Source organism: Carcharodon carcharias, chromosome 12 (assembly GCF_017639515.1).
Source record: "Carcharodon carcharias isolate sCarCar2 chromosome 12, sCarCar2.pri, whole genome shotgun sequence".
Lineage (NCBI taxonomy): Eukaryota > Metazoa > Chordata > Chondrichthyes > Lamniformes > Lamnidae > Carcharodon > Carcharodon carcharias.
In genome coordinates, this window is record NC_054478.1 from 95,367,140 (window position 1) to 95,485,739 (window position 118,600).

Consider the following 118,600-nt stretch of genomic DNA (forward strand, 5'->3'; position numbering starts at 1 on the left):
CCAACAGTTTACTTTCCTCCGGCATTTCCATACTAGACTGAGTTCCCCTGCTAATAAGAAAATGCTAATCTATGGCAGTTAAAGATGAATTCCTCTTTAATCAGAATCTAAAACCTGGAGCCCATATTCTGTTGGAGCAAATTAATGTCATCCAGAATCACAAAATGAATGTGAACAATACATCGACCCTCTGGTTATTTTCAAGTTCGAATTCGCAATAACTAATGGGTATCCTAACAACACTGATTCTGCGCATGGCATTGTCAATACCTCATTGCATTTTCCAGTTTTGTCATGCATGGTGGAATTACCATAAATGGAGTCATTGTCTGAGGCTATATGTTAGTTGAAGAAATGGATTGGGGAAACTCTGTAAAACCGTTTATTTTTCCCTGTTAACTTTGGTGCTTGTTTTCTAACTGAAATGTATTGCAGAGAATTATTTTCTCAATTTTTGCTTTGTGGAAACTGCAAATCCTGCAACATTTGAAAGATATCAAGCTTGCTGATGGGAGTTTTTTTTATTACATTAACAACCGTAGTAAAAGAGAAATACAAAAAATATTAATGGAACATTTGGATTCCTCCCAGAAGTACATATTAGTGTACCAGAACTTCACTATGAATGAGGGTTTGTGTCAAAAGAGGAAGTGCTACCATAAGATTACAATAGCTTGTAGCATATGGCCAGAATTTCACATTCATTTTCTAAACAAAGTCACAGATACCACAGTGTAGAATGAGTTAGATACAGTGTTTTGTTTTTGATTGTTCTTTAAACAGAAGCTACACTCTTCATTAATAGTTTATTGTTAGTATTTTTAATGCTTAGGAATTGCACTAACATCTTTGTCAAATAGTCATTATTTAATATTAGTAGACTGGGGTTAGGTTTCATAACCCTGCAAATTGGAACTTTTTATCTGCTGTGATCTCTCCCTGGAATGACTGCTCTTGTTGCAAACAACACCATCACAGTCAAATTGCATTATTTGACTGTGATGGTGTTGTTTGCAACAAGAGCAATCATTGGCTTGTACCTGTGCACTCAATCAGGTCAGAGTACTTTATGAAACATACTTTCCAGCACATATACTTGACAAAGACTGAACCTTAGACTTAAGCCAATTGGAATTTTCAGTGAATGGATTCTGTAATCCTGTTGTAGAACGGATGCATAACAGATAGAGCACATGTGTTGCAACAGAAATCAGAAACAGGATATTCTGCTTTGCGTATTCATGTTCTTAATTTATTTCAATGGGTCCATCCTTAAGTTCCAAAAGAGAAATTCATAAACTGCTCTCTCAGTTGAAGAATGAACTGACTACAAGTCAAAGGCTGTACATTGCTCAACGTATGAGGCCCCATAGCTCACCACCACCTTCTCAAGTTCAATTAGGGATGAGCAATAAAATTGTTGACCTAGCCAGCAACATCCACATCCCGTGAACTAATAAGAAAAGTTAACGCGAGACAAATGGATAATTTAAACCTAACTCACTCAGTGGGAAATCAATAGAATCAAGGGGGGATATTGATTTTTTAGCCCTAGCTCCAACATTATTTACCATTGGTTTCAGTGGAGAGTACAATTAGACATGGTGTAAAACTAGTGTTGCACCCAATTGCATTCAAATTGCCCTATGGTGCTCTCTATTCACCCTCAAGGTGTGCTGTTTCACTATTGGGTATCAAGCTCTAACATGACCATTTTGCTGGAGTGTGCCGGTTGCAGGTATTGATTTGCCATCATTTAACATTCATTTCCTTCAGCCCCTATTCAATCTAACAATGTTAAAATGTTTCTGTTTACACTAGTTCTTTATTAAGAAACCAATTTCATTGAGCTGCTGCCTTTCTAACATCGCCAGGGCCACTGTTATGGAATCGGGTCTCCAAATATTAACCATCTCATCAGGCATTTGGATATTGCACCATAAGAACTTAACTAAGACTTTTTTGATTTGTTACATAATTACTATAAAAAATGAATGGTGCTACTTAAAGCATTGAGGATAAACATTCTAATGACAATCTTAGCTCACTCTTGGGTTTTGAAGCTAAAATTAGGGAACTGAAATACTCAGAGCACAGAAACATTTTACCATGATTGCAAAAGGATTAGTAACTTACTATCCACCCCAGGCTTATTTGAATAATAATGCAGTCATATTTGAAACTGTTTTAGAGAGCATCTCTGCAGTCAAGTGCACAAAGCTTATGGACACAAATATTTGCTTAAACATCTTGAACCATATAGATCATTGTTATTTTTCTTTATATTTTCACATTCATAATGCTGAACATTTGAGCTTAGATTTGGTATTTGAAAGTGCCAAAATCACTAACACAGAGTAAGCGCAGCCTCAAAGATTGAATTATGCAAGAAGAATTTAAGGTGAAACATATAAGCATGGTGATGCAAAAGTGCACGTTTAAATCTTGCATTTTTATTATTGTTGAGATAGCAGAGACATTATGAACACATCTAGTACAGATGGCCTAATTACCATGAAGTGCATTCAGGAATCATTTTCATTATTGCTTGAAGGCAGTCAGGTTTCACTGTTTATCTAGTGTCTTTATTATCTGGCAAATGCTGGTAAAAGGTTCACGGTAGAAAAAAAAGCTTTCAGATAATAATAGTTCAGAGATTTATTGAAAGAATTAATCTTCTTAAGGATCAAGCTTCCAGCATTTCATCTCTCATTGTTGTAGAGGATGATGGAAAGCTGTCACCAAGAGAAAGTTTTTTCTCTGTCTTTAAAGGATGACTCAGGATAGAGATGGTTAAAACTCGCTTCATTCTCATTGCATGCTTCAGATCTGAATTTCACTGGAATATCAGAAGGAAGATGAAAATCACTGAGAAATTTTCAATGCATTAATAATAGAATTTTGAATTTTCTATTTACTTCAGTGAGGCACTTTGTAATTGGAACAGGTGTAGGGCCAGTCAGCCATTGGAACCTGTTCCATTATTCAATTAGTTTGTGATTGATCTGTGCCTCAACTCCATTTGTCTTACTCTGATCCATGCCCACACCTAATAAAAATGTATTGCTCTCAGTTCTGAAAATTACAATCGACCCAGCATCTATGGCCTTTTGGGGGAATGTGTGCCAGATCTACACTACCCTTTGGGCAAAAGTGTTTCCTGATTTCACTCCTGGCCTTCATTTCTTCATTAAGTCAGAAGAGGGAATGTTTGCTAATGGTTGTAGAGTGTACAGTTCCATTCTCAATTCATCACATGATGAAGCAGTCTGTGCCTATATGTAGCAAAAACCTGGACAATCCAGGCTTGAGCTGATAAGTAGCCAGTAATATCTGTGCCACAACGGTGACAGGTGAGATTCTTCAACAAGAGAGAGCCTGACTACCTTCCCTTGACACTCAATGGCATTACCATTGTTGACTTCCCAGTTTTCAATAGACTGGAGGATCACAATTGGCTAGAAACTTAACTGGACCAGCCACATAAATATTGTGGCTACAAGAGTAGGTCAAATCTGAGTATTCTGCAGTGAGTGGCTCACCGCCTGATTCTCCAAAACACTTCCGCCACCTTCAAGGCACAAGTCAGGAGAGTGATGGAATACCTCTCACTTGCCTGGGTGTGGGCAGCTTCAACAACATTCGAAGAGCTCGACACCATTCAGGACAAAGCAGTCTGTTTGATTGGCACCCCATCCTTAAACATTCACTCCATCTAGCACCGGCACGCTTCTTTTGAATGTGGATAATCTACAAGAAGCATTGTAGCAATTCAAAAGGCTGCTTCAGTAACATCTTGCAAACTTGTCAGTTCTACTATTGAGAAGCACAATGGCAGCAAGTTGTAGAATCACCACCACTTCCGAGTTCCGCTTCAAATCACCCACCATTCTGTTTTGGAAATATATTTTCTGTTCCTGAATCATTGCTGAGTCAAAATCCTGAAACTCTCTGCCTAACAACACTTTGTGAGTACCTTCACAACACTGATTGCAGTGGTTCTAGAAAGTGGCTGACCATCAACTCCTCAAGGGCAACTGGAAATCGGACAGCGGCATCCACATTCTGTGAATGAATAAATAAAATGAAAAATACTCTTGAATGGCTTGGTTCCAATTTTAAGATTGCACCCCATTGTTCTGTTCAAACCCACCAGATACGTTGACATGTATGGATTTCTTAATTCCACTTCTGCCATCTAGGCTACATCAGCCGTATCTAATCAGTGGTTGAACATGGCCTTTCCTAGTGCAGGGAAGGTGCTCAGTTTGAACATGGCATAAGATGTGGTACGTCTGCAGAAAATAGAATTGTTCAAATTGGAATGTCAAAAAAGATTGCCTTTGTTGCTGTTGGTCAAGAACAGCTTAATTGTGCTATTGATAATACCAAGTTGAGGATTCCATCATTAACTGGCTATGTCACGGAAAAAGGATAGAGTTATCTTTCCATGGTGCAAATTGACAACATGCTACCTTTATTGTTCACCACAGTGAAAGGTATAATCTAAAAATACTCCTCGGGCAGAATTTCACCTATGCTGAGCGGGCTCAGTGGGAGCGGTCAGGAAGCTGACCACCGCCCACGATCGGGTCCGGAAGGCAATTTCATGCTAGAGGGCAAATTAAGGCCCACCCAGCATGAAACATGAGTGGCAGCACTCAGCGCTGCCTGTGGGTGCTAGGGGGTGTGGGTGTGGTGCGGTGTGCAAGCCAGGAATGTGCACTTCATAATCTCCCTGAGACACAGAGCTGCCTCAAGGAGATGAAGTCTTATATAAAAAAAAATGTCAAACTTAATGATTAACATATCCCTGCTCATGTGACAGTCACATGAGGGGACATGTTTCATTACATTTTTATTTTCTTTAAGTTTTTATTTTATTTTTATTTGCTTTAGGAAACCTCATCCGGCCCATGGATGAGGTTTCCTAAAAAGTGCAAAGGCCGTTTGGCCTTTTCGTTTGCCAAGGTTGGATAGGCAGTGAAAAATTCAGGTTAATTGATCATTTAATGGCTAAATAGGCCTTTTAATTGTTGGTGGGCACACTGCTGACTTTGGCGTGTGCCCACTGACCGAAATGTTGCACGAGTGCGCAGCGACGTTACTGCACATCATTTTATGCTCAGTCGGGTCAGGCATGTGCCCACCCACCTTAGATTTTGATGTAAAGTTTGATTTTTTATGATTCAGTTCGCTATTTGTGAATATCGCTTCTAAAAATAAAACAGATATGCATGCAATATAACAGGAATATTTTTTATTTTCATTTTTCCAAATATTTAAAAACTTAATGAAATTATTTTAAACTGTTATAGTCACACCATTCTGCAGAAACATAGACCCGTTGTCACTTTTTGACACAAAAGGACATCCTTTAGTTCCTTATGCTAACAGTGTATAACAATACTCTTTCATTAAGTTCTTGACTGTCGCCTTGTAATCATAATCACGCAAACTCAGCAATGACTCTCTCAGTGAGAAAATAAAATACTCAGCAGCTGTGGCCACACCATCTCAGTGAAGACAACGATAAACATGAAAGCCACAACAACAGCTATGAGTAAGCTATGAGATTCATACAGTAGATAACAGGCTTGAGGAAAATTGATACTCTTGAGTTTGGCTGAAAGCTGCATTTTAACATTTTCAGAAGTAAAACTTATACTTTTCTATTTTCTGAAACCTTGTAAAGGATCTATGATTTGTCCTGTAGAACCTTTTCAATTCTATCTCTACAAAAGACAGATAATCCCTACAACACATGCAATCCACTCCATAAGATTGTGTACATTTTAGGACCATTGGCGCTTCTTTAGTAATTTAAAGCGTGTCAGAAACTTTATATGGCAATTGTCAGATTAGATTATGATATTTGTCTCTGCCATTTTGAAAAAGAAATTAGAACTATTTGTTTCCAATTAAACCTGAAACATACTTTAACAACATTCAGTTGTCCTTTTATCGTAACTGAAAAAAGTTGAAATCTCCTCCTTCATTAAGAAATATCTGTTTCCCTAAATTGTTGAAATTGTTCGTAAAAAATGTTAACTATTGCCTGATTTCCTGTTTCAACTTAAAATTCTTTTATATGTAATGTTTTCTTTCCTGAAGTACATTCTGATAAGGATAAATGATAAAAGTTATGGCATTCGGAGGGTTAGAACATTCTGCCACAGACATTGAAAGAGCCATGGATTATTTTAGGGAATTGCTTGATAGGAAAGGATACTAGTAGGTTTTGAGCAATTGAGTGGGATTAGACAAGATGTCTAGAAAAACACTGCACACATAATGGGCCAAGGGACCTACTTTTGTGCTGTAACATTGTATGATTTGATGAATAGATTCAGTTATTGTTTTCTACACTGTTACTTTACCTCTACAAATTATAAGATTAATGCAAAGAAAGTATAAAGGATCCTGTGGAGTATTAATATAGGGTAACCAAACATGATATTTTGATACATGTTTAATAACAGCCCAGCCTTCAGAAAGCTCCGTGCCAGCTTTTCCTTAAAGAAATTCAGAGACTATCTTCTCTTCCTCGTCCCATAAATGTAGGGAAGTCAGATGCTCAGTGTAGTTTCTAAGTGTTGTTTGAATTGTTGAAAAGCATGGCACATATAGAGCAGAAGTTAACTCCATTTGTAATAGTTAATATCAAACACACAGTACAAATCAAAAATGTAATATTGCTTCATTACCAGAAAACAGCAGAAGGCAAAAGAAGGACGTACATTTATAGAGTGCTTTTCATGACCTCTGGGCATCTCAAAGCGCTTTACAGCTAACAAAGTAAAGAAAATACTTTCCATATTTTCTTACTACTTTTACTACCCAAGCAATAAATACACCAAAACTTCACAAATCATATTTACAGAGAAAACAAAGTTACAATAATTGGTTACTATTTTATTTTCCAGCATTATGACATTCAAAAATTCAATACTGCAAGATAGTTATGTAAGTGTTTTCTTATATGATAATTATAAGAGCTTGCTTTATATAAAATATAGAAAATGTAAAACTAATATATCATTAGGGCAGTGAACTTAAACCCTGAGGGAATGTTTAGAAAATTTTCTTTCTCTTCACCAGTGAAACACCACACACAGAGATTTGAATCAGTAAGCTGTATAACAATACAGGTTGAGTATCCTTTTATCTGTAAATCCAAAAACTGAACACATCCAAAACTGCACATTTTTTGAAACTCATCGACCTTTAGCATGAGAAATCCCTGACCCGAGCCGACATGACCCAAGCCAACACGAACCTCGCTGACTGCATCCGACCTTTAGTGTGAAAAGTTCCTGACCTGAACCGACACAAATCTTGCTGACTGCACCTGATCTTTAGCGTGTGAAGTCTAGTTGCTAGTCTGCACTCAACACAAGTGTCACAGAGTCGCAGATGGTGCCATGGGAACTTATTACAAATACCCTGTATTTATTGTTCAGTGATACATCTTACTTTTCTAGCCATTTTATTTAATTTAGACTATAGTTAGCCTAGGTTCAGGCTATTGTAATGTAAGTCCTGTATGTGGTATCCAAAAGCCGAAATTATCTAAAATCCGAAACGTGATGGGCATCAAAGATTTCGGATAAAGGATACTCGACCTGTGTTGGCACAAGTGAATGATTGTACAGTAACCAGGATATTAGTTTATCAACGTGACAAAGACCATTTTCCTGCGGAATTAGAGTCTACTATTGCACCTACCTTCACTGCCTGACAGTTTGAGACAGTGATCAGAAGACCAGAAATACAAGAATATTTCCAAGTCTCTTGTTTCAGAGGAGGTTACTTTCTTCCAACTGTGTCACAGGCCACGGATATATTCGTCATGTCCTTCACTTCATCTCATGTGAAGTAAGTGTTTGGGAAGTAACAGAGCGGCATTTGATGATGGAAATAATTTTCAGTGCAGACTTAGCTGAACTCTTCCATTAAAGTGAAAGGAGGACATTCACTGTCACTGAAATCTTCAACAATAACAGGCGCTCTTAGTTGTCCTTTAGGTGCATATTTCCCCTGTTTTCAGACTGATGACTTCAATGTCATGAAAACTTTTTCCATTTACATATTCACTATTGGATTCATGATTATACAGACCTCCATGTACTTCTGTAATAGAAGTTCCGGTGCAAGAGGTAGAACGCAAGCCCTCTGAGTGAGTCAGGCTATTTCCAAACTGAATGTTGTACTGCATCCAGTGACGTCTTAAAATAGCTTGAACCTATTGGAAGAAGAGAAAGAGTTTCACATAATTTCTGTCACATTAACTTATACTTGGTCACATCATCTCAGTTTTTAAAGGATAAATTCCAGAGAAGTTGGTGGGTGTATTTATTTTAGATTGGGACAGACCTGTCAGGTGCTGAATTCAATCCACAGTAACATCTAACAATTTTATTTCAAAGATAGTTTTTGAATATTAGGAAGTCATTGCACCATGAGCAGTACACTTCGAATCTCCATTAACAACTGTTAACAAAACTACTTCCAGATTTATAAACCTACAGAATTACACAGCTGGATATAGTAATTAACGTTAAGAAGTAAGCCAAATGCTAAACAATTGAAAGGAAAAACAAAATTTATATTATGATTCCATTTGACAAAATTACAGCTCTTCCCTAAAGAAAATGGGCTTGTTCTTTTTTACAACCTATTTAGCCCTATAAACATATGTTGATGTTAGTTCATCTAATAATATTGAGTGGTTTCTCACTGAAATTTTTGCCAGTATTTGTGCTCTTCCAAGTGATAGCGTCACGGGCACATTTTATGTTTAATACCAGAGGCAAAACTGAAGCACTCACAGGTCAGCTGCTGTATTCATTACATGCAAAATTATGCTCCCCCTACTGGAACAGGTACATCACAAGCAAAGATCACAACTGTGCTGTTTAGATCGAACCTATTCAATTACTCCTGACCAATCCAGATCTTCCACCATAATAAAAACAGAAAATGCTGGAAAAACTCAGCAGGCCTGGCAGCATCTGTGGAGAGAGAAACCTTTAGCTTTGAAGGAGAGTCATACAGACTCGAAACCTGAACTCTGTTTCTCTCTCCACAGATGTTGTCTGACCTGCTGAGTTTTACCAGCCTTTTCTGTTTTTATGTCAGATTTCCAGCATCCGCAGTATCTTGCTTTTATCTTAGATTTTCCACCAGGTTGATAATGCCATGGATAATCCTTTCCATCTGGGGAATGGCAATCTAACAAATATTTTTTGTCAGAGGAGCTTAATCTTTGCAGAAAAGTTCTTAAAAGGAAACAAGTGGCTTGAATGAAATTACAATGGAACATATTTTTATTTGCTCATGGGATGTGGGCATTGCTGACTCAGCCAGCATTTATTACCCATCACCAATTACCCTTATTCAGAGGGCATTTAAGAGTCAGCCACATTGCTGTGTGTCTGGAGTCACATGTCAGCCAGACTAGGTAAGGATGGCCTATTTCCTTCCCTAACAGGCGTTAGTTGACCAGATGCTTTTTTTTTTTAACATGACAATTGGTAATGGTCATCATTATACTTCTTAATTCCAGATTTCATTAGATTTAAATTACACCACATCCCATGGAGGATTTGAACCCAGGTCCCCAGAGCATCACCCCTGGGTCTCTGGTCCAGTGACAATACCACTAAGCCATCACTTCCCCTGGCTGTGGAAGGAAGGGATCTGATGGGCCCAATGTCTTTCCCTAATTATTTTCCCTTAAGTGACTTTTGATGGAGTATCAAATATAACAACATTGCGACATGAAAAACACCGTTACCTCTCCATTGAAGAAGCAAAATATTGTTGCCACCAGTAGGCCCTACAAAAGAAAGACAAAACTATAAGTAAAACATAGCCCGGAGTTTTATCAAAAGTATAAATTGTGCCACTGCTGAGACTAAGAGTAGGGCCCAACCTTTCACACGCAAGTGGTGGAAACCCTGGGGAGTATTTTACCGACATGGCCAATTAAGTGACCATCACCGGGACTGCGATCCAGTTGAAGATGGTAGCCCACCTCCCAGAGCTGCCGGCCCAATCAGAAAACTGGCAGCTTGGCAACATCATGATAAAGTTGGTTGCTGCTGCTGAGGTTGCCGGAAAAAGAAGAGGGTGCCTCCATTCTGAGGTATCCTCAAAAGCAAGATAAGTTTTTTCACTTTATTGTGCTGGCACCAGAACGTGGCAACGGGTTGGGGAGGTGATTGGGAGGAGGGGGGCATCTTTCAGCTTTCAGCACAGCGCTGTAGCCACACAAGCAGCCATTATCGCTGGCAGTTCATCTGTGTGGACCACAGAATGGTCATTATAGTGTATTGAAAATTGCATTGTGCACTTTGTCCACTTGAGGCAACCATAACACATGTACCAGCAGAGGGAGTCTACTTGGAAGAAATTATTAAGGATCCATGTTTAATACTTCATACAGTTTTAATTCTAAGTGTCTCTGGCTGAATAGCTAACTGTTTCTGTCCCACGGACTTCCCAGCCATAAAGGAATGCCCTTGCCCCAGGAAACCACTGGAAGGCTGATAGGGTTAATATGGGAGTTTTCCCATCCAGTGTCAGCCACTCCCAGTGAAATGCAGGTGGGAATGGAAGTGACCAATAATAGTTGCTTACTTGGCTCCCCACCTAAATTTTGGCAGACCTATAGCAAGTTGGTAGGGTGGAAATGCACATGATGATGTCCTCACTGCTTCTTGGCCAATGGGCACATCTTCCATCCAATACCTTGGTCAGATGCCCCAGAATATGCCTGCTGGTATCTTGGCAGAAGTATGAAAAGCAGATATAGATGAGGTAAATATTCCCTTCAATGGACTCCCCAGCATTTGCATCATCTGAACGTTCACCACAACTGACCTCTGTCAGACTCAGTATTTACTAGTCAGCAGAGATAACAGGCGCAAACATTCACAAAGTGAGGCCTTGCACAGGTTCAAAAGGAAGGCAGTGATTGTCTAGACTCACACAAAAGGAATGGTCAGTTAAATATGTAACTGAATGGTGGCTAACAATTGAGGAATAATCGATAAATAACTTTGTGGAATGAGTTGAGTGGTCGGCACTTCTAACGAACAACACTTAACCGATCTGTAATATACAAGAAAGGTCCTGTACAGAATATCTCTGCCATTGATAAATTCAACAAATGCAAAATTTACAAGTTAGCATCATTTTCTTGGTAAATGCAATCAGCAAAAATGCTTCACAAGGTCTGTCCTTCTAAAACTTCTCAAAAAATTGTGTTCACCTGCATCACAGTGGAGGATTATTTGCTTATGGGGGATGCAAGTTTCAAATTACTGACATCTCTCCTGACTAAAATGTTTGGCAGAACCAGTCTAAAATTTTCATGTTAACACCGGTACAGACTGATGCTTGATAGAAATCAATTGCAGCATATGATGATAAACTACAATGAGGAAGTAACCAATGAAATTATTCAATTGTTTGAGGAGAATGGCAACAATATGGCCCAATGCAAACATTACCCAAGTTTTCCTTTTCCACCTCACTTCTATGTTTAGGATATATTATAAAATTAATTTGCAAATTTGGAAATGTAGTAGATATTGATGAATACCTTATGGGCAGAATCTTCCGCTCAGCAAGCGGGGGTGGGGCCCGCTCGCTGAGGCATAAAATGAGGCATGGTGAGTTCGGGCATGCGTCCCGACGTCAGCGCGCGTCATTCAGATTTTCAGTTTGGTGGGCGCGTACCCGAGTCGGCTGCATGCCTGCCGAACTGTCAAAGGCCTATTAAGGCCAGTTAACTATCAATTAAAACAATAAACTGAGCTGCCCGTCCAACCTTAAGGTTGGCGGGCAGACGAAGAGCCCAGATGGCCTTGCATTTTTCATGGAACCTTATTCACGGGTGGGATGAGGTTTCATGACGGCTTTTAAAGATTTGATAAACTGTTTAATAAAATTCATAGACATATCCCAGCTCATGTGACAGTTCCATGTCCTAAATTTTTTTCCCCTTATTAAAATTTTTAAAACTTAAACTAATCTTCCTGAGGCAGCTCTGTGCCTTAGGGAGATTTCTGCACTCATTCGCAAGCATGCGCGAAAGAGCATAGGCCCCAACTCAGGCAACAGCCACCTTCCCCCCCTCCTCTGCACAGGGAGCGCTCAGCACTTCCGGGCCTGCGTCATGCCAGGTGGGCCTTAATTGGCCTATCCCATGTAAAATGGCAGCACCCAGCTGATCACGCGCGGCGATCAACTGCCTGCACGCCTGTTCCCGCACAACCCCTCCAGCGGGGAGAAAATTCTCCCCTATATTTCTGCTGTAAATAAATAAGACTAGAGTTAATGCTCTTAAAAGAGAGAACTCCCTAACTACTTCTAAAAACAGCAAAGTTAAAAGAAAGATGTGCATCGTAACATAATGCTGCCATGCTCCTCAAACAGTTGTTATTTAACTGGAAATTCATCCATTTCATGATTTGTCTGTGTGTGATGCAAATTAAAATTTAACAATGAACTTTACCTGATAATGCATTAAAATATGCATCACATAATCATAGACTTCTTCAGCTATTCGGCCCTCTGGCTTCCATGGAACCAGCACAAACTGGATTCCAAGCAATGGAACTAATATCAGGGTAGCCCTGACCGCCTTCATGTAAAGGTTTGATTCTGTTCTGTGTGTGACTTTTAACTTTGTTATAAGGACACGGACAATGTTCAGCAAGAAAAACAAGTTTACCTACAGAAACAAAAATAGATGTCAGTTAGGCTTTTCCTGATATAAACATGTTCTCTTATTAAGCTGGCAGCACAACAGTTTCTTAATATATCTGATACTTAAGCTCCATTTTTTGCTGAACCTATATAAATAAAGCATACTTAAATGTCATTTAAACTCACCAGTAAGGCAGCACAAATAGGGCCATGAATTATGTACAGCAGATGTGTTTCAGAACTAATCCAGCAACTGTGTACAAGAGACAATATTAATAGTGTTAGTGCACTGTTATTTTAAAGAATAATAAAGTATGACAATTTTGTTGAAATGTAAATACATATATATACAAATATATATTCACACAAACAAATTACTTACTTATCGTTGTAATATAAACTTCTGGCTATTGCATGTATTGTGGCTGGAATAAGTGGGAATCCTGTAAAATAGAACATTAATTAGGATAAGTGATCATTGCTTCCCACATTGTAGATGTTTGGCTGAATGCAGATTGTTTTGTTAATACTGTTCTGTGCAAATTGTAGTTGGCAGACTGCTGTTTCCTATGCGTAATGTAAGTTAATAGAGCACTGTCCAACTCATTAACCTTCAGAAATGCCACTGGATACAATGACAATGTTTCCATAGAAACAGCTTATGACCCATTTCCTCGAATGTGGAATGGAGATCAATAAGAAAAGTGAAAATTTTGATATGCAGACTGCTTAAATTGGCTTTGCTGTCTTGTTCCTCAGTTTTAATTCCTGGTACAGTTGACAATCTCAGGCATAGTGGCAACTGGTCACAGGTGATGCTATAGCACACACTAAGTGAATTTATGCCATTCAACAAAAGGGCAGTATTGGCCATGAAATGGTGGGTAATGACATACTGCCCCATTCCCATCATTGCTGTGTCCACAGCAATCTTCCCCCAGCTCTACCGTGCATGGCTGAAGCACCAGCATACATCATACAGTAGGCCCCTTTAAAATGCAAATCCAGATCCTTTGTCATTTTAGGAAAATATTGGGCAGAATGTGTGTCCAGTATTAGGTGACAATCCAGTTCTCTGCTCTTCACACCAATCCCCAGGTGCCTGGGCACTGTCGCTCCGGGATCCACCAACACTGCCTGCCATCACCCCCTCACCCCTCCGTCCACTACCAAAAGCTCCTACCCTAAAATCAATTCCTCTTAAGAGCCAACGTTTTTCATGACAGGGACTGGCTCAGCTGCCCAATATTGCAGCAGTCCAAAGCTGAAGGGCTCTACCGGGGTGCCTGTTTTCTACCCATAGCTGGCTAATGAGGCCCGGCCTACAAAATGGGCTGGGCTTCCAGTCGAGAACATGAGTCACCTGGCTAGGGCGCTCTGCCAATTGAAATCTGCCCAGGGTGAAAACTTGCCTCGCCGTGACTGGCTGCTAACTTTATTCAGACATTTTCAACACAATCTATAACTTCAGTTCAAATGATTTAGCGGCCAGATAAACTAATGCATGCATGAGTTGAGACAATCAGGTAATCATTCTCTCATGTTGTCAGCATGAAATTTTGTGCCTTTTATCTTCTTATTTTTTTCTCTACAACTTCTTTCCATACATGGAAATGAGCTCCTTCAAGAAAAACATATATTTTGAAGTACCACTTTCCATGCTTATGATCTTAATTGTTGCTCCACAATCTTTTTATTACTAGCATTAAATGAGCCTGTATCTAATTTCAATTCAATATGATCATTTTCAGAATGGCAACATTTTTCTTAATACTACTTGTACCCAACCAAAATTTGCAAATACATTCCACAAACATTCCTGCAATACAAATGAATACTTAAACACATGCTGCACTTGAAATATAATTAATGGTCAACATTGAATGAGTCACTTCACCACAGTACTGTGGTTTAGAAAGTACATACCCCAACCGAGAAGATAATACCACAGCAAGTGTTGTTTCTCAGCAAAGACGGCAACAACGATCAGCGTATGAAGGTAAATACCTTCGCACAACATCCAGAAGTAATTGCAGCCCATTAAGTACAAATGAAGAAACTGCGACACTTTACAGCTGATCTGCAAAGAACAAGGGATAAAACTTGCAATAAAACTGTGCACTCTAATATGCACAAGTTGTATCGGAAACTGTGAGAATTTAGAGGACCAAAGTCAGATTTTACACTAGCACTAAATATAGAAGAAGTTTGCAGTAGGCCATTTTATTCAGAGAAAGCAGCATCCAGCCAGTGCCATTCAGGCAATAATTCTTGCTTTATAATTAGCTAATTTAATGCAATGGATCATAGTTGATTACATAGCACCAAAACTGGAAAATGTTATGCAATTAACTGAGCAGCTCAATTAACTGAAGAGGACGACCTGAACTAACAGCAGGCAAATGTACCCTGCTGCTTCTCTGCATTTCTGTGCAGCCTAGTAACATGTCGAAGCAATTCTTGATTAAGTTGAAAGAAAGTAACTGCAGTTGGTAGAAAATATGGGAACATAGGCCAGAATTTTTAGCTTGGTGGGCAGGCGTGTGTCCGGCTTGACCAAGCATGAAATGACGCGCGATGACGTCGGCTGAGTGTGCTGATGTCTGCACACAATCACATAATAGTTCAGTTGGTGGGCGCACACTGGAGCTGGCAGCATGCCCGCCGACAACTAAAAGGTCTATTATGGCCATTAAATTATTAATTGTCATTAACTTTTCACTGCTTGTACAACCTAATGGTTGGTGGGCAGGCGAAAAGACCAAGCGGCCTTCGTATTTTTTTGGAAACCTCATCCACGGGCAGGATGAGGTTTCCAAAAGCAAATACAAATAAAACGAAAACTTTATTTTTAATTAAAAACATGTCACTGCTCATGTGACAGAGTCACATGAGGAGATGTACTTTATTACCATTCTCTATTGTTTATTGATTTTTTTCAATATCTTAATCTCCCTGAGGCAGCTCCGCACCTCAGGAAGATTATTCAGCGCTCTCATGCACACACGCGAAGTTCGCGCTAAGCCTGCTCGCCCTCCTCCCCCGCCCGCGTCAGAGGCGCTCAGCGCTGCCACTCGCGCATCACGCTGTGCGAGCCTTAATTGGCCCACCAGCATGAAATTGCGGTGTGTTGATGATCTCAGGCAGCGGTTGGCTTCCCGACCGACCCCGCCCACCCCCACCGATCCTGCACTTTAAGGGCAAAATTCTGCCCATAGTATCTGGGAATGGCATTTATCAAGAAATGTTGGTTTGTGCAGATTGAAATTAATGTTTCACCAAAAATACACAGAATATAATATTTACCTGTATTATAGAAAGAAAGATGTGCTATGTAAGAACTACAAATAATATATACTACAAAGAGATCAAATAACTTTATCAGTCCACGGCCACATTAAACAGTGCAGTCCAATTACTACAGAAACAGGCCCATGCCAAAGATGTAAAGGTTCATGAAAAGAACTCTCTGCACAACAGGTTATTGTACAAGAACATGGATTTTTTTTTTGAGAGAGGAAATATTGTTCGAACAATAACACTTCAAATGCATTTTAAATCAAATGTTTCCATCAAAATCAGTCATTTCTTGACTGGATTTTAATTTATTGCCTTCCTATCTTTGTCCTTCATTGTGCCAAAATTGCTGCTTCAATATTAACTGTTTAAATACACACCACAAACCTGTTTGTGCTGGTTTTAATGAAAATAAACATAAATATGTTCAAGCAGATATTTTCTGGGCCTAGATTTTTACAGAGTCAAGGAGACTCCAAGTAACTTTAAACTGGTGAGTGGGACCTGGATCCGGAGGTCCTGCCACCATTTCCAACAGATCCAATTTTTGCTGGTAGGAGAAAGGGGGCAGGACACGACTCCCACATGTGGGAATCCCAAACTCAGCAGGGCAGCTTGAACTCAGTGCTGAGTTCAAACAGACCCCATTTTTGCTGCAGCAAGGGCCTTTTCCCACAGTGTGTGAGGTATGGATTTTTAGAGTAGTAAACGCTCATGAAGGACGGGTAAGGTCTGTAGAACTATCATGCTGTGAAGTTATTTAAAGAGCCTGGCCTTTGAAATTGAAAAAAAATGCCTGCCTTGTGTCTCTGAGTTGAAAAAAATCTATGCTAGCAACTTCAATAGCTGTTTGTTGACATAATGCTAAATGCTATTATTATAGCATTAGTATTGCTTGATTGCTTTCCACATCCTATCATTATCAGTGTTTGGGGGGAGGGGTGAGCGGTGTTGGAGCGGCTGTAAGTTCACAGTTTTATTGACAGCTTAAAGAGGTTATTAGAGGATTAGTTGTCTTTGATGTGGCATTATGAATTCAAATGTTTATACTTATAAGGGATTATGTGCTTGAGGGGATTTAAATGCATTGAGCGTGCTTTCATTAATGTGTTTTTTAATTTAGAGAAGTCTGTAATAGATATTTAGAACTTTATTTTGTTTCATCTCAGCATGGCTGGCTCCTGAGGTCTGCCCATGGTGGATATTGGGTGAGCTGGCATGGAGGGTATAGGGGCAAAGGGTAGCGGGTGGGGACAATGAGTTGGCACTAAGCTGACATATGGTCTATAAGGGATCTTAAAGTGAGATCATGGCTTGACATGAGTTGGCATGTACGGGCATGGTGAGTGGATGGGGGGGATGAGGATGTGTGAGAGGAAAGGGCTAGAAGGTCCAGCATTTAACAAAGCATCAGGGACAAAGTTCCAAATAACTGAGGTGGGCCTTTTAGCCCGCCCGCCTTGGCACTCAGCAGCCTGTGGTCTCCTCTGACCTATGTCCGGGGACCTATTCCATCATGCTCCTGCCCAATCACCATCCCCACCACCAGACCACCCAACAACACCACCACCGGGAACGATGATCCCACCATCCCACTTTTTCCTGAGGTAGGTGCTGGGAGCCTAGAGATATCCCGACTCTGTGCATCCACCTCTGAAGGAAATATTAAGGCCCCTTTGTTTCATTCCAAAATGGTTTACAACCCTAAGTAACAAATAACCAGTAAAGTGAAATCTCTCAAACAATCCGTAATGAGTTAACGAATGAAACAACCATAGGGAGGTGAGGAAAAATATTTTTGCTCACTAAGTTGTTATAATCGAGAATGCGTTGCCTGTAAGGATGTTGGAAATAAGTTCAATATTACATAGAATTTTGCAAAGCAGAATTAGCCCATTTATCCAAACAGCTCTATGTGGCTGTTTAGTCTCCACATGAGCTTCCTCCCAGCTTATTTCTATTTATCATCATTCTATTATTTTCCCCTTCATCTATTTATTGCTCACTCCTGCTTTTCTTCAGTTCACTGGCGAACACTAAACAAGCTTTTCCTGGACCTACTGTCAGTCCTAGGGGTTGACATTGCATAGAATCTCAATTGTGCCTGGAATTACTGAAGTTAAAATGATGCAATTAGTCTTGACTTCTAACCAGCAATTTAAGTGCTATGTGAGGACTTTTAAAAAAAACAGGCCAAACTTAAAACATAGAAAATTGACTCTGCTATAGTAACTTTCAAAAGAGATTTGGACATGACCCCAAAAAGGAAAGTTTGCAGGGCCATCAGGGAGGAGCAAGTGAGTGGGGCTAATTAGTTAGCCCCTTTAAAGAACCAACACAGTTATGGTAGGCTGAATGGCCTCTTTCTATATCCTATGAATGTCATTTGATGTGATACGGCTTGCAGGCAGTTTTATCTAATTTGAATTTGCTAATTTCAGATTGGAACAACAAGATGAACATCACTAGAAGGATATAAACCTCAGTAGATATTTACTAAAAAGAAAATGTTATTTTCTTAGAAAGGGATCAAATCTGCGAGCAAGATTAAGGTCAATATTCATTATCATGCTAAGAGCAGTTGCAGACAAAAAAAATCTGTGAATAATTGCTGATAAACTCGGTAAAACCTGCAATAATTTTCACACTATCGCTAAAAACTATCTTTAGTTGGCTGAAATTTTATTTGAATATATTTTCAGTGCAGCAATCTACAAAAGAGACTAGGTATTAAAGGAGTTGCTTGACCTAGTGGATATAGATTTAGGTTAAAATAGTTAGTGTATTAATTTGCTCCTTTGTCTGGGTTAATAATTGACTAAAAATAATAAAGGTGGGTACAGCTACAGATGGAGCATCGCATTGAATGACAGAATCACACTGCACAGCAAGAGGCCATTCATGGAGGAATTTTATAAATCACAGGTTAGGCCTTAGCTGGAGATCTTAGCTGTGGATAAATCAGGGTTCTACACTTCAGGCAAGATGGAAAGGCCTGAGAAACAGGCCAGGTTTTTCCGTGCCTGCTGGTGTCGGGCATGTTTGGTGGCATGAGCAGACAAGATGGCACGTTCGGTTTCACAATGATGTGAAACCAATTCGCGATCATCCACTCAGCCTGCCAATGGTGGACCACGTTTCCCGCCATCAGGCATCAGGAACCTCAATGTAATACATCTGCATATCATTATTAGGCCAGCCCAGCGGAGTCATACCCCTCAGATGGGTCATCCGTCTGCATCGGCAGGAAAGCACACCAACATGTTTCAAACCAGCACATGAAAGGTGTGCACTTGGCGGCCTGCACTTTGAGGGAAACCTGGAGGTGAATACACAGTAATGATACTCAGCACTCACCAGGGTCGCCTGTTGGGCTTCAAGCTTGAGGAGCTTTTGGTGGCAAGGGGGATCAAGGGCAGCCCTGCCATTGAAGCGACTTGTTAGAGTGGAGGGGGAGGGTTTAAGGGCAGCCCTGTTGTTGAGGCGACTTGTGTGGGTGCGGGGGGTGGGGGTGCAAGGACTGCCCTGCTGTAGAATATATGATTGCAGATGGGCCTCTATCTTATCTGCCCACTCAAGCAATGCAGAGGCATCAAAGTGCCACCAAGTGCTGCAGAGCTTTTCACCCCTCGAGCACAGACTGCAAACTCATGAAAATGTTATTGGACTGTAGAACAGTTGGACGACTGCACATGTTGTACAATCTCCTTGCTAAAGCTGGCCATGGAGCAGTCACTGGTGGAGGTACTCACAGCCCCTTGTAATGTCATCATTCCAGTTTGGATCAGTCTCCCCCATGGTTCAAGCTATCAGTGCAGCCTTGCAGTGTGGGTTAGGATAATGCCTGTGCCTGAGCTGAGAGCACAGCATGCAGTACAATGGGCAAAACTGTCACCAATCAGGCAGGTGGAGTGGGGCAGAAGTAAGTGGGGTTTTGGGCAGCCATGCAGTGCACTAATCTCTAACCAACTGGTAGCCAGCACTATCTGGGATGCGTTAAGGCGCCTACAGTCTTAACCAGGGCAGGTTCTTAGTACACCCATACTAACCACCTGTTTCTCTCTTTCATCCTGCAGGGGAAGTCCATCAGGAGCATGGAGCCTGGTGAACTAGCTGTATGCCTGATGGCCTACAGAGAGCGAAGACAACGGAGGAGAGAGCGACTGAGGTTCCTGGCTCTGCAAAGGCAGGAGCAGCAACCTCAGGAAGAAGGGGCGACTGGGGCTCCCGCACATGCCACCGAAGAGCCACAGCGATCATTCGCTGGTTTGCGCCTAGCAACACCCAGGGTCTATAGGCACTGCCTTTAATTCCTGCAGATGACCGAGAACCAGTGTTGCCGAAGACTGCGCATGTCTAGGGAACTGGTCACACACATCTGCCACCTGGTGCAGGATTTAGTGCCACAGGAACATGGAGGGCATCTACTGCCAGTTGCCAAGAAAGTGACAGCAGCACTCAATTTCCATGCCAGTGGCTCCTTTCAGCACTCCACAGGTGACCTCTGTGGGATCTCACAAGCCTCCACCAACAAAAGAGGTCATGGATGCCATCTTTGCGAGGGCACACAACTTTGTCCATTTTGCCCAGGACGAGGACAGCCAGGATGCATGAGCAATTGGATTTGCCCAGGTCTCAGGTTTCCCACAGGTGCGAGGTGCCATCAACTGCACTCACGTGGCGCTCAGATCTCCATTGCAACACACAGTCAACTATGTCAACCGCAAGGGATTCCACTTGCTGAATATGCAGTTGGTGTGCGACCATCAGAAACGCATCCTGCAGGTGCGTGCATGGTTTCCAGGGAGCGAGCACGACTCCTACATTGTCAGTTGGTCACAGATCCCTGGAGTCTTCCAGGGGCCACAGAGGCTGCAGGGTTGGCATTTAAGGGACAAGGGCTTCTCACAGTGGACGTTACTGATGACACCTGTGTGGTGGCCTCAGACTGCAGCAGAGCGACAGTAGAATAAGGCTCATGCAGCAGCTCGCAACTTGGTGGAGCAGACCATCGGGATGTGGAAGATGAGGTTCCAGTGCCTGGACCGGTCTGGTGGAGCCCTGCACTACAGTCCGCAGAGGGTGTCATGCATCGCCGTCGTCATCTGCTGTGCCCTTTACAACCTGGCACTGCAACAGGGAGAGGAGATGCTGAGGAGGAGATGGAAGAGCTGAAGGTCTCCTCCGATGAGGAGAACGCCGACAGGGATGAGGAAGAGAAGGTCCTCAAAGGTGATAATAATGGCGATGAGAGCCTCGCACTGTCCAGATGAGGCAGGCATGCTCACGAGGCCCTCAAAGCTGCTAGATTTGTGGAGGATGATGACGACATGCAGTGAGGAGATACCATAAGGTCCTCACAATGCATCTGTGAATGTTTGACTCTAGTCTGGCTTATGGCAGCTCACATCCCCTCTGTGATAATGCTCCTGTCATGGAGACGCAGTGGAGGCCCTAATAGTCGCTCCATTACAGGAGGACGATGATAACATGCAGTGAGGACACTCCATAGATTTTCACATAGCCTCTGAGAATGTCTGACTCCTGTCTGTCGCTTATGCTCTGTGCCCAGGGTCATATCATAGAGATGCAGCCATGAAACTTTAGGAGTATTTGATCCTTTATCTGCCTTTAGTACCTGAGCCCTTCAGGAGCACAGCATCACTGGTCACAGATGCTGAAGAGATGGGGGCCAGCCCCACCTTAAAGATGCTGAGAGCACACAGAGAGAATGATGGAACTCTGTGACACCTGCCCATGACATTCTGGCAGCAATGACAAGCACCATCGAGGTGCAGGCATCAGTAATGTGTCCAAGGAGTGTGATTCCTGACTATCACTTCGGAGATAAGAGGCTCTGGACTGAGACACCTGCCTTTATCTTGTGCAGAAAGGTTTCACATCTGAGTGACACAAACACTGCTCATCAGAACAAGGAGCCATAGGCAGGGAGACATTCTTAGGAGTTTATTGACAATAGTGAACATTATGTACAATGATCAACACTGTGCCCAGGCTGTGCAACTAATTCTTCTCAACTTTCCTAACCGTATCGCTACATCTTGGTGCTCCCCAGACATCCACAGTGAGGGGGAGGCAGCCTACTGTCTGCAACGCCCTGTCTGTGATGACCTTGGTGGGCGTCCTCTGGAGAGCTGATTCCTGGAGAGCCCCAGCCAGCTTCTGGAGTCCTGCTGTGTGGCAGCGGCACCCTCCTCGGCCTCTGGAGTTGGAGCTGCTGAGGTCACAGGAAGAGGGCCAGTCACTCCTGGAGTCACCTGGATGGGTGGGCCCTGAGTGTGCACCTGCTCAACCTCCTCCCTTTGGGTGCCCGAGTGTCCCAGGCTGAGTCCTTGAGGAGAAGGGATAGTTGGAGTGAGATCAAGCTGCCTGGTACCCCTCTTGTGACCACACTATTGGAGGCCAACTATGGCATCGGCTATGGAGTCGAGCCCGCAGAGCAGTGCAGGAGTGACGTCCTGGACCAAGGCACTTCATGGCAGCCGCCACCCTACCAGTGTTGGCCTCAGCGCATTAGCATAGTGGCACTATCACTTCAGGGTGAAGGCAGATGGACTCCTCCATCGTGCCTTGCAATCTGAGGAGTGCAATGGACATCCCTTCCTGATGTTCCCGAGCTTGCCTTGGCAGCTCCAGCAACTGTGACATGACTGAGTCCAGAGGCTCGTCAACTGACTCGGACTCAGCACATTTCTGGCCTTCAGCAGTCCTTTGAGTGCCAGACACCTGGGACGTCCCTGCCGCTGCCTGCTGTGGGTCAGACAGTGCGATGTGCTCACCAGATTGTGATCCCAAGGCTATTCCAAAGCTAGGTCCCACCGAGATGTGTGTCTGCGCTGGTGGAGGGTGTGGGTGAGCGCTGTGATGGGACTTCAAGGTGGGTGCCTTCAGATTCCCCTTCAGGAGTCTCTTCAGGGCTTGATTGGAGGCCATGGGTCATGGTCTCCATCGGCTGTTTCCCAGGTGTGCCTGCAGAAGCAAGGGGAGATAATGAGTGCATGGCAGTGGCCTGTGAAAGAGGACACATCTCTTACAGCATGGTTATCTGATGGATGTTGCACTGCTGGATCCTCAATTGGTAGAGCAGCACTGACCTCACCGTCAGCACAGGGACAGTCCAGATCCTCCCTGGCCAGCTGGATGGCTGTTTTCAAAGTCTGTGAAGACCTTGATTTCAGGCATTTCTCCACTGGTCTGTGATCTCTCCCGGTTGTTGTGTTCCAGCTTGTCCTTAATGAATACAGATGGAGAAAGTGTAAGCAGGACACCTGCCAGACCAGATGATAAATATGCCTGGCACATGTGGGTGGTGAGTGGTCCCATGGACGGGATGAGGACAATGACGGTGTGCGTGAGAGAGTGAATGGTGATGTCCCTGGAACCGACAGTGTGAGGGCCCTGTGGATGTGTGATGGGTTCGTGAGTGTGAGAGTTCAGAGTGATGAGAAGAGGAGAGATCATTCATCCTCTTGCGGCACTGGGCGGCTGTCCTCTTCTGAAGTGCGTTGGCGCTGACCACCACAGCCACCGCCTCCCAAACTTGGTTGGTCATGCTGCTGCCCACCCTATGGCCAGCGCAGGGGTAGAGGACATCCCAGCGGGCCTCCACGGCATCCAAAAGGCGTTCCAGTGTCACTGAGCCTGGGGGCTGCAGTCTTTTTGCCTTTTGTGGACATCCTCCCAGCAGCAGTCGTGGGCGGGAAACCTTGAGGTGTGTGCACATGGCTGGACTTTAAATGTGGCTCCTGGCGTGATGAAGCAACGAGGTGATGGTGCGCAGGCGAATGAGAGCCCACCTGCCATGGAAGCAGCGTGTTTCCCAGGAATGCATAATTAATGTGGCGAGTTTGGGACGATACGGTGTGAAAACCCAGCATTGTGGCCGGTGGGTAAACCATCATTTCACCTGCCCGCTACTACGCTTAGTGCAAATCTGGGACGATTTCACCCACAGTTCACAGGACGTTTGCAAGAATGTTACCAGCAATGAGGAACTTCAATTATAAGAAGAGGCTGGAAATTGAGAACTGTTCTCCTTGAAACAGAAAACATTAAGAGTTGACATAATTGAGATTTTCAAGATGATGAGAGGTTTTGATGGGGTAAATAGAGAAAATATATCCCCTCTGGTGACTGCAACAACAACTACAGGCCATAGATTTAAAACCACCAGAAAAAGGTCTCTAGGATAGATGAAGAGGGACGCTTTTACTCAGAATTGTCTGGATCTGGAAGGGTCTATCTGAAAAGATGGTGGAAGCTGCTTCCATAAGTAATTTTAAAAGGTACTTGAGGATGAAGCACTTCCAGGATTTTTGACATAAAGTAGGAGGGGATGTGGGACTGAGCACGACTGCCCTTTCAAAGAGCCAGCAGAGGCACGACAGGTTGAATGGCCTCATTCTGTGCTGTAAGTTTCTATTTGTGGACTTTAATACTCCACCCCCTTCCACAGTCAGGCTGGAAAATGTGGGGCATATAGTGGGACAGAAAGGTATGGGTGGAGGCCCCACTGCCATCCCGATTCTCCCCACTTAAGTCCACGGTGGAAAGGTCGAAGTTGGAAGTCTAGGTCAAGAAGGGTCCAGGATGGCCTTCCAGCCCACAGGCCAATTTAGACCCTACATCCCATCAGGGGCTATGTCATATCAGCCCTGGCAGGTATGCCTGCAGCCTGGTGGGGGGTGGAGTGGGGAGTATCTTGTGCACATTGAACCCAAAGGAGGGGCCCACTAGTGGCAAGGGAGGCGCCCTCGGGAAGCCACCCCCTTGTCCTTGACAATGACCCCTTTTACCCACCTCACCAGGGCCTCCCTGACTTCAGCAATCCTGCCCCACTCACTTTGATCTGGGGGCTTCAGTGACAATCCTCTCACTACAGAACGAGCAGTGGCCCCAGTTTCCAGTGTAATTGCCAGTGCTGGAGAGCTGCCAGCTTCTCACTGGGTGGCTGGTAGCGAAGGCAGGATATCCACTCTGCACCAGGACTTCCGATGGGAAATTGTCCCTGATGAAGCCAAATACCTTGTCGGTGATAGTGGGCTACCTATTTGGGATTTAATCCCAATGGGTCTCCCAGGAATGGCCGCAGAGGAGTTGCCAGGCAGTGGATGAGCCCCCTGCCGCCACCATTAAATTCCAGCCTTTGGGTGGAATCGTCCAGTTCTGCTGGTGATGGGCATCCTGGTGGACGTGAGCAGACAATATGGTGAGAAGGCCAAAAATCGGTTTTACGCCATTGTGAAACCAATTTGCAATAGTCCCCTCCACCTGTCAATGGAGGGTTGCTGTCGCATATCGGGAATCTAATTTCAATAATTTAGCATCTCATTATAAACCCTGCTCACCAGAATCACCCCCACACTGGATCATTTGGACTCGTCGGCATGGTTGTAGGCCAATGTGTTTCACAACTGTACAGAAGCGACGTGCGCCTGGCGAGCTGCACTTCGCTCAGGGCTTTAAGGTTTGTTTGCCTACCTCACTTCGGGCAGCACTCGCAGTCATCAGCGCCAGGCTTCACTTTTAGAGGGGCTCATGGGCAGGTGTCTACCCACCAGGCCAGCTGTAAAGGGGGTGGCCTTTCAACAGCTACAGGGCTACGGCTTGCTTGGCGAAGGGAGAGAAGTGGCCTCAAGGAAGAGGCTGCAGGACGAGGGCTGTACTGGGGAAGGGGGTTATCCAAGGGTGTGTGTGGGGGCACATGTTGATCTGTGCATGTGGCCTCATGATGGGGAGGGCTGAGGAGGCAGTCTCCAGAGGAGATGAGGAGACAGTCTCCAGAGGAGATGAGGTGGCAGTCTCCAGAGGACATGAGGCCAGATGGACATGTGAGGGTGTCTGTGAGAGAGTGAGTGGTGATGTCCCTTGAGCTGGCAGTGAATGAGATGCCAGGGAATGTGTGATGGCCTTGAGAGTGTGCGCGTTTAGAGTGATGAGATGGTTGCTTTACCCTGGCAGTGAGATCAGTCACCCTCTTTCTGCATTGGATGGCCAACCTCTTCTGCGCAGCATTGGCACTGACCGCCACTGCCACCGCCTCCCAAGCCAGAGTTGTGAGATTGCTGGACCTCCTGCAGCCAGAGTGGGGTGGAGGACATCATGGCGGGCCTCCAAAAGGCATTCCAGAGATGGGCCTCTGAACGCTTCTTGGCTTTCACTGGAGCGGTCCTGGGCTGCAAGCAGTGAGAACTGTGTGCGCGGCTGTAGTTTAGATATGATACCCAGAATGAGGAAATGCTGAGGTAACGGTATGCTGGGCGATTCAGAGGCTGCCGCTTGCGAGACGGTGTGTCTTCTGTGGCTGCATAATTAATGAGGCATGAAGTTGACAATACGGTGTGAAAACTCACCATTGCGGCTGGCGGGTAAAATGTTGTTTTTCATGCCCGCTCCAACACTTAGTGCAAATCTGGGACAATTCCACCCTGTGATTCTATTTCTTTTTCATTAGTGGCGGGAAATACAACTCATTAGTTGATTCTTTGTAATATTAGATTAATATCCTGGAGATTTCATTCAAATACAGGAATCAGGTAACTTTTTTTAAACAGGTATTTTTTCATCTTGGTAATTGTACCAATGATACTTCACTTTTGTGAGAGTTAGCAATTGGGGAAAGTTTCCAGCAATACAGATCATGTATTGTCAGTCAGAAAGTGGGGTCATGATAGTCAGAAGGATTTTTCTCATTTCATACTTTCTGTTCTTAAGGTGTTACCAGACTTTTGTATTTAGATTCTAATTTGTTCTCAGTTAATTGGGACCTTCTGTTTGTTAGCTACTTACCTACTAAGAAGGAGAGGTGCCATCAGGAAATGGAGAGGTAGGAGACCGACAAGAGTAGTTTCCCACTTACTGCTCCATTTCTATTACCATCCTCAGGCTTAAAAATAGGTGGGTTGAGCTCCAGCTTGAAACAGGTGGGAGCCTACTTAAATATCTAAATTGGAGACTCCTTTTAGTTGTAGAGCAATATTCAGGAATCAAAGGGCAAATTGTGCACCATTTGTATCCGACTAACCATGAGTCCTCAAAGTGTTGATTGGTCTAACCAGCAGTCCTCAAAGGGCCGCTGCAACCTGATCAAAACTGTTAAGCTAAAATTGGTAAATAATTCTTGTTGGTGGGGAGTGAGCATTAATACTGCTTCAGGCCTCATGATAAACATGCCCTGTGATGCACCATCCTCACAGCCCTCCGTCAGAATCCCTTCCTCTCTTTTACCTTACTGCAGCTGCTGGACTCCACAATGGAGGCCACTGGACCTCTGTTCCTCACCAGTCAATGAGCAGCTAAAAATATGGGAGCAGCTCACCACAGTTTGAAAATGGGGCCCAGTCATGAAAACTGTACCATCTACTCAATGGCATCAATCTCATGAAAATCCACAATATAATCTTCCTTTTAGGCACTAATGCTTTAGTGAAAAGCTGAAAGAATTGATTGCTCTACATGATTGCCTATAAGCATTTTGTTGGTGGTCCCCTTCTCCCAGGTATTAAATTCATCTGCACACTAGGAATTACTGTCGTTCACAAAAATAATCGAATGAATACTCACCGGATTACTTGCAACAAGTTTCTGATTATTTGCAATGACTGTTAGCCAGATGATGGTGATGATGGAGTTACAAACAAATGAGAAGAATAGATTTTTATGAAGCGTTATCCTCTGGCAACTTAAACTCCTATAAGTGAACAAAAGGAAATAAATTACTTTCCTAGATGACGAAGAATTCGTTTCAAACAATAAATGCTCACATTAAAATTAAATTATTCATACTGCACTCAGGTTAACAGCAACCTACGTATAGTTGACAGCTCTGATGATTCTAAGTTTATGTTAACATCAAAAGGACTAATCTATACTTCTTAATTCCACTAAGAACACCGCACCCCAATCTCTGAATGCATCTCCAGTGCAGTGTTTGCTCATGTTGAATCCAAAGGTGAGCAGCTTCAGTATTGTATTTTAACTGAGGTGAAGGTCGTACCTTGTATTGTATCCATGACACTGGTCGCTGATTGCCATTTCCTCAAGAACTGCTGGCTCTGGCCTAATCTCACCCCAATGTTGCTGACCATGCCTTTGTTACCTTCAGCCTTGACTTCACCACCTAAAAATGACAACTCATTCAAAACCCCACACCTATGACCTATTCCACACTCAGTGAAGATCCCTTATTAATCCTCCGTTTTTGATCTTGCTTAGTTCACTGCCCATGCACTGTATTCAAAATCTGTGTCTTCATCTTTTCATCTGTCTGTTACCTTGTCTCTACCGACCCAGGCAACAATCTCTAGCCAGTAGTTTTTAATTATGTGGTACTCAGTGAATTAAGCAGAAAACACAGTTTAAACGACTGGAGCAAAATTAATGATAAAAGAATTAAGTGCAGCTCGATCAGTCAAATTCACAGGGCTCCTCTTGTTGAGGGTTAAGCTAATTTAATGGCTATAATAAGGGACCAGAGTAAAACTTGCTAGAATCGCTATTTACAGTAACAGAGTCTGCAGTAAAGAGCAGAATTTTGTAGAGGCAAACATTTATAGTGCTGAGGCAATGTTTCTTCTCTTCAATGCTATGGGCCACAATAGGATCTAAGTCATCATCTGAAAACATCTTTTGTTTCGACTCAGCAGACAGCAGAAAACATAAGAGACTGTCAGAATTTTACAAATTATTTTCTGCTACACTTCCTCTGAAAATTGAGTTTGAGGAAATGGTGTCCCCAGATAAATCTAAGATAAATAGCATCATTGTTTTCAATGGGAGTGAATAATGACTTCTGACCCTTAATTGGGATGTGATTGTTAAAAAAATAAATGGGAGGCTTGGCTGTCATCTTTTCCCATATATGTATTTCTTTTTAAATTAGTGACAAGTGCAAAGTTCCAGCACCCATCAATGCCTACTCTTAATGATATGCGCGTAAACTCAGAAAGATGTTTTATATTATAGTTTATATTCCCATTTACTCTGCGGGACTAACCGTAATCCTGGGCAGAATTTTAAGCTCTGCCAGGGGTGGATTGGCAGGTGAGCAGGCAGTGTAATGGGTGTGATGCCTACCCACCTGCCCCTGACCCCACCATAATTTTATGCATGGTGGGGGAGATACTTGTGGCTTACCCACCCTTGGGCCAATTGAGGCCCTTAAATGGCTAATTGATGACTACTTGAGGGCCTCTTCCCGTCCCACCACAATTTTTCCCAAAGCAGGTGGAGGCCAAAGTCACGTTTGAAGCCCACCAGGTCTCACTTTTTGAGCAACTGGCGGGATGGGGGAGGGCTGTTTATGCCCAAATGCCCCATGCCCCCAGTCCCCCCGGCTGGAGCCTTGCCCTGCACCCTTGGGTTTCCTCTCCCCACTTCACCTGTGGACCACATCCCCCACACCCCTCACCTCGCTCACCAGGGTCTCCTAGTTTGGCCCTGCCGAAAACTCCCCAACGTATCTGCCCATCCAGCTCCAGTGACATCTCCACTGGGGAGATGGCCACCGCTCAAAGTGGCTGCAGCTCACCGTGGTGCTACTGGGACCAGAGAGCTGCCAACCATTTGACAGGCCAGCAGCTCGGCTCTCAAAGGTGGGACTCCCTCTACAGGTGGGTGCCCCACCAAGCGTGAAACGGCTGCAGAGTGACCCATTGGTATAAGGGTGGGTTCACTATGAACTTCATCACCAGCGGTTACAGGAACCCTGGCACAATATAAAATCCTGCTCACTGTTCTATGAAATAATTTATGTCTGATTTAATGTTGTCAATTAAAGTTGTTCTATCACAGTTCTGAATCTTTACGGATCTTGCACAGCAATTCAGATTCCTTACTGAGCTTAAGCAACATTTCTGAGTCCTTACAAATTTTAACAGTAGATCATTCTGTAGGGACCATGAAAGAACAAACTGGCATTTTTTCATGCAGTATTATTAATTATTGCCAACATTGACGTACAAATCATATAATCTTAGATTAACAGGAAGGAAACTTCTAGATCTGCATTGCACATAAGGTTGCTACTTAAATATCTGAAAAATAGGACAATGGCATACGCTACTACACTTTTGCTTCATTAAAAGTCAACTGTAGGTTTGTATAGCACCAGCATTACTCTAGTTGGCCCTGTGCTTTATATATAGAACAGTTGGCTATATAAAACAGATAATATCATTTTTATAAATTATATTATTGCATGTTCTGAGTTCAACCTCAATAAATATCTGTAGAATGCATGTTTTGTCAGTAACATGAAGAAACAAGCACTCAGTAAAGTAAAAACCTCTGCCACACTGTGTTAACTGAAATTTACAATTATACAGCTCTTCCTCGAGACTGTTCCCTGCCTGGTTGGTGCTCTGTAACTACAAAGCTGAAAAATGAATCGTTTTATTAAGAGCTTCCATCTCACTGAGGAGGCTTCAAGCCAATCCACATCCAACAATCTGCTCTAAAAACTCTGCTCACTTTTGACAGCAATGACAAATACCACCACAGCAGCTGAGATAATCCACGACATTCTAAAGTAATAAACAACATTCTAAACATTCTAAAAAAATCTCCACTATATTCTAAAAAAGGACGTCAATTCACCCTATCTCCCAGTGTGAACAGATCCTTTAAAAAAATTCCAGGATCCAGATCTGCATCTTCCCCAAAAACCAACCACTTCTCCTTAGGCCATACTTAACCTGTGTACCACGTCTTGTTGAAATCTGTCTGTTAGTTTTTGAAATATATTGTTTACAAACAGACTAATGGGCGAAAATAATTACTTTCAATGGCGGAGGTAATAACTGTCCAGTACTTACTTGAAATAAAAGAATATGCCAAGAGAAATCAGCAATGACGCTACTGACAATCCATGCCCAATCACAGCCAAGTACAATAAGTTCAATGCAGTCTGTTTTAGGGAGAAAAGAATTTGAAATTATTGATTGTTAGTTAGGAATAAGTTCAGCTGATAGGTATTTTGTAGTTGTATCGTTAATAAATTGCAATCATAAATGATACCTTTAGCTTTTCCTTTGTATATGCATTACACTGAGTGTAATTTGTCCACGTTCTGTTACTCATTGGGTGTCGAAACCATTTTCCACTTTCATCGCAAATCTTTATAACTTTTTCTATTCGTGAAAGAAACGGAATAAATACCGTTCAATAAAGCAAGAAAGATCATACTAAAACTGTCTGCAGGATTACATTGAATGTAAAAAGAATTTTACCAGGATGGAGAGTTGGGATCTAATTTTAATCAGCATGCAATGTTGCAGCATGAGGGACTATTTACAGCCAAAATGAGGATGTGGAGTTTGCTAAAATCAACTTACACCTTGTAAAAACAAGTTACATTCACATTTATTCTCCCCAGATGCAGCATTCTCCCACTGACACAGAGGGATCTCTTAAGTATCCAACAATGGCCTGAAGTCACAGATCAAATGCCTTGGCATCTGTAACAGCCTATTCACAAAAAGTGAAAATGAACAGGTCATAGTCTAAATGGCTTTAATTTTCCAATTTTCCTCTAATAACAAATCGTGTTTTCATGTTTGTATTTATATAGCACCTTCTCACATTGACACACTTCAAAGTACTTCACTAAATGATTAACATTTGAAATATAGTGACTAATGCCAAGTTGGAAATCTGCTATACATAAATATTTAAGAACTGGTTTTAATTGTTTTGATTTTACAAGTTATTCTAATTAACCATTCCACTCTTTAAAAGAGCATTTTATCCAGCTTTTAGAAGCAGTACCCCAAAAGGTGAATTTCCGATAAGAATGATTTCTTGTTGGCAAGTGAAATTTACTGTGAACGGGGGAATCAATAACAGCACAATTAAAACAAAGAAAAATACAAGTATAAGAAAACTAACATTATCTCAGTACTCAAATAATCTTCAAGCCCAAATTATGCTCTTATATAATTGGGGTTAGTGTGGTCATTCGGTTTTATGCAAGACTGATAATGAAATATTTTTCTCTACCCAAGACCAATGCAAGTTCATCTCATGTTACCTGATAGTTCTAGATTGTACCTCTTTTAGGGCCTATTAAATGTTACTCGTTAAAAATGGAATCAATAGGTTTAGATTACAGATATGTCAAATGCGGAGGTAATTCAACCTTAATTCCCAATTGTTATCATGTTACATTTTCTGCCACATTGCAGAGTGTTGACCCTTTTACAGATTTGTTGTAGAGTTCAAACAACTGTGCAATAATCAAGGTGATGACTAACAATGCACATAAATAGCAAAATGGGCTTAAATAAAAGAACCATGATTAGTTGTGGGATTTCCTTTCCCTGGATAAATCTTTGAGAATCTAACACTGAATATATGCAAGACTCAGAATGAAACATGCATCATAATTATTTATTTAACTTGAATTTAATATTAATCATAGATTCAATCTGAATTTATAATTATGCTCAAGGAAAGAGTGAGGCAGTGTTGAATGCAAAGAGTTGGGAGTTACTTTGATGTAAAAGAAAGACATTAGGACCATCTTCCCATACCCTTTTTGTTTCATAATGATGGTATTTAATCTATAAAGGAGCTTTGGCCTTTTAGCCTTCCTATAGTAAGCAGAATCTGTTGCTCTAATATTTGCTGTACTTCAACTTCTCAACAATCAACCACGATTTGGAAATTGTGTCTTGCATCATTTTGTATTGTTTTTTGAATAACTTCCAAATGCACAAAAAACTGTATTTCCCCTTTTGGAGGTGAGAAAACCAGGCCATATATTCCCTAGAGTTAAAAACAAACCAGATGTAATCTCAATGGCCAGGATTTTCCAGCCCTGTTGTGGCAGGACCAACTGTGGGAGATTTGGTGGCCTAGCCAACGTCCATTGACTTTTGGCGTAATCGGATGATCCCGTGAAATCACACGAGAAAATGTCAGACGGGCGTCTCAACGTCATTGTGGTATTATGCTATATCATGGTCAGCAGTGCGCCCGCCGACAATCAAATTTCCAACTAAGCCAATTGAAGCCCCAATCGACCAAGATTTATTTGCGCTATTACCCTTCATGCATGGGCCAATTGGACAGGCAGCCTTTGGGTTTTGCATCAAGACAAAATGCCCAGATAATGTTTGACAGTTGAGGAGTTATGAGTACTGCTGTCAGTTGTTTGTAGTTGCATTAGAAATAGTTTGTTGCATTTTTGTGTGTAGGTATCTTTTGAACAATACTGCAGCTCCCTGAAGCAGCTCCACAGCAGTTGTCAGTCTTCAGGGAGCTTGTTGTAAACTGCCCGCCAACTCCCTCACTTGTGTCGGTGCCCACCCTCACCGAACCGGCCACCTCTGCCCTAACAGCGCTGAGCCTCTCTCATTGCACGTTTCACACTGGCTGCCAGTTAATCGGCAGCCAACGTGAAATCACATGTCAGTTTGTGATCACAGTCAGGAGCACATATCGTATCTGCTTCCAGGCCTGCCATTCGAGCATGCACAATGAGTGCAAAATTCAGGCCATAAAATTCTCAAGGGACTTAACAGAATAGATGCTGAGATGATGTTTCCCCTATTTGGGGAGCCTAGAACTAGGAGAAACAATTTCAAAATTAGGGGGTTGGCCTTTTGGGATGAAACAAACAGTAATTACTTCATTCAGAAGGACTGTGAATCTGTAAAATTTTCTACCCCAGAGGAATCTGAATGCTCAGTTATTTAGCTTATGCAAAAAAGAGGTTAATAGAATTTTTCGTACTAAGGGAACAAAGGGATAATGAGGTTGGGTTGGGAAATGGTTTAAGGTTTAAGATCAACCATCATCCTACTGAATGAAGGAGCATGTTTGATTGGCTATTCTTGCTTCTATGAGTATGAATTGTAATTGTGTTGAGAATTCATAAATGTTACCTTATGTCATGTTTTTAGAATATATTTACCCAGTGACAATAAGATGCCAATGCACTAGTTCTACAGTCATGGGCTCGATTTCAGTCATTACCGCAATAGCTATGATTATAAGTATCCAGAACAACATTTGTCAGCAAATTACTATTTATGTGTTGAAGCAATCAGTAAATTGGATCACTTCCTATGGTGCATGTTTCTTCACTCCTCTTGTTTCAATGTGATGTGCAAAAACTACCTTGTAGCTGATTACAGTGGTATGACCTTGGACATGCACGTAAATCGTTCAGGCCTACTTTAGAAGTATTTAATAACAGGAAAATGCATTTAATTTCAGGTAACTTAGGTGAAATAAGGGTAAAATATAACAACTTGCATTTCTATAACATGTTTAACATAGTAAAGACCTCTTAAGGGACTTCACAGGAACATCACTAAACAAAATTTGGCACCGATTCACATAAAAGTATTAGGACAAAAGCTTGGTCAAAGGGGTTAAAATAATACTGTAATTTGCCTTTAAGGGATAGCAGCATTTCATCATGTGATCCAGCCTCAGGTTCACTTCGGCCTGTGAGCAGAACACAGCAGACACAACCCTGCTGCTGATGTTTTCAAGCTTTCTATCCATGTATATATGTTCTCATGTGCCTAGTCTTAATAAATGAAATCACGATATGTTTACACCATCCCTTATGAGTGATTGGTGCCTTTATACATTATGAAAACATGACAAATGGAATGACTTAAAAGGATGAGAGAGAGGCAGCAAGGTGGAGAGATTTAGGAAAGGAATTCCAGAGTTTAGGGCTTAGACTGCTGAAGGAATGTGGAGGAATAATGAAAATTGGATTTGTGCAGGAGGCTAGAATTGGAAGAGTGCTAAGATCTCAGAAGGTTGTAGACTAGAGGAGAGTACACTGACAGGAAGTGGGCAAGAACACAGAATGCAAACCTCAAAATTCAGCACCTCACACAGCTCTAAAAGAGATGTGCTCACTAAAGAGTTTAATTTGCTCCTAGTATGCTGGTTGTACAATATTTGAGTGTTCACTTGCCACAGAGGGACACATTTGCTCAAGTTAGGTGTGCTATGATTATGACAAAGTGCTTCCCAAGTAGCAGAAACCACAATGCTGGCGATGGGAGTTGGGAAACTATAAACCTTCTAGATTGAGTGCAGTTTGCTGAATTTTGTGAATCAGGTCAGTCACCCTGTTGGCCTGACTCTGATCTGAGTTGGCCATGTACAGGGGAGGATAAGAGATTGACAGGCTTGGCCTAATGCTGCAAAATTCAGCACAGCCCTAACCCCAAGAGCACATTCAATTCTTCCTAAATCAAAAAATTAAGGATTGAGTAAAATTCAGGCTAGCAATGTAGCTGTGACGTGTTCAAATTTGAGAAAGCGTGCGTTGAGTGATGAGATCCTGAAAAGATTAATTTGCTGAAGTGCTCCAGGAGGCTGGACAGTGGGAGGCTAGGCCTCCTCTCATTTTAGAAGGGCACCTTACTAATAAATAATGAGTCCTGCAATCACACCAGAGGCCAACATATGGATCCCAAAACTTTGTTATACTGTTTTATGCCACTTCTGCACCTGTATCTCAATTGGTGGCACTATTGCCTCTGATTCACAAGGTCCCAGGTTCAAGATCCATTCCAGTGCTTGAGCACAAAAATCCATGTTGATGCTGCAGTGCAGTAGTTGAGAGAGTGCTTCATTGTCAGAGTTGCCATCTATCATGCAGGGCCACCTAGTTGCTTCGGTGGATGTAAAAAATCTCATGGCACAATGTCAGAAAGGAGCAGGCGAGTTATCCCTGCTGTCCTGTCCAATATTTATCCTCAATCAACATCACAAACACAGATTATCTGGTCATTATCATGTTGCTGTTAGTGGGAGTTTCCTGTGCACAAATTAGCTGCCACGTTTCCTACATTACAACAGTGACTACACTTCAGAAATTACTTTATTAGCTGTAAAGTGCTATGACATGTCTGATGTTGTGAGAAGCATGATATAAATACAAGCCTTTCTTTTTATAAAATTGGGGCACCTCATTTTTTCTGGCTGGCATTGGGGCAGAAACCACTTCCATCAGTTTGTCAACCTAAAATTGACCCACCTGGGTTGCTAAACATGATTTGGTCCTTTCCATCGGACACCTACGAATTTAAAAATATCTAAATCAGAGTGAACATGTCGCAGCACCAATTTTCCAATGTTTGTGCTCACTGTGCACTAGGGGTAAGTTAGAAAGGGAAATATAAGGTACAGATGTTGCTGTTATCAGTGAAGGCTAGCAAGGGTGAGCAGTCTTTGAACTGGATGATTGCTTAAAGTTTGAGTCACGAGTACTGCAGCTAGGGATAACAAAGCAATACTGTCCATACCTGATGGATCGAAGTCTTGGAAGTAATCTGGGCAATGCTGGACAGCCACTGACCCTGGAGGAGTATCTTCCCAGCATAGCCACCCATCCCAAGTCCTGTCACAGGTGGTTCTTGTCTCTGATGAAAGAAAGGAATGTTTAAAATGCTGTAGGAAATACTAGAGGACATGTCTGTAATCCATTGAGATTATTTGCTGACATTTTCCCCCAAATGTAGCACTGTGACAAGTATAATTCCATTCCCTGTTTTTAAAAGTGCACTATCTTTATGACTATGAGTTTGGTAAACCTTAGTTATTTTACAGAGAATCAGAATTTACAGCGCTGGAACATGCCATTCACCCAGTCTGTGTCGGCGTTTCTGCTCAGCAGAGAGCTTCCTCCCACTTTACTTCATCTCACCCTATCAACATATCCTCCTATTCCTTTCTCCCTCATACACTTATCTAAATTCTTCTTAACAAAGACAAGGCCATATTTTTGTGAGGTCTGGCAGCTGCATGGGATCTCCGAGAAATTACTCTATGATGTGTCAGAGTACAACACTGTACAAATATCATTGTGACAAAATGACTAATGGTTTTCCTGGGGCAGGATTTTACACGTCGGCGAGCAGGGGCGGTGCCCACTCATCGACGTGTAAAATGATGTGCGGTGATGTTGGGTGGAACTCCCGATGTCACCCCGCCCCATTTAAATTTTCAGGAAGGAGGGGGCGTGGTGAAATCAGCTGTGTACCCACCAACCTGTCAATGGCCAGTTGAGGCCATTGAGAGGGTCAATTAAGTAATTAAAGGACCTGCCCATCCAACCTTAAGGTTGGTGGGCAGGCCAGAAGCCTCAGCGGCAACTAGAAAAAGCATGAAACCTCATCCCCAGGTGTGATGAGGTTTCATGTAGGTTTTTTAAAATGTAAATAAAGCTTTTGTGAAAATTATGGACTTGTCCCAACTCATGTGACAGTGTCACATGAGGGGACATGTTAGGGAAATTTTACTTTTCTATTTTTAGGTTTCTTACATCTTGAGCTGACCTCCCTGAGGCAGCACTTAGCCTCAGGGAGATGAGTGCGCTCTTTCATGCGCACGCATAAAAGAGCGCACTCCTGATTTTCTGATTCCCCTCCCATCCACATAGGAAGAGCATAGCACTTCTGTGTGGACATCACGCTGGGCAGGCCTTAATTGGCCCACCCACGTAAAATGGCATTGTGCCCCCCAATCAGGGGCGCTAATCGGAAGTGCACCTGTGCGCGCCTGCCCTTCAAATTCACCCACGATGGGGGGAAGATTCAGCCCCTGGTTGTTTTACTTCCCCAAGCAAAAAAATAACGTTTACCTTATCAAAACCCCTCATGAGAATATATAAGGAGAAACCGGCAGGAAGGTCAGTAACCAGAGAGCACAGATTTAAGGTAATTATCAAAATAGCTAGATGGGAAACAAGCAGATTTTTTTTTTAATGCACCAAGATGTTATGATCTGGAATGCACCATCTGAAAGGCTGATGGAAAAAGATTCAACATAAGAGAAATTTGATATATACTTGAAAAGGGAAAAAAATTGCAGGCATAAGGGGAAGAGAAGGGAAGTGGGATGATTTGGATAGCTCTTTGAAACAAACAGCCAGGCATGATGGGCTGAACAGCATCCTCTGCGCTGTATAATTGTGTCATTCTAACACTTCTTACAAATGTGAGAATTACGTGCCCTCACATTACTTCATCACACCACAACATGTTAAACAAAAGGCAATTCACAAACATATCTTTGCTATTATTCTAACTGCCACCAGCAATTCTAATCAGCATACTTAATAAACACTGTCATGCTAATCACAGCAATGCTGAGGTGATTTTTTTTAATGTTAAATAAACTGATTTTTAAAATCTATTTTAGGATTGGAAGGGTTTGTGCACAGAGCCCTATTTTCTGCCACCAACATGTTAGACAAACTGCTGCTGAACCCAGAGGTCCTTACACTAAATTTGTTATTCCCAAATATGATGATGCAATCTGACTCAGCACAAGGTGGAACTTTGGAGATTGTAACTCTCATTCTTTTTCCAATTGAAAAGTAAAATCAATTCTTTGGAGTAATTTTAATGATTGAAAATGAGCTTTTTTAAAATGATTCATTGTTGGGGTTTGGTAATCAGTAGCGAGACACTTACTGCCCATCACTTGTTGTCCTTGAGACACTGGTGATGAACTGGTCTTGAACCCCTGCAGTAATTGTGGCAAAGATAAGCCCACACTGCTGTTAGGCAGGGTGGTCCAGGATGATGAAGTAACAGCAATATGTGTTCAAGGCAGGATGGTGTATAAGTTTGGGATAGGAGGGAGTAGGGGTGGGGGCTGGTCTTAGAGGTGATGATATTCCCCTTTGCCTGCAGCCTTTGTCATTTTAGACGGTAGAGGTTGGGGTTTGGGATTAGCTTTTGAAGAAGTGAGTAACAGATGCCAAGAAGTTCCTGGTCATTGGAACTTCACCTGAAGTTCAATGGAAACCTTGCTTCCGTGGGTAAATGGGATCTCTGGCACACTTTGGTTGAATCAACATCAGTGAAAAGGAAACAGCTCCCAGGAAGGTCTCAGCTAGAGTCTTTGGAATTGCAGTCATACTGCCAGAGTGTTAGTCATCCTCACAACTCCACCAATTCCACTTTGCTGCTTTAACCCCAGTTCCTTTGATAACCATATCAAACAGGAAGCTCCAATTTTCCCAGCATCCATGGCTTTTGGGGTGGGGTTGGGAGAATTCCAGATTTCTACTACCCATCTGTCAAAACAGATTTAGCACTTAGACCAACAATCTGATATAAAGTGGTGGGGGGAGCTAGGAGGGGCACTCTGCCCACTTGAATCCACCACTGCACAGCACCCTTTCAAACTAACACACTTTTTGCAACCTTTGGAAGTAACAGTAACCAGAACTGGGAAGTGCACAGAAAGCATTACTATATAAGAGCTTCCAGTTTGTCCGGGTTCCAATATCTCTGCCGTACTGTCGGCTTCCCTGTCAGTCCTTAACAAGGGAATCAGAGGTCTCTGGAAGCATGGGCAACACTCCATTCAATGGCACCCTCTTGCCAGTTAAATTTTTAATGACTCCTTACTAAAAATAAAAATGAAGGTTAAAAGGTTTTCTTTCCGCCAATGATAACTGTACAGCCACTGCTGCAAAGCCTAAACTATGTGAGACTACCTTCCTAATCTGGCCTCACACCTGTTCCCTAGATCTGACTTGGGCAGCTTCACTTAGGAGTTACATAATGTAGCTGAAAGCACTTCATATTGATGCTAATTGTATAGTAGAAATGACCTACTGTATTTCCTCCTCAACCGTGCCTCATCCTGTAAATGCTGAGCACAATGCCAACTGATCACTTTAAATTACAGTCGCCTACCTTTAATTTATCAGCAATAAATGGATTGCTTCACGGTCAATGTAAAATTGAGTAGTGTCAATTGAGTGATAGAATCTGCTGCTGGCAATGGGGCAGAACCTTGATTGGACAAGCAACCACTGACACAATAGCATTGTATGCAAAACAGTCACTTCTTCCTTTACCATTTTCTTTGTGCAGAGGAGCCTGCATAATCTTTTGGTAACATTCATACTGTGCAGTCATTATTTTTTGCCTGGTGAAGCCAAGTCCATGGTACAATTCCACTGGTGCATTCCCTGTACTGTTCTCAGTCACGGCTGCTGAAAACTGCTGAAAAACAAATATATTGTTCCAGACATAAAACGTGTACAGACTTGTGGAGTTGAGAGTAAATTAAATTCTACTGCCATTAAGCCTTCATGCATCTCTTTGTCAGCAAAATTTAACTTACGCTCAATAATTTACATTGTTCTGAGTTGCTGAGCAGCATTGCCATAAGTGCCAAGAAATTAGCTTATTAGTTTGTCCTTTTAGACACTAGGCTGTCACCCCTCATCACCTCCACAACCATGCCAAATCCCTCCCCGCATCCCCATCAGTTCTGCGGCCTTCCTCAAGAGACAAAATGTCATTTAGAGATTACTGTGCAAAACTGAGGAAATTCCACATTATTTCAGATATGCAGCACGCATTGACTCAAAAATCACCATTCAAACTGGATTACTGGGTGGCCTTTCTGAAGAGATATGTATGAAGTTACTATAACAAACGTGGCGACATTTCCAGACACATTAAGCAGTACTCGTGGTGGAGGTGCTAGGGTCCTTTGCATGTTATCACAATAAAATTGACACATAAACATCCGTACAATTTATGCAAGTCGGCCATATCGCATCCATAATAACACTGACAATATTTATACGCTGCACAGTAGAATTTATGAAGCTCAAACGAGAAAGGACAAAAATGGTTTTAATACATTTGCAAACTGGGTTATCTGCAGGAACTTTAAGGCCCTACCTTTGAAATGGAAAGAAAGAACAAAAAGTGAAACATCCAATTCCCTTGCATCGAAGACATTGTCCAGAATAGTTCACTATTGAATACGACAGCCTGTAAAAGTGAAAGAAAAAATAGCCTGAGTGACAAATGGCAACTGGAACACATTAAAATAACACTCATCTCAGAATAGGGATTGTACACTTTTCCTGCTTGATATCATATATCACAGGGATTCTGCATCTTGCCTGTTTAATATCATATATCACAGGAATACTACATTGTTTCTGTCTAATATCATGATGCTCATGCAAGAACCATGAGCTCCAAAATGCAGCTTAAATGTTAAAAGTACCTCAATAACTCAGTTCTCTTTCGAACTTTAGTCACTTTGAGCTCGCTGCCACTTGTCTATTTAAGGACACCTCTCTACTGCAACTTCCTGAAGTCTTTTCTGCTTCACAGCAATGAGAAAGTGACAGTATAACTCTACGTTGGGTCCTGATCTGACCCCAGGCAGAAACAAATCTCACACCATCGGCTTTGACACTTGATAGAGTGCATAATTGTACTATGGCCGAGTCATTCTGGATTTTAAAGTTGCTCCCTTGGGTCCCTGGGTATTTTTAAAATTCATTCATAATTTTAAAACTTTTGAGAATTCAGGCATTCACATCTGCTCTCCCCATAATTTTAAAATTTTACAGTTAGGTGTATATGCATGTAGGGATCCAACAGGGAAAACTATATACTTTACTGCTGACAGGAACCCAGACACAATTATTGTTCTTGAGCTGTTAATACATATGCTCTCAGAGAATTATAATATGGCAGCAGGACATGCCATACATTCTCATGGTAGATTAGTGTCAAATATAGTTAGTTTGGAAATAATTTTTCTTGATGGCTTGGGCAGTACAGCAGGATCGTACAGATTCAACTCAGGGCAGTTAATCTGGTAATCTAATAGTGGTTGTCCCCTGTTGCACATACATCTGCTTTTGTCTTTCTGAAGCTGAATCGCAAATACTCACGAAACTTAAATTAACATACATATATTCTTTTAAGACCAAGCTTGTAATATGCACACCAGTTTGCCAGTGTTCCTTTGTTTCTTAGCAGCAAAAAAAGCAAACACTTTGATTTAAGTTACATTCTAAATACACACACACATGCTGGCTGCTTCCCAGAAACATTTTGCATATCCAAAGAAGAAAATTTGAAGTATTTATTGCTGCATGTGCTTATTTTACACAGGTTCCAAAATTAGACATTACTTTTAAAAATATCTTGTAAACCACGATGGATTAATGGCATATTTTTAAACAGGACTATTATCATAAACACATCTGAAAGTATCTCATAATGTGTGACTGATGCACAGAATCACAGAATTGTTACGGTGCAGGAGGCCATTCAGCCCCTTACGTCAGCACTGTCTCTCTGAATGAGCATTATAACTTTGTGCCATTTTCCTGCCTTTTCCCCATAACCCTGCACATTGTTTCTCTTTAAATAATGATCCAATGCCCTCTTGAATGCCTTGATTGAACTTGCCTCCACCACACTTTCAGGCAACGTATTTCAGACCTGAACCACTCGTTGTGTGAAAAAGTTTTTTCTCATGTCACATTTGCTTCTCTTGCTAATCACTTTAACTCTGTGCCCTCTTATTCTCAATAATTTTACGAGCAGAAACAGTTTCTCCCTATCTACTCTCTTCAGTTCCCTTGTGATTTTGAACACCTTTATCAAATCTCCTCTTAGCCTTCTCCACTCCAAGGAGAATAGCCCCAACTTCTTCAATCTATCTTCTTAACTGAAGTTTCTCATCCCTGGAACCATTTTTGTAAACCTCTTTTGCACTCTCTCCAATGCGTTCACATCTTTCCTAAAGTGTGGCACTCAGAACTATACACAGTACTCCAGCTGAGGTCTAACTAGTGTCCTACACAAGTTCAGCATTAACTCCTTGCTCTTGTACTCTATGGCCCTATTAATAAAGCCTAGGATACTGTATGCTTTATTAACTGCTCTCTCTATCTGACCTTTAATGACTTATGCACATATACATGCAGGTCCCTTTGCTCCTGCACATGCTTTAGAGTTGTATCCCTTATTTTATACTGTCTCTCCATGTTATTCCTACCAAAATGAATCACCTCACACTTCTCTGCATTGATCTGCCACCTATCTGCCCATTCCACCAACTTGTTGATGTCCTTTTGAAGTTCTACACTGTCTTCACAATTTACAATGCTTCCATGTGTTGTATCATGCACAAACTTTGAAATTGTACCCCCCATTCCAAGATCTAGATCATTAATATATATCAGGAAAAGCAAGTGTCCCAATACTGACCCCTGGAGAACTCCATAATAAAACTTCCCCCAGCCTAAAAAATATCAATTAACCATTACTTACTGTTTCCTATTACTCAGCCAATTTTTTATTGACATTGCCACTGTCCCTTTTATTCCATGAGTTATAACTTTTCTCATAAATCTGTTGTGTGGCACTGTATCGAATGCCTTTTTAAAGTCTGTGCGCAGAATTTTTTGCTGAGCGGACGGGTGCACACCTGACTCACTCGAGCATAAAATAGCATGTGATGATGTCGCGCAAGTGTCCTGACGTCATCACGCACTTGTGCGATATTTTGGTCAGCAGGAATGACCAGTTAAAACCTTTAAAAAGGCAACTGATGCCAATTTTTCATTGCCCATGCAATTTCATGCTTATTGGCATGGGCAAAATGGGCAGGCGGCCTGCTGACAATTTCAACAACTTCATCCACGGGCAGGATAAAAAGGGTCAGCAACATTGAGTAGTGAGGAGTTTGGTAGATAGTTTGCTAGCTGGTGACTTATTGATATATTACAGCTTCATCTCTGTTCAGGACTTCATTGTTAGCATTTCCAGGCTTCATTTCAGGACTCCTTGGTATTTCCAAGGATTCCAGAGAATTCAGACCATGTGGAGTCTTCCAGATATCAGACAGCCTTCTATTACACTACTAATGGGGATTGTGGTCAACGCTGGTGGCACCTCCTCTGAGGAGGAAGAGGGGGCCAGAAGGGAGACAAGACCAGGTGTCCCTATGCAGCTTCCAGAGAAGCCATCTATGGGAAGAGAGGCACGGGCACAAGGGGCACAGGGCCAGCAGGTTGTCCAAGGCAGAAGGGGCCACAGAAGACAACATTATCCTGCTGCCAGGGTTTACAGGTGGTGATGCCACTACCTCAATATGTTAGAGGTGCAAGGCTGAAGGAGGTTCCGCCTCTCAAGGGCGACAGTGACCTCTATTTGTCAGAGGATCAGGCCTGATATCAGCTCCAACTGTGTGGGTGGACACCCCATGTCAGTGGCTCTGAAGGTTTGATCAGAAGGATAGCTTTAAAGAGCATCTTAAAGGGCAAGTGTGAGAGGCAGAGCACATGTCAGAAGCTAGGATCTAGATGGCTAAAAGCGTAGCTGTCCATTGCAACAGCACAATGACCAATTTCACATATCACTGTTAACCCAAACACATGATTTTTGAATCAGAACTTAATAAGAACTCAGAAAAGAAGATTACCTGAAAGTAAATGTATACCTTGGGATCGATTATTATGCTGTAAACTTTGTTAGCCTCAGACCCCAGTACTTCCCTCGTCCCTCACAACCATGATGGACAAGGTGCATTTAACTGGTTAAATAATTTGGAATTTATTTGATTGTTTATGGGTTTGTTTTCAAACGCATGTTTAATTATCCAGTCTTGGTATCTCATGCTTGGCAAATATATACAAATAGTTTTGGAGTAACAACTGGAGACAATTATTTTCCGATATCTTCTGGAATCTTGTTTCTCAGGCTGTAAACCATTTACTACATAACGCAAACAACATGGCGGATTTTGTATTACCCATGTCACATTAAAGTTTTTTTCATGTATGCACAGACAAATGAAATATTTCTCCATTTACAAGCGAAATTATAGCTTGAATTTTAAAAAAATGTTTTGGATCTCCTGGGATGAAATTCATCAGTATGAGCCAATTGTACTTGAGCAATGGCACAGCAGATAGCTGAACCATACAGATCAGGTAGTCTCAGGTTCAATCTCTCATCTACGCTGAGCTAGCTAATCGCAGCTGATATCATTGTGACTTGCCATTGCTAAGAATAGGTACATTCATGAAAAACAAAATTGGGATGGTACTTATCAGAGGGGAGGTTGGAACTCTGCTAGTTACAGTCCAGGATGAGGAAAAATCAAATTTGATGCCTCCATCTAGTCGGTCTCAACACTCATGGTGGCACAATAAGTGTAGCACCTTTAGTGGCCTAGCAACAGGTTGCCCTCATACCCACGTGTTCATAAAAGCAAGGGTAATGCACAAGCAGAGAAGAATAGAGAGGAAAATTGTGCATTTCCTCAATGGAGGATAATATACCCTCAGAAAGCTGTTAAATGTAATTAAGGATTAGCTTCATACTCGTAGAGTAAATTGTGTAGCGAGCATCTTCCAAATATTTACAAGGAAAGAACGGTTTAATAGTAACTAATTCAATTTATTTTTCAATTTGAAGAGTTGTAAGGTCATAATGAGAACATTAGCAATAGGAGCAGGAGTAGGCCATTTGGCCCCTCGAGCCTGCTCCACCATTCAATAAAATCATGACTGATCTGATTGTAGCCTTAACTCCACTTTTCTGCCAGTCCCTCATGAGAATTAAAATCTGTCTAACTCAACCTTGGATATATTCAATAACCCAACCTCCACTGTTCTCTTGGGTAAGGAACTCCAACGATTAACAACCCCCTGCCAGAAGAAGTTCCTCCTCAGCTCCATCTTAAATGGAAGACCCCTTATTTTAAAACTGGGCCACCTAGTTCCAGATTCTTCTGCAAAGTGAAACATCCTCTCAGCATCTACCCTGTCAAGCCCCCTCAGAATTCTATATGTTGCAACAATATCACTTCTCATTCTTCAAAATGCCAATGAATATAGAACCTTTTCGTATAAAACAACCCCTTCATTGTAGGAATCAACCTACTGAACCTTGTCTGAATTACTTCAAGTGCAAGTATATCCTTCCTTATGGAAATCTAGATCCCTCTGTATCACGGCATTTTGCATTCTGTCTCCATTTAAGTAATTTTCTGCTTTTCTATTCTTCTCGCCAATGGACAACCTCACATTCCTACATTATACTCCACCTTCCAAATTTTTGCCCTCGCACTTAGCCTACCTATAACACATTACAGACTCCTTGCATCCTTCTCACAACTTGTTTACCTACTTGTCTTTGTATCATCAGCAAATTTGGCTACTACATAGTTAGGGCCTTCGTCCAAGTCATTAATAGAGATCGTAAATAGTTGAGGCCCCAGCCTTGATCAGTATGGCACTCCACTCATTACAGTTTGCCAACCTGAAAATGACCCTTTTACCTCAATTCTTTGTTTCCTATTAGTTAGCTAATCCTCTAACCATGCTAATATATTACCCCCCCACCACACCGCCAACTCCCTTCACAAAATGGACTCTAATCTTGTGTAGTAACCTTTTGTGTGGCACTCTATCAAATGCCTTTTGGAAATCTATTGGTTCTCCTTTATCCATCCTACTTGTTACATCCTAAGAGAATTCTAATAAATTTCATGAGTTTAAAAATGAATTTCTCTTTCACAAAATCATTTTGACTCTGTCTGATTGTATTATGATTTTCTAAATGACCGGTTACTACTTCTTTCATAATAGATTCTAGCATTTTCCAAATAACAGCTGTTTGGCTAACTGGCCAATAGTTTCCTACTTTCTGTCACCCTCCTCTCTTGAACAGAGATGTTGCATTTGTGGTTTTCCATCCTGCTGGGATCTTTATAGAATCTCAGGCATTTTGGGAGATTACAACCAATGCATCTGCTATTTCTGAAGCCACTTCCTTTAAGGCCCTAGGACACAGGCTATCTAATTCAGAGGGCTTGTCAGACTTTAGTCCCATTGGACTTCCCATTACTTTTTCTTTAGTGATCATGATTGTTTTAAGTTTCTTCGTTTGTTTTGCCTCTTGATTTTCTACTGCTCTTGGGATGCTTTTTGTATCTTCTATTGTGAAAGTAGATACTTTTGACCTTACAAACACATGAATTAGGAGCAGGAGTAGGCCACTTGGCCCTTTGAGCCTCCCCCATCATTCAATAATATCATGGCTGATCTGATTTTAACCTCAACTCCACATTCCTGCCTACACCCGATAACTTTTCACCTCCTCCTTTATCAAGGATCTATCTGCCTCTGCCTTAAAAATATTCAAAGACTCTGCTTCCATCGCCTTTTGAGGAAGAGAGTTCCAAAGACACTCAATCCTCTGAGAGAAAAATTTTCCTCATCTCTGTCTTAAATGGGCGACCCCTTATTTTGAAATAGTGACCCCTAGTTCTAGATTCTCCCACATGAGGAAACATTCTTTCCACGTCTACCCTGACAAGACCTCTCAGGATCTTATATGTTTCAATCAAGTTGCCTCTTACTCTTCTAAACTCCAGCGGATACAAGCCTAGCCCGTACAGCCTTTCCACATATGACAACCCGTTCCATTCCAGGTATTCCTCTGAACTGCTTCCAATGATTTTATACCCTTCCTTAAATAAGGAGACCAATACTGTACACAGTACTCCAAATGTAGTCTCACCAATGCCCTGTATAACTGAAGCATAATCTGCCTACTCTTGAATTCAATTCCCCTTGCAATAAATGATAACATTCTATTAGCTTTGCTAATTATTTGCTGTACCTGCATACTAACTTTCTGCGATTCATGCATTAGGACACCAAATCCCTCTGCATCTCAGAGCTCTGCAATCTCTTACCGTTTAGCTAATATGTTTCTTTTTTATTCTTACTACCAAAATGGACAATTGCACATTTTCCCAAATAATGGCCTGAATTTTACCCTTGGCTTACGCGCGAGGTCAGTGGGCCCGGGAGCAGCCGAGAAACGGACCGCCGACTGCGTTCGGTCCCTGACCGCGATTTCATGCTGGCTGGCCAATTAATGGCCAGCCAGCGTGAAACGCGTGCTGAAATGCTCAGCCCTGCCGGCGTGGATTGGGGGGGGGTGGAGAAGAGGGCGGGCAATGACATCACCGCGGGCGCAGCTGAGCGCTGCAAGAAAGTTCCCTGAAGGCAGACAGCTGCCTCATGGAGCTGCAGACCTGCAAATAATAAAATAAAGGTGTAAAAAGCTGCAAAAAAAAAAGTCCATGCATCACAATCTGCAAGCATACCTCATAAAAATGTTGTACCCAGATATTTATTTTTATTTTATTTCCTAATGGAGATTTCATCCCGCCCTTGGATGAGGTTTGATGAAAAATGCAAAGGACGCCTGGCCGATTCACCCGTCCGCCAACCGTGGACAGGCCATGAAAAATCACAGACAATTGTGCCACTAATGGGCTTAATTGCCCTCTTAATTGTCAGCGGGTGTGTTTCTGACTTTTCCTGGTGCCCGCCGAGCGAAATATCATGCAACCGCACAACGACTTCGGGACGCTCACCCGACATCATCTGGCGCAATTTCACGTCCGCCCGCAAAGTGTAAAATTCTGCTCTATACTTCATTTGCCAGATCTTAGGTCATCCCTCCCTATTGTGCTAATATCATCTTTAATTAACAGAACCACCCCGCCGCCTTTTCCTAGCTTCCTGCCCTTCCTAAATGTCACATACCCTTCAATATTCAGGTCCCAATCTGTGTCATCCTGCAGCCATGCCTCCGTAATGGCTATTAAATCGTATTTAATTATCTCTATTTGCACCATCACTTCATTTCTTTTGTTTCGAATGCTATGTGCATTCAGATACAGAGCCTTAAGTTTAGTTCTTTCATTTTTTTTGAAAACTCTGGCCTTATCTGCTGTTTCACTCTTAGATTTGTACTATCTGTCCTTTCCTGTCCTGATCTGTTTATCATTTCCTGGATTAATACCTTCCTCTCTTGCCTTGTCTCTACTCCTTGATATATTCACATCTTCCCAAATTTCATCAAAAATATTTGTTCAAAGTCTCTGCATAGATAATGCTAAATGTTTGAAACTCTCTGCATTTCTTGTTTGCCATTATTAATTCCTCAGTCTCATCCATTAAGGTATCAACACTCATTTCATCTACTCTTTTCCATTTTATATACTTGTAGTAGCTTTTACTGTCTGTCTTTTATTTCTTGCAAGTTTTCTCTCATACTCTAATTTCTCCCTCTATTTTTTTTTCATCCTTTACTGGTTTTTAAAATTGTTCCCATCTTCTAGCCAACCACTAATCTTTGCAGCCATTGCCCTGCTCATTTCGGGGGTGTTACAATCTCCAGGGGCAGAATCTATTTGATGTGCAATGGGGCAGGCCCCACGCGTCCACACGTAAAATGATGCACGGTGACGTCGGACGAGCATCCCGACATTCCCGCGCGCCATATTTTGCAGGGCGGGCGTGCGATGAAGTCTGACACGTGCGCCGCCATTAATTAACGGGCCACTTAAGGCCCTTTAGTCTTCAATCGATGCCAATTTTTCAGCGCCCGTGCGATCTTCGGGTTGGCGCATGGGCACAACGGGCAAGCGGGTAAGAGGCATTTGTATTAACCTCATCCATGGGCAGGATAAAAGGGCTCAGTGGGGTCATGAATCTGCTCTGTAAATTATTTATTGGTGAAAGTTTCTCAAGCTTGCCTGTGTGATCTGCAATACTTCAGACCACTTTTCCTGGACTCTTAATCTTCAGGTCAGCATTCTGCAGTGAGGAATCTTTTCCAGGTCTGCAGGTCTCAGGAAGCCTTCCCTTAGCCTGGGTATGGGAGCTGATCTGTCCATCGGAAGCAGCTCTTCTGAGGAGGGACGGAGGGCTAGAAGGGGGAGGAGGTCGGGAGTGCACATTCAGCCTCCTGGGGAGCCACCTTTGGGAGGAAAGGCGCAGGCACAAGGGGTGCAGGGCCAAGAGGTAGTCCAAGGGGAAGGGGCCACAGAAAACGCCACTGTCCTGCCACCAGGGTATATAGTTAGCCAAGCAGATACCTTAATATGTCTGAGGTGCAGTGCCAAAGGAGGCTCCAACTCTCAAGGGAGACAGTCAACTATATCTGTCAGATGATTGGCTCTGAGATCTCAGCTAACTGTATGGGTGGACACCCCGTGCCAGTAGCTCTAAAGGTCACAGCTGCCCTCAACGTCTATGCCTCTGGCTCCTTCCAGGGCTTGGTGGGTGATCTTTGCGGTGTCTCCCAATCAGTTGTCCACACTTGTGTCAAGCAAGTTACAGATGCTCTGTTCAGGCATGCATTGACCTTCATCCACTACCGTTGGGACCAGGCAAGCCAGACACAGTGAGCCAGAGGCTTCGCAGCCATTGCTGGCTTCCCCCATGTCCGGGGTGCAATAGACTGCACACACGTGGCCATCAAGGCACCAGCGAGTGAGCCCGGTGCCTTTGGCAACAGAAAGGGCTTCCACTCTATGAACGTGCAGATAGTGTGTGATCACAGGATGCAGATTTTACAAGTCTGTGCAAGGTACCCAGGCAGCTCCTACGACGCCTACATCCTCAGACACTCCCAGGTGCTGGGCCTCTTCAGTGCTCCAGCCCGGCTGGATGGATGGCTGCTGGGTGACAAGGGCTATCCCCTCAGAAGGCGGCTCATGACGCCTCTCCGCCATCCAACAGAAGCTGAGCAGCGGTACAAAAGGAGTCACACCTCCACAAGGGCTGTGGTGGAAAGAGCCATCGGTCTTCTCAAGATGCGCTTCTGATGCCTGGACTGCTCAGGAGGCAGACTCCAGTACCCCCCAGGTTGTGTCTCGGTGATGGTGGTTGCATGCTGTGCTCTCCACAATCTTGCGCTGGAAAGGGGGGTGCAGTGGACGATGAAGACATTGACGCAGTGGCCGCGGCTGCACACGATGTGTCCAGCAGTGAGTCCAAGGATGAGCACGCACAGGGAAATGCTGAGGGGGTAGGTGCTGACCTAGGGCTACACCAAGGAGGCAGGGACACCCAGGAGACTTTAATCCAAAGAACCTTCAGCTAACACAGATGGATCACTAGGACAAGCCTGGGCTGGCGCCTCGATACTCGAAATCTGCCAGGTCAGCAGCACTAATGAAGGGCCTTGTAAATAAAGCTGAATGTCCAACAAATCACTCATTACACTTTTCTTAAAAATACACGTGCAGAAGAAACGAGGCACTCTCAGCCATGGTCGCACATCTGGCATTTAACGTGTGAAGCAGAAGTTATCACAAGTAGAAAGCAATAGTGTAAACAATCAAAAAGAAATCATAAGGACCTAATCTCGGGCCAACACAAAAGCACCAGTGAAAAACCTGTGGTGTGCCGAAGATGCCTTATGCTTTCATTTAACGGTGCTACCTCTTGGTGCTGACCCCTTGCTGGAAGTGGCATCTGAGACAACATTCTCACTCTGCTGTCCTGTTCGCCTCAATGACCTTGGCGGTCGTCCTCTGGCCCGTGGAGCCTGTGCTGGCCCCGCCTGGGAGGGAGCTGCTTGTTCCACGCCTGGCATCTCCCCAGTCGTCGCAACCTCACTGGATGATACAGTCATTGGGAGAGGGGCGGAGGAGCTGCTGCTCTCATCCGGAGCACCCTGAGAGGTGCCCTCAGAAATGACAGGCAGCTGCTGCACTAAAGTGAGGTCGCTTCGGACCTCCCTGCTCACCGTGGATGGATGTGCAACGAGCTGGGAAGCTTGATGCCCACACCATCTCCCACACTGGCACTGACCATCTGAGGTCAATGCCGATGTGAGGGCTTGCTGGTCAGAGCGCATCCCCAGGAAGCCCTGATGGATCCCCTGGAGGAGCCTCTCCATGAGAGTCGCCACTCTCTCCATGGAGGACGCTTGGTGCTCGGGCATGTGACTCATTGCTTCGGTGATCGTCCGCATAGACTCCTCCACCAGGGACGTCATCCCAAGCATAGCCTCATGTATCATTCCCAGATGCTCCTGCACACCCGATCACATTTCCTGCACCTGCTGCATCGCGGACGACTCCAGAGGCACATCATCAGGCACTGACTGACCATGTGCCTGGTGCCCTGCAGTCTTCCAACTGCTGGCGTCATGGGCACTCTCTGTCTCTGCCAGATCCTCCAGCGACTGTGAACTGCCATCACCACTGTGTCCCGGGACACTAGCTGTGGTTCTAATTCCCCCCAGGTGCTAGTATCTGCGCTGGTGCCTGCGTCACAGAAATGGTGTGATGCTGGTGAGACTTCAGGCCCTTCAGGTGTGAGAGAGGGCATCTCCTGCTCCTCCTCCCCGCCATGCTTTGATGATACTGAAATGAAGAACAAGGACAGTGGATCAGTTAGCGTGCAGACAATGACAAAGTGCATCCCTCTCCCCCCAGCTCATTATGCGCTCAACCTTCCACAACCAATGGCCCAGCAATGTTGCAACAATAACTAATTTAACAATCATCAGTGCAATGGCTGTTGGGAAGACAATGCATACCTCATCCCTGGACTTAAATACCCGGCTGTGGCACCCCAGCCTCACCGACACCAGTAGACCTGGGCGCATGGCGCCTCTCAAGCTCAAGAGCCTCCTGCTTGAAGCGGCTTAATATGGAGAGCTGTGCCTGGCCGCCGCCAGTCCTCACACGCTCGGCCGCGTTATGAACATTCTTCTCCTGAAAAAGAGAGAAGAGCATTGATGAGGGCAAATTGCACATGGACTCTGTTCGTGCCTGGCACACCCCAACCAGAGTGGAACATATCAGGCTTCCAGTGCCTCCTCACCCCACTGCTGCTGATCACTCAAAGATGCTAGGCCTGCTCCACACACCCCCCCCCACAATGCCCCCTTGGACACATGTTGCCTACATCACATTCGGAACCGCACTGTATTTCCTCCCGTAGCAAGGAGGCGCAAGCACGTGCAGCATAGAGGGCAGCAGATGGTTCGATGCCATGGCACCTTGTAGCTTCCCTTCCGCCATCTCATCACCCTGACTAGGACATGTCCTGGTGTTCTGAGTCTGCGCCCAGGTGCAGCTCCTCCAGGTTGCCCCCAAGCCAGTCACGTGGGACTAAGATCAACACATGTTGCGGGGGAAAACTCATCTCCTCATGACCCACTCAGGCTGACCTCAGCATGGGCACTTTCTGCTTGCCCACCCAGCAAAGGAAAAATGTCCTCAATGATGCAATGCAGTCACGACACTAAGACTTGTGGTGGGGGGGTGCCGCAGAGGGTAAGGCTAACTGCTGGGTTAAATGCCCAATGTCAACATGGTACTCACCCTGCCAGAACGCAACAAATCGTTGAAGCAATTATGGCACTGGATCCAGGTGCGCCGCAGCACCTTGTGGGAGCTCACCACCTCCACCACCTCCTCCCAGGCAGAAGGAGGGTAGCAAGGCAGTTATCAGAAAATTGAGGGTTGTATTGGCTACCTGCTGGCCTACCCTCCATCCTGGCCTGCTCACCCGAGCCCCTCTGCTGCGGCCTAGAACTGGCCATTGTGAGCAGCCTACAAAAGGCTGCCAGGCCTTCTTTTAAACAGACTGCTGGGTCGCCATTGGATCCGGAGATCTGTGCACGCCTGCCACCTCCTGCACACTCCCGCTATCCTCGGGAGTCGGGAAATACACTTAATTGGCCTGCCTGGGTAAAATGGCGGCACGGACCCGATTGCAGGAAGTGGTCGGGTCCATGCCCACTCCCGCTCCCTGCCTTGCCAAACAAAAAATCCTGGCCCGGGTCCTGAGTTTTAACATTTTCCTGGCTGAGGATTAAGCTTGTTTGTATATTATATTCAAATTAACTTTGGCTTGTTACCATTGTAATGAGTACAGCACCAATCACATTAAACTAGAAAGATGTTATATAAATAGAAATTATTAGGTGCCTTTTGCTTTTATTAATAAAATAGTCAAGGGAGAGAACTTAATAAACAGACACTTGGTGAACAGGAATTGTTCCTTTATGACAATTGACTGAAAACAATATCATAATAAATTGAGTAGAATTAAGTGAATGATGTGATGAGCAGGGTATTTTGCAATGAGGCCCATTTGCCTGAAGCTTTTATGGTAATTATCAAAATAGAGCATTCTTTATTATTTAACAGTTTTTTATGTAGAATTACAGTGAAAATTACAGTGCTGGTTCATTTAATGTAACAGGTTACTATACTACTCCTTCATAGGTCATGAGAATGAACTCTTCTGCTGTGACGCAGAGAATGCATTAAGGAGAGGCTCATTGCTTCCCACAGGAAGGGAGGAATAACTACAAGATGGATCATACTGAATGAGATTCATACAACCCCTGACAGCTGACTCAGGAGTGGCATTAGCAGAGGCCTAGATGCAGAGTGCCTGTCCACAAGAACATCTTGGGAATGGTGAATGATGCAAGTGGACCAGAGATAAAATAATATAAAGCTATATCGCTGTGGTGCCCACTCAAAATAGTGCCCTAGGCATCACCTCATGCCAGAAGTGAGATTATCATTGGCACAGAGTTTATGAACATTAGGCAAACACTTAAGGCTGCTCACAACCTATAGAATTTCAGAGATAGCTCATTACAGCCATTAACACTGTAGAGTTGCTGCAACTAAGCTATCGAATGAGCCCCTTATTGTTTGCTGGTATCATTTTCACAGAGTGGTGAGAATGTGGAATTTGAAACCACAGGAAGAGGTTGAAGCAAATACTATAGATGCATTTAAGAGGAAGCTAGACAAGCATTATGAGGGGAAAAGGAATAGCTGAGATTACAATGTTAGATTTAGATGAGGAATGATGAAGGGGGCTTGAGTGGAAAGTAAGTGGTTGGCATAGGCTGGTAGGGCTGAATGACCTGTTTCTGTGCCAAATAGCCTATGTAATATTTGTAATCCTATGTAGTTTACTGGACTGCATTCATGCAGGTGCTTATAGATCTCAGTTATAAAGAAAAGGGGGAAATCTTTGCTCTATGCGCTCAATGCAGTAAAAAATATAAAAAATATAAAAAATGCCTTAAGTCATCACTACCTCCTGAGCACTGAGGAAATCGTGCCCCAGTGATATAGAAAAATACAGCTGGGGCAGTTCAATTTTGAATTTTTGCAGGCATGCTTATTTCCAATTAATCAGCAGTAATTTGGAACAGCTACAGAACATATCATAATTAAAGGTACATTCTCAAGTTGACAATCTCTATGTAATGAGGTAATATTCACATGACAATAGCCAAGATTGAAATTAAGAAAGTTGTTTATAAACATGTTTGAATTTAACACTATCATCAATAATGCTGTAATCTATACAAAGCTGGCATTTGTGAAAATTTGTTTATGCAGCATACGTTAATATGAGGGATGCAATTAAGTATCGCTGAATCATTCGTTCTGATGTAATTCATATTTTAATCAGGAGCAGGAATGCTTTATAGGGACAACTCTGAGCCAAGTCTTTCCTAATGATCTTGAAGATGGCACCCAATGTGAGTGAACCTATTGCCTAGATAGCTCTGATAGACTAATCTGAATTAGAATGTTAAACTAAAAAATATACATTAAACATAATGTAATGAAATAAAATGATAGTCAATGTCTACATTGGTTCATTATATGTACAAGTAACAATTATACATAAGGCACAATGGATTTCATAAACACCCAATCTTAACAAATAACTGTTCCACAGAAATTTGTTCCACAGAACTTCGGTTTGCAGGGAGCTCTGCCAAGCGACCAAAACCCTCAGTCAGCCAATCCCCCAACTCCATCCATGTCCCCAGCTCCATCCAGGTCCTCACCTTGAGCCAAGATGTCACCTCCTCCATTGAAGAGCTAGAATAAGCAGCCTGGAAGACCCATCACAGCGCTTACCCACACCCTCCACCAGCGCAGAGACACACATCTCAGTGAGAGCTAGATCTAGAGCAGGCTCAGGTTCACAATCTGGTGGTCACTGCAAGGATACATGTTTGTAGCAGCAAGAGGCAGATACGTGCGAGCTCCCCAGCACTCAGAGTACTGCTGGGGAAGAGGCATCTGTGAGGTCCCAGTCAGATGACGAACCTCGGGATTTGGCCTTCCAACTCATCCTGGAGAGTCAGCAGAGCTGAGCTGTTGGAAGACCTCAACAGAGTGGCACGTGAGTCAGAGAAGCACATCTGCCTGCTCTCTGATGAAGTGGTGCCCACGTGGGCGTGTATGGAAGCCTCCATGGGACGATGGCAGACGCCATTGAGACCCTGGTCCAGCAGAACATGGAAATGTGTGCGAACCTGCACTCCATTGTGGGAGCCATGAGTGGGTTCCTGCAGTGGAAACACAAGAGGGAAGCAGGCAACTCAACGTCCCGCCAGGTTCTCCTTCCCGTCAAGGATCAGGCCAGGGCCTCCAGGCACCCAACAGGGGGAGGAGCGGCAGCTGGACACATCTGGATCATCCACTCAGTAATCGCAGAGGTTGTCCACTCCCTCTGAGTCCCCTTTGCCTGTGAGCCCCTCAACCTTGTCCTCTGTCACTGCAGGGGTAGCAGCTGGCCCACGAGTGATTCTGGAGGGCGAATTGAGTATGGTGAGGCCTTTTGGAGCCTTGTGCAAACATTTTCCCAGGCACACGGATCCTTCTTGTATCACGCTCATCTCAATGTCCTGAGCATTTTCAATGTTGCCTGCTGGGGTTCACTTTCAGTTGTCCATCTGAGCCGACCTGCATCTCCGCCCACCCACTGATCACACTTCCATCAGCACCTGAGCTCATCCACCATGACTCTCATTTCACTTTCGATTTGGACAGCATAGCGCTAATTCAGTTTTACTTTTGCTCCCCTGTCCCTTACCCTCCCCCAATCACCCATTTCCTTTCCCCGCATAACAGTCGATTCCCCCCCACCTCCACCTTCCACCTTCCTTCCATGACCTACCAGTCACAACTCTTTTCCTTCGGGAATGTCCTGGTGAATGTGCATATTCCCTTCCTTTCTGAAAACCCCACACTCACCCTCCCACCTTACCACCTCACTTTGTCCTCAGTCATTTTCACCATCCCCTCACACCACGCCCATCCTCAGTTCACTCCCCAGGAGGCAGTCATTGGCCCATCAGACCCCTCCCTCACATGTTCACCTGGGCATCCCCCCTTCTGGACCCTTTCCCCCCGGAACCCCTCACCCCCTCTAGAGCCCACCCCACCCCTAGAACCCCACTCTATTTCTCGACACCTTCACCCCCACCCTGGAACAAATTCCCCCACCCCCCAACCCGGGACTCCTGCACCCCCCCTCCCATTTAGTCATCCCACCCCCCAGACTACCCCCCCCACGCTTTGTCCCTCCCCCTTCCTGACTCCTTTAGACACCCTTACTTCTTCTGCCACTCTTAGTCCTTCCCCCTCCTGACTCCTTCCTCCAACCATACCTCTTCCTCCAGCCTCATTTCTTCCACCAGCCTTACTCCCTTCCATCTCCCCACTCCCTCATCCCCCCAGACTCCTCCCCTCTCCTCACTCCTTCCTCACCCTGTCTCTCTCCCCTTTCCGCACTCCTTCCTCACCCTGTCTCTCCCCCCTCTCCGCACTCCTTCCTCCCCCGGACTCCCTCCCTTCTCCACACTCCTTCCCTTACACCTTCCACCCCATGTACACCTATCTCCCCAGTTGCCATCTTCTCGCCCGTTACCCCCTCCTCCCCCATTTTCCCTGCCCTCTCCCAACATCCCCACTGACACCTTCAGTTCCCCATTCCCAACCTCAACTCCCCCTGCAACACCTCTTCCTCGCCCAGTCGATCCTAGATCTTCCTCTCCACTGTCTCAACCGTTATGCACTGTGAGCATCAAAGGTGACTTTCCAACTTCTGTGAGCTGCTTCGTGGCAGAGCCATGCCTGTGAGAATCCACGCAGCATGTCATGGACATTCCTCCAGTGTGTTGTTGCTGTCAAGCTTCAGCATCTTCTGCTCCTCAGATGTCCAAAATGTTAGCAAGGCCTGGTGTTAAGTCCCAACTTCTGCATGTCATAATTGTCAAGACGTGTTCTGCACCAGTGAGTTTACCCGCCGTTGTGGGAAGATGATGCAGTGTGGGGGAGACGAGTCTGGCGTGCTGGCCTTATAATACAATGCTGATGTATTACAATGAGGCTCCGATGTCTGATGGCAGGGAACACGGCCCACCATTGAGGGGCTAAGCAGATGATCTCAAACTGGTTTTACGATGTCACGAAACCGATTTTTGGCCTTCACAACATATTGCCCGTTCATGCCACCGAATACTTCAGACGCCAACAGGCATGGGACACGGACAATTCCACTCACTGGGTCTCAAGATGCTGGGATTGTTTCTATGGACACTGCTGCCTTCTGGTTCAATCCAAGGTGATGGCCTCCCAAAGGTTAATGTTAGTGTTGCATTTCTTCATGTTGGCTTTCAGCACATCCTCGAAGCACTTCTTCTGTACTCCTCTGGTGTGTCTGCCCTGACTGAGCTGGGGGAAGAAGACTGGCTCTGCGAGCCTGGTACCTGACATTTGAAATATATGACCAACCCAATGAAGCTGATGGTAGATGATCATAGCCTTGATGCTTGTGGTGCCTGCTTGTGATGTCCTCTTAATAATGTCCTCTTCATTGACATTAAAAGCTTCACAAAACACAAAGTAGAAGTCAGCTAATCTAAAGTCAGTCAATTTAAAGTCAGCTAGATTATAGTATTTTGGTGAATGTGTTCCATCAACTCCATATAACATTAATATCTAGTTTATAATGAATAATCACATTATCTGGTTTAGTGTATATACCAGTGTATAACAGCATTTTTAAGCACCTGTCCAAAAAAAAGGATGGAAAACAAGTTGCTGATCTTCTTATCATTAATTTAATCATTCCAATATTCACATGATTATGCAACCAATTATATTGCTGAAAAGGGAGACATATTTCTGACGACTTTCATCTTGCACGCATCAGGATAAATACAAGAATGCCAAATTTCAAATGATCACAACAATTTATACTACAGGAGAAAAGAGTGCTGATTGGTTGGCAAGTCGACTTTGAATCACCAAGGCATTATCATGAATAAAGGAATGGGGACCTATAGGCTCCTAAGCTCCTCGGTAATGCAAAAAAGGCGCAAGGCTTGAATGTATTCCTTTTGTTTGCAGAAAACAGGTTCGTGCATATGAATGCATATCACTTCTATCAAGTGTAAATGAGCCACAAGCTCAACTGATTATTTTAAGTTTGTTGTTAATTGTTGATAGTGTAACTATTAGCACACTCAAGATTCTTCAGTAAAGCATGACCCAACTGCAGAATCACATTTAACAACATTTGTTCTAGGTTTTGCAAAAGTAAGCTGGTTGACTGCGGTCTGTACTTTGCCTGTTACGAACAATCAAAGGAACATGCTGTTAGATTCAATCAGCCAATCATTGGGAGGTATGACCTATGTACCTGACATTGCACCAGCACTGAAATTCATACACACGTTGCTCGATTGTGTGGCAGGCAGAACCTCTCTTTGGACTTATGGCAACATCTTATTAGTGGAAAATATCAGTTGCACAGCTACTGCATAATAGCTGTGAAATAGCTTGCTTAATCTCATGTTCAAATTGTTGCGACACTTTATTTTGCCAGGGCAGCAGAGTTTTGGATGGCCTCAAGTTTATGGACGGTAAAATGTGAGAGACCAGTCAGGAGTGCATTGGGACAGACAAGTCTAGAAATAACAAAAGCATGGATGAGGGTTTCAAAAGCAGATGACCTGATGCAGGGGCAAAGTCAGTCGATGTTACAGAGGTGGAAATAGCACTCTTCATGATGACACGGATGTGAGGTTGCAAGCTCATCTCGGGCCCAAATGTGACAATAAATTTGCAAATAGACTGGTTTAATCTCAGACTATTGCCATGAAGGAGGATGTAGTCAGTAGCTAAGGATGAAGGGAGGAAGATAAGAATACAAGAAAAAGGAGCAGGAGAAGGCTGTTCAGCCTCTTGATCCTGATCTGCCATTCAATAAGGTCATGGCTGAGCTCATTGTGGCCTTAACTCTCCTTTTCTGCTTGCCCCCATAATCCCGATTCCATTGTTGTTCAAAAATCTAACTAACCCTTGACCATATTCAATGACCTAGCCTCCACTGTTCTCCGTGGAAGAGAATTCCAAAGACTCACAACCTTCTGAGAGGAGAAATTTTTCCTCATCTCTGTATCAATGGAATACCCCTTATTTCTAAATTCTGCCCCTAATTCTAGATTCTCCAACAAGGGGAAACATCCTCTCAGCATCTACCCTGACAAGGCCTCTTAGAATCTTACATGTTTCAATAAGATCAGCTCCCAATCTTCTAACCTCAGTTTAGGTCAACCTGTTCAACCTTTCCTCACAAGAAAACGTCTTCATTCCAGGACTTAGACTGGTAAGCCTTCTCCGAACTGATTCCAATGCAAGTATAACCTTCTTAAAATAGGGAGACCAAAACTGCACACAATACTCTGTTGTGGTCTCACTGATACACTGTATAGCTGTACTCAACCCCACGCCCCCCGCCCTTGCAATAAAAGCCAACACTCCATTTGCCTTCCTAATTACTTGCTGTACCTGCATGCTAACCTTTTGGGATTCATGTACAAAGCAGAATTCTGCAGTCTCTCTCCATTTAAATAATATGCTGCTTTTCTATTCTTACTACCAAAGTGGACAATCTCACATTTTTTTTTCCACATAATACTCCATCTTCCAAATTTTTGCTCACTTATTTAACCCATCCTCCTCACAAGTTGATTTCTCACATATTTTTGTATCATTAGCAAAGCTGGCTGCAATACAGTCAGTTTCTTCACCCAAGTCATTAATATAAATTGTAAATAGTGAGGCCCAGCACTGATTCCTGCACACTCCACTAATTACAGTTTCCAAGTTGAAAATGATGCATTTATCACAACCCACTGCTTCCTGTCAGTTAGCCAAACTTCTACCCAAGCTAATATATTACCCTCAACTCCATGAGCTCTTATCTTGGATAGTAGCCTTTTTTGTGGCACCATAACGAATGCCTGAAATCCAAACACACTACAGAGGCTGGTTCCCCTTTATCCAATCTGCTTGTTACCTCCTCAAAGAATTTTGAACAATTTGTCAAACACAATTTCCCTTTCACAAAACCAAGTTGACTCTGCCGGATTGTAGCATATTTTCCGAAACATCCCGCTATTAGTTACTTAATAATGGATTCTAACATTTTCCCAGTCACAGATGTTAGACTAACTGGCCTATAGTTTCCTGCTTTTTGCCTCCCTCCTTTTTTGAATAGAGGTGTTACATTTGTGGTTTTCCAATCTGCTGGGACCTTTCCAGAAGCTAGGGAATTTTGGAAGTTTATCTCCATTGCATCCACCATCTCTGCAGCCACATCTTTTAAGACCCTAGGATGCAGGTTCAAGGGGCATGTCAGCCTTTCAATCCATTAGTATACACAGTACTTTTTCTCTCATGATCCTGGCTGTTTTAAGTTACTCCCTTTGTTTTGCCTTGTGATTTTCTACTATTTGGGATGCTTTTTGGGCCTTCCACTGTGAAGACAAACATAAAATACTTGTTCAAATTCTCTGTCAATCCCTTGTTCCCCACTATTAATTCCCCAGTCTCATCCTGTCCCATAAGGGACAAACACTCACTTTAACTGCTCCTTTCCTTTCCATATGCCTACAGAGGCAGGTACTAAGATTGTCTCTTTTCTGCAATTCTTTCATGGGATGTGGGCTAGGCCAGTAATTTTATTGCCCATCCCTAATGCGCCTTGAAAAGCTGGTCTTAAACCGCTGCAGTCCATGTGGTGTAGGTACACCTACAGAACCTTTAGGGAGAGAGTTCCAGTATATTGACCCAGCGACAGTGAAGGAACAGTGATATAGTTCCAAGTTCAGGATGGTATGTGGCTTAGAGGAGAAATTGCAGGTAATGGTGTACCATGCATCTGCTCTCCATATCTTTCTAGGTGGTAAGGGTACGGGTTTGGAAGGTGCTATCGAAGGAGCCTTGGTGAATTGCAGCAGTGCGTCTTCTCAATGATGCACACTGCTGTCACCGTGCGTGAGTGGTGGAGGGATGATGGTGGACAAGGTGCCAATCGAGTGGACTGGATGGTGTTGAGATTCTTGAGTGTAGTTGGAGCTGCACTCATCCAAGCAAGTGGGGAGTATTCCATCACACTCCTGATTTGCGCGTTATAGATGGTGGACAGCCTTTGGGGAGTCAGGAGGTGAGTTGCTCTCTGCAGAATTCCCAGCTTTTGACCTGCTCTTGTAGCCATAGTATTTATATGGCTAGTCCAGTTCAGTTTCTGGTCAATGATAACTCCCAGGATATTGATAGTGAGGGATTCAGCTATGGTAATGTCATTGAATGTTAAGCGGCTATGGTTGGATTCTCTCTTGTTGGGGATAGTCCTTGCTTGGCACTTGAGTGGTGAAAATGGTGCTGAATATTGTGCAATCATGAGCGAACATCCCCACTTTTGACCTGATAATGGATGGAAGGTCATTGATGAAGCAGCTGAAGATGGTTGGGCCTAGGACACTACACTGAGGAACTCCTGCAGTTATGTCCTGGAACTGAGATGATTGACCTCCAACAATCACTACCATCTTCCTTTGTGCTACTCATCCACTTGCCTGGATGAGTGCAGCTCCCACAACACTCAAGAAGCTTGACACCATCCAGGGCAAAGCAGCCTGCTTGATTGGCACCACATTTACAAACATTCACTCCCTGCACCAGTGACACACAGTAGCAGCAGTGTGTATCACCTACAAGATGCACTGCAGGAATTCACCAAGGCTCCTTCGACAGCACCTTCCAAACCCATGATCAATACCATCTAGAAGGACAAAGGCAGCAGATAGATGGAAACACCACCACCTGGAAGTTCCCCTCCAATTTACTCACCATCCTGACTTGGGAATATATCACTGTTTCATCAATGTCACTGGGCCAAATTCCTGGAACTTTCTCCCTAACAGCACTGTGGGTGTACCTACACCACATGGACTGCAGCAGTTCAAGAGTACAGCTCACCACCTTCTCAAGGGCAATTAGGGATGGGCAATAAATGCTGGCCCAGCCAGTGAAGCTTACATCCCATGAATGAGTAAAAAAAAAGGTATGGCTCCAACCAGTAGAGTTTTCCCCCTAATGCCCTTGGACTCCAATTTTGCTAGGGCTCCTTGATGCAACACCCAGTCAAATGCTTGTGATGTCAAAGGCAGTCATTCTCACCTTACCTCTGGAGTTCAGCTCTTTTGTCCATGTTTGAACCAAGGCTGTAATGAGGTCTGGAGCTCAGTGGCCCTGGCGGAAACCAAACTGAGCATCAGCAAGTACGCTATTGCTGAGTAAGTGCTGCTTGATAGCACTGTCAATGACTCCTTCCTTCATTTTGCTGATAATTGAGAGTAGATTGAAAGGGCAATAATTGGCTGGGTTGGATTTGTCCTGCCTTTTGTGGACAGGACATACCTGGGGAATTTTCCACAATGCCATGTAGTATTGTAGCACTGAAACAGCTTGGCTAGGGGCGTAGCTTGTTCTGGAGCACAAGCCCTCAGGACAATTGCTGGAATGTTATCAGGGTTCATAGCCTTGCAGTCTCCAGTGCCTTCATGTGTTTCTTGATATTACATGGAGTGAATTGAATTGGTTGAAGACTGGCATCTGTGATGCTGGGGACCTCAGGCGGAGGCTGAGATGGATCATCCACTCGGCACTTCTGGCTGAAGATTGTTGGAGATGCTTCAGCCTTGCCTTTTGCATTGCTGTGCTGGGTTTCCTCACCATTAAGGATGGGGATACTTGTGGAGCCTTCACCTTCTGTTAAGCTGTTTAATTGTACGCCACCATTTATGGCTGGATGTGGAAAGATTGCAGAGCTTAGATCTAATTCGTTGGTTGTGGGATTGCTTTGCACTCTGTCTATTGCTACTCATGTTCTTTGGCATGCAAGTAGTCCTGTGTTGTAACCCCACCATGTTGACACCTGACTTGTAGGAATAACTGGTGCTGCTCCCTGCATGTCCTCCTGGACTCCTCATTGAACCAGGGTCGATCCTTCGGCTTGATAGTAATGGTAGAGTGGGGACTATGCTGGGCCATGAGGCTACAGAACATGGTTGTGTACAGTTCTGCTGCTGCTGATGGCCCACAGAGCCTCATGGATGCCGAGTTTTGAGTTGCTAGATCTGTTCAAAATCTATCTCATTTAGCACGATGATAATGCCACACAATAGTGGGTATCCTCAATATGAAGACAGAACTTTGTCTTCACAAGGACTGTGTGGTGGTCATTCCCACCGATACTGTCATGGACAGATGCATCTGCAACAGGTAAATTGGTGAGGGCGAGGTCAAGTAGGTTTTCCCTCTTGTTGGTTCCCTTACCTCTCGATGTTAGTGACAAAGAAATCCATGAGATCCTTGCACTTGTTGTGGAAGTGAGAGTGGAAGGGGCAGGGGAGCTGGGGAGAGGGATTTAAGAATACTGTTTGCAGTAGAGAAAACAAGTCAGGATTATTCAGAATGATCCTGGAATAATGAGCAATTTTAGCAGACAAAGCAGGACCTGACTGTGTTTTAATTGATCTAGCCAGATCTGTTGGTCAACACTAACTCTTTGAATGTGCTAAAAAAAATTCATTTTTCTTGGACAGCCTTTGTTTCAGAAATATGACTACCCGTTTAAGCTTGAGCCAGTTTTCCTCTTATAAGAGATGCGTTTCCTCCCTGCCACACTCAGCAGCCCCTGTTGGAACTGACCTTAAACAAGTACTTTCCTCTCTTTTGTTTCTTGTGTCCGCAGGAAATGGTGGGGATCTCAAACTCCAACTCTTCCCCTGTCCAGGACTGGAGCCAATTAAACAGTTTACCACCTCCTCTGCAAATACGTGGTCTTTGAAAACTAAATCCTGTTTCTAGAATGAACATTACTATCCCAATACAATGATCCTGAATGGCAGGCTGGTTTAATGATCGACCCCTCCTTTCCACAGGACATCATTAAGGATTATGGATTTAACGTGCCAATCCCTCATTTCAATACTTGTATCCTCCTTGTCCAGTAGCTCCAGCATTTCTCTGTGTAAAAAGCAATGTTTGTGAATTAACCACTGATGCCTGGCCAAACATGAAGGCCTGTATTTTAGCTCCCGGGTCGGGAGCATGGAGAATGGAGATTTCCTGGCTCTGTGAACTCGACCCCAGAAAAAGAGGCCCACAATATGGAATTTACATTCCGAGGGGTGTGGGCTGTTGTAGAAGTTATGCCAGCCACCCCCAGATTGAATGGGGAGGCTGTCAGGTAGCGGGCTAAGCTCGGGGCATTGGCTGCCCCTGTGCACCGGCACTTTGTTGAATTTATTTTAAAAATGAACAACACAGAAAATGGCCCTTATCCCTCCTCACACCCCCCCACACACACCCAATGCCCCATCCATGTCACCTCATGCCCACCCTGAAGCCACTCATATCCCCATGACACCCTCTGCCCCTCTGTGCACCCACTATTGCTCCTCATACCCTCTATACCCCCTCCACCCACCCCATATGGCCCTTGTACCCCCTAAACCATCCTATGCCCCTCTCAACTCACTCCCCATGGTCCTATCATACCCTCCATGCCAACCCATGTCCCCACTCATCCTTACGACTCTTTATAGCTCCTATGCCAACGTAGTGCCAACTCATGCCCCCATCCACCACCCTTTACCCTTATCTCCTGCATGCCAATTCACCCAGTAATTACCATGGGCAAACCTCAGGAGCCATGCTGACATAAAGTTGTGTGTCTATTGATGGCATCACTATTCTAAAAAACCCATTTACTGATTTAAAAAAAATACATTGAAATTCCTTCAATTACTCTCTTATGAAAACAAATGTTTCTATTGTACAACTGACTGTGCTGCTTGACTGATTTTACAACTTAACATTGTTACAGTGGGGTGCTTATTATGACACCGCCGATGGTAAAGGCTGGGTTGTTCAAGTCTCAGAGGGAAACTTGAAACAACTGTCATAACCCATTTTTGCAATTTGTAATTTCGAGATGCAGACTTTGAATTCAGTAGGAATAAGACCACCAAGCCTCATGGTTTTTAAATAAAACTAAATTAAACATTTATCGATTTAACAACAAACTAAACACAAATACATGGGGGAGAATCTTCGGCTCAGCCGTGGGCAGGGCCCGCTCGCCGAGGCGTAAAATGACGCAGGGTGACATCAAGTGTGCACCCTGACCTCACCACACATCATTTAGATTTTCAGTTCAGCGGGCCTGCTGCCGGTCAAAGGCCTATTAAGGCCATTTAACTAACAATTAAAATAATTAACGGAACTGCCAGTCGAACCTTAAGGTTGGTGGGCAGGCGAGAGCCTAGGCGGCCTTCGCATTTTTCATGGAACCTCATTCACGGGCAGGATGAGGTTTCATGAATGATTTTAAATTTTCTCAAAAATTTTTATTGAAATTAACACACATGTCTCAGCTCATGTGACAGTTTCACATGAGGGGACATGTCATAAAAAACTTTTCAACACTTTATTGAACTGCTAAAGCTTAAAACCAATCTCCCCGAGGCACCTCTGTGACTCAGAGAGATTCCTGCGCTGTTTCATGAGTGCGCAAAAGAGCACAGGCCCTGACACAGGAACACCCCCCCCACCCCCACCCCAACCCCACCGCCCACACAAGGAGCGCCCAGCGCTTCCGGGTGCACATCCCACTGGGTGGGCCATTGGCCACTAACCCCCAGGTAAATCTCCACTAAGGCAACAGTAACCTAGACTTTAAATAGACACCAGGCAAAGCACATTTGACCTTATGAATTCCAAATGAGGTTTCTTTGCAAGTTGGTTGAAGGCAAACAGGCTGGTTAGGTCTTAAATGCCTCTAGCTTATGAACACAAATTCCTATCTTTATATACCTAGCTTTCCCTTTGAATGTAAATTTTCCATTGTATTACTAGATCTTTTGAACTTCAACTTTTCTAACAATAAAACCCCTTTCATAGCACCAATTTTATTAGTAAGCTGAAAAAATAAACACATTGTTTGGCTTCTTCTAGCTAGGTGCAAGATTTTACCCACAGTCTTTTATGGTTTATTCAACAAATGTGCAAATGAACACTTTAGCTTACTGTTCTCCTTACTGTTCATACAATTAACATCTCAAATCTACTATACGTCAAGGCACCCACACTAGCTGGCTTTAATCCAATTAAGACGCACACCTAGACACAGACCCCCACTAGAATTCTATTTTAAAAAATAATTTCCAATAACATTATACACATTAATATCTCTTCCTCAGTGCCTGTTAAATAAGCAGTTTGATTGACAGCTCCAAGTGGTTATAGAATAGAAATATTTGTTTATATAAGAGATCTGTTGAAGGGATTTCAGTGTATTCAATTTTCTTTTTAAAAATTAAGAGTTTTTTTTAGTAATGACATCATCAATAGACATATAACTTTATTTTAAGTCAGCACAGCCCCTGAGGTTTGCTCATGGTGGATACTAGGTGAATTGGAATGGAAGGGGGATAAAGGCAAAAGGTGGTGGGTGAGGATCATGGGCTGGTATGAGCTGGCACCAAGTTGGCATTGAGGCTATAAAGGGCCATGGGGATAACTGAGGGGCATGGTTTAGCTTAGGGGCTATGAAGGGTCATAAGGGGTTTGGAGAAGGTGATAGGGTAGCATATGGATATAATGGGCCATAGGGGTGGGTAGAGGGGCATAGGGTGGTGCGGGGGTATTGGAGTCATAAGGGGCAGTGGGGGGGGGGGGGCATGCGATGCCATGGATGAGGCATGGGGAGTGTGTTGCGGGGTGAGGTGGGGCTGAGGCTCTTCCTGGAATGAAAATTACAACTTGCAGGCCTCTTTTTCCTTGGATGGATTTGTGGAGTCGGGAAATGTCCTGTCGCTGCATACCTAACCTGGGAGTGAAAATCCAGGCCTTAAATTCTGCTTCTGAAAAGTGTGATGATGTGCTCTATCCCACTCAGTACCATTTGACTATTTGCCTTATTAAGTATTTTAGACATTTGTAAAATTTCTTCAGGACAGACTTTACAGGCTTTTCTCCCGAGAATGTCCGCCTTACACGCAAAAACACACTCCTGTTTTGGTCATTCTGTGCATTTGAGGACTAATGTCTTGTGAATTTGACCTTGCTGATTGATGTGAATATAAAAAGACCTTGGAGAAATTATACTCAAGTACCAGCAGGAAAGTCATGAATTTCCCATGGCCTAAAGCTCTAACAACCCCAATCAAAACCAATTATCAAATAAATATCCATAAAACACAATCTTTCCATTTAGGTTTCGTAATAATTAAAAATACATTTCAGTTCAATTTTACATTTTGTCTGCACTATGTGTAACCCTCGTATGACTGAAGAAGTGACTATTTTATAAAAACCCCATTAAAAAATAACATGTATCTTGACATTGACTACATTCACTCTCCTAATTCAATTATGTAAGCAAAAATGCGTTCAATGTCCTCTCCAACAAAGCCTTAGGTCTCACTTCTCCTTACCTCTGCAATCTTATCCAGCTGGATGTCTCTGCTCCTACTCTCTCAAATGCCCTTCCTAACCATCTCCATCTTGTCACCTTTGAAAAGCTTCTCAAAAGTTAAACACTCATTTATGCTTTCAACCTCCTTTCTTATCTTCACATTTATTGGCTTGTGTCTTAATTGCGAACCATTGTGTGCTGCTTCTTTAAATGAAAGGTACTAAAGGTAAATTTTGCTTCAAATATAAACCATGTTTTCTTGCATGCCCACTGTGTTTTGCCACAATACATCACCTATAAGGATAATTTATGACAGCGATTAAATAGTGCAAAAAACTACATTTGAACAGATGTGCTGGTTTTACCTGCTTCATATCCCATGCAAGAGCTTGTTTATCTTAATTCAAATGTTGTGTTCAGGAACACATCAGTTCCACAGCTGTTGAATCTACCAACTGCCAAACAGGCTGTTGTTCACACGGATTGTTTAGAGTTTTTCTGTCACGTGCTCGGGTGTTTTTTTCTTTGCTTTTTGAAAATCACTTGTTTGCATGTTTCCAGAAGCTGTAGTTCAATTTTAAATTAAATAAAGTGTGGGTCTGAAATGGATCATTCTGCCACCTTCACCTGTATTGGAACTGGAACTGAACAAGATTTCATATGAATCTAGTGTCCCATTTATTTTTTTAAATTGCAAAAAGCACGATAAAGTTTTGAAGCAATAATAACAAAGCAGCAGTATGAATGAGAAAAAAAGAAGCACCAAAAATCAATGTACGAAACAAAAGCGGAATATTGTGGACACTGGAAATCTTAAATAAAGACAGAAATTACTGAAAACATTCAGCAACTCTGGCATCATCATACAGAGAGAAACTGAGTTAACCAGCTGACATTTACATAGGCAGCAGAAGTTCCACTGCTGGTAAGTAGGACCAGGGGCAGCATTTTGCCAAACAATTAAGTGGCTGCAGCAGGGCTGGCTTCCCATCCCCCAAGATTGCTGGCCCAAGTGAAGAGCCAGAGGCTCAGCATCCTCAACAGTGCCATTGCTAGCAGTGACCACTGCAGGGGCTACCTCTGGAGGATGAGGACACATTGTGTGCCCTCTAAGGCATGTAATCTGGAGTGATGGGGTCAGTCAGGTAGGCCCCAGCGAGGAGGAAGGCTGCTGAGGGTAGGCAGCGTTGTTGCCACAGGTGTGGCCATTGTTGCTGGTGGTCCCTTCTGTCAGCCAAAGAGTGCCGACAAAGGAAGCTCCCCCACCATGTAGCCTGCTGGGAAGCTGTGAGGGTTTACCTGGCAGTCATCCCACATGGTGCCACCACCCCCCCTCCCCCCCCAGCAGCTGGTAAAATGCCAGGTTGGAAGAAGTCTCAATTGGCAACTTAAGTGGCTCAATTCGGCTCAGGATGGCGTGGGGGGGGGGGGGGGTGGGTGCATTCTGCCACCTTTCATACCACTGACAAAATGGCATGGCATCAGGAAAAGATCTGGCATGCTGCCTGAGGCCTTCCCACGCCATTTTGCCAGCCTTTCCGCCTCCAAATCCAACTCTAAAGAGCTGGTAAAATTCAGGTCAACAGCTTCCTGATGAAAACCCAAAACTGAAAGTTGGGCTGGATTTTATGGGGCGCTGGCTTTCCATCTACCTCCATCTCGGTGAAAAATTCAGGACTGGACTCCGGTAGTTCACCTTCCAGGTATTAATGCTCAAAGGGGCGTTAACTGCTTTAAGGCGAGGCTTCCACCTCCACCTGGGCAAGGGTTCTGCTACTGAAGGCTGCAGGTCAATCAAATAGCTCACAGCTTTCCAGTCCCAGCAGTGTCATTGGGAGCAATGGCCACTGCTGGGACTGCAGCCATTCCCCAACCACCAGAAGCCAGAGTGAAAAGTAAGTGCAGGGAGGCCCCGGCGAGGGGTGCCATGAGGGTGGGAGGCTGGCACACACAAGCCCAGGGGGTGGTAAGGAAACTGGAGAGGAGAAAAGGGGACCCATTAAGGAGATACCCACACCCCCTGCCCTCCATCAGTCTGTGCACTGAAAGCTATAGGGCTGGACGCTTGGTGTAGGCTTTTCCTGCTGCTGGTTAAATCCCAGGAACAGTGAGTAGAGGCCCTTAAGTGGGCATTAATTGGCCACTTGAAGGCCTCAGTTGACTCACAGCTCGGCAGGCTGACTAACGGCCATACCCACCACTGGTAAACTAGCTGCAGGGCGGGGTGGGTGGGCGGGTAAGCAGTGGGCATGGCACACATGGCATCTTAGGGGCCCCTCTGCCTCCTAAACCACCATGGGGGGGGGCATAAAATCCAGCCCTTAAACTCTCTTTCTCTCTTCACAAATGCTGCAAAACCCACTGACTGTTTCTGTTGTGCATTGCATTGAGTTAGACTAACACATGCTCATCTAAGAAGTAGCATGCTCCTTCCATCCTACTTAGTGCCTGATCCATGGCACTCTGGAACACTGCAGGAGCAACAGACACCAAATGGTAACCTTTCACACTGGTACAACCCTTAATGTGTCTGAATGGTAAGCATTGTGTTGCTCTTGTCAGCTAATTCTAATTACAAATAATCAGTTGACAAATCTATCTAACTGAACACCTTTCTATTGGTTAAATTAGAAAACAAATCTTCACTGGTGGGCAGTGGTTAACATCATTCTTGATCACATTATTTACCATTTGCTTATAACTTCCACAAATCTGGACAGATCCTTCTGCTTTTTGAGCGACCACAATGGGTGCGGCCCATTCATTGCTCTTCACCTTCTTAAATGCCTCGTTCTTTCCAACCCATTCATCTCTGTACTTATTGCTGCTAATTGTGCTTAAGGCATTGACTTTTTCTTGCAAAATATCAGCTGTACATTGTCCTTTATCTTGACTTTGGCCTTGTGATGCCTAATTTTATCATTTGGTCCTCCTTGTTCAAAGAACCCTTTGTGCTCTCTTAGCACTTCATCAAGGTCAGACGTGTTCTCAATGATCAATACTGTAAATAACTGGGCCCAGTTTAACTGTATTTTCTTCAGCTAATTCCTTCCCATCAGGGAGACTTTGTTCCCTCCTGCTACCGCCAATGGCAAGTAATCATCATATTCCAACCTAACACTAACTTGATCTAGCACTGGAATAATGTTCTTGGAATAACTAGTCAGTTTCATACCGGTTTTGCATGAGGGAATATGACTTAGACACTTCATGTACTCTCCTTTTGAGATAATTGACAAGGCTGCAGTTGTATAAACGATGAAAGTAAATTGTGAATCTCCAACTTTCATGTTTACTGTGGGCACTGGAATTATATCTTCAAACCTAGTACTCTCACCTTCCATTTACTGTTTTTCTTGCTTTGTTGTTGAGCACAACTCTTAAGCTATCTGCTTGATAACATCAACTTCTGTCTCCATATCTATCATTTGTGCATTAGAGGATTTCCAGACTTCTGAACTAGCTTTGGATCTACGTGACCTGGAGCATTACTGTTTCTTTTATTCCTGCATTCCATCTGGATATGACTGACTTTCCCACAGGCATAGCACTTTGACTGGAAATAGGGGAATTTAAATGGTTGGTAGATACCATGGCAACAGTTACATCTAAATTTCTGACTGTAAGACTGTGAGTTTGGCTGCCGTGGCCAGGATTCTGCTGAAATCCAGTGGACCTACCCTGCCAGCTCAGGAGAAGAACTCCCTTGCAATTTACAACTAACTCTTTCTGCTATTTTTATGGCTGTAAGCTCATTGCAGGCCTCCTTCCAGATCAGCTTGTTGCCTTTGCTCAAAGCTTGGCCTGGATTTTATTGTTATTTAGGCCCTCTATGAATGTGTCTCTAAGTTGATTTCTAAGTTTGTGCTATACCCACAGTAATGAGAGAGTTTCTTTAAATTGAGAATGTAATCTGTAACAGTTTAACTTGGCAGCTGCTTCCTTTCACGGAACGCAACCCCCGGTGCAAACTCATTCTTAGTCGTATCACAATATGGGCAGAATTTTACAGCCCCGTTTCGGCGGGGACAGGGCTGTAAAATGTGACGAGTCATTATAAACCCCATTGACTTCAGCGGGATCATAAAATTCCACTGTCGTAAAATTCTGCCCTATGAGTCCAGAATCTCAATAATTTCAGGATAGCCATAGCACTGAGGGCTTGTGGTCAACTGTTTGGACAAAACCTCAAAAGCATCTAACCCCAGCATGGTGAGAAGAATATTTACTTTATCCTCATCTCCTATTTTATTCGCTTTCAGCCAAACATGTAACCTTTGTTCATAATTGCAACAGTCCGCTTTGCCAAGGTTTAATTCTTCCATTGTCCTCAAATATACCTTCAGTGTCATTTTTACAATTACGTACCATGTTGACTCACTGTGGACCTCAGTATGATGTGCACATGGACCAATCTTTGAAATTGCTCAAACTTCCTCAAAATCAACTTTAGGAGTTCCAAAAATGTGTCACAAAGTTCTTCAGTCATTCATTTCTCAAATGAAATATGAAAGAAAATTCCATCCTAGTCTCGTCGCCATCTTTTAGTTGTGCATTGCATAGAGTATGACTAACACATGCTTAACTGCAGGCAGCCATTATTAACCTATCATTATTTACACCACCCCAACAGAGAAGGCAAAAGAGAGGCCTCTGTAAGAACATGCCCAGATCTTGCAATGTACTAGTTTCCACCATTTTCTGTTTTTATTATAAAACCATTTCACTCCTCATTTACATGCATTCTCATCCTTTGTCTTTCTCACATTATAATTGTTTTTGAACAAAATTCTTATGAACACAATTTTCTACACAAGTGTCTAGATGACATGATACACTTCTGTGTTAATAATAAGGTGGCAATACAAGCTCCATTGATTTTAATTACTGGGGAAGAATTGGTGAACCACTCACTGCAGTTCAAAAACTGGGTGGCAGCTGAAGCCTTGAGGGGAAGGGGCTTAAGCCTCTGAAAGGGCCTTACATGGGTCAGTGGCGAGCACACCAAAAGAAAAATCACAAGGCAGAAGAAGTTCAAAATGGTGCTCTTGTGTTTACCAGTTGTAGAGTAATAGCCTCCTGGCAGATTTACAGAAGTGCCTATTAAATGGCATATGTTGTTATGATCCCCAGCTGAGGTTACCATGGACAAGTCTGATCCCACGGTGGAACCCAGCTTGACAGATCCTAGCTTTTATTTATTTGTTTAGATATGTGGAGAGGGGCTACAGAACAGTCACCAAAGTCAGCTAATTAACAAAAACATAAAACATTTATTAAACAAGAAAAGATGAAATATATTACAATACTCCTTCATCCAAAACTATACCTTTACAGATAAATACAGATTTGTAAGGATGACACACTTTACAAAGGCTATCTTATACTCTAATGTTTACACTAACTACAGTCCACGTAACCTAATTGGCAACCTGTGGTCAGACACACCACACCTGAAACCAAATGACAGATGCCACCTCAACCAGGTGCTATGGATCTCTTATCAACTCTTCCAAAACGCTTGTCACACGATGAGCCAACCAGTCTCACTGAACTCAGTCTTTTCCACAAAGGTTTCCAATCTTCACTCTCCAAGAACTCACTTTGGAATCTTCTCCCAAACCAAGGTTTTCTCTCAGATGCCTTCCACAAGGGTTCACCTCCATAATTTCAAACTTTCCTTCCGATGTTCCCCTCCGCTGGGTCACCACATGCATCCAAGCTTTCTTCCATGCACTCTCTCACCGACTCAGCTGTCAACAGTACACCACTGCTTCGCATGCCCTTAGCAAAGAGTTACAGACATTCAGTTGCCTCTGTGGACCTTCTGGCCTCTTGCAAGCTGTTCTCACTTTAAATATGCTTTCTGCAGCTTTTGTCTCTTTAAATCTGAAGCTTGGAGCCTTTCTCTCTGCCCCTCGCTCTTAACTTCACTTAACAGGAGTGTTTCCAGGTTCCTGTCCTTCCTTCCTTTGTCTAGAAGGTCTGCTTGAGACTTTCTCCTGGCCCACTCATTTGGGTTTTGAGGTCTTTTCTTTAGCTTAGGACTAACTATCTGTCTTCATTTGATCCAGTCTTTCCTGGCATCTACTTTCAAACCCAACTGAATTCAAACAACTTCTAAATCAAACTGCTGTTTCTAATTCTTGTGTGTGTCTGTGGAAGGACCTGCCTCTCTGGATCCCTATTGCTAGGCAACAACTCAGTTTTTCTACTGTTGTTTGTTTAACTTAACTGCAACAGTTGTAAAATTCTCATTAAAAGGCAGGCACCTTTTAAAGTGAAACAAAAACTCAATTTGACCTTTTCTTGACACACACAGAGAAATACAAATCAAACATTAAAGCTTAAATTCATTCCTAACACCCACAAATACAAATATAACTTACTTAAACTACCTCTATTTCCTAACATAATTTTTTGATATTTCTCAAAAGCCATTGTTTTTTTAACCTGAAGACCTCCTTGGATGGCATGAAATTCCACCTTATTAATATTTAGCTTACTGACCAATTTGATGAAGTAATTCTGTTCATTCAATGAAAAATCTTGTTCAAATTAAATATTTCTTATTCTCCATGCATTATCACACTATTTCTCTTTTGCAGTTATGCTGTTTTAAATTTCAGTTTGAGCAGTCAAAAACAATGATTGTTTTACCGACAATCTTTATAAACCTGAGTTAATTGTTGTCAGAGATATGAATTTCCCAATGTACAGATTCCACTTGAACTAAAAATATAAAAATCCACAATAACAGATATTTACTGCTATTTTTTTTATTTAAATATAACAACTGTAATAATCCAGGGAAGAATAATTTGATACTATTTGAGCTTAATTTGATTATCCTATGCTTGTTCACCTAATGCAAAGAATAGTGCTGAACGGTCATAGGAAACTGATTAGTAGTTTTCTTGGACTGGAGGAAGATTTACATTGGGGTTCCCCAAGGGTTGATACAAGGGCCATTCCTTTACTGATCTTTACTAATGACGTGGACTTCGGTATACAGGGCACAATTTCAAAACCTGCAGATGATACAGAAATTGGAAGCAAACTGTGAGGATAGTGATAGACTTCAGAGAAAATGTACAGGCTGATAGAAAAGGCAGGACACTTGGCAGATGTAATTTAATGCAGAGAAGTGTGAATTGATTCATTTTGGTAGGAAGAATGAGGAAAAACAATATAAAACTGAAGGATACAATTCTAATAGGGGCACAGGAACAAAGAGATCTGTGGGCACATCTGCACAAATCACAGAAGGTGGCAGGGCAGGTAGAGAAAGTGGTTAATAAAGCATATGGGTTCCTGGGCTTTATAAACAGAGGCATAGAGTACAAAAGCAAAAAAACTATGATAGACTTTTATAAAACACTGGTTCAGTCTCAACTGCAATATTGAGCCTAATTCTGGGCATCGCACTGCAGGAAGAATGTGAAGGTTTCAGAGAGGGTGCAGCAAGAATGGTACCAGGGATGAGGGGCTTCAGCTATGCGGATAGACTGGAGAAGCTGCGGTTGTTTTCCTTAGAGAAGAGAAGTTTGAGAGTAGGTTTGATAGAGGTGTTCAAAGCCATGAGGAGCCTGGACAGAGTAGATAGAGAAGTTGTTCCCATTGGCAAAAGAATCGAGAACCAGAAGACACTAATTTAAGGTGATTCGCAAAATAATGCACTGTTAGACAGTGTGGTGGAGGAAAATTCATTTGTGGCTTTCAAAGGGAATTTGATATGCATCTATAAAAAATTCAAGGCTATGGAGAAAGGGATGGAGAGTGGTACTAGCTGAGTTGATCTTGCAGAGAACAGGCATGGACAGGATGGGCTGAATGGCCGTCTTCTCTGCTCATTCTCTGATTCTATGTAAACTTTGTGCTAATTTGAATGATAGTAGCAAGCAGCCCAGTTCTAAATGTGCCTACACACTTCAATAGGGGACCAAAGTTCATATGAGGCTAGCACCATTTATAGCTAGCCTGCCTTACTTAAAGTTAATTTGTATCTCTTAAAACTGTGGGGGTGGGGGAGGGGCAGAGTGCATTCTGGTTGTAGAATGCATTGGAAGTGGCTGGGAAACACATTGTGAGCAGGAAGAATGTTGACTATTGCCTCAACACAGAGAGAGAGAGTGTCCCAAGGTTTTCAGAGGTAATACTGTAAACACCAGTGCAGGAGATGGACAGGAGGAGAGATTACTTCTATCCAAGGGGCCCTTGAGACAAACTCTGGGAAGGAAGGCAGCAGGATCAGATAGCTGTTGCCTGCAATGCAGTCGAGCCCCAAGGACCTGGATGCAGTACCAAAAGGAGTTCAATGACCTCTCACAAGTGGTCAGGATCGGTGATTTCATCTTTAAATGCCATATCCTTACAACTGCACCACGAGCCTCACACTGCTCAATTCACCATCTACCCACCCCACTCTCACCCAATAGCAATTGTCAACAACTCATATCTCACATTCAGAGCTCCACTTCATCCTCACCAGCTTGTCCCTGTTGTAAGCCTCTGACACACTGTTCATTGCTAAGATTGAGGTAAAATTGCTCCCTGAAGGTTCAGGGCAGATGTGGTTTCCTGCTGGGAACACTCCTCCTCCTACTTTTTCCCAGTCTTCCAGTAGCTTATCCCTCTCCATGTCATCTCTGCTCATTGTCTGTCGCATGATAAAAACCAAGGGGAAGGTGAATTATTGTGCCATGTTTGGGAACAAGTGTATTGTTCAGAACCCTTGATGTCAGGGCCAAGTCCTTCACCACGTACCAAATCAGTCCCCATAGTCCTCAGCAACTTTAAGTAACAGCATAAATCCCCAAACACTTTTACAAACTCAGAAAAAGCCTTTAGAAATCAATCAGCAACTAACCTGAAAGCAATAGATGATCCCTTCATCTAGTGCTGGTGGGAGGTTAAGGGAAGTCATTCGCTGAGCTCTAAAATGGCATAGCTGGTACTAAATTAGCATTCCTTGAAATTCTGCTCCAACCCTTCTCCACCATCATCCAGCTGGGTGTGCCTGCAATCTCCTGGTTCTGTTCTTACCTGTCCAGTTGTGTCCAAAGAATCATCTGCAATGGCTTCTCTTCCCATTCCAGTATCGGTACTTTGGGTTTCCTCTGGGGATCTATTCTCAGCACCCTTCTACATGTTGCCCCTGGACAACATTGTGCAAAAACACATCATCAGCTTCCACAGGCATATTGAGAACATCCGGCTCTCCCTCACCTACAACTCTTCTGATGCCACCACTATCTCTGCATTGTCAGACTAATTTGTCCGACATCCTCTACTGGATGTGCAGAAATTGCCTCCAACAAAATATTAGGAAGACTAAAACGATTGTTTTTGGCCACTGTCACAAACATTATTCCTCTTCAACTGACTCTATCCCCCTCCTTGGCACACGAGTATAAATGCAGCATGTGTGAAACATTAGGCAGCACAGCGAATATCTTCTGAAATTAGTTAGAAGTGGAGCGACTGAATTTTATTGTACAACAAACATAGGAAAACACTGATTGCCTTTGATTAACCTCAACTTCACCCTAAATGCAGAACGGAAAAGTGGCTCATTCCCTTCATCTTGATCACCACATGCAAAACAGAAATCAATAAATATATCTGCTGAACTTTGCAGGAAGCCGAATATAAATTTGATTATTTCCGCACTGAAAACACATCTGTGACGCACGTGAATTTTCCAAAATCAGAATCAACAATTTAGAGTGAGCAAAAGGTCAGAAAGTGTTGCAAAGTTGAATGGCAAATGGAAACTAATTCCTAATTTGATTTGTCTGCAGATCATTTAAACCATCTTATAGATATGTAAGATTCACCCCTGTGGCACAAAATGTACTCATTTTAGTTAATATGTATTATCTGTCTCTATGCATTTACTCTATTTGAAAATGTATATCCCGGCTCTCAACCCTAAGATTAACAAATATACGCGTCTGTTTGCCAATACAGCTGAACTTTAATGACATGTTAACGTACCAATATTATGAAAAATGTAACTTATAATTAATGAGCTTTAATGTGCTGAAGACATGAGTAGGAGTTAAAATGTTTGAAAAATTTAGCTTTTTGAACTGGCTATAATTCTGCAAGTCTGATGTAACACAGAAGTCAATTTATGTTTAACTTCTCATATACAACAACATTTCCAAATGAATACTCATTGAAAATACAACCATCCCCTATGTTGGATCATCTGCTCTAGGATAGGCAGTCTGCATTAATGTTTAAGTACATGGGTGGTGAATTCAGCTGGAACTGAAAATCTTGCTTGCTGGCATCAGCATATAAAAATCTAGGAACTAGATCAATGCAATTTTTTATGGAATAAAATGAGTCACTGATGCCATAGTGCCAACAAAAACAATGTAGAAGGTTCACCAGCATTTTCAAAGTGCCAGCCCTGGGTCAATGGTAGCACTCCTACTTCTAAATCAAATGATTGTGGATTCAGGTCCCACTCCAAAGACTAGTACACATAATCTATGTTAACGTTTCTGTGCACTACTGAGGAAATGGGCTGTCAGAGGTGCTTTCTGTCAGATATGACATTCAACTGAAGTCCCATCTGCCCTCTCAAATGAATTTAAAAGATCCCGTGGCCCTATTCAAAGAAAAGTAGGGGAATCATCCCCAGTATCCTGACCAGTATTTATCCCTCAGCTAACATCACTAAAAAGAGATTCATTGGTTATTATCTCATATCTATTTGTTGGACATGATAGGTGCAAACTGACTACTCTTCTGAAGTATTTCACTGGGTGTGAATGTGCTTTGAGACATCCTGAGGTCATGAAAAACGCTGGAAAAATCTGAGTTTGTTCTTTCTCCCACTGATTGTTGCTGGTTTTAACAAGTATATTTTTGCTAACCTAAACTTGTCCTGTAAAAATGAGGCAGATAATGTACGCAGACTATGAAATTGAGATTAATGGAAAACAACAAATATTATTTATTCTGTACTAATAGTCATAATTCAATACTTTTTGGATCATTCTATAAAATTATAAAGCACATCCAAGGTTGATATTAATTCACGCTCCAATATACAATAGCCCTTTTAAGCAAAAGAAAAGTTCCTTCTGAGCAGATACTCATATTAAGCACACAAAACTATAAAGTAACTGACCTGGCATAAACTCATCGGATCAGTCAAATTAGCAAATTTGTATGCAGTATATGGGAAAGAATTTGCAGAATATGTTTTAACAGCCACTTCATAAAAGACACAATGGACACCATGAATAAAAACAGCCAGGTGGATCACTGTCATATAGGAACAACAATATTTTTTAGACTGGAGAATTTTAGAGGGTGCAACATTTCACCACACATCAACTTCAAAGCACAAAACCTATATTTCATATAATATGTAATAATTGGTTCCAGTCATAAAATGACAACATTCACTCTTCAAGACAAATGAATGTACAGTGATGTTTTTCCCTTGTAGTCAATGAATTTTCATTTCCGCCCAAGAAACTGGTTATGATCAGTGAGTCTATCCACCATAAATTATAGTGTGAAGTGCTTTGACCTGATGAGACGTGATATCAAAACACAAATGTCTATACAATGCCTAACAGCAGAAAGCCAGCACAATATTTCTTCTTAGTTTTGCTTTGGAAATACAATTTATGATCCATTGTAAACCTCAAATTGCTGAATGTGTGTTGATAGCAGCCATTAGAATACCATTATAGTCTGTGGAATTCTCTTCCTCAGAAAGCAGTGGAGACAGGGTCATTGAATGTTTTTAAGGCAGAATTAGATTGTTTCTTGATTGCCAAAAGAGTCAGAAGGTATAAGGGGGTTGGCAGGAAAGTAGAGTTGGCCACAATCAGATCAGCCATGATCTTATCAAATGGCAAAGCAAGCTCAAGGCGTTGAATGGCCTACACCCTGCTCCTAATTCATCAGTTATCTGCTCAAAGGCTGGTCCAATACACAGCAACCATAACCTCCACCACAGCTAGGATAAGGAGACAGGTCCCAATCCACCCCAGCCGGAATGGGGCATCAAATCTCATGCTGTTGATACTAATCTGATCCACACCATCCATCCATCCTGCCAACTGAGCAATCCAGCACCCCAAGGGCACTGTGTTGCTATGGCAACATACACTTTTACATGCCTGGAGTTATGGATAGTAATGGTAGAGGCTCCAAAGCTGACCAGGGATCCCTCCCACTCTTAACCGCCTGTCATTGACATACGTTGGAAGGATTTATAAGTTGACGCCTGTTTGGCCACATTACGCACACATCTTCCTCGGCCATCAAACCTGGGAGAGGGGCTCGAACCTGAGGCTTCTGGCTCAGGGGCAGGAGCGCTACCACAAAACCTCCTCACACATATTGCTACCTCATGTATTATACACAATACAATGCATTGTCATCACTTCAGTTTATCTATAGTATATTGTTTCTCTTGAATATGCTATACGGTAAAAATGTGTACAGTTTTTTCATATACCTAAAGGATATACATAAAGGAATACTTACATTTTTTCACTGTCATTGTGTCAGGTTGAATGGGCAACAGAGAACAATTTATAGTTAAGGGCATATGTCATCAGCAATGGAATCTTACAATGGATGTAGGACATTTGAATGCAAAATAACAGGTTTAAAACCACAATGCTCTGTTGCCAGGCCTTGTAAAACTGGTGAGGGAAATGATCCCAACACTGATGGAAGTGTGTCAAAAATGTAGAGTAAGTTCATAGACAGGTTCTGTGATTAGCTGCTTGAGTTGCCGAGGCCTCATCAGGTTATTTTACTACAGGCGTTTCAAATACTATTGTGTTTTAAATCAATCTTTGCTGGTGTGATTGCTGAAGTGTGGTGCCTGAGCAAATCAAATCAGAATAAAAAGCCTGTTTAAATCTATAGTAATTCATACCTGTGGCATTACACATGAATAGTCAGGACCAATAAGAATTGTTCCAAGCTGGAGGATAACGTAGCCAACATGGTGGGAGGGTATGAAAGATGATAGGAGGGGGAAAGGGAAGAAAGAGTGGGAAGGAAAGAGGAAAACAAAGGGGAGAGTGGAAGGTGGGGAAAAGGAGAGAGGAGGGAACAGGAAGAGAGGCAAGGAGGATGGGAAAAGAGGGAAGGTGGCCAAGGAGTTGGAACAGAGAAGAGGGGATAGAGAAGACCGTAGGAGAGGAGGAGAGAAAGGAGGGAAAGAGGAGGAGCAGCAGAGGGGAGAAAGGGAAAGGAATCAGGGAGGTATCAGGTCTGGGAATGGAGCAGGGAGAAGAATGAGAGGAGTAATGAACAATGGGAGGCCTTAAAAGGAGGTGGAGACTAGATGTATTCCCAAGAGGGGAAAGGAGAAAGGGTATCTAAACTAGAGCTCCCCGGATGACTGCAGATATAGATATTAAAATGAAATGGAAAAAGGAGACACATGATAATTCTGGTTTTCCTTTCCCAATAGCCAAGAACGCTAAGATGTTCACCACAACTGAGGAACGCAATGATACTGCAACTTCCAGCGATCTTCCTTATGCCAAAATCTGGAGATCGCAGTGCACCACAATGGGCATAGCTCATAATCATTGGTGTAAGTCAGCAAAGAAGAACTAATGAAAAGCAAATCTGTCAAGCAGTGTAGCAGAAATGAAAAAAGAAGCACTAAAACCACAGTCCTTCATGATCCACCGCAATGAATGAGAGTGGGTCATAAATAAAGTCTAGCTGCCCAGACTTCTCTTCCCATCTACCTCAGCAGCTCCAGCTCCTCCCGCCCCACAGTCCTGCCAATGTTGGAACTAGCACTTGATAGGAAGGAAAACCTTAGGCATTTCTGCTGTGTTTTTCCCCTCCCATCAAATGCTGTTTCTAACATTGGCAGGATTGAGTAGCTGGGGGGAGTGGGGGTGGGGGGCAGAGAGGAGCTGGAGAGGTGGGATGGGTAAAGCTTCCAGGTGAGTGCTGGGGTGAGGGAGTGGAGCCAAAGGGTGCCAGGGTTCTGTGGGTGGGAAGAAGAGCTAAGTGCGTTGATACCCAAGGGACCCTGGGAGATTGGAGGTTTAGGCTAAGGCAGAAGCCAGAAGGAATTGTCACAGAACTTTGCCATGGTTGTCTCTCTCTGTGTACCCGTCTCTCTCCCTCAGTTTCTCACCCTTCTCCCTCTGTTTTAGTATTTAAAAGTTTATAAACTTTTAAAAACTATTATAAAAGCATAAATAACCTTCAAAAGTTTATAACAGCTTTAAAATGTGTTGTAACTGTTTTAAGGTATTTAGAACCACAATAAAAAGTCACCTGCCACTGAGCTGGAGGCTGACCTCAAGGGATTGTCTTCAGCTTGTGATATCACTGGGGACATTGCTTCATCAGCAATGGAAGACCTCACTAGAAGACCTTACTGTTTGTCTCAACACAAGGCCCTGCTGCAGCAAGAAGAGGAAATTTCTGCTGCGGTCTACATACAGACGTTTTTGTTCGGTCAGCGAAGAATGTCGTTGCTTCGCTGCTTACAAGAAACTCCCAGTCATTAGATTCATAATTCAATAAAGAACCAAGCTGAATACAAAATATACAGGGGAGAGTTGTAAAGAAACATAAGAGAGTGTACAAGAATACATTAGCATGCAACAGAAAAGGGAATCCAAAATTCTTTGATAAACATTGTGGGAGTTAAATTGGAAAACCCCCAAAAACAAACATAGGGACTGCAGTCCAAGATTAATCCTACTCATTCACTGCGATGCAGGCCACACATTAAATTCGTGCTGCCTGCTGTTTGAAGTGATCGTTGCGTGCAGCAAGCATTATCCGCATTTCTCATCAGCTGCACACATTAGAAGGAACCCTGATATCAAGAGTGGCTCGTGCTACTTAAAGGCAGCCTGCTTCTCTTAAAGGGGAGGTGCATTGTCACTGCAAAGAGTGGTGGGGGCATCTTCAGAAGTGAATCTGCACTGTGGTACTTTGAAGAATGGCTGAATATGCTGCAGAGTGTGCACCAAGGATTTACGATACAGGACTGGAGCTCTTCATTTAAGATGTGAAGAGCAATAAAAACACCTTCTATCCACAGGGGAGCAGAAAAACCTCCCGACATATGCTCAGGAGGCAGTGGGAAAAAATAGCAGTGGAGGTCAATGCCAGGAGCCTGGCTCCTAGAATCTGGCTGCAATGAAGGAAGAAGCTTAAAGGTCTGACACAAGTTGTCAAGGTGAGTAAATTCAATCTTCAAGTGACATATCCTATCAATTCACCATGAGCCTCATCCACTCCTCCATTCTCTAAACCCCCATAACCCATCAATCAATAATCTCTATCAATCAGTGCTCAAACCGTCAATTCATAGCTGTACTTCATTCTCACACACTTAGCACCATACAAGCCTCACAGCCACAACTCACAGCTTATACATACTGGCTGTTATTCATATTACCCAAACATATCGCATGAAATACATTGATGCATATCTCTCTTACCTGCAGGAGAAGGTGGCACCCAACTGGAGTTCACAGAAAAGTACTGGAGGAGGACAAGCCCCCTTTTAACCCCAATGGCAGAGGCATCATGGGAACAGGCATTGCTGAGGCTATGGACACTGGTGCTGCTGAAATTGTGAATGATGAGGGTATCTGCATAACTAATCCACCTTCACTCATCCCACGCTCATGCCATAATCTCTTCTGACTCACAAACTGCAGATGGTGTAAGCACATATTTCTCCCTTTTACATTTCAGAGATCCAAGAACTGGAATCTTCCCAGTCAGAAGAGGCAGAGGAAGAAGACAATGAAGAGGAAGGGACACCATCATTTGATTTTACACTTGTAGCCACCAGCTCAGAGACTGACAATTTGTATATTTTAAAGGTTAGGATAGAGGAGAAATCTGCATGTGGTGAGACAACTAACATAAGTGCACAGAAGCCAGAGAGTTGGGAAAGGATGGAGTAGTTGCCAGATAGCCAGACAGAGCAAGGCCACACACTAGGAGAGGGGTCAGATGAGGATTTTGATGGGCTATGTTATAGAAACAGCCTGACATAACTAAATACTTGACAGAAATGTGCATAATGTCAAGGAGCATGGAACAGTCCAGCACCAGCTTGGCACAGACTCCTTGTACAGAGATGGGAAACAATCTTTTCCAATATAGACTGAATGGTGACATTCATCAGGTCACCTATGGAACCAGCAGAATGCGGTGCCTGATGGCCAATGTCACAGCTTCCATTGCAGCATAAACAGCTTCCACCAAAGGTCTGAGTGTTGTAGTGAAAGCTCAGACTGCTGCCATTGTAGCTGTAGATACCACTGGTCAAAAAGCTTCACAACAATCCATCAATCTGTGCTCCAGAAGATCAGTAAGGCTGGTGAGGAGTCACCCCAGGAGATTGGAAATATCTCTGTGGAATGCGAACTTGCTGTCCTTTCTCAGGATGACAGCATTCCTGTTCCCACCTCTGCAATTCTGCCAGTGCCCTTGCTGTTGCCTGTCAGCCAGACAGACTGAGATTGCTGTGGTCCAGGCCAGGATGGTGTAGTCTAAAGTCAGAGCAGTTTGAGATTGTTCCCCCCCAAGGCTGTCCTCAAAAGCCTTCAACATCCACGCACAGCCAGTGGGGAAGCACCTTGTAGGAGCACTAGGATAGGGAAAGGACAGGCACTAAGGGAATGCAAGGCCAATTTAGCTCCCATAAAAAGTGGTTGATTAGTCAAAATAAGGGTAGGGCTAATTAGGGATAAAAAAGGAGACCTTCTTATGCAGTCAGAGGGCATAGTTGAGGTAATAAATGAGTACTTTACATCTGTCTTCAATAAAGAAGAGGATGCTCCAAGGTCACTGCTAAGGAGAAGATCACAGAGACATAGGGCAGCATGTTCTGTGGTGGGTGATGAATGAGTACATTGAATGGACCTGATTGCTCCAAGATTGCAAATAGAGCATCAAGTCAGCTGGAGTACGTCATGACAGCACTTGTTGAGAGATTTCCGGTGTGGACAGGGCTTGCCCCCACAAGCGACTTTCTCACAATGGGGTGCTAAGTGGGGCAGGCTGGAAGTGGTTGAGGGTACAGCTTGCCCCACTCGGAGGGCCTCTGGCTTCTGCAATGCCATCTCCAGCAGGACTATGGATCTGAATTTCACCCCCATGATGTTTTAAATAAAATTACTTCTTGACATGTTCATTCAGTAGATATTAAAGAATACTGCAGGATAAAACCTCCACATTGTTCACCTGAAGTAGACAATCTCATAAGTAGCATAAAAACTAAAATAAGGAGATAAAAATTTACTTTTTTTTAAAATGTACCTCGATATGGCATCCATTCCAGGCCATCACCTTCATTAAAATTCTACAATTACCATTGACACCTGTCATGTCTTTGTCTGTCGTTAGCTTCTAGAATTCCTCCATTTCCCTCGGGTACTATTGCTGCTGTACTAAAATATATTGCACGCTGGCCTCATTCAAAGACCAGCTAGAGTATGGTAATCTGCTGAAATAAATAAATCTCTGTGGGAAGTCCATGAGAGAAATGATATAAATGCTCCAATAGTTGTCAAATAACTAGCCTCTGACTCTTACATGGGAAATGATTTGTGCATAATTTTGGGAGCAAGGGGACGAACAGCAGGTATTTGTCCATTAATGCAATCAAAGGAGATTATTGAGATACTGGAATCACACTCAACTGAGGTGATCAAGGAAAAAGACAAGACAGTTGTTTTGTGCTGGTTTTCTGAAATTCATACTTGAGAGGGTACTTACGTGAGCAAAACAATAAGGAAACAATGGCTAGCAGGAAATTTGTTGCATTTCTCTGCCTTTTTCATCACAAGAACTGGGAGCAGAGAAGAAGTAGAGGGAATTGGACTCAATGGCAGAACTTTCAACAGCATGAATAGGCAATAGTAATGCACACACACCATCATCACCCTCTATGTCACACTTACTAGCACTGAAAGAGTCAATCTGGTGGGTGAGTATTGGATGAGGAGGAGATGCTTAGTTGCATGACACAGAAATAAGCCAGAGGAAGACATAGTGGAAGCAGATATAAAAATTCAAGAGCAGAGGTCAAGGAATTATCAGTCCTTAGATGAACAACATTTGGATGATGGTTGCGGAGCTCTCAGAAACATCCTAGTACAATATCAAACTCACATGAAAGTACAGCAAAGGAAATGTACAGCAAGTGGCAGGGTTAATGGCCGAGCCCAATGCCCTCCTTTGTGGCAACATTAGATTAGGCTTCCTAACAAGGCCTGATGCAAGTGACACCTTCAAAGATCTCTGATTACAGCCCACAGGACATATAAGGAGGCAAGTCATCACCTCAAAAGTATGAAGGGGGCAGCCATATTCTTTCTAATGGATTAAGATATATTTGTATTTCCATCAGGCCAGTTTTCCTGTAGATCTGTTAGGACCCGTATGCACTAAAGGAGAAGCTAGATAAACACATGAAAGAGAAAGGAACAGAACATTATGCTGATAGGATCAGATGAAATGGGGTGGGAGGAGGCTCTTATGCAGCACAGACATTGTTGTGGACTAATTGGTTCAAATGGCCTTTATCTCTGGTGTACATTCTATGTATTTCTATATAATATCCTGATGAGGAGATCAGGAAAGCAGGAGGTGTTTCTGACAGTACCTTCCAAAAATACCACATGCTTCGCACCCACCACATGCCTCCAGGCTAAGGCTGTGGAGAATCCGAATCCAGAAAAAGAGTCCACCATAGGTTCATTCCTTGATTCAATGAACCTGAGATGAGGAATAACTCTATCCCAAGATATTCATCATCGTATGAAGCAATTGTCCACTTCTTGGATCCCAAAACTTTCAAGTTGTGCATCGAGGTGTTAAACTAGAAATGAGATTGAAGGGGAAAGTCACAATGATTATGCAGTCATTCTAAATAACCTTTTGGTCATCAAGTTTCAGAGCTCTTGCACGATTGGTATTGTTATGGTGTTCATGATTCTTCTGTTGAATATATGACATTCTACTAGAAGTAAGATGTTTTCGGACTTGGGGGCCCAGGGAGGATTTCAGCTTTTCTTGCTGAATAGCTATTGGTTTAAATTAAGCGGGGAATGTTAGTTATTGCAGATGTTGAATAATCAGGTCACTGAAAGCCTTTCTAGTAAGTCTGTCTGAGAGTTCTCTCTCAACAGCTGTCTGTGACCCTGCTATGCCCTCCACATGTCTAAGTTTTCCGGCCCCAAGGGCTCAGCTTCTGCATCTGTTTGCGCTTCATAATCTCAATTTCTAAGTAGCAAAATTGTAAAGGATACAGAATGTCACCAGAATCCACAAAACAACATCAGAAGTGGACAAGTGAGCGACCCAGCCCCTATCTGGGCACCCCAGATTTCCCTTCAACATTCGAAAAATTCTTGATTTTAAATTTGAGAATGAATTTTGTGCTTTGTTGTGACATTTTGCCGTTTCATTGATGGCCCTCCTGAATGGTGGTAAGTCACTGTAGTATTTGATAACGCCTATCTTAAAGAAGGCTTCACCTTTATTCTGAAAGAGTTCAGGGGTACTGGTTTGCTGAAGGACAAACAAATCATGGCAGTTCTCTGCATACTGGTCACTGATGGGTAGAAATCTGTAGTTGCACGCTGAGCATTTTACGTAGTGGTTTGACTTGACGTTAGGGGCTTTTATGGTCAAATGAATGCATCACTTAGCTACAAGCACTTGTGTAAGCCCAGAAATCCTGCTCACTCAATCACCTTTCCCCTGTCTCAAATGCAATCAGCTAACTTACCTGGGCAATAAACAGATTAATTACTTGCCTTATGTAATAATGGGCAGAAAACTAACTGAAGTTGCCTGTTGCCACTTGAAATGAGTCTCTGGCCAAGAAAATAAGTGCAGTAATGATTTCCTGAACTACAGTAAGTGCCGCCCTCCTTCTTCAGATTTTGCTATAAAATGGAGCAAAACTTAATCCTTATGGATAATTCTAGGGACATCTTCTGGTTCTATACCCCCTGATGGCTAGGTATCCACAGGAGGGTCTGTTTCTTTCATAACATTGCCTCATAAGCTTGCCCACTGTGTGCTCTACTATAAGCATTCTTTACCTCTTGCCCTCAGATTTTTCATGGGATAAGCATCTATTACAGCAGAAGCTAAATGGGGCATAAAACAATCAAATCTAATCTTAATACCAAATTCCAGCCCTTTGCCAATACGTCTGCCAGATTTACTCCCTTCTAAACCATTAGAATATTGAGGCTTTGTTCTTTTACATAATTAACATATTAAAGAATAATTTAGAGAATAAAATGCTTAGAACACAAAAGGCTCCAATTACTAACTCGAAGCAAATAAAAGTCAATAAGTAAAATAAACTTACATTGAATTTACTGCACTGAAATAGGCTATTCAGCCCAACCAGTCTATGCCAGTGTTAATGTTCCACACAAGTCTCCTTCCACTCTATTTAATTCATCTTAGTTTATTATCCTATTCCTTGTCTGTTCTCCCAGACGAGGCATTCAGTACCATACTTCTGTGCAGTCATTTTTGGAATATAAACACCCTGTAGAGAATAAAGGTATTAAGCCCCCACACCCAAACAAATGTAATCTTCTTTCTCTGTATTCATTTATTAACTTCTCATATCCTCACTGCCTATAAAATACTTCAGCAAAAGCAAAGCTTTGAAACACAGCGAAAGAGGGAAGCAAATTACTTGAAATTTTAGGCTTGTGATGAACAGTCTCCAGTCTTACCATTTACACCACAGCAAAGATTTGGAAGATATCTTTGTTTAAAATGTTTTGAATAGGGAGTTAATTGAAATCAGAGTGTTATATCTTTAAAATAATATCTTTATGTTTGTTTCAGAGGCCACCAATAAACTGAAGTGATTAGGTCCTTACATACTTCCAATGAACCACCTAGTCTTCCATTTTGGTGTCCTGGCTATCTTTGTTCAAGTCAAAGTTTAACTTTCTGAATGATTTTCTGCTTCCCTCCCTTAATTAGTGATCTGAAAAGTTTATTTATTCATGATAATATGCCCCAACTTTCATTCAGCTTCCTTGTGAAGTTGAGCTCTGTGAATAACAACCTAGGAGTTGTATTCCCCATGTATGGCATCACATCTGGTATGATTCTGAGATTGTTTGGTACAGCACATCTCCTGTAATCTGACCCATGGTAAGGTCCCTATGCAGTGAGATGTTCTTTAAAATAGGAAACAATAATTTGGAAACCTTTTCTGGGTTGCAATGTAGCACTCCCTGCATCAATACAGGTACCTAACCTTTCAGTTAATGAGAACATATGAATAAAGAGCAGGAGTGGGATATTCGGCCCCTCAAGTCTGCTCCACCATACGATAAGATCATGGCTGATCTAATTATGGCCTCAACTCTACTTTGCTGTCGACTCCCTTATAACCTTTTCAATCAAGAATCTATCAAACTCAACCTTAAAAATATTCAATGACCCTGCCTCCACTGCTCTCCAGGGAAGAGAATTCCACATATTAACGACATTAAGGAGTGCATTTACAAAGACCCTGGTAGCACTGTGTGCCTTATTATATTTCATTCTTTACCTCTTGTCCTCAGATTTCTCCTGGGATAAGCATCTATGGTTGCAGTGGATAGCCTTGTTCCCCTAGCAGCCAATCTTCAAGGCCTTCAATTTTTTGGCAATCCCATAGGTTGCAGGAAAAAGGGCACTAACATCACAAAATAGGTAAAATAAGAGGCAGTGGCCCATGTTACCACATGTCATGCCATCAATATAGCCCTGTATTTTGGTATCTGTGTGCAGATAGTAAAGTTCTGGTTCCTGTCATGTTGCCTCATGTTTTCCAACCATGAATTGAGGTTTTTGGGGCAAGCACGACAAATGTGAACTGCATGATACATGTGTGCACGTAATGTTGGGATACTTGACAGATATTTTGTCTGTTATTTAAAGCATAGGAACTCAAAGCTGCAGTTGTCTTGATTATGACTTGTTATGGCCTTCTCTCTTCATTAATGCGATTTGTCAATCTGGTGATAGAGGTGTCTAAAGATCAATGATGGCTTTCCTGGACAATCCCTGCATGCACATCTTGTCCAACATGTGCACATAAATGTCTGAGATTATAAACAAGACTTGTAGCATTAGGATAGGTTTACATTGCTCCTCTTTTTCCAGGTCCCAAAAATGAATGATTCCATAGCAGTCCACATAGAAGCACACAACGCTTCTCCATGGGAGGAAAGAGACAAAGGTGACAGATATGGGCTAGCTTTAAGAAGCTCTCAGTTCAACTCCGTTAAATTTAACTACCTTTTTTTCTCCAAAGCAGGATTAACACAGAGGCAGTGAATGACAAACAGCTACACAGAAAGCAGCAGATTAACAATACATGTTTAACAGCAAAGGTGGAACTTGAGAAAAGAGGCAACTCATGCAGTACCTGGTTTATACAGGAGCTGAATGTCTCAAGTGTTGTTCAGCTTCCAAATGTACTATGGACTTAAACTTCACTTGTATTTTGTCAGAGCATCAATGAATCTATGGATGTAAGGGTTCTGAGCATAGGCACTTCTGGGACTTATTGTTACATGCTATGTACCCTGGGTATTGAACAGGCCCAAGGTTTCAGCATCCCATAATGTGAAAAACGGGTGCTCCATGCACAGTGGCACTATGGGCTCCAAATATCATTCTATTGGCTCTGTAATTAAGGAGTAATTGTTGGTCCTGTTGTACTATTTCTAAGTCATTCATGTGATTACAGCTAACAGAAATAGAAAATGTTGGAAAACCCAGCAGGTCAGGCAAAATCTATATGGAAAAGAAAAATATTGACATTTCAGGCATTATCCTGAGTAAGGGTGTGGGTTCCAATCTGTAAGAGACTTGATCTGTTTATGGAAACTGCCTTTCGGTCATAAGCAGCATGAAAGCATCGCGAGGACGTCTGAACTACAACAGACACATTAGTCATGAATTTGTCTTCAGATCGTGACAGTGTTCAGGTCATGTTTTACCTATCTCAATGTTATTGCTAGGCATGTTTAATCTGACTTTTTATGCAGTATTTGTTTGAAGAAAGCAATTCCCACTGATAATATAATTGACAGGGAAGGGTGTTCTTATTCATGTAGCTTTCATAGTCCCATGTTGGAGCTAAAAAAGCAGCAGCTTCTTATTATTACCTCACCAAAATCATTATGAGAAGAAGCTCCTACCTTTTAGTGCACTGCGACAAGTTAACAACAAGGACCGTGTCACACTTTGGAATTTTTTTGATCATTTTTTTCTACAGGAAAGATTTACAACAATTTACAAGAATGTTTCCAGGGATGAGAAACTTCAGCTACGAAGATAGATTAGAGAGGCTGGGACTGTTCTCCTTGGAGAGAAGAAGGCTAAGAGGAGATTCGATAGAAATGTTCAGTCATGAGGGGGTTGGACAGAGTAGATCCATAAAAGAATCAAGAACAAGAGGGCACAGATTTAAAGTGAGTTGCAAAAGAAGCAAATGTGACGTGAGAAAAAACTTTTTCACACAGCAAGTGGTTCGAGTCTGGAATGCACTGCCTGAATGTAAGGTGATGGCAGGTTCAATCAAGGCAATCAAGAGGGCATTAGATGATTATCTGAATAGAAACAATGCGCAAGGGTACAGGGAAAAGGCAGGGCAATGGCACTAGGTAATAGTGCTCATTTGTAGAGCCAGTGCAGACACAATGGGCCGAATGGCCTCCTTCTGTGCCATTAAAATTCTGTGATTCTGTAATAAAACATTTGCATTGTAGGGATGTGTTTCAAAGCAAATAGCAAATTGTACTCACACATGTTTTTAAAATAAAATACATTTAAATTAAAGGTAGTTAAGTTATAATGAACTCGGTTTTGATCTTGATTTCCCAAAGACTGAAAATGATAAAAATTTGATTAACCTCTTCTGGCCTTTGATAAACAATCCCACCCATTGTGTTGGGAGGTCCCTGTTTCCAGGAGCTCAGCAGGAATTACTTGGCATGACTTTCCTTTTGGGTATTGAACACAAGCAAATAGGTTTTTCAAATAGAAAACTCTGAAAGCAGTCAGGTCCAGCAAAAAGTACAAGAAGGTTACAATGCAGAAGAGTAATTTTTAAGTTATTTTGTTTAAGTCAAGCAAGGTGACCCAATAAGATGGGGGAGTGTAGCACGTTGAGTAATTGCCATTTTTAAACAAGGAGCTGAACTGTTTGAGTGAATTGAGTCGAATTATAAATTGCTGGTTAGTTTTTGAATCCATGCAAGCTTCAAAGTGAAACAACATAACAATCTATATCCAGCCTTGTCTTAAGATGAGGCATTTTCCTTGTCCACAATTGATAAAATTAGAGAGGCATTCAGGGCAAGTGCGAAAGACACATCTGGCTCAGATCAGATGACCATAGCATTGTTACATCCCTGGGTTATGCTATGATATAATTACAAATTGGACAATGTTGTCGACCCCAGCACATTAGGCTCATGAGATTCACTTACAAAAGCACCTGACACCACTAAACCCAAAAAGAATATATATGATATGATCCTAAGCTCGTGAGAGTCCCAAGAACAATGGGACTCAAAGCAGACTGAGGCTTTGCAAATAAATGCAGAGAAGGGTCATAAGAAAGGGGTAAATGTTGCAATTCTGAATAGAAACAAAAATCTCTTGAAGTGGAAAGCCATTTTTGGTGAATGATTAAACAATACCCAAAATATTATCCCACCTTCATCTTCCCAATGCTTGAAGGCTCCAGCATTTTTCATTTTTAGGAGCAGCAAAGTTCTTCCATCATCGACACAAAGATATCAAGGGAGAAAAATCAATCTCTAAAGTGGCAGCTGGTGACTGCCAGGTGCCCAGGGCACATAAAACAGGTATTAGACTCCTTGAATATGCTAACCAGGATGTTAATACCTGTTTCAGGATCCTGCTACCAAGCTTGGCATAAATGAGTGGAACGTGGACCACGCAACAGATTGCTGGAGACCACCAATGAACAGGTAAGAAACCTTTTTTTTAGCTTATATTTATGTGGAGCTGGGAGGCATGTCTCATGACTCTACAACAATACTGTGGCTCACTGCTGGCTCAGGCTCACCCAACTTTCCCGTTCACCTACGCACCAATCCCTCCCAGGGCTTAACTGAGGGATGCTCAGTTAGCATCCAGAACTCCCCAGTTTTTGGGAGATAAAGGAGTGGAGGCCCACCTGCAACAAATGTTGGACTAACATCTTTGGGTACGATGCCTGCCTTGCACTGGTTTCTGTCTCAAAACTAATTTTTCCTAAAATGCTGTAACAAGAAAGTAACTTTATATAACCCATCATACTTTCATTTTTAGATCAACGGGGTCATTTATTTTCAAACTCCTTGACCAATCACACGTTTTTTTGTGTGTTTAAGTATCTTATGAAGAGGTTTAAACTCAGTCAGTTGTTTGCACAGTTTGCCCTCCCTCCCACCTCTCTTCTTTCAGCAGAACCTTCTTCCAATGCTCCTCTGACCAGCTTCCCATTCTCCTCCCTCAAAAATTAAGATTCCTCTAAAATTCTGCTGTTCATATCGTATCCCACATCAAGTCTCACCCATCCACTACTGCTGTCCTTTTCAATGTACCTTGGCTACCAGTCCCCCAGTCTCTCCAATTTAAAATTTTCAATTTCATGCTGAAACCCTCTCATAACCTCACCCATCCATATCCAAGATGGCCTCCTCTATCCCCACTGAATGCTCCACTCCTCTGACTCTGATCTTCTATGCATTCCTCCCTCCAGCCCTTTACCCCACCTTGCCTTCAACTACCTAAGCCCCATGCTCTGGCATTCCCTCCCTAAATCCCTATTCCTCATTTAAGACCTTCCTTAAAACCTACTTCTTCAACTGAGATGTTGGCCATTCTTAATTTTTCCTTGGGTTTGGCATTCATTTATTTCATACACCTGCATGAAGTGCCTCAGACATTTCTATATTATAGGTACTATACAAATGCAAATTGCTTTTATTGATTATATCTTTGAACTAACATCCACATGCCTTCATTAACACACACACACATATATATATATACACACACATACATATGCATCAGTTTTGCAAATTATTAATGTGGTTAATGATCACAGTGCAGGCAACCAAGGCACAATAATATGAATAATATCAGGAGAGATAAATTTATTTTAATCATTTTTTTTTACTTTACGAAGGTAGGAATTCACATCTTGTACGTATAGTTATGATATAGCAGCATTTTGCAGCTTCAGAAGCGGTTTTCCAGCATTAGGAATAAACCCTGATTTAGTGCAGGTATTGTCACCACTCGCAGGGATTACTGAGTAGCTATTTCAAAACTGCCACAGCCTATAAAAACACTCCTGCCAAATGGATATGCTATAATAAACAGGTGTCTCTCTACCGATAGATTTCAGCTACTTTAGGTGCTGTGTTAATGAACGAAACGCAGTTTAAAAATACATTTTCGATGGTATTTGCTGTAAACCAACCATGTGGTGCCATCTTGAGGCAGCAGCTTCCACTACATCACCTGACTGATGGCAGAGTGAATATCCCAAGCACGAATGTTACAGATTTACCACATCTGAAAGACGTCAACATTTACTTTTATTACAAGGCATCTCATGATTTTTTTTTTTTACAAATCCTTGGAAGAGTGTCTCAATTTTATTTCAAGTCCCTCAATTTTATTTCTGTAAAAGCTGGTGGCTTTGATCATAAGAAATATCTCGGTACAGCTAATTGGTCTGTCATAATTTTCCCTTACCTGAGTTTAATCTCCCTTGTTACTCCAGTCATGTAACAACGAAATTAAGCGCACCGTAAGATAATACTTTCCAAACCGTTATTATTATTAAGTACAATAAATTCAAGTGATCAGAAGTTCAAACCTGATCATCAACATGACTGAATGATTGTGGACAATCTTTTAAGTCCGACACAGTGTTATCCCTGAGCAATGATCTCCCTCCCCTTCCCTTCTTTTTTGTCGCCTTCCATTCGAGTGATGGCATTTAAGGAGATGCCACTGACAGCACACAAAGAGATCAAACTATTTGCATATTCTTGACAGTGAGTTAATGCTTTAAACTTGGGCAGAATGCAAAGCTGGATGTGACTTATTTATCCATTGTTTAGAAATATATCGATAACTAATACAACGAAAAGGTGACAGAGACTGTTATATCATTGCATATTCTGCTAACCGCAGTTACCCGCGCAGCCTGCCACCTATTAGCAGATGCTTGCAATATATTTATAGGCATTATAATTTGTACTTCATCGTAAGATTAAGTTAGTCAATATCTTAAAGATTGATCATGTTTTAGCTGCGTTACAGTGTTTTTTTTTGTGTAATGATTGATGATCCTGAGAGTTTGACTGTTCCTGGTATATGTTGCTAAACTCTTGATTCTGCCAGAACAGAAGGACATGAGGTCTGGGGTCTAAAATAGAAAGGTATGTTACAACCTCAGCCGCAACTCCCGCTTCCAAGAGTTAACCCTAACTGCCTACAGCAAACAAGCCAAAACAAAATAGACAGCGCAATTTCCCCCACAGCCTAAGAAAACATGTGGAAGATATAATTTCCTTCCCTTCAAATTAAACTCCAGCGATAAGGAAGCAGTTTGCTGATAGACTGTGAGGTATGAAAACAGGACTCACATGCTTACACCGGGGACTGCAGTTATTTTTACAGTTGCTAATTCCGCTGTGGCAGATCAACCAACAAGATCTGGATAATATATCAGGAGATGGCTTTCGTGGGAGATTCTACAGATAAATCTGGTGTTAGGTGACAGAACAAACAAGACTGTGCTCCACTTACCAACCAGAGCTGCACTGAGGTCCCAGACGAATATTCCTCAGGAATTGGCGGGGTGGGAGGGTGGGCGGTTGTGGAGGGGGAGGTGAGAGGGGGGAGAGTCTGTGCGTCCCGCCAAGCTCGTCCTTCTGTGTGGGATGTGCAAAGTGAGGGGCTAATCCACAGGAAGGGCTGCCTCTCACCGCGCTGTGCACTCGCAGAGTGCGGGAGCTCCTCTCAGCTCTGTCTGCTTTAAGTTTAGTGCTGGAAACCCTGGGAGTGAGCAACCACGATAAGAGCATCATCATGAACAGGAAAGCCTCCGGCTTCCTGTTACATCACTCTCACCCCGCCTTCAACTCGCTATCAGTCCCGGGAACTGAAACCCTTTATTCAGGAGCCCTTCTGCGGGCCGGCAAGCACCCTCCAGCCCCGGTAACTCCCCAGCGCGCACCCTGTGCAAAGTGGCGCAGAGGGTATTGTCATAGACATTCAGGTCAAAGCAGGCTGTCTGGGAATGGTCACCTCGGATTCCAGATCAGCACAGCTACACTTGTACCCAGACCACACACTTTACCGAAATACAACCATCACTGAAACGAAAACCTTCCACCAGAAAATCGGCTTGTCAGACAGGAGCACACAGACAGGGAAAATGTTGAGGTACCCCAGATTTTGGGGGGGGGGGGTGGTCGCTGGAAATCGCCGTCATTGCTATCACTTGAAATATATAACATAAAAAAACTATCAAACATCACAAAACGTGTAAATACAGCGAGCAAAAGGGGAAGCCTGAAAGCCTGAAAGGTGAATCAACAATGGCAGGGTGTTTGGTGGAGTGCTTACTGCCTCTATTTTAGTTTCTTCCAACTTTTTAGAAAGACGTTGAATACTGTAAGGAATATATTGCAGAGACTGCGCGTGTAAAAAGAAACTTGCTCTGCATTGGAAGTCACAAAACCCCATAACCACCGACAATATTCAGGCAGGTAATACTTAACATTGCTTGGGAAAGGCGACGTCCAGAATCTCCAAGACAGTCACCAGCAGCATTCGGAGATGTTCCTCACAACGTGAGACAGGATTACAGCACCGAGCAGTGTGGACACAGTCACTGCAGGTGACACCAGAGTGACTGGACGCAGAGCTGATGGGCCAGAAACTCTGGCAGGGGTTCCCCAGTGGATAAATTCCTAAACCGACCTTCAACATTTTTTCTTAGACACATGGCACTAAATAAAACCAAGTATCACTGAGCAACGACCATAACTCCAGTAAACCAAGAGATGGATTCACCAGAATCGACTTTAGAGAAATAACCGAATCATGCAGCTTCGCCACAGCCGCCAGCTCCCAACAGCACATCAGTCCGAACTGACAGTTATAGCTTTGGGCATTGCTTGAAGGCTATAAGGGTATCTAATCTAATTGGTTGGGGTTTATATGTCCCAGTGTCCATCTCACTGTGTTCATCCGTCCCTGTGTCCATCTCTCGCAGTGCCCATCACCCCAGTGTCCATCCCTCCCTGTGCCCATCACCCCAGTGTCCATCTCTCCCAGTGTCCATCACCCCAGTGTCCATCTCTCCCAATGTCCATCACCCCAGTATCCATCTCTCCCAATGTCCATCACTCCAGTGTCCATCTTTCCCAGTGTCCATCACCCCAGTGTCCATCTCTCCCAGTGTCCATCTCCCCAGTGTCCATCTCTCCCTGTGTCCATCTCCCCAGTTTCCATCTCTCCCTGTGTGCATCTCTGTGTCAATCTCTCCCAATGGCCATCAACTAAGTGTCCATCTCTCCCTGTGTCCATCACCTCCAGTGCCCATCGCACCTGATGTCCATCTCTCACAGTGTCCATCTCTCCTTGTGCCCATCTCTCTGTGTCAATCTCTCCCAGTGTCCATTTCCCCCAGTGTCCGTCAACCCCTGTGCCCATTTCTCTCAGTGTCCACCTCTGTCAATATCTCATGTGTCCTTTTCTCCTGGTTAGTGTTGATTTAGTCTTTATCTCGTATCGAATTAGTGCATTCCCTGTTTGTAGTTGAACCTTTCTCAATCTAATTTCTCATTCTAATAGTGAAATGCATGATAAAGGGACTATCGACTAAAAACGACAAATGTTGCTGTTTGGTTGTCTTGACCTCGCTTTCTTCTGAATGTGAAGTCCGCACAGTTTCCGGGTAGGTCCGAGTGGTGAAATACCTACTCGCCTCAGAGACTCAGTGCTGCCGACTATGGCAAGAAAAGAAGACTGACCCAGCCGAACAGCCTGCGACACTCCCCAACATGGACCCCATGTCGGAGAGGGCACCCTTCATACACTGCAGCACAGGTGCAGCACCTGGGTATAGCAGAGGCAATGTCAAACGGTCAGAATCGTATATGTTTCCATACCGCGGTTACGTTTGACAAGGAGGTTTGAGCAGTTTGTGGGTTGTATCTGATCTATTTTCAGATATCGTTTCTATGCTAAACCATGGCAAACGCTTTCAGTGTAGAATTCGAGTAAATAAAGCAATATGATGTGGTCCTATATTTCCTATCCTCCAAAACATTGAAATGAAGGGTATTATTGACTTAGGGCTGTTGTTTTCCATGTCCTTCCACTCTATGCACTGCTGTCTATGGGCAACAACAGCTAAAGGCTGGAAATCAACCCGATGCACTTGGGGTCTGGCTGGACCATGATCTGCTCCCAGTTCACCGCCGCCTCACCAGCTGCCCTTTTCAAACACTCACTGGCCTTTCGCTGACTGGGAGGAGAAGCTCTGCATGATGCCAATACAAATGTTTTTGAATGCAACACTTATTGGAAAAAAAATAAACTTACGCCTTGGACTAGGCTACGGATACTTGGGAGGAATATTCCCATTTCCTAAATGAGGGTAGTTCTACAAATTTTTTACTGAGGTATTAAAATATAGCTGTATTGCAATTATTTTTATAAGTAAGCGGGTACACGAAACAGATTGCATTCAATATGGGGAAACGAATGCATCGTCGATTGACTTTAAATGAATAATCCCATCAGAAAGCGGCGCTTTGATAGTCCTGTAACAGGTGGAAATATCACAAAAATCACCAGTCCGCTCCTGACAGAAGAGGATTTCCAATGCAGGTAACAGCGTCTCCTAGTGCCACCTGTTCGAACAACACGAGAAACCACTAGCCAAACCTCAGTCACACTTGCTTATTTACATTGATGCTGTTATTTGGAATCAATTTACGGACAGCATACTTTATATTTTTCTTAAATCAATGCATTTAAAGATTCTCCATCACTTGGATTTCAGATTTACTTTGTGCTGTGGCCACGAAATCAGTAGTTGATAGAGTGCCCTATTGTTTTTAGGGTCTTTTAAAAATGAAACTATAATTGAGAAGAACAGCTATGATTAACAGCTTCTTCCACAAAATAAAACAAAGGTGAAGGGACATGAATGAGAGAATGTCAAGGAATGCTGACCATCAAGACGATGAACTCTTGTTATTATTGATCTGGATGTACCCATCATTAACTCGCTTTAAAGAATTGTATTGCAAATACAATCTTAAAGCTTTCTACCATAAACAAAATTTTTCTGAGGTTATTTTTCTGTCCTTCCTCTTTTTTCTGTTAGCTGGAAGTCCATAAACTGTGGTTGACTTTTCCAAACCCTATTTACCACCTCCCAGATCTTACTGTTCCTTTTACTTGCCTCAGTCTGATATAAGCCTTCACCCAAACTTATGTTTTCCCCCTTTCAATGGCAAAGTCAGATTTGCTGCCCATCCTTAATTGCTTTTGAACTGAACATTGAGTCCATTATGGATCTGCAGTCACGTGTAGGCCAGACCAGATAACAACAACAGACTTCCTTTCCTAAAGGACATTAGTGAACCAGTTGGGTTTTTATGACAATTGACGATATTTTACAATTACTATTACTAGCTTCATATTAAAGACACCACCAGCTACCATAGTGGGATTTAAACCCATGCACACAGAGCATTAGCCTGGACCTCTGGATTACTAGCTTAGTGACATTACCACTACACCACCATCTCCCCTATTTGCAGTTGTTCTTATCTTGATATGAAAAGGCTGCTGACTTCATTTAAGTCACATTAATGGGTAACTTTGTATTTGGACTCAAAAAACTCCTGTGCTCCTGACTTGGAGCTTTGATCCCTGGCCTTCCATATTAGATTGTCACCAATTAGTTCTCTTCCCAAAAATTGTCAGTTAATTGCTTGTTTAAGACAATAGAGAGAAACTGGTATAACTATATCCTTTGTTACATCCAGGCTCAACTATTCTAATACTCTCCAGACTGGACTCCATCTGCCACCCTCTGTAAACTTGAGATTGTCATGAGGCTATGCCCCTTTATTTACAAAAATATGACTTTTCGAATTTCAACTGACTGCAAATTTTGCAATTTGAAATCAGACTACTTAAAAATGCAAGGCAACCTTCCAAGGTGAAGGTGAAAAAAGCAAACAAGACACTCTCAGGGGAATGTGAAGAGAGGGACATTGCCTATAATTCAAATATCCATCAAAACTCGTCACTGTCTAAGGAAGAGATGTTAAAATGCAAAGTGCTGGATGTTGGAACAATGGCTGCCGCAGACGGACCCACACGAAGCCCCCCGGAAATACACAATGGGTGAAGTATAACAAGCAAGGCTGCAGACACTGCAGGGAGATTGTGAGAAAGCTTTCAGCAGTGAAAACAAGCTGAGATCTCTCCCTTTCTTTCTTTTACACAAGTGTATTAACCAGCTCAGAAGACAACTTTATCAGGCACCTACCAGCGAACTGAGATCTACTAATAATTGCAAGTCTATATCTGATCATATCCACAAAACCAACGAATCCAAATTGGCCACAAGGTTTAACAACCTACCCATCAAGGATAATCAAAGGACACTTAACCTTATATTCTTTTATCTTTTTTTTATTGGAGTCTAGCTTCTCTTATTTCTTATACTTCTTTCTGTGTGATATCATGTTTTTATTATTTTTTTCTCAGGTTTAGCAGTTAACAAAATTGCTCTCTCTTTAACTCAAAAAAACCTTGTTTGATTGGCTCCTTATTGTTCACTGCATAAATGGTAAATTTGGATTCAGAAAAGGCATATCCTCGTGAAAAAAGAAACTTAAACCTTTGTTGTGACCAACTGAGGAGGCTGAATGGAGGGGAGCCAGTTCACTCCTTCTCACCTGGTCATAATAAAATTGTCCAATTGTCAGCTGGCAGTATCCGAACTTGCACCATTCTGTTCACCCATCACCCTAGCGTTTGCTGACCCACACATAGGCTCCCGGTATTACAAGCCCTCGATTTTAAGATTCACAGCTTTGTGTTCAAATTCCACCATGGTCTTACCCACTCCTAACTCTGTAACCGCCATCAATCCCTCAAACCTCCAAGAATTTCTTCTATAGTCTTCTCCATTCTCTTCTCTTCTCCATTCCTGATTTCCTTTGCCCCACCATTGATGGCTATGCCTTCAGCTGTCTAGCCCCTAGCCTTGCTAATTCCCTTGCTAAGCTTCTCTGCCTTGCCAAATCAAGCCATCTATATAATGGGAGACCAAGAAAGGGCCCAGTTGTGCCCACTTGGGTATGTAATTTTCCAACCCTTCTTCAACCTTTGCAGCATATATTAACCCCAATGTTTTGGTTTCCTATCTATCAACATTCTGCTACTACATTATTTCTTATGCCATACATATGAAATTTGGTAATATATTATCGATCACCTTTTAAAATTTATATACACAACCTGTAATGTGTTTATTTTATCTACTAAATTACTCCATCTTCAAAATACTATCTTAAATCTATCGAGCACAATTTGCCTTTAATGAATCCTTGCTAACCACCCTTGATTATCCTATACATCCCTAAACGCATCCTAATTTGATCTCGAATGATGAATTTCAAGAGTTAACTCTTAGACTAATTGATCTGGTGTACCTTTTAGCTCTCTTTGAGCAGGTGCTTTAGACTGACAACCATCCATTTTCCCAGCATAATTTGAAAATAGATCTGTGAATGCTCACACAACTATAAAAGTGAGTAATGTATTGGTCAATACCTTAATCTCTTTTCCAGCTCAATAGCATGATTTGACTACCTGATGTTACTGCCCTGCTGCATTTCCCAAGAGGTAACTAAAACCTATGCTAGATGTCACTTAGAGGCATTAATGAGTTCTGATAGTTTGATGTGTGACATTCTTGGAAAATTTGTGTGGCAAGGCTTTCAATTTATGGGAAAAATTTTCCCCTTGTCAGGGCGGAAGTGCAGGAGCGGGTGTAGGCAGGCGCACCTCCGATTGGTGCCCCGATTAGGGGCACGCCATTTTAAATGGGCAGACTATGCGCTCCCTGTGCGGGCAGGGGCTGGGGGTGGGGGAGGTGGTGGGGGGGTGGATGGGGGGGATTCCCTCAGCCAAGAGTGCATTTTCAGTTTTGTTGACGCTGTCAGTGGAACAGCACAAATCATCCTGCAGCTTGTGGAATGCGGTACTCATGGCACATTTCTTGCCTGTCCCGAATTGCTGTATTCTTTGAGAGCTGATAATCGTGGGCACCATTGTTTCACCCAGCAATTTCTGTATCTAAAATGTAATGTTTTTTATCCCTTTCTTACAACCATTATTCATTACAATATAAAAAAGGTAGTGCTTGTAATTATTCAGTTTGTCCCAGTTGCTTCCTGCTTTATTTGCATAGTATTGGTCTTCAACCACTGAAGCATGAAACTTATGAATGACATAACTGATTCCCCTCCAAGCCACTCACCATCCTGACTTATATCGCGGTTCCTTCACTGTTGCTGGGTCAAAGTCCTGGAACTCCATCTCTTAACAGCACTGTGAGTGTTCCTACACCACATGAACTGCAGCAGTCAAGAAGGCAGCTTACCACCGCTTTCTCAAGGGCAATTAGGGATGGGCAGTAAATGCTGGCCTAGCCAGCGATGCTCACATCCCATAAATGAATTTTAAAAAAGGTGGTGGAATACATTGCAAAACATCAGCCAGGGTTTTCATCAAGGAGGCAGGGAGTGGGAGTTGGGAAAATTGCCAGTACAACAAGCCCCTCTCAGGAGAAACTGCCTGCAAAGTCAGGATTTTCATTGCCAGGGAGCAGGTGTGGGCTGTGGTCAGGCTAGCCAACCCTGGAAAACGTTCAGAGACAGCCATAGCAGCAGAAGATGCCAACACAGGCTGTTGAAAGTCCGCTTTGGTGCTGTGGGAATTTGTCCCATTTTTAGTGGAAACATGAAGACGCCCCCAGCCCTCACCTCTCACCTCTCACACCCCCTAACCATGCCCCCCCCCACCACACACTCATTGTGCCCCATCCATGTGACCCCCTGCCCCTATGCTAGAACAGACTCCTCCTCCCATTTCCCATGGACCCTCTTTCTCCTATGCCAAGCTATGTAGCTCCATCCACCCCCATGGCTCCTCATGCCCCCATACCATGCTATGGCATTTACATGCCCATTGGCCCACTATACACTGTATAGAATCACTGAATCTTATACAGACAATAGGATGTGTAATTAAAAAAAGCTTTTGCATATTTTTATGTATTCTTGGCTGATAGGCAGACATCCATGACTTGATTACAGCCTCAATGAAAACATTGAGCCTCAGGGAAAACATTGTTTGATTGACAGCTCTGGGTCTCTGATTTCTGCTGTCAATTGCACAATGTTTATTTGCACATGTTTGAGGGATTCTAAAGGATTTCCAGTGCTTGCGGTGCTTTAAAGGGTCTGGTTGATTGACACATTTATTGGACTATAGTGAAAGGACTTTATTTAACATAGTGGAAAGCATTGAATGAATTGCTAAATTTTTTAAAAGCTTTTATTTACACATCCTATTGTCACTACTCTTGTGGCACAGTGGTAGTGTCCCTACCTCTGGGCCAGAAGCTTCAGGTTCAAGTCACACTTCAGGACTTGATGATTATAGAAGGTGCATTTATAACATAGCTAAACAGATTGTTTACCAGCCTGCAGATCCTTCCAATACACCTGATTGCAGGTGGTAAGAGCATGAATGTTTCCTAGTCAGCCATACTGCAGAAGGCAATGGCAAACCACTGCCGTACTTTTCCAAGCATAACTATGGAACAATCCAAAGGAATTCCATGGTCTCAATGCCCTCTTAGGGAATAGTACCTGAAGGAGGATGATTGTCACTACAGTATTCATTGGTCCTTCACAGTGTATAGAGGGTCAATGGGCATGAAAGTGCCATAGCTTGGCATGAAGGGCCATGGGGTGGCTGGAGGGCCATAACTTGGTATAGTTGGCATGAGGAGCCATGTAGGGTGGTGGAGAGACATAGCTTGGCATAAGGGGCATGGGATGTGGGTGGAGGGGCATAGCTTGGGATAAATGGCATGAGGGGCTATGGTGGGTGGGAGAATACCTTGGCATGGGGTGGAGCATGAGGAGGACATTTTGAACCTATCTTTTAAAAGCTCACTTGATGCAGACTATGGTTCACGACAACTCTGAGGTGCCATGAAACACGACTCTTTAAAAACCCTGGCCTGACCCCATGAAAATCGAGGAAGACTAGGATATGTCTACCTTCACAATGGAGCCAGCAAGGTTGGGAGTGCCGGGTGCAAACTCACAACCCAAACCAGCCCATGCCCTTCAAAGGCAATCCTGAAAATTGGGCAGCCTGGGGGCAGGAATCCTAGGGCAGGATATTGCCCTCATTGGGCAGGTGTGCTCCCGACTCGAATAAGCTTAAAATGCCGCATGATATTTCGATTGGCAGGCATGCACAGGAGTTGGCAGCGTGCCCGCCAACAATTAAGTGGCCTATTAAGGCCCTTAATGAAGTAATAGATTAAAATTTTTTGCTGCCTGTCCAACCATTCAGTTGGCGGGCAGGCAAAAAGGCCAAGCAGACTTTGCATTTTTGGCAAACCGCATCCACAGGTGGGATGAGGTTTCAACCAGCGATTAAGAACAAACCTTTTTGCACTCATCTCTAACATGTCCCTGCTCATGTGACACAGTTCACATGAGGGGACATGTTTTCATTATTTTTAATATATTTATTTTGATTGTTAAAAACCTTCAGCTCCCTGAGGCAGCTCTGTGCCTCAGGGAGCTTTTACTGCGTGCACCCCCGCGCATGCGTGACTTTCTGTGCTCGCACTCCTCCTGCCCCCACCCCGGCAGCGCTGCAGTGTGCATTTTATGCTGGCTGGCTGTTAATTTGCCAGCCAACGTGAAATCCATGTTGGGGCCCAATCGCGGGCAGCTTCGCTCATACCCGCTGCGCCCACCCGACGAGGGCAAAACTCTGCCCCTGGTGTTGGGACATGCCCACTATTTTTAAAGGGCTCTCGAGTCATCCCAAGCCAGCAAAAATCCAAGACTTCAAATCAACATACATACTACTAACCTACATTATTAAATCAGGTCTAGTAGGTCAAAACGTTGAAGCTGTTTGGAGAGAATTGATTTACAAGTGGTAATCTTACCTTCCTCCCAAAGCAGTATTGTATGTGGTAGATTTGGAAATCTCATGTTAATTTAAATAGCGGAAGAGATACATGCATAGTTTAAAACTGCTGGACTTTCACTAAATTCTTTTCAATTCTCACTTGGCTCACTCTCAAACTTGGAGCTTTCTTTAATTTTCCTGCCCTAATTTCTTATTTTGCCTCACTCCATTCTTTTCAATCAATATCATAGGAGCTGTGCTTTACCATTTAGATTCTGTTCTGAGACAATAAAACCCCAAGTTGCGTTTTGTTTCTGTGCACAGCTCCATTATTCTGCAATGCAAAATTAGTCAAAAATAGAGCAGAAGTTGCATTAAGAACATTCACCCTTCCCACATCAATTATCTGATTATTTTTGTTACTTCTTTCATATTTTTTCCTTATTATTCCCTTCCTCCATTCTTTTAGCTCCTCAAATCCTATTCTCAGATGAAAGGTTAAATTCGTAACCTTCTCCCAGCACCTGCTGGTGCCATCCTACAAATGATAAGTTGTCATTGTTTCAAAGCAGCCTGTGTGAGGTGCCAGTTTTCCCGCCCTACAAGAAAGCGCCCGGCCTCAGCTCAAAACTCCCTCAAATTGGGATGACACAAGTGTAATCTGCTTCTAAACAATTTTTGTTTTGCCTGTGCCAGCCTTTTGAAGGTAATTGTGTAACATTACGCAAAGAGCAAATCATATTTGTTGTCTTACCAGAACAGACTTCATTGGCTTTCTTTTTCCGCCCATGTTTATTAAATCAGAACATTCATGAGAGAGTGAGAGAGAGTCCTCTGATGTCCTACTACACACTTAACATATCACAGCAAATGTAATGCATCGCTGGACTTAATAACAAGTTTTTAATCCAGCATTTTTCTAATGTGTGTACACATACAAGTTACCAGACAGTACAAATTCTGGTATCAGCATTGCATTTCTACAAAGTTAGAATGCCCCATTTCAATACATTAATATTCATACTCAAGTGAAACATAACCATTTTATAAAATACCTAGAATACCTAGAAAATAACTTAGAAATTGAAATTTCTTTCTGATTTGCAATTATATTTGACTAGTATATCAATTTAATGAGCACATTTTTAAACTTTGGAAACTTGCTGCTGAAGTTTGCATTGGTGAAAGCGCTGCAAAAATTTTAGCATAATTGTTGATACCCAATTATTTTAAATATTGTAAAGCTTGACTTTATCTATTGTTTCTTCTTTACATTATAGAAATTCTAATTGACAGGGATTCTTTCTTTATTAACTTGCCTAGCAGTAGTATGGGGAAACCAATCTTGTTCAATCATAACAGAAGGAAACAACCTATCAGATATAAGAGATCAACTTTTGGATTTTCCATCATGGTTGATAAAATATCACTGAAAAGAAAACTTTCACCTCAGTAAAATCATTCTGTACATATATATTGAATTCACTTTTGTTACAATCTTGTTCCTATAATTGTTTACAAGTGAAAACAGTAATGGCATAGTTGTTTGTAGTTAAAATACTTAATACAGTGGGGTGGAGCTGTGACAATGGGTTATGTTGTGTGTGCGGAGGAGGATTTAAGTGACCATTCTTTTTGTGTCTTGGCAGCTGGTGGCTGGTATGAATAGCATCTTTCCACCCAAGTTAGGTAAACCGGCCTTAAGATTTGAGTGTGGGCCTGCAGGAGCTGGGGAATAGTAGATCATTAGAAAGTGTTCAGGAATAGTATAGATTTTGCCCAGCTCCTTTTACCCTCCTCAATTAACAAAGACACGAGAGGGACCTTATCCTCAGGTGTTTCCTTTGTGGGAAGAGTGCTAGCCTGCAATACATTGTAAAGAATTAACATAAAGGAAATGTATCTTCACTTTTAGTTTTCCATTTCTTTCACGATTCCAGCCATCCCTGTTGGATTCTGACTGAGATTACCAATTAGACAACTTCCCAGTTTTTAGCCTTGTCCACCAGGAATCCAGATTAGACTGTTCAAATTTGATTCCTCATTGGATCCTTGCAAACTTTCATCTCAGAATCTGGACTGTTCCTAAAGTAAAATCCACATTTCAACTGATAGGTTATTCAGTGCAACTTCAATTACCCAACATAGTGATCTCTAATCTTTCTCTTCAGGTGATGTACACTTTAATACTTTAAGTTCATAAGTAAAAGCAGAGTTCTCAGTTTCACCATTTACCTATCTTTTAAATCTATTGTTGATTTAGTTTCTCACCAAGTTGCCATTGAGGTTTATTTAGTCAATGTACCTTGAAGCTGCACAGAATTTAACATTTTGTTTCTCTTTCAGTAGAATGTAAAGTCATCATGATCACTTCTATAGGAAACTTCTCTTGTGTTTAAATTGGTGGTTTTCAAACAATTCTGTGTGAAGGATATTCACTGTAAATATTAGCCCAGAAATTGCCACTTAAAAGGAATGGAAAAATATATTGGTTTTCCTTTATTGGAAAATCTTGAACAAAATGAGATCTTGACTCAGGTAAACACAAGAATATAACTTCCTTCTGCGTTCTGCATGATTTTGGACCGCAAAGAGCCCAGCATCCTCAGGTTGATGAAGACTTGGCACAGTCTTTAGAGGAAGAAGCAAAAAGTTGACACCAAGGTAGTGTGGTTGGAGGTAGTGGAGGATGTGGTGCCATGTTCCTGGATTTAGTGTAGAACTGCACTTTAGTGATCTAAGCAAGTCAGAATAGGTAAGAATACTGGCACATTCATCTGCATCCTGCTGCGTGCATTACCAAATCCCATTACTCTGCCTTCTCAAGCTACTCCATCACATCATTCCTCATAACTACTTAATTTGCAGATGCATCCACCCATCTCTGTTTAGGCGCTATCTCACATCCCCATCTATCCATCTACTACTCCCACTCACTCACATTCTTATGCAATTTCATGCTTCTTCCTCACAGTCACCCTCATCAAATGCACTCCATCCATTGGATGAACAGATGCCATTAAACTTATTTATATGTCTCTTCTTTCCCTGCTTGCAAAAGAGAGCACAGAACACCAGGGAGAAGGAGAGAGCTAGAGATAACTCTCCAAACATCATGTAACTGACAACTTCAGAGGAGTGGAGATCCGTGGATTTTCAGTGTCCCTGGCTTTTGGAAATGGGGAGATGGGGAGTTCCAAGCTACCTGGTGATACAATTAAATAAAAGCCCCCACACATCATTTGTCACTTAGCCATGTTGACCTGGTTTCAACAGTGAGTGAAATATGATTGCCATAATGTTATCATTATTCTTATTTTACTAGGATTGGTTCACATTTTTTTTTCTGATAGGGTCTTCACAGTTTGTGGAGGTGACTGACAAAGATTCCTTAGAGGAGTTGAATCATTCTGAGGGGGCACCATCTCAGATCATGCACCAACTCAGATATTCCCACTGCAGTGGGACCGATAGGACATAAAATTAGGTTTTCACCGGTAACTCACACTTCACAAGTGGAGTGGTGGAGGCAAGAAGACCAGCGGAGAGTCTATATTGGAAGGTGCAGCTGCCTTCAAGCTCTGCATAGCTGGACACAGGTGCTGCACCTCAGAGGTAAAGAGGAGATTCATATTGAGCAGCAGCAGCAGACAATGCAAAATGAACTGACACTCCTTTAGTGGACACACCATGATTGCAGAAAGATTGGAAGACTCCACCTGAAGCATGGGGGAGGGTGATCCCACAGGCCAATGGCATCGTGTATTCTTTCATGGATAGCATGACTAGCGAATAGAGACCATCATAGAGACTCTAATAAAATGAATTCATGCACAGCCTCAACATTACCGAGCAGTCTCTGGATACCATCTTAAATAGATCGATAGATACCTTCACCATGGCTTTACAGAACTGCACTAATCTGCACCAAAGTGTTCTCCAGCAAAGCAGCAGCAGTGAAATGCAAATGGGTCATGAGAAGGGTGATGGAAGAAGGAAGCATCGAAGTGAATACTCCACACGAAGCATTTCCACTTTTCAGCCACAGCTCACCTCTCGGTCTGTAGCTCACAAACGGTCTCGCCCCCTAATGGCTGAGTCTGTCCCCACATAGGTGCAAGTAGAGCAGTCTTTGCGCTGGCCCTCACAGGCTCCAAAACCCAGAGGATGTTGACTAAGAGCATCTGAGGAGTCAGAGCAGGGGCTTGACAAGCCTGCCTTAGCTCTGTGAAGCCACAGGGCTTGTAGGAGTAGCAGAAAAAGTAAACGTAAGGCTTTGTGGTTGCCCAAGGCTATGCACATAGGTGTATGATAAATAGACCTGCATTCCTATGCCATCTACACCCCTTTGACCTTTTGTTTATGACATCTTTGGCAATCTCTCCTTTGCCTCCACCTATTGCTGGCCTTCTATCCAGCTTCACCTGCTCCACCCCCCTTAAACAGTATAAACTTCACCACATTTTTACTTCTCTCAGCTCTGTAGGAAAGTCATACGGGCTCAAAACGTTAACTCTGTCATTCTCTCCACAGATGCTGAGTTTTTCCAGCAGTTTTTGTCTTTGTTTCAGATTTCCAACATCCGCCATATTTTGCCTTTATCTTAGTGTTTAATTCACTGCCACTTCTCTTCCAGGGATGCATATCTTGAAGAAGTACTACTCTTCTCTCTGATAGGATTTCCATTTGTCTATTTTGCCATGTTCACCTTCATTGCTTTCCATTTCCCTCCTGGTGTTTGACAAGGTGTTTACTAAAACCCGCTTTCACAGCCATATTTCCTTCCTCAGTGACTGTCTCCATCTCTGACTTACCCCACGTGGATTCCAACTGAAATTCCATCCCTCATGTTTCAAATCCACCCAGGATTACAGGTACCTCCGGGGCATACAACAGTCCTCGGACTGCTGTTCTCACCGCATCCTGAGATTCACACTCAGTGCCATGCACCGCCATATGATCACAATCGATCTCTCCCTCCAGCAGCACCAACTCACCCTATTTCAAAGCTGTCCTTGCCCCCCAGATTCATTTTATTCTTCGTCTCATCTGACGCCTTAATAAGAAACATTGTCTCTTTCTTTCAGATGCTAAGGAACGCAAGCTCCAACAACTTATTGATGCCAACGCCCATCTAGGATCCTCCACCCCTTCCCATCCCTCAGATCCCACCCTGTCTTCTAATCCTAGCCCTGTCTGTGAATTCACTATACCCCCTGACCTTCCCCTATCTGGTGCTGAACATTCAGTACTCAGCAAAGGACTCAGTTTCATATTCTTATGCCCTCAACTCAATGAATTCTGGGCTCGGCACAATGCTGAACTCTTCTTCCACCGCCTTTGTCTCCGTGCTCACTTCTTTGGGCAGGAGTCCTTCCCCTGCTCAATGGATTCTTTCACCCGTTTCCAGTATTCTCCCTCCACCTGGACCCCTCCCTCTGGCCTCTTACCTGGTCTTGATCTTTTCACTGAGAACTGTTGACGTGACATCGGCCGTCTCAATTTCTCTGCTTCTCTTACCCAATCTAACCTGTCTCTTTCTGAACTTGCCAGAGTCCTTTCTCTGAGGTCCAACCCTGAATTTGTCATCAAACCTGCCGAAAGGGTGGTGCTGTTGTTATCTGGCGTACTGACCTCTACCTCGCAGAGGCTGAGCGTCAAGTCAAAGACACTTCCTTCTACCTCCCCCTGGACCATGACCCCACCACCAAACATCAAGCCATTGTTTCCAGGACTGTCACTGACCTCATCTCATCTGGAGATCTTCCCTCCACAGCTTCCAACCTCATAGTCTTCCAACCATGGACAGTCCGCTTCTACCTCCTACCCAAAATCCACAAACAGGACTGTCCCAGTAGACTGATCGTGTCAGCCTGTTCCTGCCCCATGGAACTCATTTCTTCCTATATTGACTCGGATCTCTCTCCCCTTGTCCAGCCTCTTCCCATCTACTTCTGTGATTCCTCTGATTCCCTACATTATATCAACAATTTCCAATTTCCTGGCCCTAACCACCTCCTCTTCATTATGGACGTCCAATCCCTCAACACCTCCAACCCCCACCAGGATGGGCTGAGGTCTCTCCGCTTCTTCCTTGATCAAAGGCCTGAACAATCCCCATCTACCACCATTCTCCTCCATCTGGCTGAACTTGTTCTCTCACTGAACAATTTCTCCTTAAACTTGTCTCACTTCCTCCAAATAAAAGATGTGGCTATAGGTACCCACATGGGTCCCAGCTATGCCTGTCTCTTTATGGTGTATGTGGAACTTTCCTTGTTCCAGTCATACTCAGGCTCCGTCCCACAACTCTTTCTTCAGTACATCAATGACTGTTTCGATGCTACTTCATGCTCTTGTCTGGACCTGGAAAAATGTATCAATTTTGCTTCCAATCTCTATCCCTCCATCATTTTCATATGGTCCATCTCCGACACTTCCCTTACCTTCCTTGACCCCTCTGTCTCAATTTCTGGTGATAGACCGTCCACCAATATTCATTACAAGCCCACTGACTCCTACAGCTACCTCGACTACAGCTCTTCACACCCCGTTTCCTGTAAGGACTCCATCCCATTCTCTCAGTCCCTTCTGATCGCATCTGATCCAATGATGCCACTTTCCAAAACAATTTCTCTAACATATCTTCCTTCTTCCTTAACCGAGGTTTCCCACCCACGGTGGTTGACAGGGCCCTTGACCGTGTCCAACCCATCTCCCAAGCCTCTACCTCACACTTTCCTCTCCTTCCTAGGACAATGATAGGGTCCCCCTTGTCCTCACTTTTCACCTCACCAGCCTCCGCATTCAAATGATCATCCTCCGCCATTTCTGCCAACTCCAGCATGATGCCACCACCAAACACATCTTCCCTTCACCCCCCACCGCCCCCCCCGCCCCCCCCCCACCCCCTGTCAGAATTCCATAGGCACCATTCCCTCTGGGACACCCTGGTCCACTCCTCCATCACCCCCAACACCTCAACCTCCTCCTGCAGCACCTTCCCATGCAATCACAGAAGGTGCAACACCTGCCCATTTACCTCCCCCCTCCTCACCATCCAATGGTCCAAACACCCCTTTCAAGTGAAGCAGCGCTTCACTTGCACTCCCCTCAATTTAGTCTACTGCATTCGCTGCTCCCAATGCAGTCTCCTCTATATTGGAGAGACCAAACGCAGACTGGATGACTGCTTTGCGGAACACCTTCAGTCTGTCTGCAAGCATGACCCAGACCTCCCTGTCACTTGCCATTTCAAAGCACCACCTGCTCTCATGCCCACATGTCCGTCCTTGGCCTGCTGCAATGTTCCAGTGAAGCTCAACACAAACTGGAGGAATAGCACCTCATCTTCTGATTAGGCACTTCACAGCCTTCCGGACTGAATATTGAGTTCAACAACTTCAGACCAGGAATTCTCTCCTCCATCTTCACCCCTTTTTTATCCCCTTTTTTCAATATTCATTTTTATTTTACTTTTTAAATTTATTTATTCTACTTATTTTTATTATTGTTATTATCTTTTAAACTTATTTTCATTTTTATTCATCATTTTATCCCCACCTTTTAGCCCATTTTCCCACCACTGTCCCCTCCCCCCCCCCACCCCACCCCCACAAGGTCCATCCATCACTTGTTCATGTTGTTCTTTCCAGAGTGCTTACCCTTATCCGGCTATTATCACATTTTGCTTTCTTACCTTAATGTCACCATTAGCACCTTTTTTAACCAGTACCACCACCATCTACACCCCTTTGACCTTTTGTTTATGACATCTTTGGAAATCTCTCCTTTGCTTCCACCTATCATTGGCCTTCTATCCATCTTCACCTGCTCCACTCCCCTTAAATAGAATAAATTTCAGCACATTTTTACCTCTCTTAGCTCAGAAGAGTCATACGGACTCGAAACGTTAACTCTGTCTTTCTCTCCACAGATGCTGTCAGACCTGCTGAGTTTTTCCAGCATTTTTTGTTTTTGTTTCAGATTTCCAGTATCTGCAGTATTTTGCCTTTATCTTAGCATATGATAAATATGTTGCTTTGATACATTTCTGTCCTTTAGATCACATAAACAAAGTGTGTCCATTGCTTGTCCTTGTAACATTGATCCTCTGGGGCAACTTAAATGAATCTTTCAATAATAAGGGCATCCCTCATATTCCAGGAAGCAACATGAGCAGCTTTGAGTGCATTGTCCCTTCACCATCCTCATACTCTTCTTCCTCCTCCCCCACCTGAAGGTGCTCAGGGACCCTTGCCTTGGTCCTCCTTCAGGTCCAGGTCTCGCAGCTGTGCAATGTTGTGCACCTCCAAATCTGTGCAGGCACCTGAAGCATACCTTCAGCGTGCTAGTGACCTGTTCAAGCCCACATCTATTGTGACATCGTATTCATTACAGCGCTATTGGGCCTCAGTGCACAGGTTTCTGATGGGTTTAATGACCCAAGTTTGCAGTGCATACCTCTTGTCTCCTAGTAGCTACCCTTTAAGTTTGCTTCCAGTTCTGAAGAGTTCAGGAACTGCCACAGGGTGAAAGCATCATGGCAGCTGCCCAAGAATCTTGCGCTCCCTCATTCTGACTGGCATCATAGGTGGCAAAGTTGACATAATTGCCAACCCTGGCAAACAAACCATCAGTTACCTGTCTTAAGCAATTGCAGGTAGCTAACTGGGAGATCAAGTGTATGTCTGTGGCACAGCCCTGATAATATTTGGAGACAAAAAGTTGAGGGTGATGGGACTTTGACAGCCAGTGGTAACACATGGCCACTGGATCCAGCAGGTACCAGGTCTTCTGGTAGGATGCAGCAGCCACCTGGAATGACATCCTGACCTAAAAACCGAAAATGCTGGAAATACTCAGCAGGTCAGGCAGTACCTGTGGAAAAAGAAGAGAGCTAACGTTTCAGGTCAATGATCTATTAATAGAAATGGGAAAAGTTAGAAATGTAATAAGTTTTCAGCAAGTGGAACGAGTGAGGGAACAATTATATAATCTTGACCTTGAGCTTCTGCTTGCCTGCCATTTTAATTCTCCACCTCGCCCTCACACTGACCTCGCCATCCTCAGCCTTCTACAGTGTTCCAATAAAGGTCAAAGTAAGTTCAAAGGACAGCATGTCATCTTTCGGTTAGGCACTTTACAGCCACCCAGGCTCAACACTGAATTCAATCATTTCAGACTGTAATCTATGTCCCAATTTTGTTTTCTTTTTCCTTGTTGGTTTAGGTTTTAGTCTCACTTTTCTCTTGCTTTGGCTTTCAGACTGCAGCTATTCGTTATTCTGTCATTCACATCTCCTCTGGACACATCTTTTGTTTCTTCCTTGTCCAATTACCACTCCCTCTGGCCCTGCACCACCAACTCTTTTGTCATTTAATCTCGCCTGTCTTCCAATCTTGACAGACCTTCCATTCTGTTTTCTACATTCCTTCTTGCTTCATAAACAATTACATTTACAATCTTTCCCAGCTCTGATGACAGGTCATTGACCTTCTTTCTCCTCAGATGCTGCCTGACTGAATATTTCAAGAGTTTTCTGTTTTTATTTCATATTTCCAGCACCCGCTGTATTTTGCATCTGACACCCAGATTTCCTGAAACATTGTTGCTCATCCACGTCAAGGAACCAAAGCCTTTGCCTGCAGACTGTTTCGTGGGTTGTGCTTAATTCCATCTGCAGCCCTCTGCTGGTCGCCTCTCTGTCTTGCAGCTATCGGCTTGTGATCAGAAAGCTACTGCAGGTGTTGTTGCTGGTCATCTTCCTTATCTGTGGTCCAATCTAATGCAGTGTAGGTGACAGACATGCTGATGTGATAGAGCAAACCTCAAAGGTGTAAAGGGTAATCTTTAAATTGTACAAACTAACCTCTCAGCAAAAGTAATGTGAACGACCCCTGTCCAAATAATAGATGTCAAATCAGTTGTGAGTACTAAAGATTTGTTAGAATCGTTTCACGAGATCGCTCCTGCCCCCTTAATTGCCATTGGCTAGTTAAGTTCACTGGCAAATTTCGAGAAGCCTGGCAAGTATAGCATGCTGTAGTCCTGTGATTCCCAAACTGTGGGTCATGACCCAAATGGGGGTCACAGAAACCATAATTGGGGTTATGAGCTCCTCAATCTCTGAAACTACACCCCCACCCACCCCCCGAACCCCGCCCACCACTGGCACCAAGGCCAAAACGGCATCAGGCCCTGCCCTTGCCTTTTTGGTTTTGGAATTTTATTTCTTCTTCTCAAGGCCATTTAAAACTGCCGCCTGTAACTGTCGCTTCAACTGCTCATCAGTTGTTCCACTTGGCCTGTGGTTCGAGTTGTTGGAGTACCTCCCCGCTGGGCACCACTGGCTAACTGACCTGTGCGTGTGGAGGGAGGGGCTAATTACAGTGCCTGTTGTGGGGAAATGCAGAGAAATGGGCTGATTATAGTGTGTGTGGTGGGGGTGATGGGAGAAGAGAGTCTGATTATAGTTTGTGTGGTGGTAATAGGATCCAAGCTGACCGGTGAAGCCGAAACCAAGACACCGAGCTTTTCTTTATTGAGAGAGTTTATTGACTTGCTCAGTCTCACAGCCTTCCTCCCACTTAACCCAGTTCTCAGCTATCCCCTATTCATAGACACTTTTAAAGAACAAAATCAATAAATTAAACCAAAATCCATAAATCAGTAGGGGAAAACATCCCTTGTTTGTATGTTCTCAAAGACAACAAATACCCCTCAGCTGTTTATCTTAACTTTCATAATGTAATTGACATAACATTAACAAACCTTAACAATGTAATTGACAAGAAATTAACTTGTGGGGCATGCGGTGGCTGAGAGGGGCTGATCAGTGTGTGTGGGGGTGTGCTAGGAGGGGCTGATTATATTGTGTGGGGGTGGGAGGGGAAGGGGATCTGATTATATTGTTGGTGGAGTGGGAGGGGGGGAAGAGGGGCTGATCATAGTGTATGGGCAGAATTGAGTGAAGCTCCCGGGAGTGGGAAACAAGGTGGAGGGGGGAAGATTAACTGTGCGGGAGAAAAAACATTAGCTTTCCATATAGCGGGATGAGAGCTTAGAATTAAGTTGGCGATAGATTTGTTGTATTGTTATATGATTCATAAAGAGCTAGGAATCAATTGTTACATGAACGTGTATTCCAGGGTGTCACGTTCACTGTCGCACTGCAGTCATGTGCCAAATCACAATGCCTGTCAGTCTACCAGCCACATGACGTGCACTCAATGAAGTCCAGCATTTTGAGTCTAAAGTATGATTATTTCTAACTTATGGGAACCAAAAGACATAACACAGTGGTGCATGACTAAAAGCCCAAACATTTTAAACAAATTTAATGCTGAATTAGATTGAAAATCAACCCAAATTAATGCCAGGGAGAGAGAAAAACTGAGTGAATTGGGCAAAAATGAGAAGGCCACCACAGCAATAAACACACAGCTTCAGTCCGTGATGAGTTGGGAGGCTAATGATGTCATTGAGGCATTTAAAAAGTTTAAGAAAAAGTTCAGACTTGACTTTCAATAGCTTTCCCAAAGGCACCAGTGAAGAGGAACGGGTCAGTTACATGCACATGTGGGCAGGAGAGAAAAGGGTTAAATTTGTTTAAGAGCTGCAAGCTGTGTAAAGATGACAATTAAAAACCAGGCAAAGTTTTTGAAAAATTCAGCACACGTCTCCAGCCAAAGTCAAATCATTGGATCCACCAATATAAATTTCAAGGCCTGAAGCGGGAATCAGATGATTTGTACGTGCGTGAACTTAAAGGGCAGAATTTTCCCCTCATCGGGCAGGCGGGCTCGGGAATGGTCGTAAAGCTGCCCGCCGCCTGCGATTGGGCCCCAACGTGGGCTGTTAGCCACTGTGAAACGCATTCTGCAGCGCTGCCGGGGTGGGAGCAGAAGGAGTGCGAACGTGGAAGTTAGCGTACGTGCGGGGGTGTGCGCAGTAAAAGCTCCCTGAGGCACAGAGCTGCCTCAGGGAGCTGAAGAATTTTGAAAATAAAAAATAATAAATTTCAAAAATGTTAATAATATGCCCCCTCACGTTCCACGCTGGGTAGGCCTTAATTGGTCCACCGGCGTGAAAGCGCGGTGCAGAGCTGATCGCGGGCAGTCGTCGGCTTCCCGATCATTCCCGCCTGCCCCCATCAAGGGCAAATTCCTGCCCCAGGTTTCCAAGTTTATCCGTGCATGCGCAGGCTCCTGAAGTTTCTCTCTTGCTTACTCAATAATAATGATGAGCTTGGATAGCCTCTGTGTTATTCTCAACACCAAGCCTGAGCCACTGACATACTCCATACTCCCATCCTAATTTAAAAAAGACAGAGCCGGCTATCCAATCGGAACCAGTTATATAATCTTAGAAAATGATAAATAAGTCAGAAAGATAAAGAAATAATCAGAACTCGATGACACAGCAAACTAAAACCCGATAACCTCAAAAACGCCCTCAATGATCTCCTAAAGACCATAGAGTTGAGTTTAAAATCCGATGGTCTAAATGGTAAAGATTTTATGTTGTTACTGACACATGCTATGGTGCTAGAAAGACTGTTATGAAATCCCTTTAAAGTAGATAGTGACTTCAGTCAGGTCAGTGAGCAATGTTCATTTTCGGACACTTGATTTTTTTTTAATATAGGTGGATTGTAAAAATAGTGCAAAAAATCCTTTAAGGTATTTACATTTGTTCAAAATTTGCTGCTATAATTATAAATGCTTCAAATTAATTCAATAATTTGAATAAGAGTTTAGAATTAAGTCAAGTAAGTTAATGTTATCTTTTAAAATGCCACAGCTTTTAGAATACCAAGACCATCTCCAGGGAATGGCCAGGGCCACAGTTGTGGCCCGGCAGCTATTGGGGGCGGAAGGAGATCTCTTGCTCCCCCATCGCCCCTGCAGCAGCCCCTGCCTACCCCCCCGCACCCACCTCCTGCCTGAGTCTACCACG

General features: G+C 43.1%; 1 protein-coding gene across 3 annotated transcripts; it reads right to left on the reverse strand.

Moving 5' to 3' along the window:
• Positions 1 to 6,683: 6,683 nt before the first annotated feature.
• Positions 6,684 to 96,386, reverse strand: calcrlb (calcitonin receptor-like b). Of its 3 annotated transcripts, none has more exons than XM_041201511.1 (13): positions 96,179 to 96,386; positions 40,728 to 40,820; positions 39,890 to 40,034; positions 36,318 to 36,434; positions 31,054 to 31,166; positions 30,852 to 30,943; positions 27,601 to 27,727; positions 14,647 to 14,800; positions 13,103 to 13,163; positions 12,907 to 12,973; positions 12,527 to 12,745; positions 9,800 to 9,841; positions 6,684 to 8,245 (listed from the first exon to the last, which is right to left on the reverse strand). In XM_041201511.1, the coding sequence occupies exons 2-13, from the start codon at positions 40,785 to 40,787 to the stop codon at positions 8,024 to 8,026; spliced, it is 1,419 nt and encodes a 472-aa protein (XP_041057445.1). In that variant the 5' UTR covers positions 40,788 to 40,820; positions 96,179 to 96,386; the 3' UTR covers positions 6,684 to 8,023. The 3 variants fall into 3 exon arrangements, with proteins under 3 accessions (XP_041057445.1, XP_041057443.1, XP_041057444.1); XM_041201509.1 differs by having other exon boundaries at positions 39,890 to 40,037; XM_041201510.1 differs by lacking the exon at positions 96,179 to 96,386 and adding an exon at positions 41,062 to 41,077 and having other exon boundaries at positions 39,890 to 40,037.
• Between the last annotated feature and the right edge of the window lie 22,214 nt (positions 96,387 to 118,600).

Excerpts from the sequence above, each read along its gene's own strand:
- calcrlb (XM_041201509.1), bottom strand. The coding sequence starts at position 40,787 with ATGTCTTCGATGCAAGGGAATTGGATGTTTCACTTTTTGTTCTTTCTT. Across the intron at positions 31,167-36,317 it reads CCAAGACTTCGATCCATCAG|AAAAAGTTATAAAGATTTGC; the intron begins GTATGGACAGTA and ends TTTCACGAATAG. Across the intron at positions 12,746-12,906 it reads CTATTTGTGCTGCCTTACTG|GTAAACTTGTTTTTCTTGCT; the intron begins GTGAGTTTAAAT and ends TTGTTTCTGTAG.